Raw genomic sequence first — 131,852 nt, forward strand, 5'->3', positions numbered from 1 at the left:
CCATATCTCCCACATTGCATGAAGATTCATTACCAGCTGCGCCAAAAGGGAAGCCCAAGAATATTGGAGTGGGTAGCCTCTCTGTTTTCCTGACCCAGGAATCAAACTGGGGTCTCTTGCTTTGCAGGCAGATTCTTTACCAAGTGGTCTATTAGGGAAAAAACAACAATCAAACCTTCTAAACATTTGCTTCATTTGGGAAGCATTGTCTTTCCTCTCAATTGGTCAATAGTGTGTATGCTTAGTTGTGTTTGACTCCTTGCGACCCCAGGGACTGTAGCTCACCAGACTCCTCTGTCCATGGGATTTTCCAGGCAAGAATACTGGAGTGGGTTGCCATTTCCTACTCCAGGAGATCTTCCCAACCCAGGGACTGAACCCAGTTCTCCTGCTTCTCCTGCACTGGCAGGCAGATTCTTCACCCCTGGGCCACCTGGGAGGCCTGTCTTCTCTCAAGTTGGAGACAACAAATATGAAACATGGTTTCTCAACCTCTGCACCGTAGACATTTGGGGTGGATAATGCTTTGTTAGGAGGGACAGTTGCGTGCAGGGTAGGACACTTAGACGCAATCCAGGTGTCTACCCACTAGATGCTGGCAGCATCCCCTTCAGTTGTGACAACGAAAAACATTTCCTGATACTACCAGGTGTTCCTGGAGGCAAAATTGCCCCAGATTGAGAATCACTGGTGCAGAGGTGAAAGGGTGAGTATTGTAGCCTGGCCAACCTGGCTTCAAATCCTGGCATTGACCCTCACTTAACTAGATGCTATGCTATGCTATGCTACGTCACTTCAGTCATGTCCGACTCTGTGTGACCCCATAGACGGCAGCCCACCAGGCTCCCCCGTCCCTGGGATTCTCCAGGCAAGAACACTGGAGTGGGTTGCCATTTCCTTCTCCAATGCATGAAAATGAAAAGTCAAAGTGAAGTTGCTCAGTCGTGTCCGACTCTTCACGACCCCATGGACTGCAGCCTACCAGGCTCCTCCATCCATGGGATTTTCCAGGCACGAGTACTGGAGTGGGGTGCCATTGCCTTCTCCACACTTAACTAGATAACCTCATGAAAATCACTTTTAGCATATTTGGTGCTTGGTCTTATCCTTAGGGTGTGAAAAACAACAGTACCTCCACTAGGAGTTAGTGAGATGGTCACATAATATGAAGGAAATACACTGGTTAATGAAGGGCTCAGTGAATTGTTTTTTCACAGTTATTCTTTAAGGTAGTTAATAGCAACAAACCCATTCTTCAGAAAAAAATTGAGACTAAGAGACATTGGGAAACTTCCTTGATTAATAAGTGACCTAGGCTGTTAATTCCTAGAGCAAAAGGACATCTCAGGCATGCCTGGAATAGGCTACTAATAAGCTGAGATTCCAGTTCCCTTAAACCAGCGGCAGCAAACAGTCTGGGCAGCCCAAACTCATGAACTAGTTGACTTTGTTTACCCCGATGTGCTTCATAGATGCCATCATTTTCTCTGTGTGCCAAGCTTTACATGAAAGCACTTTTGTAATTTCAAGCCGTTATACAAATGAAAGCTGTTATTATACAGAATGTATCCCTGTGAGGATATAAAGGCCTAAGGGAGAAGGTTATTTACTCTGTAGGAGCTGGACATTATTGACCTTTAAAATGTCTTTCACCTCTAAGATTTTATGGAGCACATACCTTATGAATGAAGATGCTGAGAACCAGTGTTAATGGTGAGAAGAATAGGAAAGAATGTCTGAGCTAGTGCTGAGGAGCTAGGGAGGGGATAAGACCCTAGGGGGAAAAAAAAATGAAAGTGTTAGTCACTCAGTCATGTCCAACTCTTTGGGACCCCATGGACTATAGCCAGCCAGGCTCCACTGTCCATGGAATTCTCCACGCAAGAATACTGGAGTGAGTAGCCATTCCTTTCTCCAGGGAATCTTCCTGACCCCTGGGATTGAACCTGGGTCTTCTGCATTGCAGGCGGATTCTTTACCGTCTGGGCCACCAGGGAAGACCCTAGACATACAAGTAATCCAGGCAGGTTGCATTGCATGGTTGAACTAGAAATTGCTTCCTCTCTGAGGGTAGCCTTCTCCTCTGCTCCATCCTGAACTTTCAGAATCAAGACTTAATGATGAGTGAATAGAAGGGTGAATAGATAACTGATAAGCAAGTAGAGGGCTTCCCAGGTGGCACGAGTGATAAAGAATCTGCCTGCCAATGCAGGAGACACAAGAGATGTGGGTTTGATCCTGGGTTGGGAAGATACCCTGGAGAAGGGCATGGCAACCCATTCCAGTATTCTTTCCTGGAGAATTCCATGGACAGAGGAGCCTGGCAGGCTAGCATCCATAGGGTCATAAAGAGTCAGACACAGCTGAAACAACTTATTACAGCACAGCACAAACAAGTAGAGCAAAATGTTAATGGTAGAATCTAGCTGGTGGGTGTTTGGGTGTTCACTGTAAAATTACTTCACTTTGCAGCATGTTTCAAATTTTTCATGCACTTGCTGTGCATGTGTGTATTCAGTCAGTTTGGTTGTGTCTGACTCTTTGTGACTCTATGGACTGTAGCCCACCAGGCCCCTCTGTCCAAGGATTTTCCAGGCAAGAATACTGGAGTAGGTTGCCATACCCTCACCCAAGGGATATTCCTGACTCGGGGATCAAATCTCCGTCTCCTGAGCTGCAGGTGGGTTCTTTACCACTGTGCCACCTGGGAAGTAGTATTTATTCTCTGAAAGAATAAATGGAGTAAACAAGAGACACATCCGAAGGTCAGAGTTGCTGGCTGCAGATACAGCTGGGTTCAAGGCTTCCTCTTCTCATTCTGACCTATTGGAAGTCTCAGTAGAGAAAATGATACTGGTTGTGGCCACCCCCATTTCAGCACAGTGTCTGCGGTCCTGTGGCTTGGGAATGTCTAGGTAGGAATATGGGAAGGTGTAGACAGTGGCAAGACTCTCTGCGTCCACTCCCAAGGCTGCAGTTTGATTTCTGTGTCCTCTCATTTCTTCTTCTCCTGTCTGTCTCATACATGCAGAAGACCCTGGAAGAAGCAGCTGCCCTTGCCATGGTCCCCAGCTCTGGGGATCCTTCTTCACCTTTATCTGGGCTCTTCTTCACCTCTCACTTTATCTGTGGGCTCAAGACCCTCAGAGGCCCCACGCTGGCTTCTGACACTGACAGTGAGAACAGTGAGATCTATTAGTAGTCCCCAGTTCCTGCTGGGGCTACCTATTACTCACTTCCCAAATATATTTACAGTTTACCATGAACCTAGCAGAGCAGGTTTCTTTCCTTTGAACTTTAAACATTAAAATATCTTAAAAAGTTTTTTACTTTTTTAAAAAAATGTTTTTAAAGCAAAACATTTCCCATAACTCCTTCCTCTGTCCCCTTATTTTCCCATCAGACATAGTTATTGATTGGGGTCAGAGCCTTAGAATAGGTACAGGATTAGACTCTAGCTCTGCCAGCTACATGACCATGGCCAATCTCAGAGCCTCCATAAGCCTTATTTACCTCTCCTAACAGGTAACAATTCTGCTTAATGTTGTTGTGAAAATGAGAATATGATATGTGTAAAGGTTTCTTTGTGTGATGCCTGACATAGGGTATGTTCTCAAGTAATGGTAGCTATCAAATCCTGAAAGATGATGCTGTGAAAGTGCTGCACTCAATATGCCAGCTAATTTGGAAAACTCAGCAGTGGCCACAGGACTGGAAATGGTCAGTTTTCACTCCAATTCCAAAGAAAGGCAATGCCAAAGAATGCTCAAACTACCGCACAATTGCACTCATCTCACACGCTAGTAAAGGAATGCTCAAAATTCTCCAAGCTAGGCTTCAGCAATATGTGAACCGTGAACTTCCAGATGTTCAAGCTGGTTTTAGAAAAGGCAGAGGAACCAGAGACCAAATTGCCAACATCGCTGGATCATCGAAAAAGCAAGAGAATTCCAGAAAAACATCTATTTCTGCTTTATTGACTATGCCAGAGCCTTTGACTGTCTGGATCACAATAAACTGTGGACAATTCTGAGAGATGGGAATACCAGACCACCTGATCTGCCTCTTGAGAAACCTGTATGCAGGTCAGGAAGCAACAGTTAGAACTGGACATGGAACAACAGACTGGTTCCAAATAGGAAAAGGAGTATGTCAAGGCTGTATATTGTCACCCTGTTTATTTAACTTCTATGCAGAGTACATCATGAGAAATTCTGGGCTGGAAGAAGTACAACCTGGAATCAAGATTGCCGGGAGAAATATCAATAACCTCAGATATGCAGATGACACCACCCTTATGGCAGAAAATGAAAAGGAACTAAAAAGCCTCTTGATGAAAGTGAAAGTGGAGAGTGAAAAAGTTGGCTTAAAGCTCAACATTTAGAAACCTAAGATCATGGTATCAGGTCCCATCACTTCATGGGAAATAGATGGGGAAACAGTGGAAACTGTCAGATTTTATTTTTGGGGGGCTCTAAAATCACTGCAGATAGTGATTGCCACCATGAAATTAAAAGATGCTTACTCCTTGGAAGGAAAGTTATGACCAATCTAGATGGCATATTAAAAGCAGAGACATTACTTTGCTAACAAAGGTCCATCTAGTCAAGGCTATGGTTTTTCCAGTGGTCCTGTATGGATGTGAGAGTTGGAGTATAAAGAAAGCTGAGCACAGAAGAATTGATGCTTTTGAACTGTGGTGTTGGAGAAGACTCTTGAGAGTCCCTTGGACTGCAAGGAGATCCAACCAGTCCATCCTGAAGGAGATCAGTCCTGGGTGTTCATTGGAAGGACTGATGCTGAAACTGAAACTCCAATACTTTGGTCACCTCATGCGAAGAGTTGACTCATAGGAAAAGACCCTGATGCTGGGAGGGATTGGGGGCAGGAGGAGAAGGGGACGACAGAGGATGAGATGGCTGGATGGCATCACTGACTCAATGGACATGAGTTTGAGTGAACTCTGGGAGTTGGTGATAGACAGGGAGGCCTGGCGTGCTGCGATTCATGGGGTTGCAAAAAGTCAGACATGACTGTGCGACTGAACTGAACTGATGAATACTCTTGTCATTATTATATTTCCCTGTTACCTTTTAGCTCTTGTTTGTGTGCCAAGTCACTTCAGTTGTGTTTGACTCTTTGAGAATCTATGGATTGTAGCCTGCCATGCTCCTCTGTCCATGGGATTCTCCAGGCAAGAATACTGGAGTGGGTTGCCATGCCCTCCTCTGGGGAATCTTCCTGACCCAGAAATCAAAACGGTGTCTCCTATGTCTTCTTTATTAGCAGGCAGATTCTTTACCACTAGTGCTCCCTGGGAAATGCTAGCTCTTATTTAAATAAGTAAGTAAGTGTTAGTTGCTCAGTCATGCTTGACTCTCTGCAACCTCATGGACTGCAGCCCACCAGGAGCCTGGTCCATGAGATTTTCCAGGGAAGGATACTGGAGTGGGTTGCCATTTCCTTCTCCCGGGGATCTTCCAGACCTAGGGATTGAACCTGGGTCTCCTGCACTGCAGGCAGATTCTTTACTGACTGAGCTACAAGGGAAGCCCATATTTACAGACATCCAAATGTTTATATTGTTGAAAGAATAGTTTACTTACATATAGAATTTCTGACCAAATTTTTGACACCAAGAGGCACTGGTTACCTGGCTGCCAAGTACAAGGTTGGCATTATCAATCTCTTAGGAGCTGATTTATATTAATCAAATTTGTAAACAGCTGAAATAATCCAAGTGTCAATGTCTTGATTAATTGAGAGAAATGTTACTGCCTTAATTTTTTTAAAGGAGAAATGAAGGGTTTAAGGTCTTTGCTAATAAATAAATATAAGAGCTTACTTGATTTACATAGTGATGGGTTGGTTTAGGGGCTTCCCAGGTACCGCTAGTGGTAAAGAATCTGCCTGCCAATGCAGCAGGCATAAGAGATGTGCGTTTGATCCCTGGGTCAGGAACATCCCCTGGAGGAGGTCATGGCAACCCACTCCAGTATTCTTGCATGGAGAATCTCATTTTGCCCACCAGGACAGAGGAGCCTGGTAGGCTGCAGTTGATAGCAGAGTTGGACACGACTAAAGCAGCTTAGCACGCATGCATACATAGGCTGGTTTAACACGAAGTTGGATGGTAGATTTGCAGTTTAAGAAAACAAATTCTCTTTTCTACAACAAACATACTGGGGGTTAAATGAACAATAAGATATTTATAAGCTTTTGCGGTCAATCCATGTTTTACTGTTGGAGGTTACATTTCTGTGAGATTAAATAGAAACTCTGAATTGAATAGTCCCAGAAGAATTTCTAAAAATCTTAAATATCACAAGAAGCTTCTTGCTACTTCTCAATAACATCAGATCAGATCAGATCAGATCAGTCGCTCAGTCATGTCCAACTCTTTGCAACCCCATGAATCACAGCACGCCAGGCCTCCCTGTCCAACTCCCAGAGTTCATTGAGACTCAGGTCCATCGAGTCAGTGATGCCATCAAGCCATCTCATCCTCTGTCGTCCCCTTCTCTTCCTGCCCCCAATCCCTCCCAGCATCAGAGTCTTTTCCAATGAGTCAACTCTTCGCATGAGGTGGCCAAAGTACTGGACTTAAAAAAATCTGTATCTAAATGTATTATTTTTATCTATTATTTATTATGTAGGTAGCAGAGGCATATGATTAAAAACTCAAAAAGCGTAACGGTGTAATAGTGAAGAGCTTCCCCACCCACATCCCACAGTCTCCTACTTCCCCTCCATAGGGAAAAGCACTATTGTTAGTTTCTTATCCTGTTCTTTAGAGGTATTTTATGCGTATGTGAGCAAATAGGATATGTTACAGTTAAATTGCCCTTTTCCCCACCTGTCTACACTCTTTGGTCCTTGTGCTTCTGAGGGCACAGAAATGTAAATGTTTTCAGCTTCCTTTCCTTATCTCATGAGGAAGGTAATGACTAGTCCAGTGCTTTGAAATGTCAAAGTCCTTATCAACAAGATTATTTCCTCTCAAAGACTTCTGATTAAATACCATTGTGCTTTATGGTTTACATTTTAATTTAATTCTAATGAAGGCTGAAACAAAGATTTTTAAGTTTATAATTTCTGTTTCCATACACTGAACAGTAACAACGAAAGCATAACAGTATTGTGCTAACCATCAGAAATAAAACACCAGAGAGTATGGATCAGAATGCTTCCAATGGGCATGATGAGGCAATTTTTCTCTGTAGATAGACCACTTAGGAACACAGACATATTCTAAAGTTTCGCAGTAAGAAAGCACAAGGAAATAATAAATAACTATGACTAGAGAAAAAGAAAAATTTCCCTGTAAAAAACAAAAACACAAAACAAAAAATGAGTAAGATCGATAGGGAAAAGACAAACATAGGAAGGAACTCCTTGGTGGTCCAGTGGCTAAGACTATGCACTCCCAATGCAGGGTCTCCAGTTCAATCACTGGCCAGGGAATTAGGTCCCATATGCCACCACTAAAGAAAGCCCACGTGCCACAGCTGAAAGATTCTGTGTGCCGCAATGAAGACTGAAGGTCCCACAAGCCACAGATAAGACCCAGCACAGCCAAATAAACAAACAAACAAATACATATGTATATATAATTTTAAAGGAAAACACAGGAAAAGTTTTTGAAAAATAAATGGTAGAAAAATGATTAAGATTCTAACACTACACAATGAACATTTGCATTCACACTCATGATTGCCCAACATATTATTGTGAATAACTTTTTTACAGTTGGGAAATTCCTAAGTTATGAGTCTAGCCTCCACAGTGTTAAAGTCAAAGCTCAAATTCCCAGGTTTCCTTGTAGCTAGATGTCAGATAGAGCAACATGACACTCTGATCTTGAAGAGAGCAAAGAAAAAAATCTTTCACAGAGCTTCCATTTTACTGATGCTAGGTCAAATTCCTAATAGAGAAGGAACAGTGATTGAGGATGTGCTGTCCTTAGAGTCTAATTATTAGAGGGTATAATTCTTTTTTAAAAAACAGTATGGCTTAGTTAATTCCAAATACTTCCTATATTATTTTTTTTTATTATTAACACACACTATAAATATTTTACTTAAATACAGTTTTAATGATGGAATGTCATAAACTCTGGTGGATTGTTGGGGAAACCACATCTTGAGACAAGATGGAAGTAGCAGATTTCTGAAGATGGCCACAATATCTCCCATCCTTCATGCTATTGTACAAAGTGACCTTGCCATTGAGAGATTTCTCACTTTGAATCAGAGCTGGCCTTATGAGGCACTGACAGCCCATAGAATGCAGCAGACATAATTCTATATAATTTCTGAGGCTAAGTCAGAAAATGTTCCACACCTTCTACATGATTTTCTTAGATCTCTCCTTCAAAGGGAAGCCAGCCACCTTGAAAAGAGCCAGACTACTGTATGATTTCTGTGCTGGAGAGATAACATGTAAACACTCAATTAATAGACTCAGACAAGCCTACTCCTCCAGCTCTCCCAACTAAGACCCAGACATGTTAATGAAACAGTCTCAGACTCTCCAGTCTAGCCCATGTTCCAGCTGAGTACCACAGTCAAAGAGCAGAAGAGTCATTTGACCAAGTTCAACTGAAATTCTTTGCCCACAGAATCCATATATACATATATAAAATGGTTAGTGTTTTAATCCTCTGAGTTTTGAAATAACTTATTCCACAGCAATAGTAACTTGGACAAAGAGTTTTGGGGAACATTACAATTTAACAAAATAGTTAACTTGTGTCTTCCATGAGGAGGCACTGTATAAAGTTCTGGGGATTATAGCAAACAAGATTCCTATTTCAGGAAGCCTATAAATCACTTAATGGAAGTCAACTTGCAAATAAATATAAACACAATCAAGTGCTTTAGGTGCTATGATAGCACTAGGTGTGGAATAATATTGGGGCCATAACATAGGAATGGAAAATGGTTATGTCACTCATGATTCTAGAGGTGTTGCTATCTGCTCTCTCTTCTGAGCCTTTGCTTTTGACCTGATATTGTTGACTAGAAATAGGAATAGCAGACATCCACGATTCATTCTTAATCTCAGAGTAAAAACCTTAAATATTATAGAGGGTAGTTTTTGCTGTATTTTGCAAATACTATATCAGATTAGGCCGAGACATCACTCTGCTGACAGAAGGCCATATAGTCAAGGCTATGGTCTTCCCAGTGGTCATGCATGGTTGCGAGAGTTGGACTGTAAAGTAGGCGGAGTGCCAAAGAATTGACGCCTTCAAACTGTGGAGCTAGAGAAGACTTGTGAGACTCCCTTTGTCAGCAAGGAGATCAAACCAGTTAATCTTAAAGAAAATCAACCCTGAATACTCATTGGAAGGACTGATACTGAAGCTGAAGCTCCAGTATTTTGGTCACCTGATGCAAACAGTCAATTTATTGAAAAAGTCCCTGATGCTGGGAAAGATTGAGGGCAGAAGGATAAGAGGGAGTTAGAGGATGAGATGGCTAGATGGCATCACTGATGTAATGGACATGAATTTGGGCAAACTCTGGCAGATAGTGAGGGGCAGGGAAGCCTGGTGTGCTGCAATCCATGGGGTCACAAAAAGTTGGACACCACTGGGCAGGTGAACAACAACAACATATCAGATTAAGGCAATTCCCTTCTATTCTCCTATATATATACATACTTAATCTTTAATGGATATGAAATTTTATCACGTGCTTTTTAAAATTTATGGATACAATAGATTTCTTTCTTTACTCTGTTAATATAGTGAATTACATTGAATGATTCTCCATATTAAACTACCTTTGCAATCCTGGAATAAATAAAATTTGGTAATGATATATAAATTTTTAAATACATTGCTAGATTTGATTTGTTAATACTTAATATTTTTTTTTTTTTGTATTTATGTTCATGGAAGAGATTAGCCTGAATTTTCATCTTATAGTGTAATATTCTTGTCAGTCTGTCTCAAGGCTATGCTAGCATTAAAGATATCTATCTGTCTATGAGGGCTTGTGCAAGATTGATCTATTTCTTCTGAAATGATGAGAGAATTTACCAATGAAATCATGTAAGCCTGGAGATTTCCTTGTGGGAAAGTTCCTAATTACAAAATTAATTTCATTTTAAGGAAAAAGACTGTTTGGGTTTTTTATTTGCTCTTCCATCAGTGTGCTAAGTTGTGTGTTCAAACTTTTGTTCACTTTATTTATTTAAAAAAATTATTTGAAATCTATAGATGGCTTATTTTATTTTGCTTTTTGGCCACACTATGCAGCATGTGGGATCTTAGTTCCCTAGCCAGGGATCAGACCCATGCCACCTGCATTGTGAGTGCAGAGTCCCAACCCTTGGTTCACCAGGGAAGTCTCAGGTCACTTTATTTAAAATTTCAAATTTATTGGCCTCACATTACTTATAAAATTCTATTAGCTTTTTAAAGTCTGTTCCTCAAGTCCTTGTGTCTGAGTAGGGCCTGTCTTTCTTTTTGGTAAAGCTTTTACCATGTGCCATATGTCTTCTAAGATCTTTTCTACATTTCCCACATCTTTGCTATCTATGCTTCAGTCTGAATATTTTCTGTCGACCTATATATTCCAAGTCACTTGACTTTCTTTAACTCTGTCTCATCTGCTCTTAAACCCATCCATTCCCAACCCAGGGCTTGAACCCAGGTCTCCTGAATTGTAGGCAGGATTCTGTACATCTGAGCCACCGGGGAAGTCCCATTGAGTTTTTAAATTTCACTTAATATATTTATCTGGAGTAGAAAAGCCCTTTTATTTTTAAGATGGAACATATTTTGAAAATGAAAATTTATATCTTGTCATCAATTTCTCAGATCAAAATAATTAGCAATTTAAAAGTTTGTGCCTGTGAAGAAATTATGGCTGAAAACTTCCCAAATGTAAATAAGGAAACAGATATCCAGGGACAGGAAGCATAGAGGGTTCCGAACAAGATGAACTCAAACAGACCTACACCATGATATATTTTAATTAAAATGGCAAATTTAAAGATAAAGAGAGGATTCTAATGCAGCAAGAGAAAAGCAAAGAGTTAATTGCAAGGGAATCCTCATAAGGCTAACAGCTGATTTCTCTAGAAATATCGCAGGCCAGAAGTGAAGACAAGATATATTCGAAGTCCTGAAAGGGAAAAGCCTGCAATCTAGGATACTCTACCCAGCAAGATCATTATTTAGAATAGAAGACAAGAAAAAGAATTTCCCAGACAAGGAAAAACTAAAAGAATACAGAAATACTAAGCATATTCTAAAGGAAATATATGAAAGGTCTTCTCTAAAAGGAGCAAGAATCTATAGGAAAGAGAAAATCACAGTTGGAAAGTAAATCACTTAAATAAGTCTCTGCAGGTTAAAAAAAATAAAAAAAAAATTTTTGTGATAGTGATAACTACAATGAATAGCAAAAGGATAAGCATGAAGCTATAAAAGAAGACATGAAAATCATAAATGTTGGGGAGGAGAGTAAGAAAATATAAGAGTTTTTCACAATGTGTTTAAGCCTGTATGACTACCAGGCTAAAGTAAATAGATATATTAATGGGTTAACATACTTGAAAAACAGTTAAGTTGTTCAGTCATGTCCCACTCTTTGTGACCTCATGAATCGCAGCACGCCAGGCCTCCCTGTCCATCACCAACTCACGGAGTTCACTCAGACTCACGTCCATCGAGTCAGTGATGCCATCCAGCCATCTCATCCTCTGTCATCCCCTTCTCCTCCTGCCCCCAATCCCTCCCAGCATCAGGGTCTTTTTCAATGAGTCAACTCTTTGCATTAGGTGGCCAAAGTACTGGAGTTTCAGCTTTAGCATCATTCCCTCCAAAGAAATCCCAGGGCTGATCTCCTTCAGAATGGACTGGTTGGATCTCCTTGCAGTCCAAGGGACTCTCAAGAGTCTTCTCCAACACCACAGTTCAAAAGCATCAGTTCTTCGGTGCTCAGCCTCTTCACAGTCCAACTCTCACATCCATACATGACCACAGGAAAAACCATAGCCTTGACTAGACAAACCTTTGTTGGCAAAGTAATGTCTCTGCTTTTGAATATGCTATCTAGGTTGGTCATAACTTTCCTTCCAAGGAGTAAGCGTCTTTTAATTTCAGTGGTGCAGTCACCATCTGCACTGATTCTGGAGCCCAAAAAAATAAAGTCTGACACTGTTTCCACTGTTTCCCCATCTATTTCCCATGAAGTGATGGGACCTGATACCATGATCTTAGGTTTCTGAATGTTGAGCTTTAAGCCAACTTTTTCAGTCTCCACTTTCACTTTCATCAGGAGGCTTTTGTGTTCCTCTTCACTTTCTGTCGTAAGGGTGGTGTCATCTGCATATCTGAGGTTATTGATATTTCTCCCGGCAATCTTGATTCCAGCTTGTGCTTCTTCCAGCCCAGCGTTTCTCATGAAGTACTCTGCATAGAAGTTAAATAAGCAAGGTGACACTATACAGCCTTGACATACTCCTTTTCCTATTTGGAACCAGTCTGTTGTTCCATGTCCAGTTCTAACTGTTCCTTCCTGACCTGCATGTAAGTTTCTCAAGAGGCAGGTCAGGTGGTCTGGTATTCCCATCTCTTTCAGAATTTTCAGTTTCTTGTGATCCACATGGTCAAAGGCTTTGGCATAGTCAATAAAGCAGAAATAGATGTTTTTCTGGAACTCTCTTGCTTTTTCCATGATCCAGATGTTGGCAATTTGATCTCTGGTTCCTCTGCCTTTTCTAAAACCAGCTTGAACATCAGGAAGTTCATGTTTCACATATTGCTGAAGCCTGGCTTGGAGAATTTTGAGCATTACTTTACTAGCGTGTGAGATGAGTGCAATTGTGCGGTAGTTTGAGCCTTCTTTGGCATTGCCTTTCTTTGGGATTGGAATGAAAACTGACCTTTTCCAGTCCTGTGGCCACTGCTGAGTTTTTCAAATTAGCGGGCATATCGAGTGCAGCACTTTCACAGCATCATTTTTCAGGATTTGAAATAGCTCAACTGGAATTCCATCACCTCCACTAGCTTTGTTCATAGTGATGATTTCTAAGGCCCACTTGACTTCACATTCCAGGATGTCTGGCTCTAGGTGAGTGATCACACCACCGTGATTATCTGGGTCATGAAGATCTTTTTTGTACAGTTCTTCTGTGTATTCTTGCCACCTCTTCTTAATATCTTCTGCTTCTGTTAGGTCCATACCATTTCTGTCCTTTACCGAGCTCATCTTTGCATGAAATGTTCCCTTAGTATCTCTAATTTTCTTGAAAAGATCTCTAGTCTTTCCCATTCTATTGTTTTCCTCTATTTCTTTGCATTGATCACCGAGGAAGGCTTTCTTATCTCTTCTTGCTATTCTTTGGAACACTGCATTCAGATGCTTATATCTTTCCTTTTCTCCTTTGCTTTTCGCTTCTCTGCTTTTCACAGCTATTTGTAAGGCCTCCCCAGACAGCCATTTTGCTTTTTTGCATTTCTTTTCCATGGGGATGATCTTGATCCCTGTCTCCTGTACAATGTCATGAACCTCATTCCATAGTTCATCAGGTACTCTATCTATCAGATCTAGGCCCTTAAATCTGTTTCTCACTTCCACTGTCTAATCATAAGGGATTTGATTTAGGTCATACCTGAATGGTCTAGTGGTTTTCCCTACTTTCTTCAATTTAAGTCTGAATTTGGCAATAAGGAGTTCATGATCTGAGCCACAGTCAGCTCCTGGTCTTGTTTTGGTTGACTGTATAGAGCTTCTCTATCTTTGGCTGCAAAGAATATAATCAATCTGATTTTGGTGTTGACCATCTGGTGATGTCCATGTATAGAGTCTTGTGTTGTTGGAAGAAGGTGTTTGTTATGACCAGTGCATTTTCTTGGCAAAACTCTATTAGTCTTTGCCCTGCTTCATTCCGTATAAATTTGCCTGTTACTCCAGGTGTTTCTTGACTTCCTACTTTTGCATTCCAGTCACCTATAATAAAAAGGACATCTTTTTTGGGTGTTAGTTCTAAAAGGTCTTGTAGGTCTTCATAGAACTGTTTAACTTCAGCTTCTTCAGTGTTACTGATTGGGGCATAGACTTGGATTACTGTGATATTGAATGGTTTGCCTTGGAAATGAATAGAGATCATTCTGTCATTTTTGAGATTGCATCCAAGTACTGCATTTCAGACTCTTTTGTTGACCATGATGGCTACTCCATTTATTCTGAGGGATTCCTGCCCGCAGTAGTAGATATAATGGTCATCTGAGTTAAATTCACCCATTCCAGTCCATTTTTGTTTGCTGATTCCTAGAAAGTCGACATTCACTCTTGCCATCTCTTGTTTGACCACTTCCAATTTGCCTTGATTCATGGACCTGACATTTCAGGTTCCTATGCAATATTGCTCTTTACAGCATCGGACCTTGCTTCTATCACCAGTCACATCCACAGCTGGGTATTATTTTTGCTTTGGCTCCATCCCTTCATTCTTTCTGGAGTTATTTCTCCACTGATCTCCAGTAGCATATTGGGCACCTACTGATCTGGGGAGTTCCTCTTTCAGTATCCTATCATTTTGCCTTTTCATACTGTTCATGGGTTTCTCAAGGCAAAAATACTGAAGTGGTTTGCCATTCCCTTCTCCAGTGGACCACATCATACAATAGATTCACAAAAACCAAAAAGTATGCATAAAGCATAATATGAAAGAAAATCATCAAACCACAAAAGGAAAAACAGAAAGAAATAAAAAAAGAAGAAATACAAAATCAGTTGGGAAACAGGTTTAAAATGGCAATAAAAACACATGTCAATAATTTTGTTAAATGTCAATGGGATAAAAGCCCCAATAAAAAGACATAGAGTGGCAGATTGAACAACAACAAAAAAAGCCTACTGTATGCTGTCTAAAAGAGACTCATTTTAGGGTGAAGGACACTCACAGATTGGAAGTAGGGGATGAAAAGGGGTATTTCATGTAAAAGGAAATGACAAGAAAGTGGGGATTACAATACTCATATCAGACAAAATAGACTTTAAAACAAAGGCCACAAAAAAAGATAAAAAGGGAAAATGAATACTGATAAAAATAAGCAATGCAAGAAGATATTATACTCTTTAACATGTATGTACCCAATATAGGAGCACCTAAATATATAAAACAGATACTAAGAGACATAAAGGAAGAAACTCATGAGAATAAAACAACAGTAGAAGAATTTAACACCTCACTCACATCAATGAACAGATCTTCCAGATGGAAAATCAATAAAGCAACAGAGATCTTAAATGATACAAGAGAACAATTAGAACCAATAGATTTTTTTTCAGGGCACTACATCCAAAAAGCCCAGAATACACTTTCTTTTCAAGCACACAGAACATTTTCTAGGATTGACCACATACCAGAACACAAAATAAGCCTCAACAAATTCAAGAGGATAGATAGAAATCATTTTAAGCATCTTTTCTGATCACAATGGCTTGAAATTATAAGTCAACCAAAGGAAGAGAAATGAGAAAAGATAATTACGTAGAGGTTAAGCAACAGGCTATTAAAAAAAAAAAAAAAAAACAATGGGCCAACAGTGAAATCAAAGAGGAAATTTAAAAATTACTTGAGAAAAATGACAATGAAAATACAACGACACAAAATCTATGAAATATAGCAAAAGCAGTTCTTAGAGGGAAGTTCTTAGTGATATAAGCCTTCCTTAAAAACTAAGAAATGTCTCAAATAAACAACCTAACCCACCACCTAAAAGAATTAGAGAAAGAAGAATGAACAAAGCCTAAAGTGAGAAGGAGGAAGAAAATAATAAAGTTCAGAGAGGAAATAAATAAAATTGACATTAATAAGCAATAGGGGAGAGAAATCAATAAAACAAGAGCTGGCTCTTTGAAAGGATAAACAAAATCAACAAATCTTTAGCCAGGTTCATCAAGAAGAAAAGAGAGAGGACCCAAATACAATAAAAATGAAAGAGGAGAAATCATAGCCAATAGAGTAGAAATACAAAAAGCCATTAGAGAACATTATGAACAATTACGTGCCCCAAAATTGGACAATGGCCATCCAAAAGGAATGGCCAAGTGTCTACAAAAATTGGTTGCTTTTCTTTACACTAACAATAAAATGGGGCTTCCCTGGTGACTCAGAGGGTAAAGAATATGCCTGCAATGCAGGAGACCTGGGTTTGACCCCTGGGTTGGGAAGATCCCCCGGAGGAGGGAATGGCTATGCACTCCAGTATTATTAAGTAAAAAAAAAAAAAAAAAAAAAAAAATCCCTTTTGAAATCACATACAAAAAATACTTAGGAATAAACTTGAGCAAGGTGAAAGACCTATATGTTGAGAACTATAAAACATTGATAAAGGAAACTGAAGATGATTCAAAGAAATGGAAAGACCCACATGCTCTTAAATTAGAAGAGTTAATATTATTAAATGGCCATACTAGCCAAAGCAATCTATAGATTTAATATGACCACTATCAAATTACCCATGACATTTTTTCACAGAACTGGAACAAGTAACTCCAAGATTTATATGGAACCATTAAAGACCCAGAATTTCCAAAGCAATCTTGAACAAGAACAAAGTTGGACGCATAAGCTTCTCAGACATCAGGCAATACTACAAAGCTACAGTAATCAAAACAGTGAGGTACTGGCAAATAAATAGACATCTGGATCAACAGAATTGAACAGAGAGCCCCAAAATAAATCTATACACCTAGTCAATTATTCTTTAACAATGGAGGCAAGAATATAAAGTGGAGAAAAGACAATCTCTTCAGCAAGTGGTGGTGGGAAAGCTTATAACTGCATGTAAATCAATGAGGTTATAATACACTCTCATGCCATACACAAAATTAAACTCAAAATGGCTTAGAACTTATAAATAAGATGTGACACCATAAAACTCCTACAAGAGCATAGTCAAAATATTCTCTGACATAAATCATACCAATGTTTTCTAGGGTCAGTCTCCTAAGGCAATAGATACAAAAGCAAAAAATTAAAAATGGGACCTAATTAAGCATAAACTTTTACACAGCAAAGGGAATCATAAACAAAAATGAAAAGACAAATTCCAGACTGGGAGAAAATATTTGCAAAGCAATATGATTGACAAGTGATTAATTTCCAAAACATACAAACAGCTCATACAACTCAATAATAAAAAGCCAAACAACCCAACCAAAAAATGGGCAGAAGACCTAAATAGGCATTTCTCCAAAGAAGACATACAGATGGTCAATAGGACATGAGAAGATGCTCAACATCACTAATTACTAGATAAATCAAATCAAAATTACAAGATACCACTTCATACTTGTCAGAATGGTCATCATTAAAAAGTCTGTAACAAATACTAGAGAAGGTGTGGAAAGAAGGGAATCCTCCTACATTGCTGGTGGTTATATACATTGCTATAGCCATTACAGAAAATAATAAGGAGGTTCCTTAAAAAACTTAAAATAGAGTTGCCATATGATCCAGTTATCCCATTCCTGGGCAAATATTCAGAGAAATCTCTCATTTGAAAAGAGTTCAATGTTCATACATGTGTGCTTAGTCACTCAGTTGTGTCCAGACTCTTTGTGACTCCATTAACTGTAGCCGGTCAGGCTCCTCTGTCCATGGGATTATCAGGCAAGAATACTGGAGTGGGCTGCCATTTCCTTCTTGATCAATGCTCATAGAAGCTCTATTTATAACAACAAAGACATGGAAGCAACCTAAATGTCCATTGACAGATGAATGGATAAAGATATATGTGATATATATATATATACACACACATATATATTTCTCAAAGTCAAATACATATATCAGTTCAGTTCAGTCAATCAGTTGTGTCCGACTCTGTGACACCATGAACTGCAGCACACCAGGCCTCCCTGTCCATCACCAACTCCCAGAGTTCACTAACCCATGTCCATTGAGTCAGTGATGCCATCCAACCATCTCATCCTCTGTTGTCCCCTTCTCCTCCTGCCCTCAATCTTTCCCAGCATCAGAGTCTTTTCAAATGAGTAAGCTCTTCTCATCAGGTGGCCAAAGTATTGGCGTTTCAGCTTCAAAATCACTCCTTCCAATGAACACCCAGGACTGATATCCCTTAGGATGGACTGGTTGGATCTCCTTGCAGTCCAGAGGGCTCTCAAGAGTCTTCTCCAACACCACAGTTCAAAAGCATCAATTCTTCAGTGTGCAGCTTTCTTTATAGTCCAACTCTCACATCCATACATGACCACTGGAAAAACCATAGCCTTGACTAGACAGACCTTTGTTGGCAAAGTAATGTCTCTGCTTTTTAATATGCTGTCTAGGTTGATCAAAACTTTCCTTCCAAGGAGCAAGCATCTTTTAATTTCATTGCTGCAATCACCATTTGTAATGATTTTGGAGCCCCCAAAAATAAAGTCAGCTACTGTTTCCCCATCTATTTGCCATGAAGTGATGGCGGTGGATGCCATGTTCTTAGTTTTCTGAATGTTGAGCTTTAAGCCAACTTTTTCACTCTGCTCTTTCACTTTCATCAAGAGGCTCTTTAGTTCTTCTTCACTTTCTGCCATAAGGGTGGTGTCATCTGCATATCTGAGGTTATTGATATTCTCCCTGGCAATCTTGATTCCAGCTTGTGCTTCTTCCAGCCCAGTGTTTCTCATGATGTACTCTGCATAGAAGTTAAATAAGCAGAGTGACAATATACAGCCTTGACATACTCCTTTTCCTATTTGGAACCAGTCTGTTGTTCCATGTCCAGTTCTAACTGTTGCTTCCTAACCTGCATGTAAGTTTCTCAATAGGCAGGTCAGGTGGTCTGGTATTCCCATCTCTTTCAGAATTTTCCACAGTTTATTGGGATCCACACAGTCAAAGGCTTTGGCATAGTCAATAAAGCAGAAATAGATGTTTTTCTGGAACTCTCTTGCTTTTTCAATGATCCAGATGTTAGCAATTTGATCTCTGGTTCCTCTGCCTTTTCTAAAACCAGCTTGAACATCTGGAAGTTCACGGTTCATATATTGCTGAAGCCTGGCTTGGAGAATTTTGAGCATTACTTTACTAGCATGTGAGATGAGTGCAATTGTGCGGTAGTTTGAGCCTTCTTTGGCATTGCCTTTCTTTGGGATTGGAATGAAAACTGACCTTTTCCAGTCCTGTGGCCACTGCTGAGTTTTCCAAATTAGCTGGCATATTGAGTGCAGCACTTTCACAGCATCATTTTTCAGGATTTGAAATAGCTCAACTGGAATTCCATCACCTCCACTAGCTTTGTTCATAGTGATGATTTCTAAGGCCCACTTGACTTCACATTCCAGGATGTCTGGCTCTAGGTGAGTGATCACACCACCGTGATTATCTGGGTCATGAAGATCTTTTTTGTACAGTTCTTCTGTGTATTCTTGCCACCTCTTCTTAATATCTTCTGCTTCTGTTAGGTCCATACCATTTCTGTCCTTTATCGAGCTCATCTTTGCATGAAATGCTCCCTTGGTATCTCTCATTTTCTTGAAGAGATCTCTAGTCTTTCCCATTCTATTGTTTTCCTCTATTTCTTTGCACTGATCGCCGAGGAAGGCTTTCTTATCTCTCCTTGCCATTCTTTGGAACTCTGCATTCAGATGTTTATATCTTTCCTTTTCTCCTTTGCTTTTCACTTCTCTTTTCACAGCTATTTGTAAGGCCTCCTCAGACAGCCATTTTGCCTTTTTGCTTTACTTTTTCTTGGGGATGGTTTTGATCACTGCCTCCTGTACAATGTCATGAACCACCATCCATAGTTCATCAGGCACTCTGTCTATCAGATTTAGTTCCTTAAATCTATTTCTCACTTTCACTGTATAGGGGATTTGATTTAGGTCATACCTGAATGGTCTAGTGGTTTTCCCTACTTTCTTCAATTTAAATCTGAATTTGGCAATAAGGAGTTCATGATCTGAGCCACAGTCAGCTCCCAGTCTTGTCTTTGCTGACTGTATAGAGCTTCTACATCTTTGGCTGCAAAGAGTATAACCTGATTTCTCCGTCTTTGGCTGCAAGGAATATAATCTGATTTTGGTGTTGACCATCTGGTGATGTCCATGTGTAGAGTCTTCTCCTGTGTTGTTGGAAGAGGGTGTTTGCTATGACCAGTGCATTCTCTTGGCAAAACTCTATTAGCCTTTGCCCTGCTTCATTTTGTACTCCAAGGCCAAATTTGCCTGTTACTCCCAGTCTTTCTTCCTACTTTTACATTTCAGTCCCCTATAATGAAAAGGAGATCTTTTTGGGGTGTTAATTCTAGAAGGTCTTGTAGGTCTTCATAGAACCATTCAATTTCATATATATACATATATGTACATATATATATATATAATGGAATATTACTCTGACATAAGAAATGATGAATTAATGTCATTTGCACAACTTGGATGGACATAGAGATTATCATACTAAATGAAGTCAGAAAGAGAAAGACAAATGATATATGATATCACGTATTTGGAATCTAAAGTATGACACAAATGAACTCATTTAGAAATAGTAACATTTCCTTCTCTCTAGTATCTTGATCCCTCACATTCTAGCTGTCTCTCAATGGCTTCCTGCAGATATATATATATATTTTTTTTTCCTTATTTTTGTTTTTTTTTAATCTAGATTTGTTACTTATCTGGTTGCTCTTCTGCTTTTTAATCTAAATTTTCTGCTTATTTGTTTGTTCTGATATTACTTTCTCCATCACAGCCACAGGTAAGTTAATTTTAAATGTAGAAAGACCCCAAATATAGGTATCATACATTTTCTCATGAAGTCATGTATTAGTTGTTTTATAATAAACCCTCAGTTATACACGTAAAAACTGTACATTCTCAGGTTACTATAATAAACTTGGACATAACTACAGAGGCTCAGGAAACTAAGCCCCATAAATGGAAACTAAGATGGGAAGTCTATTGATGCTATAGCTTCAGAAATGACTGTTTTAATATGTGTCTTTTAAAAATTCACAAGGAAGAAATTTTTGAAAGAAAGAAAGTGTTAGTCACCCAGTCATGTCTGATTCTTTGTGACCCCATGGAACCTGCCAGGCTCCTCTGTCCATGGAATTCGCCAGGCAAAAATACTGGAGTGGGTTGCCATTTCTTTCTAGGGGATCTTCTTGACCCAGGGATTGAACTTGCGTCTCCTGCATTGCAGGCAGATTCTTTACCATCTGAGCCACCAGGGAAGCCCACCTAAATTAAATTTCTCACTTTGCAGAGCAATAAGTGATAGAAAGAAAATTAACTCACTGCCTGACATGTGTGACTGATAATGTTTATAAAATAAAGGAAATATGGAATTTAGAGAGATGGTAACAATAACCCAGTGTACGAGACAGCAAAAGAGACACTGATGTATAGAACAGTCTTATGGACTCTGTGGGACAGGGAGAGGGTGGGAAGATTTGGGAGAATGACATTGAAACACATAAAAGATCATGTAAGAAACGAGATGCCAGTCCAGGTTCGATGCACGATACTGGATGCTTGGGGCTAGTACACTGGGACGACCCAGAGGGATGGTATGGGGAGGGAGGAGGGTCCAGGATGGGGAACACATGTATACCTGTGGCGGATTCATTTTGATATTTGGCAAAACTAATACAATTATATAAAGTTTAAAAATAAAATTAAATTTAAAAAAATAAAATAAAGGAAAATGGGTTGAAACTGACAAGGTTGTAATGGGGATTCTGATACTAAAAAGTATCATGCTTGAGTTCTGCCAAAATACAAAATAATAAATTGATGAAAACTATGAAGATGTGGATTCTTTTGACTGAAGGGAGAAGGTACTTTGATCTTTCATGCAATGAAAAATTGTATAGAAAGATGATCATATTACTTTATGTAGGAGGTCATGCAACTGAAACTATCTCTCCACATCCATGAGGAAAAAGAAAAATGTCTAGATAGCAACCAGATGGTAAGGAAAATAGATTTAACAAGTTTCAGGTTTGCACTTAACTTAGAATATAGGTTCATTTGTTCTGACAGACCTAAAAGAGTATGCTTTAAATTATATAAATCAAGAGTCAGAAAACCACGGCCTTGGGGCCAAATCTGGCCCATTACCTGTCTTTATAAATAAAGTTTTATTAGAACATACCCACACTCATTTACTTATGAATCATCTAGGGCTGCTTTTGTGCTATGACAGCAGCATTTGTAGTCATGACACCAATCATGTGGCTTGCAAAGCCAAAATATTTACTGCATGATCCTTTACCAAAAAAAAAACTTTACCAACACTGGGTATAGTCTTTTTTTTTTTTTTTTTTGGTATGTAAGCATATAAACAGTTTGTTGGCTCTTCTCTGTGAAGTTTTCTGGGCCTCGGAATCTTTCTACCTTGTCACTTGAGCTTCACTAAGTTGTTGATCCTGCCCAGAACAGTACAAAATGACCGACCGTAGGGTCTATCTCACAGCCATGGGGAGGCAGTCATGTGAGTTCTCGTCAACCTATATCTACGCATAAGTGAACTAGTCCTTCATTTATACAATAATCTTTTATTTTTTTTAAAAGTTAATCTCCCTTCAGCATGTCCTGATTTTTAAAGTAGAAAAGCAATGTATTCTAGAATTATTTCCATTTAAGATTTTCTGTGCCTAAAGGGAAAACTTCAGTTATCTTGATACCTCTTTTCCCAAGCATGAGGGATAAATGAGCTATTTCAGTGTAGAAGCTGTATGGTGAAGTGGATGTTCTTTGAAGTCAGATAGATCAGACAGACTCTGTCCCTAACTAACTTGGGTAAGTTCTCTATCCCTCAGAGTCTCAGTTTCTTCACTGCAAAAATAGTTTGCTGAGCAAGTAGTTGTGAAGAGTAAATAGATACATATATATACTATGCTGACAACTAGTAGGTGCTCTATAGCTGTTGGCTTGTTCTTCTTTCTGTGGATTTTCCAGCTGTGTCAATAAAAGCTTGATTTTTAGAAGTGTTAAGGAGACTAAAATCTCATCAGTTCCCTTCCATAGATATGTACCAGGCCCTACACACATTATTTATCTCTTATAACAACTTTGTGAAGTTAAGTCCCATTTATGTTGAAATAATTTGTGAAGAGCCTAGTAGGAACCACATATTCTTTCTCCAGATACTGATATTCAAGAGTCCTATGACCATTCTTGGGTAGTGGGGCATTTGAAGAACATCCTTTATATATTCTGCTTCTGAAGCCTACAGTTGAAGCCTTAAACTACAGTTCATAATTTAGCGTGACAGAATTCTTTTGTGTTAATAAGTTACTCAATAATTTATTTCCTAGTTTTCTCACTGTAAATCATGATAAACTATTGCAGTTTTAATGAGGTGGTAATATGTTTTCCCAAGAGAATCCTGCAGTGTTTTAACCATGTACCAAGCTTTTAAGGCACCATTGTCTCAAGAGTGAGTGCAGCTCAACAACAAAAAAATGCCACTTTCAAGGTCCAGTGACAGGAAGTTCACCAAAACACTTTCTATACAGTTGCGGTAGAATCTGGAGATTAAATTGATCAAAACTTGGAACAAAACAAATCTGAGGTTCTGGCATGAAATGAAATAATAGACTGTTTCCCTTCCCTGAAAACTACTGTCCACTATGGAAAAATTAAACAAATAAAAAAGAATCACTGATGCTTTCAGCACTAATGGTCTTAAATGCAGAAACTAACCCATTCAAGGTGCTTGATAATATTCATCTACTTTTTGAATTCCTTTGTTCATTTTAATGGGATTGATTTTGTTTTGATGTTCATGGTCCTTTAACATTTTGTTTAATCATGCAAGATGCTTCATACATTTTTAGAAGGAGGGAGAGCATTAATTCTAAACAGAAAGCCAAATAAACAAATGCATAAGACTTGTTTTCTCTAGAAACATCTGAGAACTGTTGTATATACTACTTAGACTTACCTTCCGATGCTCTAGGTGTTACATTATAAAATTTAGCAACAAGGAAAATAAGTGACCACCACACTGATTCAATTAAATAATCATTATTTATGCATCTACATAGTCAATGTAAAACAAGATGCAACACATTATAAGGGCATAAAGATGGATAAATGCTTCTAGGATCTCACAGTAAAGACAAATGTATACACAAATAACATTGATATATAGAATTTCTTGAAAAGTGTTATTAGGACTCCTGGAGTTGGTGATGGACAGGGAGGCCTGGCGTGCTGCAGTTCACAGGGTCGCAAAGAGTCGGACATGACTGAGTGATTGAAATGAACTGATAACAACTTTAATTTGAATTATAATATTACCTCTTATAAAAGGCCTTTATGAATATTTTTGTTCATTTGGATCTCACAAAAATTCCATGAAGTACATGAAGATTACTATCCCAGTTTTACAGATGAGGAAACTGTGTTTCAGAGTTGTTAACTAGCGCAAGTTCATATGGAAAATAGACGAGGAATGAGGCTTCAAGTCCTTCACTTGATTTACAGTATTATTCTACTTTTCTTATATAATATGAAAGGGCAGGACATCTTTAAATAATGTTAAGTCCAATAATATGTCAATTTGTCCTGTAGGTGAAGGCTGACCTGCCCACATCACAGGTAAATCCTTCACTGGAATCCTAAGCCCTGGATGAAGTCCAAGCTCTTGGATCTAGTACAGGAGACCTCCATCACTGGTGGTTCTTGCTGGAGTCCTCAGCCCATGGCTTGCCATTTTTGGCCTCGAACTCCAGGAACATCATTGCATGTATAGTTCTGCATGTACTCTCTGTTGTTTCTTACCTCTACCCAAATTGTCTCCTCTACCAGAAATGGACTTTCTTCCCATTTACTCAGACAATCCCCTCTCATCTTTATGACTTGGCTACTTCACTTCCAATGGAAGCGTTCCAAACTCTATCAGAATTGATTAGGTTTTCATTCTCTATGTTTCTATAATATTTTAAATTACATTTTCCTCCTTTTATTATATTATGTTTATAAGCTTGTCTCCTTTATTGAACTAGGACAGGGAACTAGGTCTTATTTTCCTCTGGTTCCTGACACATAAGAATGTGCTTAATAAAGGAGGGATGTGTGAAGATGGATTCATCTAAAATGTAACTGTCCCTGACATAAGGTTCAGACAATATATGGCATGACTAGAAGCACCTTCTCTTATAGTTTTTACAGGATGAAATTGGTTGATGAGTGGAGAAGCCAGTCCCTGGTCAGCATCAGCCTATCCCCTGTGCTTTCCAGCCTAGATTAGAAGCTGTATCAAAAGCAGAGTATAGTAAATTTTTCCTAGTAAAGAGGAGAAAATAAGTATAGACAATCCCCAAATAGTCACATTATAAAAAGTTTAATTCAAAGATGTCTAATTCTCATATACACAATACTATGTATAAAAGAGATAATTAATGAGAACCTACTGAAGAGCACAGGGACCTATACTCAATTCTCTGCGGTGACCGAAACAGGAAGGAAATCCAAAAATGAGGGGATGCTTGTACATATATAGCTGATTCACTTTGCTGTACAGCAGAAACTAACACAACACTGTAAAGCAACTATACTCCAATAAAAATTAGAAAACAAAAAAGATGTCTTATTCCTAGACGCAGAGGTACATGGAACCCAAGAATATCTAGGCCAGTCCTAATGTGTGATGGACACACACACACACGCAGCTGAACTTGGCTACTAAAGCAAACAATGCATGTGACCAAGAGCATTCTTACTACTACATCTCTCTTCTGTTTCTCTTCCACTCTCCCAGATGGCAGTCGTACTGACAGTACCTGGAGACCTGAGCTTCTTCAAGGGGCACTGGTAACCACCCATCCCAGCTAGCTCATCACTAGGCAACTCAGAGGGAACTTCTGGGGGTCATCTGCCTGGCCGGCTTGTTAGTCTCTTCATAACCAAAACTAAATCTCGATTTCCCACCAACCCCAAACCTGTTCCTCTGGCAATTGCCCCTATCTTAGGAAATGGCAATGATGTTCTGTTGTTCAGCCCCCTAATCCTGGGGGCATTCTTGATATACCTGGTTTTCTCATATCCTATATTCAAAGCATCAGCAAATTCTGTAAGCTCAACATTCGAAATTATCTGATCCTTCTGCTTGCCTCCCCTGTTACCACCCTGGGCTAAACTACCACCTCGCTTCCCTTAGATTTTTGCATTGTCTCCTCACTCATCTCTTAGCTACCACCCACCTTTGCCCCACCTTGCCTGGACCCAGGAGCAAGGGCAGTCCTTTAAAATATGCCTTGCCTTGGCTTGAAACACTCCAAAGATTTTCTTTTCATTTGGAGTTAAAACCAAAGGCTTTTACATGACACCTCTCCACCCGTCCCCCACCTGCTCACTTGAGTCCAGCCATAGCTCCTTTTCCCTGCTCTCAAAGAGACCAGGTGGGCTCCTGTCCTGGGGCTTTTGAGAGCACTTTCTGTGCTCTGAACCAGGAAGATTCTTCCCTTAGCAAAGGCTTGACTCAGTCCCTTATTTCATTCAGATGTCTGCTCAAGTATGAACAGGGCTTCTCTGTGCACGCTGTACTAAATTCTAACCCTCCTTCCCTCACTCCTTATTACCATTATACAGTTATTTTTCTCCACAACACTTATTGCCACCTGACCTATCATATATCCAGTATATATTTGTTATTACATATATTACCCTTTCTATCTCTAAAACAGTTAATCTTTGTATGGACAGAGACTTTGTGTTTTACACTGAAGTATCTCCAGGAGCTAAAGTTGTTTCTGTCACATGGTAGGCATTTGTGTTGATTGAATGAATGAAGAGTCAATGAATGAACACCTCACTTATCACACTAGAAAAATTTAAAAGATTAGTAATACTTAGTGGTGCTGAGATTATGGGATAATCACATTGTATTCTGTTGGTGTAATAATAAATTGAGACAAACACTTTAGAGAGCTATTCAGCACTTGGAAATATCCATAAAAATAAAAGGCAAATCTTCCTTTTGATCCAGCAACTCAATTTCTAGGAATCTCCCCCATAATAGTACTAGTTCAAAAAGATACATGGCCAATAATAGTTAAAGAAATACTTTTTCACAGAATAAAATAAATCACAATGCACAGTACTAACTACAAATCTAAAAAGAAAAGATACAAATGAACTTATTTACAAAACAGAAACAGACTCACAGACATAGCAAACATAGTTATTCAAGGGCTGCTGCTAAGTAATGTCAGTCGTATCCGACTCTGTGCGACCCCATAGACAGCAGCCCACCAGGCTCCCCCGTCCCTGGGATTCTCCAGGCAAGAACACTGGAGTGGGTTGCCATTTCCTTCTCCAATGCATGAAAGTGAAAAGGGAAAGTGAAGTCGCTGAGTCTTGTCCGACTCTTAGCGACCCCATGGACTGTGGCCCACCAGGCTCCTCCGTCCATGGGATTCTCCAGGCAAGAGTGCTGGAGTGGGGTGCCATTGCAAGGGGGGATAAATCAGGAGTTTGGGATTAATATATACACTACTATTTATAAAATATATAATCAACAAGGATCTACTATATGGCTCAGAGGACTAAATATTTTATAATAGCCTATAAGGGAAAAGAATTTTAAAAAAGAATATATATCCATGTATGTTTGCATAACTGAATCACCATGCTACACATGAAACTAATATGATGTTGTAAATCAACTATACTTTAATAAAAAAAGAATAAGATAAATCAAAGCAACTTAAATGCTCATTAATAAGGAATTGGTTGAATACATTTCTGTGCCTTGGAAAATAAATTTGAAGGTCAGCAGGCTGATCTATATGTTAAAACTCCCTGGGATGCATTGTTTAGGGGAAATACAGTAGGTTACAGAATTGTATGACTAGAAGGAGACTTCTTACTTTTTCAAAGAAGACATGATGCAGATTTACATGTGCACATGCTTACCGGCACCAGGCAGTGCCTAACAGGATGTCATCAAACTGGAGCAGTGATTTTCTCTGAGAGGAAGTGGGGAGGTAACTTTGCTCCCTGATTCAAGCACTTCTGTGCTATTTGAGTGTTTCCATCAATACCTACTTTATTTAAAAATTACTTTCAAATGCCATATTTCCCAGAAAGCTTAAAAGGGCAATGAAGATAGATATGAAGACCAGTTTGAATACTGATTCTGCAACTTACTAGCTTTGTGACCTTCAGCCACCAATGTGACCTCTCCAGAAATCAAACCTATTTTTTGACAAGTAAGCAGGGATCATATGACTCCCACCTGGTTGTGGGATGGGGGACCTTCTTGGACACTGAACTACAGTAAGAAGCAGTAGATAATGCAGTAGACGGGATTCGGGGAGAGGGTTAGCATAATGCTGCCGCATGTCATTGAAGGCTCCATAAAGCTCTTCCCCTTTTACCCAGAAGTCTTTAACTTTGCAGCAATTTTATCCATCCGGGCTTCCAATCAATGCTTTTACTTGGAAGATATTTATGTTTAGGATGCTGAAAAGCTTCCCTGACCCTCAAGCAGATCCCCAAGGCATTCTAATACCACTTTCTCGAGTTAAGTGCTGAGACCTTGGACCCTTGATGTGAGAAACAATAAATAATAAGGACTGCAGCACTTGGCAAATATAAAGCTTTGTGCAAAGTTTTAGAAAGAACACTCAAGCACTCAGAATAAACACAAGAAACAGAATGTAATGCCCCTAGCGCTCTGTAAGCAGTAAACATTGTAAAATATAATGACATTTATGGAGTACTTATATGAAATACTAGGTAGCATGCTGCTGCTCCCTATAGTTGCATGCTATATACCTATGCTATAGTTGCTCAGTCATGTCTGGTGTTTTGTGACCCCCATGGACTATAGCCCACCAAGCTCTTCTGTCCTTGAGATTTCCCAGACAAGAATACTGGAGTGGGTTGACATTTCCTCCTCCAGGGGACTTTCCTGACTCAGGGACTGAATCTGCGTATCCTGCATTGGCAGGCAGATTCTTTACCGCTGAGCTGGTAGGTAGCATGCTGCTGCTGCTGCTAAGTTGCTTCAGTCGTGTCCGACTCTGTGCGACCTCACAGACGGCAGCCCACCAGGCTCCCCCATCCCTGGGATTCTCCAGGCAAGAATACTGGAGTGGGTTGCCATTTCCTTCTCCAATGTGTGAAAGTGAAAAGTGAAAGTGAAGTTGCTCAGTTGTGTCCGACTCTTCGCAACCCCATGGACTGCAGCTTACGAGGCTCCTCTGTCCATGGGATTCTCCAGGCAAGAGTACTGGAGTGGGGTGCCTGTGCCTTTGCCTTCTCTGGGTAGGTAGCATACTTGCTCACTAAATGTCACTAATAGGTTGCCTATTGCTATTTCCATTTTACAGTAAGATAACCGGGTACCTGTGGGTTCTAGCATCTTAGGGACACAGCGGACAGTCCAACACAGGCTCTAATCCTCGAGCCCATACTTTGACCATCCTGCGGTTCTCCTATTAAATATGATGACCGCCCGTTCCTCACAAAGAGGCAGCCATGCCAGTGCTCACTTCTCCAAGTTTCAGAACAAGCCACACTCACCTGACCTTTGTCCATCTGACATCTTCCTTCTTTTCTGTAGAACCAAATGCTTCACAGTCCAGTTCAACTCTCATCCTTTTCAACAAATCTCCTTTGACCATAGTCCTTATAAAACCTCTGTTCTCTCCTCACTCAGCCCTTCATTGCACCTCCCTTGTATTTGCCTTCTCTGTGGGCTTCGGCAGGCTGGAAGGATAGAATTCCTCTGTTTTCCTGGCATTCAGCACAATAGAAGGTGCTAAATGAGTAGTTCAAGAAGAAGGAAGTATTAGCTAACTTGGTATTCTTCAAATTTACCTGTTTATATAAATTACTTGGAGTAGTTGTTAGAAACACGTATTTCTGTGCCCTGCGCCAGGGCTTCTGAATTAGCAGCTCCGGAGGTGGGTGGAACCAGGGAATCTAAACTCAAGAAGCAATTCAGGTGATTCTCATGATCAGGTATAGAAAGGGCTGGTCTAATTCAGCGGCTCATAACCAGGGTACACACCTGAACGTCCTTGGGAAGATTTTCACCCCAGGGAAGCCCATTTTCATCTCAGCTCATCTCAGAGATTCTGAGTCATGAGATCTAGAATATGTTTTTTAAAAGTTTCTCACCTGATTCCTATGTTTTCGTTTCCAACTCGTGCCTCAGTTAACAATCCATTTCTCATTGGGTTATGCGCTGGATTGTGCAACCTTCACCCTCCCACCCCAAAAGAGACTAAAATATTGATGGTAAGTTTCAAGACCTATACTTTTGAATCTAATACAATGCCAAGGACATAATGGTGTTCAATAGGAAATTGATTAGTAGAATTAAAATTTCTATTCCATTTCCTTACCCCTACTCCACTTCCCACCTAACTAGCTTTTGACCCTACCATGTATCCAAACCTATTCCTGGCTTAATTTACTTGTGTTTTTTCACTTGCCTGCATAGCTATCTCTCAACACTGGAATCCATAATAAGTAAGTGACTTAAAAATCTACCCTCATTAGGATTCTACATCCTTTCAGTGAGTACATTCTGATTTTTTCAGACCGTTGTCATGAACCCTGCATCACATTCAAAGCATGCCCTGGCTGCCAGTAAGCCTCTGCCTTGCCCTTAGTAATGACACATACACAACAAGATCGATTCTACTGTAAATGAACCCTCGGTCTCCCTGTGATAGGCCTGATTGGACACAGCTGAACTGCTCACAGCTAACTTCTCCCCAGCAGGACTGCCTGGGTGCCTAGAATTCTGATAGAACAACTATACACTTTCTTCGCTTCAGAACAATGCAAACACAACCTGGGGCATATTAACATCTATAAACACTCCCTAGTTTCTCTGATTATTTCGGATGCAGGCTTTGAGCACAGAGCATGGAGCTAGTGAGCGTGAGAAATGGGAGAAGAGGAGGGTTAGTCTGTCTAGCACTTGAGGGCAGGGACTAGAACAGGATGCCCTGAAACGCTTGTCTTTGCGACCACCTGCGACAGGTCTAGAAAAGCGTAGAGATGTTTGATAAAACTGGGAAAGGGAAGCCGAAAACATAGATCACAGGTAGCACTTTTTCTGAGCACATAGGAATGAAGTAGGACACTTTCTAACCATTCAATTCACATCATGTCTAATTTCATGTTCTCCCTCAACCCAATAATTTTAATGTGCTGATACTTGTTACTCATTTGGTTTTTTTCGTCCTCTCCTTGGCCCTCTCAGACCCACTCTCATTTCTCTTCCTTGTCTCTAATATGCTTTAAACATGCTATTTTCCTTCGGGATTTGATTTATGACTCTTTCAGAAGATTCTTAAGAGTTCCTTGGACAACAAGGAGATCAAACCAGTAGGATATCAACCCTGAATATTCATTGGCAGGACTGGTGCTGAAGCTGAAGCTTCAATACTTTGGTCACTTGAGACAAAGGGTCGACTCATTGGAAAAGACCCTGATGCTGGGAAAGATTGAAGTCAAGGGGGAGAGGGGGATGACAAAGGATGAGATGGTTGGATGGCATCACTGACTCAATAGACAAGAGTTTGAACAAACTCCAGGAGATGGTAAAGGACAGGGAAGACTGACTTCCTGCAGACTAAAGTGCTGCAGTCCATGGGGTCACAAAGAGTCGGACATGAGTTAGTGACAGAACAACAAGTCTCCTTGGATATGAAATGTGTTGCAAAGAAGAAGAAGAAAAGGGAAAAGGCATCAACTTAGAATTCATCATTTGTCCCTTTCATAGTTGATATGTGTGTGAGAGACTAATTGATTCTATATTTTCCTTAAAGAGAATTGTGACTTCACTGTATTATGTAATTATATATGAGATTTGGACTTTTTTTTTTTTTTCTTTTACTTTCTTTGCTTTCCTTCCCTCCCTTTGCCTTCAGTTGCTCTGGATCATAATAAATGCTAAACAATCTGCCATTGTATACAATTTGCACACAAGCTGCCAAGCTGACTGCCAGTTTTAAGTCCTGATATGATCAAGAATGGTTGAGTTAAAAAGGCACTGAAAAACCGGTTTGCTACAAGAAACAGGAATTTATTAAAATCAGGCCTCCTCAAATGCTCTGGCTGTTAGGCTGGCGGCCTTCCAGATCAGCCCAGCTGGGAGAGGAGGAAGAGGCTGGCGGATTCGATCCCCCTGCCAGGCTGGGGGCACTGCAGGGGCAAGAGAGACAGCTGTCATTGTACAGATGAGAGAATCTCCCTGCAGCTTCTCCCAGGACAGCAGAACGATGGTTTCCTACTCTCTTTAATTCCCAGGTTTACTAGGGAGTGCTGTTTGTGAATTCTAGCTATCTGTGGGCTCCCAACTGATATTTTAACTTATCTCTGATCTACCAATATTTTTTCCCCAATATACTAAAAATGTTACTAAGAACCTCATGAAGTCTTGGGTTCTAATCCCAACAGGGTTCTTTAACTTCAAATACCCGCCCCATGAATTGTGAGCTGAAATGAAATAACACCCAGAAACTGACAAGTATTGCTGTGTCTATCATCCCAGCAGGGGGCACCCAGGACCACTGTCCTCTCTTATTACCCATTGGTTTGGACACCACTTCTGTTCAGGTGGCTCAGATGGTAAAGCATCTGCCTGCAATGAGGGAGACCCGGATTTGATCCATGAGTCAGGAAGATCCCCTGGAGAAGGAAATGGCAACCCACTCCAGTACTCTTGCCTGGAAAATTCCATGGACAGAGGAGCCTGGTGAGCTACAGTCCATGGGGTCACAAAGAGTTGGACACAACTGAGCAACTTCACTTCACTTTCCGTTCAGGACCTAACGGCTTGAGAAGGCACCATCGTGGCTCACTAGTCTTTCTGCTGATGCTGTAATAGTGGCTAACATTTTCTAAAGGTGTACTTGGCCCAGCAATTGTTCTACCAGTTTTAAAAATATTGACTCGTTGAATTCTCACTGACTCCCTCTGAAATTGAGGTCACAACAGATTAAGTCACTTGACTTAACCAGTGGTCAGATGGGAATCTGGGAGGTTTGGTTTCAGAGCAGGCACCCAAGGGCAGTGCCATAGGACCTGCGCTCTTTCTTGTTGAAGGAAGGAAGTTGTTAATGTATATATTTTCAGAAAGCAGTGCTGGGAGTTTGAGAAACAGATGAAAAGACAAATACTGAGGAACAATTAGGGGCAGAGGGAAGCAGGTCAGAATGTGTTTCTGGGGCAGGGAGCAAATGCATCTCTGGTCAGCCTCTCACTGGGAAGAAGCGTCTCAGGAGAGATGGGACAATGGTCTAGGGGCCCTAGTCTACTACATTTCCTCAGACCCTGTGTCTTCTCTTCCTCCCTAAGCTCCTGTTTAGTTTTAACTCCTGAATTTTCTGAACGGCATCTGGGTCTAATGTTCTTCCTTTCTCTTTCCACCACTTTCAACGCAGTAATTGTAGTTAGCATTTACTGAATGCAGCACTGTGAGAAGCACTTTATATATAGTTTAGTATTTGACTCCAACAGCAACTCTGTGAAATATGATGAGGGAGACGAAGCTCAAAGAGGTTAAGTAATTTTCCCAAGGTCATATCTCATAGCCCGTAGGTGGTGGAGCAGTTTTGAGTCAAGTCTGTCTACCTCCAGAACCCAGATTAATTCATTTGCAATCAGGTTAAAATGGATATGAAGTCTGCCACTAAAAAGTGAGACAAACTGTGGGGATTAGTAGCAACATCCCATCCCAAATTTCTTACCCCTCACCTCAGTAAATGCCCCCATATCCCTCAGGCCATCCAGACCCCTGACCCCTCTCTCCTACAGTGTAATTCATCATCTACTCGCATCAATTCAGCCTCCTATGTAACCCTTGAATCCATCCAGTTTTGTCTTCTCTGCTTTCGTCTGGTCGCTATCACTTCTCACCTAGCCTGCAATTGTGCGCATGGTCCAACCCCTGTCTCTTTCTCTTGCCTCACTTTTGTTGCCTCTTGCCCATCTACTCTAAGAAACAGTTATAATTAAGTACTTTGAGGTCTTCTCAGGTGTTGTGTGCTGTTGCCTGTCTCATGCAGGTTACTAGACAAACTGTTCTGTCTGCCCATGCCATTTCCTACAATTCTCCTCATTGCCTGGCTAACTTCACTAATTTTTCAGGGCTCAGCTTAGATGTTACTGCCTCTGAGAAGTTTAGCTTAGTTCCTCAAGTCTCAGTTTAGGGTCCTTGTAACACCAACCCAGCTTGAACTTCACTCATCAAACCATGTCCATTTATTCATACTCTCAATTATAAGCTCAGTGAGGGCAGGATTCATCACTAGCCCCAGCACTTAACTCAATATATATATGTTGAATGAATGAATATGCACATGAGTTTGAATATTTACATGTATTAGGGTTCTCTAGAGAAATAACCAATAGGATATACATAGGGAGAAATGCATTTATTATTTGAGCAATTGATTCATGTGATTATGGAGGCTGTCATGTCCCAAGATCTACAGGGTGAGTGAGCAAGCAGAAAATCCAAGAGAGCTGATGGTTTTGTTCCAGTTGAAGGCCAACAGGCTCAAGACCCAGGAAGAGCTGATATCTCAATTCAAGTCCATGTGTGTGGGAGAGCTCAGTTGCTTCAGTTGTGTCCACCTCTTTGCAGCCCCATGGACTATAGCCTGCCAGGGTCCTCTGTCCATGGAATTTTCCAGGCAAGAGTACTGGAGTGTGTTGCCATTTCCTTCTCCAGGAGATCTTCCCAACCCAGGGATCAAACCTGAGTCTGTTGCATCTCCTGCATTGGCGAGTGGATTCTTTACCATTAGCAACCCCTGGGAAGTCCATAAGATAGGAATAATTCTCTTACTCATGGAGTGGTCAGCCTTTTTGAGCTATTCAGGTCTTCAACTGATTGGATAAGGCCCACCACACCGGGGCCCAAATGAATAATCAGACAGACCTCAACTAAGCTGGATGCTGTTGCAGGTACACATGACTGAGCCCCAAAGCTACCAGAAGAAATGAAAAGCTAAGTTCAACCCAAACTGCTAAAAACAAAAAATTGTGAAATAAAAAAAATGGCTGCTGGTTTGAACCACAGAGTTTTAAGGTAGTTTCTTATATAGTAAGCTAACTAATACACTATTTGATTCCTTCCTTTTGTAAGCAACAAATCAACAATCACACCCTTGCAGATGTCAGGATAGAAATAACGGGGATACCATCTGTATGCAAAAGTAGATAACTCTGGTCCATAGAAAGATTGTACTGATGACTCGATTTTAGGACAAATGGAATTAATTTTGGCAAAATTATAAGCTGTGAGCTGCTGTTTTAAACTGCAGAAATTCTTATTTTTCTTTAAATTCACTTCTCTCTTTTTAAATTGGAATTGGGAGACAAACTGAATTTGGAAGACTCTATCTATTTTGATCTAAATTTCCTAAGCTTTTGGATGAAATTCAGGCTTTTTTCCCATTCTCAAATCCTTTATTTTAAAAGTTGTTATGTTTATTTACTTATTTATTTTTGCCAGTGATGGGATATCTTTTAGATGCTCTGATCAAAACAAGACAGTACATCCTGAGTTTACTTCTGTGTAAATAAAAGTTCACTTCCATTTAGCTGTCTTGAGAATCTGAACATTCTTTAGATTTTCTATGATAAGATTCTCTTTTAATTTTAGGCCAAATTATATTCAATTCAAATTAAAGATAAAGAAGAATTCCTGAGCTCTTCTGGTTCTCCCTTGTACAAATCAGATTCTTAAAAAATACAGAACAATTTCTCAGGACTTACTTGATCGCTGAAGCAATCAACTGAAGGCCTAAAGGCTGGAGAGCTTGGATACCTAAGTCTCAGAATGCTTTTATTTATAGAATGAAATCAGTTCTGCATGTCAAAGTCTTAAATGCTGAATCCTACCCTCCCCTACACCTCCATCAATTCCCCATCTCCAGGACACTGTAGTTTATACTGTTATTAGACAATTATCTAAGTTTTGCTTGATCGCGAGTACATTGTTCTCCCTGGGGGCATCAGAGTCTCTTCGACTCTAGACTGCAGTTTATACTGGATGCTGACATGAAGCCATCTCTTTCTGGGGCCACCCTGGGTCTGACCATCCCTGACCGCTGCTGTGTGTGTTTCAGTGCACCAAGTTCTAAGCATACCCTAGTTTATGAGACTTTGGTGGACTGTCGACATCACTGAAGCCTACAAATTCTGAAATACAGAATGGGCCTAATCATCCTATGATCCCTTCTTTCCAAGCTATTTTATGACTCAGAAGAAATTACTTCAAGGAAGATCTGATATTAGGACTCTTTATATCCTTGCTTTTATATGAAATGTTAAAAGTCTTTGTCTTAGGCCACCCAGGATATTTGGTTACCTAACCAAGATATAAATGCCTAGAATTTCTGCAGTCTCAATTGCCTGTCTCTTATTTGCTTCAAAGGGAGTCAACGTTTTTGTAAGAACAAAAGTATAAAAATAAAAAATACAATTTGAAATATAGAACCAACCATTTCCTTCCTTATCAATTCAAGCACTTTAAAATGTGGCAAAGGGTATTATAAACCAAGAACTGAATCAACCATAAATGAAAAAGTGAAGGTATGGATAAATTGTATTACTAACAGAACTGATGTTAAATTTGCCAGCAGTTTTATTTTCTAGCATTGAAGACACTAAGTCATCTTGAGGTAGCCCTTTGCTCTGGAACAGAAGTAGCAGCCAGCAACACTCCTCATTCTTTTCCGCCTCCCTTCTTTCTCTGTTAAAGACAGGAGAAGTCTGAGCTGCAGCAGCTATCTTGTAATCATGAAACTGAAAGTATGAAGACAAATGCCAAAACTGTAAAAATAGCACTGTGGAAATGTAGAAAAAGCTGGGTCTTAGATGGTATCATTGCACAACAAGCTGGACCACTGGCTTCAACTTTGAACCTTAGAATTCCTTGTTCTGTGAGAAAAGGGAACTCTATTTCTTTAATCCTCTGTTAGGTTTTCTGTTATTTGCATCTGAACAAAGGGAAACTTACTTCTGGTGGTAAAACAGTGTGAGAAATCAGTTATAATTTGAACATTTTTGGACATTAGAGTGGTACTGTCTTATTAATACCACTCGAGGGGCTTCCCTGGCAACTGAGACAGTAAAGCATCTACCTGTAATGCAGGAGACTTGGTTTCAATCCCTGGGATGGGTAGATCCCCTGGAGAAGGAAATGGCAACCCACTCTAGTATTCTGTCCTGGAGAATTCCAGGGACAGAGGAGCCTGGCAGGCCACAGTCTATGGGGTTGGCAAAAGAGTCGGACATGACTAAGTGACTAACACACACACACACACATCTATTAATAGCTCTCAATGATGACATAGACTAAGGTTTTAGACATTAATTATTATACATACACTTAAGCAGAACAATACCTTAATTATGTAGTTTGACCTCAACATGTATAACAACTTGTGAACACATCTATTATATATGATTTTCTTCGCTACAGGAAACATTTTTCTCTATCAATAATGCATTGTTACTGAAGTGACTTAGCACCGCAGTGCATTGTTAACATGAGCTAGTTGCTGAGACATGCAAAAAAGTCTCAGGAGATCAGATTGGATGTTGTCATTATATTTGCTGAAACAGAATTCAACTCATAAATATAATTATCCTTGGTCATTAGAGCGAACACTTTTCATTTGAATTCTGGTCTGCTCTCTAGAACTTAAGAGGGAAATGAAGGGTCTGAGGCAGGATTTGGACATTCAAGTCATGACAAAAAACAAAAGGGGCTGGAGTTGGTTAGTACAGATAGTAGATGACTATGGAGTATGGAACACTTAAAATTAGCCTTCACATCTATTAAGAGATATTGTTCAGAAAATGAGAGCCAGCTGTTCTCCAATTTTATGATGAAAACCCACTATGGAGTGGGCTTATATTTTTGCATCTGGAATTCAGAGAAGCCAAAAAGAACTCCCTCCTGAAAGGTAAATATTGATTATTCCTCCTGGAACTGAATATTTAGGTAAGATTTAGATCTTATTCTCTGGACATAGTGGGTTAAATTTAATTGAGTCTCAAACAAACAAACAAACAAACTCCTTATCGTTTTTGTTAAGAAACAAAAAACGGATATGCATAAGATAGGGTCTCCCATGACACCTCCACAGGCAAAGCTGCTGAGCATTTATTCTTTGGGGACACCCAGGGTCTACAAGTAAGAAACAAGGAGGCAGAGGCCATCTAGGTGGGAGATAGGCCCTGAAGCCTTGTGGCTCTCTGCCAGCTGTTAGAGAACTCTTCCTTCCCTCAGGTAGGAAGTAAAGCAGCTCTCAGTGAATGCACTGGTGTCTGGAAGTCATTACACAAAACCCTGAGCTTTTCTAGTTCTCTTTGTACTCATTCTCATCTGTGTGGTACTGCCTGGAGGCATTGGTCAGAACTGATGATTTCTCCAGGATGGTTCTATGATTTTATCAGTGTACATGATTTGTAAGCTCTGGATTTCTTTCTTCTTAGTAAACCTTTCCTAGTACTGAGTAAACATCTTTCTAGGGAAGAAAAGCAAAATATTCTCACTCTTAAATTATGTTTGCCTGCTTTGCATACCTTTGAAGTGGAAGAAGATTGTATACCTGGCTTCCGGGAAAAAGGTCAGTGCACCTTGACTCCAGTACATAAACTAGCAGCTAACTGGCGCCATCTGGAGGGCAAGAGGAGTCTGAACACTAAAGTAAATTTCAAAAATTTAATATGACATATAGGCATATTTCAGAGATATGGCAGGTTCCAGATCACCACTATAAAGCAAATAATGCAATGCAGTGAGTCATATGAATTTTTTGGTTTCTCAGTGCATATAAAAGTTATGTTTATACTGTCGTCTCTTAAGTGTGCAATGTTTTAAAACATTATTATGTTTAAAAAATCATTATACATAACTTATTTTGAAATATATTATCATGGTAACTGAACTTATGATAATTACTTTGAAATGTATAGAAATACTGAATCACTATATTGGGTACCAGGAACTAATATAGCGGTATAAATCAGTTATACTAAACAAACACTCGCAGAAGAGACCAGATTTGTGGCCACCAGAGAAAGGGTGTGAGGGGAGGAGGAACTGGATGAAGATAGCCAAAAGGTACAAATTTCCAGTTATAAATAAGTACTGAGGATGAAATGTACAACATGATAAAGATAACACTGTATGATACGTATGAAAGTTGTTAAGAGAGTAAATCCTAAGAGTTCTCATCACAGGGAAAAGTTTTTACCTATTTCTTTAATTTTGTATCTGTATGATATGGTGGATGTTTATTAAACTTATTATGTTAATCATTTCATTACCTATGTAAGTCAAGTCACTATGCTATACACCTTAAACAGTATGACAATTATAATAAAACTAGAAGAAGCAAAATCTTTTTAAAAGAAAAAGCACCCAGAGATTAAAAAAAAAAAAATTGGTTCTAAAATATACTAACCATCATCTGACAAAGCAGGGTTGCCAAAACCCATCAATTTGTTAAAAAAAATTGCAAAGTGTAATACAGCAAAGTACAATAAAATGAAGTATGCTTATGGATCGAAAAATTATAGAATTAATAGAATTTCCTGCTCCTTTTCTCCTCCCTTTCCTGAATGTGCCTGGGCCATTCACAAGGGAGGCTGGGGGAATCCATTCAGTTCAGTTCAGTCACTCAGTCGTGTCCGACTCTGTGACCCCATGGACTGCAGCACACCAGGCCTCCCTGCCCATCACCAACTCCCAGTTTACTCAAAGTCATGTCCTTTGAGTCGGTGATGCCATCCAACCATCTCATCCTCTGTCTTCCCCTTCTCTTCCTGCCTTCAATCTTTCTCAGCATCAGGGTCTTTTCAAATGAGTCAGCTCTTCGCATCAGGTGGCCAAAGTATTGGAGTTTCAGCATCAAAATCAGTCCTTCCAATGAACACCCAGGACTGATCTCCTTTAGGATGGACTGGTTGGATTTCCTTGTAGTCCAAGGGACTCTCAAGAGTCTTCTCCAACACCACAGTTCAAAACCAACAATTCTTCGGCTCTCAGCTTTCTTTATAGTCCAACTCTCACATTCACACATGACTACTGGAAAAACCATAGCCTTGACTAGATGGACCTTTGTTGGAAAAGTAATGTCTCTGCTTTTCAATATGCTATCTAGGTTGGTCATAACTTTCCTTCCGAGGAGTAAGCGTCTTTTAATTTCACGGCTGCAATCACCATCTGCAGTGATTCTGGAGCCCCTAAAATAAAGTCTGACACTGTTTCCACTGTTTCCCCATCTATTTCCCATGAAGTGATGGGACTGGATGCCATGATCTTAGGTTTCTGAATGTTGAGCTTTAAACCAACTTTTTCACTCTCCTCAAGAGGACACCAGATTTCTCTCTCCAAATCAGGTTCTACACTCAGTCGTGGGGCTTTATCACATACTGTGACACTCCCATTACCAGCTGATACCACTTGTCATGCCCTGTACTCATGTTTGAAATGAATCGTGGATTTGAAATGAATCGTGGAATTATATGGTCTCAAAGTGTCATCCTGTGATCACTTCCATCAGAATCACCTGGAGTATTTAATATAACTATAGATTTATGGGCTTCAGTTTAGGCTTTATGGATTTGATTTCTTTCATACCTTATTAGAACAATCAGTGGAAGCAAGTAAAGTTTATGTTTTCTTATTTATATGGTAGTTTAGTCACTAAGTTGTGTTCAACTCTTTGTAACCCCAGCTACAGCCCACCAGGCTCCTCTGTGGGAGGAGATTTCCCAGGCAAGAATACTGCAGTGGTTGCCAGAGCACTTATTATAGGTTGGCACTGTTCTGAGCACTTTAGAAATAATGTATCAATGCATGAGGACTTCTCAATAACCGTAGGAACCTAGATGCCATTATTATCCATCCCTAACTGATGAGAAAACCAAGATACTTGCCCAAGGTCCCATGGCTAGCAAGCACAGGATGATCCACCAAGGCATTCTGGCTCCAGAATCTGAGCTCCTGACTACTATCTCATGCTGCACTGCTTAGGTTAAATAATAGAAAATATTCTCCTTCGGATTTTTTTTTAAGCATTTCTACTTTGGCCTTGATATATTTTTAGTGTATTTTTCTATTTGTATCTAAAAGTAGAAAATATAAATAGAATTGTAGCCAAGTAATGAAAACATTCTGATATGTTAAGGAATGTTCTCACTGCCTTGAATATAGTGATAAGAAAGGCAGGGATCTGGGGGAGGGTGGGGTTGGGATAATCTGGGCAATTGGGATCGACATTTACACTATAGATACTATGTATAAAATAGGTAACTAATGAGAACGTACTGTATAGCACAGGGAACTCTATTCAGTGCTCTGTGGTGACCTAAAGTGAAAGTGAAAGTGAAGTCGCTCAGTCCTGTCCTTGACTCTTTGCAACCCCATGGACTGTAGCCTACCAGGCTTCTCCATCCATTGGATTTTCCAGGCAAGAATGCTGGAGTGGGGTGCCATTTCCTTAAGGGAAGGAAATTCAAAAACGATGGGACAGGTGTAAACATGTAACTGATTCACTCTGCTGAACAGCAGAAACTAACACAACATTGTAGAGAAACTACACTCCAATAAAAATTAATTTTTAAAAAGAATTACCTTATGAGCCAAAAAAAGTTAGAAAATAGTATGTACCATAATACCCTCTTACTAGAACTGCTGTAAAATAAACAGTTATTTATTATTGTGGATTATTATGAGATAATACATATAGCAAACTACTTAGCACAGTTAAAAAAGAGAGAAGATAGATATAAGGCACACAACCACAGAATTTACAGATATTAAAAGGACAATAAGGAAATATTATTAATTACTTCATACTAAAAAATTAGACCCCTTTGATGGAACGGATAAGCTACATGAAAGATGCAAACAAAAGTCACTCAAAAGGAAATGGATAAATAGCCATAAAGCTATTTTTAAAAAATTAATTGTAATTTAATGACATCCCAGAAAGAAAACTCCAAGCCAAAATGGCTACACTGGTGAATTATACGAAACATAAAGAAGAAATAACATGAATTCTGCAAAAACTCTTCCAGAAAATTAAAAAGAAGGGAATTCTTCCCAATTCACTCTATGAGACTAGCACTACTCTGATACCAAACCTAGACAAAGACATTTGAGGAAAACAATCGTTGATTTTCCTCATGAACATAGATATAAAAATTCTAAACAATACAATAGCAAATCAAATTAACAACATATAAAAGGATAACATACCATGATCAAGTGAAGTTCACCCTGGGAATGCAAAGTTGGTTTAATATTTTAAACAATAAATCAATGTAATTTACCATGTTAATAATCTAAAAAAATCATATTTTTATCTCAGTGCTAATGCTAAGTCACTCTTTGCCATGCTACAGACTATACCTGCCACGCTCCTCTGTCCATGGGATTCTCCAGGCTGGAATACTGGAGTGGGTTGCCATGCTCTCCTCCAGGGGATCTTCCCAACCCAGGGATCGAGCCCGCATCTCTTTACATCTCCTACATTGGCAAATGGGTTCTTTACCACTAGTGCCACCTGGGAAGCCCAATAGACATAAGAATATCATCAGACAAAATCTAACTTCCATATTCTACACATGAACAACTGAAAATTAGAAAGAGTTTTAAGAGATATTACAGAAGATCCAAATAAGGGAGAATTCATAAGTGAGATGACTCAGTATAGTTAATATGTCAATTCTTTCCAAATTGACCCATATATTCACTGCAATCCCAATAGAAATCTTCACGACTTTTTTTTTTTTTTTGTAGAAATTGATAGGCTTCTCCTAAGATAATATAGAAATTATTTCTATATTTCTCATAGAGATATAAAGAATCTAGAATAGCCAAAACAATTTTGAAATAAACTAACAAAACTAGAGGGCTAATATTAACTTATTTTAAAACAAGAAATTAAAACAATAGTATAATCAAGGCAATATGGTATTGATGTAAAGATACACAGGTCAGTGGACCACAGAATCTAGAAATAGACCCATACATATATGGATAACTGCTTTCTGACAAAGATCCTACAATAATGCAGCCAAGAAAGGATAGTGTTTTGAACAAATGGAGAAAGAAAGAAAGGGAGGAATGAAGGAAGGAAGGAAAGGAGGTAGGGAGGGAAAAGAAGGAACACACACATAATTTTGATCCATTCCTTGTACCATATACAACTCAAAATGCCTCATAGAACCTAAATGTAAAACCTAAAGCTGTAAAATTTCTACAGAAAATAATAAGAGAAAATCTTGTTACCTTGGTTTAGGCAAGAGTTTTTCAGACACAACACACAATCTATAAAAGAAACAAAACATATGTAGGACTTTATCAGAATTAAAAACTTCTGCTCTTTGAAGATTCTGTTAAGATAATGAAAAATCAAGTGGCAGACTAGTTACTTGTTGTAAATTATAAATCTGTAAGTCATTTATCTGATAAAGGACTTATATCCAGAAAAAATAAAGAACCCTCAAAACTTAATAACAGGGAAAAAACAATGAAAAATGGATAAAAGATTTAAACAGATGCTTCATCAGAGAAGATGAAAGGATGGCAAATAAGCACATGATGCTGATCATCACAGTCTTCAGGGAAACGTAAATATAAACAATGATAAACCAATACACACCTTTTGGAATGGCTGACATTTGAAAGACTGAACATACCAAGTGTTGGACAGGAAGTAGAGGAACTAGAACTCTCATGCACTGCTGGTGGGAAACTGAAATAGCAAAATCCTTTTGAAAAATAGTTGGCCATTTCTTAAAAATGTAAATACCATATGATCTAGGCATTTCAATTCTAGGTATTTACCCAAGAGAAAATAAAGCATGTGTCCATTCAAGAATGTTTACATAAGTGTTTCTATCAGCTGTTTCAATCTTCTATTTCTGCTTGACAAATTTCCCCAAATTTTAGCAGCTGAAAAAACACATACACTCATTATCTCACAGTTTCCATGGGTCAGGAGTTCAGTCATGGCTTAGTAGGATGCTTAGGATCTCTAACCTGCATCCAAGGTATTGGCCACACTACACTCATTTCTGGAATTCAGGTTTTTTCCAGCTCACATGGTGACAGATTCAATTCCTTGTGGTTGTAGGGCCAAGGTCACGATTTTATTGCTGGATGTCACCCAGGGGCTATTCTTAACTCCTAGAAGCCATGAGCAGTTTCTGGCCATGTGAGCTTCTTGTACCATGACAGCTTACTTCCTGAAAGCCAGCAGGACAATCTCTCTCCAATTTCTCTCCAATCTGCTAAGATGGAGTCTTATATAACAAAACATAATTGGCAGAAGTGAGTATCCAATCACCTTTGTCATATTCTATTGGCTAGAAAAAGTCACAGGTTCTGTTTATGCTCAAGGAGAAGGGATTCTACAAGAGCATGACACACTGTGTCATCTTAGGGTGAATCTACCACAGCAACTTTTATATTTGTAACAGTTTCCAGATTAAAACAACTCAAATACCCATCAACAGGTGAATGGATAAACAAGCCACAGTATTTCTATAGAGTGGAATACTACTTAGCACTAAAGATGAATGATAATATACAAAACATGACTCAATCTCAAAACAATTGTGCTGAGTGAAAGAAGCTAGACAAAACAAGTACTTACAGTATGATTCCATTTACATAAAACTCTGGAAAATTCATAATAATCTATAAGGACAGAAAGAAGATCAGGGATGGTCTGGGAATGAGAGTGAAGGGCAGGAAGTGTTGAGGCAGGAGAGAGACATTACAAAGAGGCAGGAGTAAAGTTTTGGGAATGACAGATATGTTTACAATCTTAATGGTAGCGATGATTACATGGCTGTATCATAAACAAAACGTTTCAAGCTGCATACGTTAAATAGTTCAATTAATTGTGTGTCAATCATACCTCACTGAAGCTGTTTTTGTTTTTTTAAACATAACATCTATTTTCAGAATCAACTTTGTTTGTATATTCCTGCTTGTTGAGGTCCTTTAATGGACCGGAACTTGGTGGTCCCAAGTCGACGATAAGAAAATAAAGGAGAGAAAGAGGCTGATATTCCTTGGTTTACACAGAAAGCCAATAAAGCCCCTGCACGGGGCTTGCCCTGTTCACGAAGGCCTCAGGCACCCTCTCAATGGGGTGAAGGCGCAGAGCACCTTCTAGAGAGGGTCTTAGAAGCCTGAGCAGGAAAGTGAACTCAGAGAGCCTCTGCGCTCCAGGGGATCAAGCCTGAAAAAGAGACAGAGAGAGAGAGAGACAGACACGGGGACCAGAGCTCTGATGGAGCAAAGGTGTTTTAATCAACATGGTGTGCGCATATATACTGTCTTACAAAGTAGTTAGTCTCAGCAAAGATAAAGATTAAAATTCCAGACTTACAAAACATAGGCAATCCATATTAAAGACAGAGATTTGTAAACAATCACTTTTACCGTATGCTTCACAAGAAGGAAGAGGGTACTTATCACCATATAGAAACGCTAATGAAGGAAATGCCTGGATTCCTCAGTCCTGGGAGAGGCTTCACTCTCCCCTTAATTCCTGAATATTCAGGAATTAATAAGGAGCAGAGAATTCCTGACAGATCCAAAACAGCACACAGGAAGCCTCCTGTTAAATGCTTCCTGACACTGCTTGTTAACGAAAGCTTCCCTTTTCATCACTTGAGTTTTCCAAATTTACTTTTTAGCAGATTCTAAGACAATGCATTGCAGGTAGATTCTTTACCACCTGAGCTATCAGGGAAGCCCCCAGTGAAATAGTAGTCTTTTTTTTTTTTTTTTAAAGCCCGATTTACATATTTAGCTATTTGTTTTATATCCACTTTTTAGGAGTCTGTTCCAGTATAGGTCATTACAGAGTACTGAGTAGAGTTCTCTGTGCTGAACAGTAGGCCGTATCAGTTATCTTTTTTATGTGTGTATATGTCAGTCCCAATCTCCCAAATTCTCTCCTCGCTTTCCCCCTTTGGTAACCTTGTTTTCTATGCCTGTGACTCTATTTCTGTTTTGTAAATAGGTTAATTTGTACCTTTTTTTTGTTTAAGATTTCACCTATAAGTGCTATCATATGATATTTTTCTTTCTCTGAAACAGCAGCTTTTGTTTGAGGTGGAAAGAATTGTGGCAGCTGTTGGACTGTGGGTCCTACATGATGAGATCTCCTAAAGTGGATTTCTGTCTGGTTAGCTTATACTTTGAAGATTTAGTGGGAGAGTCAGATGGGCAAACATACCACAATAGAACGGCACACACCTACACACACTCTATGGAGAGTCTGGGCTGGGTATGCGGTGTGCAGAGAAGATTTTGTGGAGATGATTCCTGAATGAGTTTCAGGGGATAAAGAGGAGCTGATCAAGTGAGGACGGGAAAAGGCATTATGGGAAGAGAAAATAGCATAAGTAGAGGCAGGGAAACAGGAAAGAGCATGTTACACGTGGGAAAACAGGAGTTCAGGCACAAGGTGGGGAATTGCAGTGGATGAGGATGAAGAGGGTGGGTGAGGGCTGACGTGATGCACATGGTGATATGGACCTTATCTTTCAGGCAGAGATTCTCTGAAGAATTTTAGGTAGGTGAATGATGTTATCAAAAAAAATTATAATCTCATCTATGGATGAAAAGGCATTCAAAATATACAGTGACGGTGAGGACAGGAATGAGTAGATGGATTTAAGACATTGAATGGACAATATGCTAAATATTGGGGATCAACAAGCCATAAATGAAAGAGTGAAGTCCATAGTAATCCCCAAGTTTTTATCTTGTGGTTATTCCTTAACTGAAAAAAGAAACATAAGAGGCAGGAGGTAGTCTGCTGGGGGTGAGATGAAGAGGAGGAAATGAGTTTAAGTTGGGCTTGTTGAGTTGAGTTTCAGGTACACTGGAAAGTTAAAGCAAAGGTCTTTTAAGGCACATATAAAAAAGTCAGAGAATAAGAATATACATGGGTGGTGCAACTCTCATAGTGGCAAGATGTTCAAGAAAAATGTGTAGAGAGCAGCACTGGGCTACAGCCCAAAAGAACCTTCCACCAAGAGCTAGGAGTAGAAGGAAAATGCATATTGAAGACCCAGAATGAATGGTCAGTGAAGGTAACTAAATTAACTATCCTGTTCTACTAACTAAAGTATCTATTACAAAAACTTGTTCTCTCCTCACTTCCCCCCACCACCCATTTTCACCCCCAGGTCTTCTGGTTGCAAGAAAGGAAAGTAACAAATGCAACTACTTTGCCCTAAAGAAAAGATTAGAAATAGACAGGATAAAATACTTATGAGACTGCTGATATCACAGAAACATTTTTGATTGACTGCCTTGTCCAGGACTTCTTGGTGACTGCTGTTTATCTGTTGACAATTCACATGTTTGTCCTCCTAGAGAACTACCAGAGAAGAGTCAGAGGCCCAGCCTCTGTTGTGACCATCAGCAAAATGCACCTTTGAGCTACATTCTGTAGTTTCACTGAGGTATGGGGTAGGCCATGCAATATGGCTCTTTTACTAGATGTAGAAAGAACTGTAATTGCTAGGAGCTGGATGGGGTTGTGAATTTGGCTCTGACTGTACTTTAGCACTGATAAAATGAGGAGAGATCTGAGACAGCTGCTGGAATTGTTTGGTTCTGGTTGGGGAGGATAACAAGATCCAGCACTACAATGTCGAGAACTTATTTTATGAACTACCACAGGTAGACTTGGAAATATCCACTACCCAGGGAAGTGCCCAGACATCAAAGTACGTAGACAGAGCTTTTGTCTGTTTTCATAGCAACTAAAATCAGTTTCTCTAGAAATAAGGGAGAGACCTATTTAATACCTAGACCCAAGGTAGGATAGATGGATGGATAGACAGACAGATAGGTGGGCAGATAGGAAGACACACAATTTGTGGTGTTTGGAGGAGAACTGTGTTGTGTAGGTAGGTAACCTACAAACTAAGTCTCTTTTTAAAGCAAGGCTGAAACAAGGGTTTCACAGCTGGTGCTAGTGGTAAAGAACCTGCTTCCTAATGCAGGAGACATAAGAAACATGGGTTCAATTCCAGGGTCAGGAAGATCCCCTGGAGGAGGAAATGGCAACCTACTCCAGTATTTTTGCCTGGAAAATCCCATGGACAGAGGAGCCTGGTGGGCTACAGTCCACAGGGTTGCAAAGAGTTGGACATGACTAAAGTGACTTAGCACTTAGCACATAAACATTAAAAAACACACAGAGAGAAAAGTGATCAATAATATCCAATATAGCCTAGAGGCCAGGTAAGATAAGGCATCTGTTGAATTTGGGAAATATGGAAGTTTTTGGTGATCATAGTGAATTTTAACCTAGCATAAGACAGATTTTATTGTGCACTGCATGTAAACATGAACTAAAGAAATACAGAGAGTCTGTGACAGATTACTATCAGTAAGTCTGAGAAAATATGAATGACATAGTATTGAGGGAAGTGAAAATGCAGGGTCAGAGGTGGAGATGTAGTTTAGGAGAGATTTCAGTGTATTTTCAGGTTGGGGTAACACAGCAAAAATAAAAAAAAAGAAGGGAAAGAATAAAGATGAGAATATAAGGGGATGGTTAGTTAAGGTCAAAGAGAAAAGACAGCATGTCCTTTAGGAGAAAACAGAACAGGAACACTGGTGAACTGGACATATGACATCCTTTCCCTTGAATATGGAGGAAATAAGATGCTAAACCAGGCAGAAGGAGATAAATGTATAGATCCTGTGTGTGTGTGTTAGTCACTCAGTCATGTCAGGCTCCTTGCAACCCCATGGACTCCTCTGTAGCTCACCAGGCTTCTCTGTCCATGGAATTCCCCAGGCAAGAATACTGAAGTGGGTAGCCATTCCCTTCTCCAGGGGATCTTCCCAACCCAGGGATTGGACCTAGGTCTCCAACACTGCAGGCAAATTCTTTACCATCTGAGCCCATGGATCCTCTACTTGGGTTAATGTCCAGCCTCTGAAGCTCCTGAGTGCTCCTCTCCAATACTAGCCTCTTCCCGATCCAAGTCCTGCCAGCAAAAATGTGTGTCTGGTCGTCTAACAACTCTGGATAAAATACCACTAATTGGAAAACCATAATGAATACTGCTGCTTGGCTAACCTGGGGTCAAACAATGAAAGCTCAAAAAAATCCAAAACAACATATTCACTGATTCACACTTAAATTTCTAATTTGTTCTTGCAGTGAGAGGATGAGACAAATTTGGAAAAAAAAAAAAAAAGGAAGCCAAGCTGTAAGAGTCTTCCAGAGTTGCTCCATGAAGCTGAGCTGTGGTTGAGGCTGTTCATTTTTTAAATCCTGGAGCTTAATCTTCCAAGGCATCTGTATCAAGGGAGTTGGTCCAGGCAACCAGATCATCCACTTCGTTTTCCCATGGCTCATTTATGCTAACTTCAACCGGCTTTCTCTTCCACCACTCCTTTTCTTTGTCCTTCTTTGTGACAGTATCTGTTTTAGTTTGTGAATCAGGAGAAGTTTGAACTAGAATGAGAAACACAAGAAACAGAAATTTAATAGACATGGCAGGAAAAACAGTAAGAGAAAGTGTCCTTGCATTTGTAGCATAATGCCTAAGATCATCTAAGTGAATGCAAGTAACCTTTTTAAAGTTTCTAAATTTTACAATTGCAATGAACTTATTTTTCATAAATCATTCTTTTCATTTTGGTCGATCTTCTTATGCTCATATATTTACTGAGCCCTGCTAAGTGCCAGTAGGTGTAACAAGGGAAAGGTGTCCGTAGATGTGTGCACACGGATGGAATCACAGGCTCTAAGGGAAAACAGATGTGGGCTCTGAAAGACAAGAAGTTTGCTGAAGAGAGGGGGCAAAGGAGGGAGACGGGACTGCTTTAGATGGAGGACATAGCACAGACCACAGCACATAGGTATGAGAGAGAGAACTTGACGGGTTTTGAGGTAATCAGAGTTGATGCTTCGGTATTTACGCTCTGCCAGGTGCTATGCTAAGCATGTGCTACATGCAAAATATAATTTAACTTATACACAATGCTTATGATGGACAGGTATTATTATTTTTTTTTAATTTTATTTTATTTAACTTTAAGATGGACAGGTATTATTATCTTTACTTTAAGGATGAGACAATAGAAACTAAGTACCCTGCAGTAACCTGTCCAAGGACATTCAGCTTATAATAGTTAATCATTGGTCCACTGGATCCCAAATCACGGTGTTACAGTGTGTGGACAATTGAGTGGGGTTGGCTAGTTAGGCTGAGGCCAGGTTAGGAACACCTCATATATCAAGCAAAGAAGTCTCATCTTTCTTGTATCCATCTCATAAACAGGGAAACAAATTGGTTACATTTTAAAAGAATATAGATACAGTATCTTTATTTCTCAATATTTCTACTCAGTGAGGGGAACTTGCTTTCCAGGGATGAACCCAAGTTGGTGCTATTTATGTCCCGCTACCCCTACAATCCCACTGTGTTCTCCTCTCTCTGTGTAACTGTTGCCACCTAATTCATTGCCCAGCACGTGGACCCCGACAAATTCTGTCTCATAATACTTCTGTGTTTATTTCCCCAGTAACAAATCGAATGAACCTTGTCATATTCATTGTCTTCTAGTTGTGCTGTAGGCAAGGATTATGAATGAATTGTTCTCTTGATTTCTTTGGTTATTGCAAAGATTTGCAGAGGATCTGAGTTTAGACAGCTACCATTATTCTATAAGAAGCCTGATGTCACCAATGATTGAGTTTTTATTTTTATATTTTAACATTAATCTCTAGATTTCATTAATTTAGAACTAAATTCTCTTTTCCTTGAGAAAATCTTCTTTAGGAACATATCATTGACGGATTAACTATACTTTCTAGCCATGTTTGAGCTGTTCTGAGTTCATATGCTTTTGGTCACAAGAAATACTGTTCAAACCACTTTAAACAATAGAGAAGTGTCTCATCTCATAGAAGAGGAAGATCAGAGGAAGGGCAGGACTGAATGATACAGTGGCTCAACGATGTCATTTAGGACATTCTTTCCACAGCTTTGCTCTACCATCTCGGGCGTTGTCTTCATCTTCAGAGTCACAGTGAAGAGAGGTGTGGTCACTCTAGTACTCATATCAGACACAGCGATATCCAGAGGAAAAATGGAGGCTTTTCTCCAGGGTCTCGTTTTTAAAAGTAGGAAAACTACCCTTGCAAGCTCCTAGTGTATTTCCTCTCAGGCTGGTTTGTGAACCTTGCTCCTAAGCTAGTCACTGGCAAGGAAAATGAGATTACTATGATTGGCCAACAACAGTTGTTAAAGTGGAATGAATATTGGGAGTCAATGACCTTGATTATTTGCCCTCTTAGTTCCTACTCTGGTTTTTTTTGTTTTTTAAAAAAAAAAAAAAAAAAACCACACTCCCAGGAAGCATAAAAAGAAATTCTGGCTAGATTAGCAGAGCCTAAGGCAAAACAAACATAAAAATGTTTCCTCGTGACACAGAAAAAGTAAATATTATTTTGAACTTTTTTCCTCCAGAAAATCTTAAGCATTATAAACCCCTCTGAGAAACCTTGGATTTACTGGTTGGAATGAACCAATAACTTTTGTTACTACATTAAAATAAGTTACAGAAGCACAAATTCTCATTACCTTATGGTTTGTATGCCTTTCTTGGGATGGATCTTGAAAACTCTGCTTCTTAAAATTTTTTCTAGTCTTAAAATAATTTTGTCCATGAAGAGACTAAATTTTGTTCTGATTGGTGGGCTCTGGTTTATTGCCCGATGGTTCATTTCCATTCACTTCTGTATCAGCCTCAGTTTAATTAGAAAAGCAGAGCACTTATAATACAAGAATGAAAGGTTTAAGACATGAAACAGGGATTACACATGTGTGGAAAGACCTGGAACAGTGAAGTCTGGAAGGCCACAGCTGGAAGAACATCACTGCTTTAGGTCAGTCTGATGCATGGATATGAGTGGAAACACCAGGAGTGCAAGGGGAGCACAAGATGCTGCACACAGCTGACCACTCTACACGGGATAGACATTGTGGGCTCATGGAGGTTTCTATGAAGCCCTCACATCTGTAAAAGTGAGAGTGTGTGAAGAGTTGCATGAAACTGCTGTCTGAGAAAACTGCCATGTATGATACACACAGCTCCTCAAGAATTATGGCCTCCTCTTTACTCCCACCTCCAAAATTTGAGATAAATTTTTTTCACATTAGCAAATCATGATATGCTAACCCTTCTCTGCAAAAGGGAAGCACAGAGTTCATTTCTTTTCTAGCTGAGTCATATTTCCCTTCGGTATCCTGGATAAGCTCACTCTTGCTATATTATAAACAATCACAAGATCCCAGTGGCATATGACAGCAAGCATTTGTTTAGGTTACACATCTACAGGTCAGCTGAGTGTTGGCCTCTCTGAGTTGGGAATGCTTGGGAAGCTTGATTGGGAAGCTTGGTGACCAGAGGGCTAGTCCAGGCATGCTCTTGGGATGATGGAAGAGGTGAAAAAGAGCAAACCAAATTGCACAAATCCTTCCCAAACTCTGAGAACACCAGTTCAGTTGCTCAGTCGTGTCTGACTCTTTGCGACCCCATGAATCGCAGCATGCCAGGCCTCCCTGTCCATCATTAATTCCCGGAGTTTACCCACACTCATGTCCATCAAGTCGGTGATGCCATCTAGCCATCTCATCCTCTGTCGTCCCCTTCTCCTCCTGCCCCCAATCCCTCCCAGCATCAGAGTCTTTTCCAATGAGTCAACTCTTCACATGAGGTGGCCAAAGTACTGGAGTTTCAGCTTCAGCATCAGTCCTTCCAATGAACACCCAGGACTGATCTCCTTTAGGATGGACTGGTTGGATCATCTTGCAGTCCAAGGGACTCTCAAGAGTTTTCTCCAACACCACAGTTCAAAAGCGTCAATTCTTCGGCGCTCAGCTTTCTTCACAGTCAAACTCTCAAATCCATACATGATCACTGGAAAAACCATAGCCCTGACTAGACAGACCTTTGTTGGCAAAGTAACATCTCTGCTTTTGAATATGCTATCTAGGTTGGTCATAACTTTTCTTCCAAGGAGTAAGCGTCTTTTAATTTCATGGCTGCAATCACCATCTGCAGTGATTCTGGAGCCCAGAAAAATAAAGTCTGACACTGTTTCCACTGTTTCCCCATCAATTTCCCATGAAGTGATGGGACCAGATGCCATGATCTTAGTTTTCTGAATGTTGCGCTTTAAGCCAACTTTTTCACTCTCCTCTTTCACTTTCATCAGGAGGCTTTTTAGTTCCTCTTCACTTTCTGCCATAAGGGTGGTGTCATCTGCATATCTGAGGTTGATATTTCTCCCAGCAATCTTGATTCCAGCTTGTGCTTCTTCCAGCCCAGTGTTTTTCTGAGCACATCACACCCCAGTAAAATGCCATTGGTTAAAGCAAGTAGTATGGCAAAGCTCAAAGTCAAGGGTCAAGGGAGTATATTTGGCCCGTGGTGGTAGAACAAGATAGGGAGTGAAAATTTCTGAACAATAATCTAATTGGTCACAACTTCTTAGGTTTAGTATCTTAGCAATAAGATTAGACACAAAAGAGAGTCTACCTCAATGTCAAAGTGGACATGGTTCAGCACTAAATTAAATGCAATTAAGTGAGTTTCTGGACATTCTTTAAAACATTCTCTCTCCCAGCTCACATTTCTTACTTTTTCTCATTCACCATGAGTTTATCCCCCCTTTCTCCAAAATCACAGGGCTGCTGAAACCATGACAACTCTACCCCATTCGATCATTCATTTGCTCATTTGTTTATGAGCTCTGAATGACTACTCATGCCTATCACTGTGCAGAGAGGTCAGCAGCCCCTTCCCTCAAGGAAGTCACCTTCTATTGAATGAGACTGGCCATAAAGAGACCATTATAACATGGCATGTGTGGTGGGCAGACTCTAAAGTGACTTGTTATGATCTCCACATTCAGGTGTTAACACCTTTGTGTAATCCCCTCCCTTTTGAGTGTGGGTAGGATTTGCTACTTGCTTCTAATCAATGAAATATGCCAAAGGTAATGGAATCTCATCTCCATGATCATGTCACATTACATAAGATTCTACCTTGCTATGGGACTTGTTCTAGAGACTCTCCTTGTTGGGTGGATGAAGCAGGAGGCTGTGTTAGGAAAGCCCACATGGCAATGAACTGCAGGCAGCCTTAAAAACATAGGAAAGCCTCCAGCATACAACCAGCAAGAAAATCTTCAGCAGTAAAGACAAAAGGGAGTGAATTCTGTCAACAGTTCTGCGTATTCACCTCAGTGAGCTTACAACAAGCAGATTCCCCACTCGAGCCTCCAGATGAGAATGCAGCCCAGCTGATACCTGGATCACAGTCTAATGAGATCCCAACCAGAGGGTCCTGCTACACTGTGCCTTGTCTTTGAGCACACAGAAATTGAAATAAAAATATGTGTTGTTTTAAGCCAGTAAGTGTGGTAATTTGTTACATAGCAATAGAAAACTAACAGAGCATGATAAGGCATGATAGAAATGCTATGAGAGCCCACAGGGAAAGTTTCTTAGAGAAACCTGAGTTGAATCTCAAAGGATTAGGTACTAGAAAGGAAGGAAAAGGAAGCAATGGTCTTTGGGGGGGTGGGTATAAGAAAACGGTGCACCTCTCAAATTTTTTTGAAATGAAGACAGGAATAAATAACCATGACCTATTAAGTCAGTGTGGTGTTTATGGTATTAGTAAAACATCAATAAATGATATCACTGGAAAGGCAGACAAATATTAGAGTATTAAGGACTTTGCCTTATCAAAGGGTAGACATTTTCTCCTGAAGGAAATGATAAACAAGAGGTTTTAGATATGCTAAAAACATAAGCAGATTTGAGCTGTAGAAAGCAGTTTGACAAAGCATGAACAGAAATTATTGTCATCATCAACTTAACCAGATAGATATGGAGCCTGGGAACAGAAAGTTAGAGACAGGGGAGTAGGACCTTGAAGAATCACTGATTGAAGGTTACTGCCTGTGCCTGGGAATTAGATGTGGTTGTGTTTCAAGGACAGGCAACAGCAAAAGCAGTAACTAATAGTTCATAAGACTTTCCAGTTCACAAAGAATTTTTACCTATGTGGAGTCATTTATTCACAAGAATCCTGTGAGGTACGGAAGGAATCCTGTGAGGTAGGGAAGGATTTTGGAAACAAATACATATTGGACATTTTCCATGTACCCAGCACTAGCTGAGGATGAAGAAGCTCAGAGGTTAAGAGGCTGTCCTAAATTACACAGACCTGCTGGCTCCACCCAAATTCTCTGACCCCAAACATTTTGCTTTTCCTTCTACAGTAGCTGATTTCCATGATAAATTACGAGCTCTCTCTTCTTGCTTAAGACCTGCCCCCAATCTGCTCCAAATGTTTCTTTGAAAAAACTTTAATTCTTAAAAAAAAAAAAAAAATACCCAAAACATTTCAACTAACTTATTCCTTTCTTTTTAGCCATATTGCAGTTATCTCTAAATCTAAAATGAGCTCTAGGAGTCAGTTTAGTGTTTTACTTATTTTTGCTACTTTTATACATTTTGAAATTTAGCCTTGGATTTTCAAATTGTGTATTCACCTATTAAAGGCTACAAAAGCTTGAGAGTAAAACTAATCCATTTTTTTTTTCAAAGTTCCAATTCTTATGTAAGTAGTTTACTGAATTTATTGTGTTAGTCAGAAAGAGTGAATAAAGCAACTTCAAAAGGAGAACAAAAGATTAGACCTCACATATTTCAACTTATTTGAATTAAACAAAAATTTAAATGCATTAATACGACTAGTATCTTAGTCCTAAAAACAAAGCAAAACAAATAGATTGAACTCAGTTTACTTGGAGGTATGCAGACATAACTTCTTCCAGTTTGATAATTGGCTTTCTGAGGCTTTATATTTTCTCTAGCAACCCGAGATATGGCAGCAATATACCTAGAATAACAAAAAGAAGAAGCTGTCACTTATGAATATAAATGGAAAGGCCAAACACAATTTCTAGAAAAATAAAATTTAAAAAATAACTGTTAACTTTTGATGTCAATGTGTTGAATAACTTGGTGAGTTTTTTTCCCCACTCTGTTTTCTGGAAGACTATGTATAAGGTTTGAGTGACCTATTCTTGAAACTTAGGTTAAAAAAGCCTATGAAAAACATCTGTACTTAGTTAAAAGAAGAAGAAAAAAATTGTCTAATTTCTATGAAGTTTGGGAAGTGTACATTACTTTTGAAAAAAATAAGGCCAACAAATCCGATGAACCCAAGGAGCAGAGCAATGAGTTTTGACTATGGTGCCATTCTGAGTATTGACTAATGCAGTGGTAAACTGAAATTACTCTGTATGTGTTATGCCATGCAAAAGTATCTAGAAAAGTAAACAAATATGGTGTTAGAGTAATATTTTAAGAATAATAAAGACATCATTTGGTATAACAAAGGTATGTTAATTTCTTAGAGCAGCCATAATAAACTACTACAAACATGGTGACCTAAAATAACAGACATTTAATTTCTCTTGGTTTTGGAGACTAAAGTCTACAAACAAGGTGTTGGCAGGACCAAGTTCCCCCAAAGGCTTCAGGGAAGAATCCTTCTTTGCCTCTTCCTAGCTTCCGCTGGTTCCCAGCAATCCTTGAAAGAGCTGACTCATTTGAAAAGACCTGATGCTGGGAAAGATTGAAGGCGGGAGGACAAGGGGACGACAGAGGATGAGATAGTGGGATGGCATCACCGACTCAATGGACATGAGTTTGAGTAAACTCTGGGAGCTGGTGATGGACAGGGAGGCCTGGCGTGCTGCAGTCCATGGGGTCGGAAAGAGTCAGACATGGAAACTGAACTGAATTGAGCAACTGAACTGAGCTGATGAAACTCTGGGTTAATGGACAGTGATGGAGCTGGTGATGGACAGGGAGGCCTGGCGTGCTACAGTCCATGGGATCGGAAAGAGTCAGACATGACTTGAGCAACTGAACTGAATTGATGAAACTCTAGGTTAACAATTTCTTTTTAACACTTTAAAACTGGCATTCATTATCTTTTGGCTTGCAAGTTTTCTAAGAAGAAGTTATTGATTGTTCTTATCTTTGTTCCTCTATATGCAGTGTGTATGTGTGTTTAACCTTCATTGCTTTTAAGATTTTCCTCTATCACATATAAAAATCTTATTTTTATATGTCTTGGAATGGTTTCTTTATTCTTCTGCTTCTTGGGATTTGTTGAGCTTCTTCGTCTCTGAGTTTGTATCTTTCATCAAATTTGGAAAATTTTCCGCCATAATTATTTCTTTGCATATTTTTTCTGTCAGTTTTTTTGGGATACACCAATTACATGTATCTTACACCACTTAATAATATCCCACAGAGCATTGGGACTTCAAATCTTTTTTTCTCACTATGCTTACATTCAAGAGTGTTTATTGCTACATTTTCAAGTTCATTAGTCATTTTTTCTTCAGTATCTAATTTGCTTCTTTCCATATAGTTTGTATTTAAAGTATTTTATATTTGTTTTATCTCTGGATGTTCCCTTAGTCTTTTGTATATCTTCCATTACTTTTCCTTATATTCATGATTTTCTTCAGATCCTTGAGTATATTTCATAAGATGTATAAAAGCTGCATTAAGGTTCACACTTACTAATTCTATTATCTCTATCAGTTATGGATCTATTTATACTGATAGATTTCCTTTTGGCTATGAATTATATTTTCCTGCTTTTTTGTACAACTGATCATTTTTGATGGGATGATGGACAATGTAAATTTTATGTTGCCGCATGCTGAATTTTGTTATTTTCCTTTATATATAGTTGTCCATTGCCGTGGCCTGAAGCTCAGTATCCTACAAATCAGTTTAGTACTTCAAGGTTTGTGTTTAGGCGTCCACAGGGGTCCAGAATAGCCTTTACTTAGAGACAAGCTCAGTCGGTAAAGCATCTGCCTGCAATGTGGGAGACCTGGGTTCAATTTCTGGATCAGGAAGTTCCCCTAGAGAAGGAAATGGCAACCCACTCCAGTATTCTTGCCTGGAGAATCCCATGGACAGAGGAGCCTGGCAGGCTACAGTGCATGGGATCGCAAGAGTCGGACATGACTTAGCCCTATCTTTTTTTATCTTCATAGCCCCATTCCTAATGTATGACCTTTCTGAAGCTTCCATCCAATGTCCTTTGAATTTAGAGTTCTAGCCACTCTAACTAGTAGGAATGCACACCATTTCTAGCTCTGTAAGTCTTGTATGAATTCCAAAACAAACAAAATCATTATAATCTTATTTTCCTCAAAGCAAACATGACTTCAGTTAGAGAACAGTATAACTTGATTTATACCTTTTCTCCCCCAGTGGTAAATCTTTGTCCTCAAAAACTATATAATATTAATATTTCCTCTTTCATTTAAACATTTGCCTTTATCTAACTGAAAATATAAATTATAAAAAAAATCTTGTCACAATTTTAAAATTAAAAATGCAATTAAAATGACTATAAGGGAAGGTGCAATAATTTATTAAGTTGAAAATAACAAAACAAAAAAATCTAATGCTTGTTCTTATTAAATTCTTGTATCATTTTGGTGGCTCTGTAAACTGTTACACATTCTTGAGAAGTTGCTCTACATACAAACAAGTGTCATAAAACTTATTACATCCTTCCATCTAGTAACCTGACTTTCAGTAACAAGCTCTAAGAAACTTCTTGGCCTCCTTTTTATCCTTCCCGTCAGGTAAAATATACACTAATAAGCCTTTAGGGAACCACAGCTGTCTTCAGTCTTACCTTGCTCAGACCAAGGCATAAGCAAATTCATGCAACACATTTCTGTGGCCTTGGGGAGTGGGGTAGGTTGTTGTAGGGGTAGGCAATGGCAACAGGGAAAGAGAGAAAAAGAAAAAGAGAGATCACTCTCTCAGAAGTGTTATATGTGGGAGCAGAACCAAAGAAATGATTCCCTTTTTGGCAGGAGGTGGGAGGTAGCCTAGGATGTTTCTGAATTGAAAGCCCTCTTTCTGAAGAAAGATGGAAGAGGAAGCAGCCTTAAGCCCTGACACTGTCTATAATACAGGAAGATCCATCAGATTCTGTGCTGCAGCCAAAGATCCACAGTAAAATCTGGGGGCAACCTTCTGAGAGAAAAACTAATGAATCATATCCATAAGAGAGAAACAATAAAGAGTAAAAAAATTCATTAAAAAAAAAAAACAGCTGAGAGAACTGGGTGTGTTTATTGTGAAAAAGAGAAAACTTAAGAGGAGGAAAGAGAAAGACATTATGACTATTTCTGAGACTTAAAGGGCAAGTCCACAAAACAGAGGAGCCTTACCTGTGTTGCTTCGAAGGACAGTAGCAGTACTTTCTCATCTGCCACAACGTGCGTGCCTGCTAAATCTCTTCAGTCATGTCTGACTCTTTGCGATCCCATGGACTGTAGCCTGCCAGGCTCCTCTGTCCATGGGATTCTCCAGGCAAGAATACTGGAGTGGGTTGCCATGCCCTCCTCCAGGGCATCTTTCTGACCCAGGGATCGAACATCTCTTTGGCACTCAGCCTCCTTTATGGTCCAGCTCTCATATCCATATACAACTATTGGAAAAACCATAGGTTTGACTATATGGACCTATGTTGGCAAAATGATGTCTCTGCTTTTTAATATGCTCTCTAGGTTTGCCATAGCTTTCCTTCCAAGGAGGAAGCATATTTTAAAATGGATTGTCATGTGTTATATCAAAATACCAATATAAAACTTCCTTATATTTGTAAAATATACTCTTAGTTGTACTGTATTTTAAATAAAGGAGTTAATATTCATTGTTTAATGAACAGTAAACATATCAAACATCTCTTACGTTTCCTTACTTGGCAGGCAGGTTCTTTACCACTAGGGCCACCTGGAAGCCCCTTCTGCCACAGCAGTCTCCCCTGAATCACGCTTTCTACCCACATCAAAAGCCAAGGTGCTTAGTGTCTGAGCTGATGCTCAATCTCATCAAGTAAGGCATGCCTTGTAGCATCTGGTAGGTAGGCCTGGATTTGAATTTCGGCTCTGTCGTTCACTGAGTGTGTAACCTTAGCGAATTCGTTTTTTTTCTTTTTTTCTGTTAAAATCCTCTTTATAATATGGAGGCAATTTCTCATTTTCTGTATGGCTTTGCAGACATATGTAAAAGTGCATAATAGGTGTTCAAGAAAAGTCTGTTAAATGAATGAAAGAAATTTGGAATAGCTGAATATCACAAAATGTTAGATTTAAGCTTGAAATAAGGAAGGTTAGAGCTACTTGAATGTTCCTGAAGTACTGAGCTTCCAGTCTCTAAAAATATCTAAGTAGACACTAAGTAAAATTATTTTTTAAAAGAATTTTTCTCCTCTAATTTTTTCCATGTCTTTATTTTAACAAGGACATTTGAAATACTCATTCTAATGCCATTTCTCTCTTAACCACAAGATGGCACTCAAGGTTTAATCTTTGGGGAATAAAAAAGTAATTCCTGCTTAAAAATGCCTTAAATATGTAATTATGTAAACCTACAAAAACAATGTTTAACTTCAATAATCCTGAAAGGATAACACAAGCATACATTAAGTTAACATATCCAGAATAGATACTTTCTATATAACTGGAGAAACTGGAATCAAACAGTTACATTAAAGGATGATCACATATTTTTGTGAGTTAAAACACACAGTCAAAAAACCAGACACTAAAGGAACTTAGAAACAATGAACATTAACCCCTTTATTTAAAATACAGTACAACTAAGAGTATATTTTACAAATATAAGAAAGTTTTATATTGGTATTTTGATATAACACATGACAATCCATTTTAAAATATGCTTCCTCCTTGGAAGGAAAGCTATGGCAAACCTAGAGAGCATATTAAAAAGCAGAGACATTATTTTGCCAACATAGGTCCGTATAGTCAAACCTATGTTTTTTCCAATAGTCGTATATGCACGTGAGAGCTGGACCATAAAGAAGGTTGAGTGTCAAAGAATTGATGTCTGAATTGTGGTGCAGGACAAAACTCTTGAGAGTCTCTTGGACTGCAAGGAGATCAAACTAATCAATTCTAAAGGAAATCAACTCTGAATATTCATTGGAAGGATTGATGCTGAAGCTGAAACTCCAGTACTTTGGCCATGTGATGCAAAGAGCTGACTCATTGGAAAAGACCCTGATGCTGGGAAATACTGAAGCAGGATGAGAAGGAAGTGACAGAGGATGAGATGGCCGGATGGCATCACTGACAATGGACATGAGTTTGAGCAAACTCCAGGGGATGGTGAACAGCCGGGAAGCCTGGTGTGCTGCAGTCCACCAGGTTGCAAGGAGTTGGACATGACTCAGCAACTGAACAACAGAAACAACAATCCATTTTTATTAAAGGGCTCCCCTGGTGGCTCAGAGGTAAGGAATCCTCCTGCAATGCAGGGGATGCAGGTTCGATCCCTAGGTTGGAAAGATCACCTGGAGTAGGAAATGGCAACCCACTCCAGTATTCTTGCTTGTAAAACTTCATGGATAGAGGAGCCTGATGGACTACAGTCCAGGGGGTCACAAAGAGTCGGACATGACTGAGTACGCATGCACAACCCGTTTTATACAGAAGAAAAAAGGAACTAACACTGTTTAATAATAGAATTAAAATCGATCCAAAACCACAAAACTTTTCCACAATAGCAGACTTGACTTATGTTAGTAATTGGGTAGGTAGTATTTTTACATGTACCTGAAAATTTTAAGCTTTTAATAAGCACATCTTTATAGGCAGATGGGAAATAAAGTTTCAGTTTTCAAAAACAGTATGTGTTTATCAATAACTTTGGGCAAGTTGGTTAATCTCTTTGTGCCTCATTTTTTCATTCAGTTCAGTTGAGTTCAGTTCAGTTGCTCAGTCGTGTCCGACTCTTTGCGACCCCATGAATCGCAGCACGCCAGGCCTCCCTGTCCATCACCAACTCCGGGAGTTCACCCAAACTCATGTCCATCAAGTCAGTGATGCCATCCAGCCATCTCATCCTCTGTTGTCCCCTTCTCCTCCTGCCCCCAATCCCTCCCAGCATCAGAGTCTTTTCCTGAGGTGGCCAAAGTATTGGAGTTTCAGCTTTAGCATCAGTCCTTCCAATGAACACCCAGGACTGATCTCCTTCAGGATGGACTGGTTGGATCTCCTTGAAGTCCAAGGGACTCTCAAGAGTCTTCTCAACACCACAGTTTAAAAGCATCAATTCTTCGGCTCTCTGCTTTCTTCACAGTCCAACTCTCACATCCATACATGATCACTGGAAAAACCACAGCCTTGACTGGACGGACCTTTGTTGGCAAAGTAATGTCTCTGCTTTTGAATATGCTATCTAGGTTGGCCATAACTTTCCTTCCAAGGGGTAAGCGTCTTTTAATTTCACAGCTACCTCTACATTTCCTCCACAATCCTGTCTAGAAACCCAGGAGTGACAATCCAGTTGAAGAGGGAAGCTAGGAACCTTGTCATGAGGCTGTGTCTGTATGACAAGGGAAGTGGTCTGACTTGGAGTGTAGGTTGATTTGCTGTGGCTTTGAAGGTGGCTGATGGATATTCTTGTGGGTTACACTTACAGGCGTGTGCTTATGCTTGGAGGTGTAACTGTCCGCCCCACAGTGTGGCCAGTGCTACATCAGGAAATGCAGAGAGAATGCATGGCATACAGTAGGTGTATCATGTTAGTTTCGGTTTCCTTTGTACTTCAGGTATGGACAAGGGCAATATTCTTTCCCGAAGTCACACCGAATGTAAAACTTCTCCAGAATTGCTAACTTTTATTAGATAACTTGCTGGCTGACAAAGCTTAGATGACTGCCATAGTTCCTTCCATGACCAGATAAGCAATCACTAGGTATAGAGTATGATGTAAAAGTCATGTTACATGTGCTTAAGTAAGGATAGTCAAAAGAAAAGCTTGCACTGCTTTCCTAGTTTGTAGCTTTCCTTTTCTCTGGAGAAAATAAATATGAACTACTGATTAGATTCTAGGTTCATATTCTCTCCCATGTCTTGGTAGATATAAAGCCTTTTCATGAATAGCCAAAAGTCCGGCAGGAAAGAAAAAAGACCTTAGAAATGAACACCAAACCAAATGATTGGTTCATGAATATTTATGAGCTGTTTATAATGACAGTGAGTTCCTATTAATACTAACTAAAAACATGTGTAAAACTTAAGAATTTGCATAAAATATTCATGACAGTCATTTATATTTCCAGTTTTCAATCACTGCTCTATGACTATACCCTTAAAATACCCCAAATATAACCATAATCAGTACATTAGAATGGGCCCCAACATTTTACTTGTCCTAAAATTAACTGCCTTCACATTTAATCCTTTTATTAAGTGGGAAAACAGGGTACGTATGTATCATTCAACTTACACGAATCAAGTGCCTACTAGTTGCCAGGTACCAGCCTAAGTGCAGAGAATACAAAGCTACAAAAGCAGTCCTGCCCCTATCATTCTGCATGAACAGATGAATTTCCCTACCACAGGCACCGAAAGAGACAGGGACAGAGCGCTGCAGAAGGACAGGATGGGGGGACATGGGAGCCTGAAGCAGGGACTGTTCCACAAAACACACTTGAGTTGGATCTTCATGCCATCCTTGTGGGGCACTTTGCCAGGCTGAAGAGATAACAGGACAGAGAAGGGAAAAGAACCATGGGTAGAGTGGGATTGAAATACATGTGGCCTTGACAGGTGTTGATTTTTGGTTTCTAGACTAAGAAAATTTCAACAATTTTACATGTTTCTATTTTTATTCTCTAAAAAGTTGGGGAACATGGGCTTTTGTCAGCCCCTCTCCTTGGGAACTAATATTTACTGAAGGTCCATATGCTAACACTATGTGGTTTTTATATATACGATCTCATTCAAGAGATCAAATGCAAAACCACTTTGCAAAGTAGGTAATATCTCATATAACAGATAAGGAGATAAGCTCAGAGAGGGTAAGAATTTGCCCAAGATCTGTCTGACACTATAGCCCACCCCCTTACCCCATGCTGCCCAGAAAGGAAGAGTTTGCATGTGACAGTTGATCTAGGGCCACAGCCAGGAAAAGATGAATAACAGTGAACCGCAAGTGGGGCGTACTTTACATGTACCAGATACTGTCTGAAGCGTTTACATGCACGTATCAGTATATTTAATCCTCACAATCTCCTTGGGAGGTGGGTAGAGTTATTACTGCCATTTAATAGATAAGGAAACTGAGGGACAAAGCAGTCAGATAACATGCCCGAGGTCACAGAATTGGTAACTGGCAGAGCCAGGATTCAGATGCAAAAAGTCTGGCTCCCATGTCCCTGCATTTAAGTGCCTCACGTCCCACCTTTTAACTCAAACCAAATCCTAACTTGAGACCCTGCTGGGAAAGATATCCCAGGCAGAAAGCACAAAGTGGTGAAAAGATCCTATGTTCCCAAACAATAGGGAAGAAAAAAAAAAAATTTAGGGTAGCTTATGAATCAGTCTTGATTGATGGGGGGATGGGAAGACAGTAGGGAGAGGGCCACGAGGCAGAAGGGATAAGTCTTTTTCCTGAACTTTGTAGATGAAAGACTCTCAATTTGCATTTTCTGGGTTTTTTCAAAGGGGAAATTTCCTTGTGAGGAAAGCATTTTCAAATATTAAAACCATAGAGATGCATAAAGTATTATATTCCCTGTACACATAGACCAACTACTCACTTGCATAAATTCCCAAAAATTTTACTTGAATTTCGTGAATTGACTACTTTATTATACCTTATATATTTTGATAAACAAGATTTTTATTAATTATTTTAAAAAACGGATTCTACCATACTTTATATTTTTGCATGCAATAAAATTATGTAGATAAATATATCTTTTAAACACTTTAAATATTGTTTAAATCAATGTTTTGTTATCATCTGATCTAAATATATTCTCATCAACCACCAGATGGCATAAGGTGTGAGAGTTTTATTCTGACAGGGTTACCATGCACATGATAATCTGACCTATAACTTCAAAATAATGTATTTTGGAAAATGTTCTAGCACTCCAACAGCTCACAATTATTTCAGCCATATGGGAGAAGTGGGTGGATAAGGTGAAAATGACATTGTCCTACTCCTTCTACATTTTGAGTTCTCTGGGACTGGCCTTACATAATGAATCAATAATCAAACAAATAAAACAAGGTAATTCTGTCAGAGGAAATTGAGAAGGAAGTCATGTCAAAGCAAAATTAACCTTATATTCTACGTAGGTTTCTTTAAGCGAAACTTGAAACATGCCTTCCAGAAAAAAACACAAAAACCATGCTCATACTTCTTCAACTTCTGCTCTGTAAAAACTTTTCTAATGCTTGCAATTTACTCTGAAAGCGGAAAAGTATCCATCTAATGCAAAAGCTTTTCTCCATTTTGGCTTGAAGGAAGGCTGATGCAGAAATTATCTGAAAAAAAGTCTCCAACTGAAAAACTCGATCTGAACTATGATATTAAAGGACAGGAAAGTCTATTTTAAGAGCCTTGGTTTCTACACAAATTAATAATAAGCACACTATTTTTATTAATCCTGTATTTTCACCTAGTAAAGAGGTCACAGTGCTAACAAGGAGCTAAAAAATGAAATAAATACAAAAAATAGGAACTGTAATTCCCCTAGCTTTGTGGTAGCACATTCACCGCATGCTTTGAAATAAACACATCAGAATAAATGATCACTGCAACACAGCCAGTACCACAGAATGGAGATGGAATCTGTGCTCTAACATGATGAAGCAAAAAACCTGCCTTTGGAAGTCACAAGACCAAAGCTGAGATTAAGGTCCCTTCCTTAATGTGGTCTAAAAGTAATTCCAAAAGATACTGTCACAATTTAACATTGTATTTAATTACATACTTCCTCATTAATTTAATATACTTGGTTCCTGAGTGAATAATCCTTCTGTGAAAGAAGAAAAGGTATTTGAAGCTATGAGAAAGATGAAATGCTAACTGGTGATCTATACAGATGAGAGAGTTGGACCATAAAGAAGGCTGAGCACTAAAGAATTAATGTTTTTGAATTGTGATGTTGGAGAAGTCTTCAGAGTCCCTTGGACTGTAAGGAGACCAAACCAATCAATTCTAAAGGAAATCAACCCTGAATATTCATTGGAAGGACTGATGCTGAAGCTGAAACTTCAATACTTTGGCCGCTTGATGAGAAGAACTGACTCACTGGAAAAGATCCTGATGCTGGGAAAGACTGAAGGCAAAAGGAGAAGTGGGTGGCAGAGGATGAGATGGTTAGATGGCATCACTGATTCAGTGGACATGAATTTGTGTAAACTCTGGGAGACAGTGGCGGACAGAGGAGCATGGTGTGCCGCAGTCCATGGAGTCACAAAGAGCTGGACATGACTTGGTGACTGAACAACAACGAGGATGGAAACAAGAAAATTAACAGGAAAAGTATTGTGAGATCCCTTCACGGTGGCTCAGGTCCTGTCTCTATCTTTGGAAGCCAGTAGATAGCAAAGATATTTCCCATCTGGGTTCATATGAAAGGATAAAATGATACTTAGTTTTGTTCAGGTTTTAAAGAAATTCAATGGGCTTCTTCTAATAGTTTAGTTAGTAGAAAGTGAATAATAGATATTTCAGGTGCACAGTAAAATATTCTAGACACTTAAAATTACTTACCTTAAACTCCATTCTTTAGTATGTCTTAGATCATCTTTCCTCCAATTATAATACTGTTTAATGAAATTCGGATCTTTAAGAACTGAAATTGGAACAATATAAAAAGGAGCTCTGTATACATTCTTTAACAACTGTTCAAAGTTTAAAATAATTCATATCTTAAGTTGGTATATGGCAATAACACATACTATCATAGTGCAAGTCACATTACAATCCTCACTTTCCAAATTCTTTTTACTTAAATTTCATGATATTGGATGTTGTTTGAATAATCAGATTGTAACTTTGTAACTTATACAAGCTCTTATACAAAGACCATGTAGATCACAACAAAATGTGGAAAATTCTTAAAGAGATGGGAATACCAGATCACTTTACCTGCTTCCTGCAAAACCTGTAAGCAGGTCAAGAAGCAACAGTTAGAACTGGACATAGAACAGCAGACTGGTTCCAAATTGGGAAAGGAGTACGTCAAAGCTGTATATTGTCATTCTGCTTATTTAACTTATATGCAGAGTACATCATGCGAACTGCCAGGCTGGATGAAGCACAAGCTGGAGTCAAGATTACCAGAAGAAATATCAATAACCTCAGATATGCAGATGACACCACCCTTATGGCAGAAAGTGAAGAGGAACTAAAGAACCTCTTGATGAAAGTGAAAGAGGAGAGTGAAAACTCCATATTCAAAAACTAAGATCATGGCATCCAGTCCCATCACTTCATGGCAAAAAGATGGGGAAACAATGGAAACAGTGACAGAATTTATTTTCTTGAGCTCCAAAATCACTGGAGATGGTGACTGCAGCCATGAAATTAAAAGACGCTTGCTCCTTGGAAAGAAAGCTATGACCAACCTAGACAGCATATTAAAAAGCAGACATTACTTTGCCAACAAAGGTCCATCTAGTCAAGGCTATGGTTTTCCCAGTAGTCATGTATGGATGTGAGAGCTGGACCATAAAGAAAGCTGAGCACCAAAGAATTGATGCTTTTGAATTGTGGTGTTGGAGAAGAAGTGTTGAGAGTGTTGGTGTTGAGAGTCCTTTGGATTGCAAGGAGATCAAACCAGTCCATCCTAAGGGAAATCAGTCCTGAATATTCATTGGAAGGACTAAAGCTAAAGCTGAAGCTCCAATACTTTGGCTACCTGATGCTAAGAACTGACTTACTGGAAAAGACCCTGATGCTGGGAAAGATTGAAGACAGAAGAAGAGGAGGAAGACAGAGGATGAGATGGTTGGATGGCATCACCCACTCGATGGACATAGTTTGAGCAACCTCTGGGAGCTGGTGATGGACAAGGAAGCCTGGCATGCTGTAGTCCATGGGGTCGCAAAGAACTGGACACGACTGAGCGACTGAACTGAACTGACTGAACTTATCATTATACTGACAATTGTTTATATATCACTTACAGAAATGAAGACAGTGTTAAAATAGCTTATAGAAACTGACATCATTGTTTAATAAAATTCTAATTCAGCACTTCAAGTGAAAAAAATAAAACCTTGGGAGTCTGATGTGACATTACAGATCATGATTTTCGATGAAGCAAAAATCTACAACAAATCATCATCCAGCCTCTAAATCCCTTGCCAATGACAGAAAATTCTCCTCTGTATTTTGAGACTGCCCATTCCACTGACAGTTATTTAGGTCACACGGTCCTTCCTTAATCTGAGGGCTTAATCTGAGTTTCCTCTGTTCATCCTTCTGACCCCCTCAGCAATACTGAGTAAATTTATCCCTCTCCCGTGGGCAGGATCCCTCCAATATTTGAAGATAGCTCTCAGGGCAGTCTTAGTTCCTTCAACTTTTTCTTAAATCATGATTTTCTAGAGACCTAACCATTCTCAGCCCAGCGGTGAACTTTGTTGATATTCCTATTAGAATTTTTATCCAGAACTGGCTCAGAATCTTGACTTCATACCAATAGCAAGATGCAGGTGGGATTGCTGTCTCCCTCAAAACAGACAGATCAATTTAGTTCAGATCTGCCTCGGCATTCTGGAAATCACATTACACCGTTGGCTCATATGTCTGTGGTTAATTATAAGCCTCATGCCTTCAATCAGTTTCACATAAAGTTATTGAAAACCTACTAAGCTTAAGCACTGGTAGTTTTTACATGAAATACTATTAAGCCAGATCATTCACACACACACATATATATCCTTCCTTATCTCCCTTGTCCTCCCCCTGGCTTTCTGCCTCTTCCTCCTCTCCTCCCCTTCCCTTCTCCCGTATCCCCCATCTCTTTTTCTCTCTCTTTCTTCTAATTGTCCTGGGTTTACAGCCCTGAACTATTTAACCAACCTGATGCTCCCTACCAGTCTTCTCCTTATCTGGAGCTTCCTTCTTAACAGTGATTAATTAATGCCTTCCAGTTTGATGAAATTTGTCATTGACACAAAAAACATTTAAACTTAGTCATTCTCCTTTTTTTCTATTAATGTTACATGATTTTCACCAGCAATGTTCCTATCTATACTTTAATGTATTTAATTCAAACACACATACATACATATTCTTATAGACTTTGTTGATATTCTTTTTCTTGTTATTTGGAATATATTCCTTCCTTCCTTCAAGGAAGCAAACCTGCACTCCCCAGAGTCCTTAGCAGGATTCATTATTACTTTTAGATGATTATAATAATTAACATTAATAGAATTCTTACTATGTATGGGGGTACTTGTAGATATGCAGTCTTACCATTATAATACCCACTTCACAGACAGACACGGAAAAGTTGAGAAATGTCTTCTCAAATGTACTGTTCATTACTCATTCATTACTATTTGAATGATGTACTCAGCATATAGGTTAAATAAACAGGGTGACCATATACAGCCTTGACGTACTCCTTTCCCAATTTGGAACCAGTCTATTGTTCCATGTCTGGCTCTAACTGTTGCTTCTTGACCTGCATACAGGTTTCGCAGGAGGCAGGTAAGGTGACCTGGTATTCCCATCTCTTTAAGAAATTTTCACAGTTTGTTGTGATCCACACAGTCAAAGACTTGAAACACACAAAAATTTTTTTTTGCCACACTAGCAGCTTATGGCATCTCAGTTCCCTGACCAGGGATTGAACCTGGACCTTAGCAGTGAAGCAGTAGATATTAAGAGAACAGAAGCAGAAGATATTAAGAAGAGTTAACAAGAATAAAAGAAGAACTACACAAAAAGGATCTTCATGACGTGGATAACCATGATGGTGTGATTACTCACCTAGAGCCAGACATCCTGAATTATGAAGTCAAATGGGCATTAAGAAGCATCACTATGAACAAAGCTAGTAGAGGTGATGGAATTCTAGTTGAGCTAATTCAAATCTTAAAAGATGATGCTATTAAAGTGCTGCATTCATTATCCCAGCATATTTGAAAAACTCAGCAATGGCCACAGGACTGGAAAAGATTAATTTTCATTCCAATCCCAAAGAAAGGCAATGCCAAAAAATGTTCAAATTACTGCACAATTGCACTCATTTCACATGCTAGCAAGATCATGCTCAAAATCCTCCAAGCTAGGCTTCAACGGTACATGAACGGTGAACTTCCAGATGTACAAGCTGGATTTAGAAAAGGCAGAGGGACCAGAGCTCAAATTGCCAACATCCACTAGGTTATAGAAAAAACAAGAGAATTCCAGAAAAAACATCTACTGCTGCTTCATTGACTACTCCAAAGCCTTTGACTGTGTGTATCACAACAAACTGTGGAAAATTGTTAGAGATGGGAATACCAGATCACCTTATCTGTTTCCTGTGAAACTTGTATGCAGGTCAAGAACTGGACATGGAAGATCATGTGAAATGCCAGGCTGGATGAAGCACAAGTTGGAATCAAGATCACTGGGGGAGATATCAATAACCTCAGATATGCAGATGACACCACCCTATGGCAGAAAGCGAAGAGGAACTAAAGAGCCTCTTGATGAAAGTGAAAAAACTGGCTTAAAATTCAACATTCAAAAAAATAAGATCATGGCATCTGGTCCCATCACTTCATAGCAAATAGATGGGGAAACAATGGAAACAGTGACAGACTATTTTCTTGGGCTCCAAAATCACTGGAGATGGTGACTGCAGCCATGAAATTAAAAGACACTTGCTCATTGGAAGGAAAGCTATGACCAACCTAGACAGCATATTAAAAAGTACAGATATTACTTTGCCGACAAGAGTCTGTCTAGTCAAGGCTATGATTTTTCCAGTAGTCATGTGTGGATGTGAGAGTTGGACTATAAAGAAAGCTAAATGCTGGTGCACTGGGACGACCAAGAGGGAGGGTATGGGGAGGGAGGAGGGAGGAGGGTTCAGGATGGGGAACACAGGTATACCTGTGGTGGATTCATTTCGATATTTGGCAAAACTAATACGATATTGTAAAGTTTAAAAAAAAAAGAAATATTGGTAATATAGAAAGAAAAAAAAGCTAAATGCCAAACAATTGATGCTTTTGAACTGTGGTGTTGGAGAAGACGCTTGAGAGTCCCTTGGACTGCAAGGAGATCAAACCAGTCCTGAATATTCTTTGGAAGGACTAAAGCTGAAGCTCCAATATTTTGGCTACCTGATGTGAAGAGCTGACTCACTGGAAAAGACCCTGATGCTGGGAAAGACTGAAGGCAGGAGGAGAAGGGGACAACAGAAGATGAGATGGTTGAATGGCATCTCCCATTTGAAGGAAACGAGTTTGAGCAATCTCAGGGAGTTGGTGATGGACAGGGAATCCTGGTGTGCTGCAGTCCACGGGGTTGCAAAGTGTTGCACACAAATGAGCAACTGAACTGAACTGAGCCACTAGGCAACCAGGGAATTCACAAAATTTGATGTTTCCATTGGAGGATAATTCATGTCTTTCCTTAATTCTTTGGAATTGCCTTTCCTATGTTTTCTACTTGAGTACGTATGGCACTCTCTTCCTTATATATTATGAAATCCCAAATGGCACGGTCACCTTTTCTGAATATTCCCATTATTCTTATATTACAGACTCATTTTCTCCATTGCTTTGTCTACTATCTGAGAGAGGACAGATGCCACCATATTTGTACAAACTTTTAACACAACATTGAAAAAACCAAGACCATGATATCAGTCCCATCAATTCATGGCAATAAATGGGGAAAAAATGGAAACAGTGACAGATTTTATTTTCTTGGGACATGGAATATCAGGTCCATGAATCAAGGCAAAATGGAAGTGGTCAAACAGGAGATGGCAAGAGTGAATGTCAACATTCTAGGAATCAGTGAACTGAAATGGACTGGAATGGGTGAATTTAACTCAGATGACCATTGTATCTACTACTGCGGGCAGGAATCCCTTAGAAGAAATGGAGTAGCCATCATGGTCAACAAAAGAGTCCGAAATGCAGTACTTGGATGCAATCTCAAAAATGACAGAATGATCTCTGTTCGTTTCCAAGGCAAACCATTCAATACCACAGTAATCCAAGTCTATGCCCCAACCAGTAACGCTGAAGAAACCGAAGTTGAATGGTTCTATGAAGACCTACAAGACCTTTTAGAACTAACACCCAAAAAAGATGTCCTTTTCATTATAGTGGACTGGAGTGCAAAAGTAGGAAGTCAAGAAACACCTGGAGTAACAGGCAAATTTGGCTTTGGAATACGGAATGAAGCAGGATAAAGACTAATAGAGTTTTGCCAAGAAAATGCACTGGTCATAGCAAACACCCTCTTCCAACAACACAAGAGAAGACTATACGTGGACAGCACCAGATGGTCAACACCAAAATCAGATTGATTATATTCTTTGCAACCAAAGATGGAGAAGCTCTATACAGTCAGCAAAAACAAGACCAGGAGCTGACTGTGGCTCAGACCATGAACTCCTTATAGCCAAACTCAGACTTAAATTGAAGAAAGTAGGGAAAACCACTAGACCATTCAGGTATGACCTAAATCAAATCCCTTAGGATTAGACAGTGGAAGTGAGAAATAGATTTAAGGGCCTAGATCTGATAGATAGAGTGCCTGATGAACTATGGAATGAGGTTCGTGGCATTGTACAGGAGACAGGGATCAAGACCATCCCCATGGAAAAGAAATGCAAAAAAGCAAAATGGCTGTCTGGGGAGGCCTTACAAATAGCTGTGAAAAGAAGAGAAGCAAAAAGCAGAGAAGAAAAGGAAAGATAGAAGCATCTGAATGCAGAGTACCAAAGAATAGCAAGAAGAGATAAGAAAGCCTTCTTCATCGATCAATGCAAAGAAATAGAGGAAAACAACAGAATGGGAAAGACTAGAGATCTCTTCAAGAAAATCAGAGATACTAAAGAAACATTTCATGCAAAGATGGGCTCGATAAAGGACAGAAATGGTATGGACCTAACAGAAGCAGAAGATATTAAGAAGAGATGGCAAGAATACACAGAAGAACTGTACAAAAAAGATCTTCACGACCCAGATAATCATGATGGTGTGATCACTGACCTAGAGCCAGACATCCTGGAATATGAAGTCAAGTGGGCCTTAGAAAGCATCACTATGAACAAAGCTAGTGGAGGTGATAGAATTCCAGTTGAGCTATTCCAAATCCTGAAAGATGATGCTGTGAAAGTGCTGCACTCAATATGCCAGCAAATTTGGAAAACTCAGCAGTGGCCACAGGACTGGAAAAGGTCAGTTTTCATTCCAATCCCAAAGAAAGGCAATGCCAAAGAATGCTCAAACTACTGCACAATTGCACTCATCTCACACGCTAGTAAAGTAATGCTCAAAATTCTCCAAGCCAGGCTTCAGCAATATGTGAACTGTGACCTTCCTGATGTTCAAGCTGGTTTTAGAAAAGGCAGAGGAACCAGAGATCAAATTGCCAGCATCCACTGGATCATGGAAAAAGCAAGAGAGTTCCAGAAAAAGATTTATTTCTGCTTTATTGACTATGTCAAAGCCTTTGACTGTGTGGATCACAATAAACTGTGGAAAATTCTGAAAGAGATGGGAATACCAGACCACCTGATCTGCCTCTTGAGAAATTTGTATGCAGGTCAGGAAGCAACAGTTAGAACTGGACATGGAACAACAGACTGGTTCCAAATAGGAAAAGGAGTTCATCAAGGCTGTATATTGTCACCCTGCTTATTTAACTTCTATGCAGAGTACATCATGAGAAACGCTGGACTGGAAGAAACACAAGCTGGAATCAAGATTGCCGGGAGAAATATCAATAACCTCAGATATGCAGATGACACCACCCTTATGGCAGAAAGTGAAGAGGAACTAAAAAGCCTCTTGATGAAGGTGAAAGTGGAGAGTGAAAAAGTTGGCTTAAAGCTCAACATTCAGAAAATAAAGATCATGGCATTGGGTCCCATCACTTCATGGGAAATAGATGGGGAAACAGTGGAAACAGTGTCAGACTTTATTTTTCTGGGCTCCAAAATCACTGCAGATGGTGACTGCAGCCATGAAATTAAAAGACACTTACTCCTTGGAAGGAAAGTTATGACCAACCTAGATAGCATATTCAAAAGCAGAGACATTACTTTGCCAACAAAGGCTCGTCTAGTCAAGGCTATGGTTTTTCCTGTAGTCATGTATGGATGTGAAAGTTGGACTGTGAAGAAGGCTGAGCGCCAAAGAATTGATGCTTTTGAACTGTGGTGTTGGAGAAGACTCTTGAAAGTCCCTTGGACTGCTAGGAGATCCAACCAGTCCATTCTGAAAGAGATCAGCCCTGGGATTTCTTTGGAAGGAATGATGCTAAAGCTGAAACTCCAGTTTTGGCCACCTCATGTGAAGAGTTGACTCACTGGAAAAGACTCTGATGCTGGGAGGGATTGGGGGCAAGAGGAGAAGGGGAAAACAGAGGATGAGATAGCTGGATGGCATCACTGACTCAATGGACATGAGTCTCAGTGAACTCTGGGAGTTGGTGATGGAAAGGGAGGCCTGGCGTGCTGCAATTCATGAGGTCGCAAAGAGCTGGACATGCCTGAGCGACTGATCTGATCTGTGGTGCTAAAGAAGACTCTTGAGAGTCTCTTGGACAGCAAGGAGATCAACCCAGTCAATCCTAAAGGAAATCCACCCTGAACATTCATTGGAAGAACTGTTGCTAAAGCTGAAGCTCCAATACTTTGGCTACCTGATATGAAGAGCTGACTCATTGGGAAAGACCCTGATGCTGGGAAAGATTGAAGTTAGGGGGAGAAGGGGGTGACAGAGGATAAGATGGTTGAATGGAATCACCGACTTGATAACATGAGTTTGAGCAAACTCCAGGAGATAGTGAAGGACAGGGAAGCCTGGCATGCTTGCAGTCCATGGGGTTGCAAAGAGTCACACATGACTGAGTGACTTAAAAAATTTTATTCTCATAGTTTTTTCACTCATTTGTCTCCTACCATCTAATGTTGCTGCTGCTGCTGCTAAGTCACTTCAGTCGTGTCTGACTCTGTGCGACCCCATAGACGGCAGCCCACCAGGCTCCCCCGTCCCTGGGACTCTCCAGGCAAGAATACTGGAGTGGGTGGCCATTTCCTTCTCCAATGCATAAAAGTGAAAAGTGAAAGTGAAGTCACTCAGTCGAGTCCGACTCTGTGCGACCCCATGGACTGCAGCCCACCAGGATCCCCCGTCCATGGGATTCTCCAGGCAAGAGTGCTGGAGTGGGGTGCCATTGCCATCTAATGTTAAATGCCTCAAAAAGCTTATCATAATGCTTATCTTTTTGTCTTCAATACAACCTGCCGTCTAGACAGAGAATATGGTCAGTGGATGATGTTCAGAGGGGAATAATGAAGAAATGAGAACTGGTGAGATTTTGTCAGAAATTCTTCATTAAAATCTCCCATTGCTACCGGAACTTGACACTGTGGCAATTTTGTAATCTTTGGTAGAAAGCATCCTCTATTGCCTCCATAGTATAGTTCTTCCTGCCTTTACTTCTGAGGATTACGGGACATCACTTCTACTGTTTTCTTCCATGATATACCTATTGTCCAATATCTGTATAGGCTGATCTGAAAAATTTTTTTGCACTCTGGGACTGTCATGTCCAAAGAAATATATAAGCACTAACTTACCTTAGTAAGTTCTATTTTCACACATACTACCTTATGCTAACCATAGAGGAACAACTTAGGATAGTATATTTTTGTCAATGAATAGAAATGAAAAATGAGATACAAAGAGTTAAATGATTAACCTAAATTCACTTAACTAGGAGTCTCTAATTTCTGACATCAGGCTTTTCCCATAAGGCCTTTCCATTGCTTGAATATTGTAACCACCTGGGGAGCTGTAGAAACTACTCTCCCCGGGTCCTGCTCCCGAGACCCTACTATAATTGGTCTGGGGGTGCACTTTTAACACAGGAATTTTCACAAGCTCCTCTGGGGATTCTAATGAGTGGTCAAGACTGAGACCACTGCACTGGAATTTGATGATACTGCCTCTTGCATCTAAATGTATTTTTGGAGATACCTGCCCTCATCGCTACTTCAAAGGCTCGAGGAATTAAAGTATCCCAAGGTGAAAGCAAGCATTCCCATGATGCTTCAGGCTGTTTGGTCTGTCTTGTTGACAGCAAACAAATGCCAGGAAGCCTCCGCTCACTATCGCAGGGTACACTGGTCTGAAGGAATTCTTTTCCTGTAACATAAACATTTCCTTATGGGGATCGGATTTTGTCATTAAGGTGCTGTTGCCCACAACCAGATGTATTGGTTTGTTCTCTGCCAAACTTTTTATTTGCCATTTTATAGTGATGGACAGAGAACAGTGGATCATCAGTACATTTTCCCATGATTGTCTATGATTATGAATAAATAATTGTAATTATTGAAAATGTACCACACATACTTCAGGGTTTGAATTTAAATCTCAAGTTATAGAGAAAGAACAATTTTATATCATATTATGGAGGCAATGTAATATAAACAAAGAACAATGAATGTGGAATCAGAGGATTCGGTTCAGGTCTTTGGGCCCCAGCCTAACTGTACTATAAACAGTAGCCACACTTACTGAGCACTCACTGCACACTAGGCACTGTTAGGGAGTCTCAGTGTTATGAGGCATGTTCTGTGATTATTCTCATCTTACAGACGAGAGAACAGGGACACAGAGAGGTTAAGAAACTTACCCAAGGTCACACTACTAGTAAATTGCAGGGTCTTGGCAATATACATCCAGAATTTACACTGTTACCAATATCTCACATTCCATGTGTGATTTTAGGTAAATTACTTAGCTTCCCTTGGTCTTGGTTTTCTCATGTGTAAAACAGAGTAATAACAACGCCCAGCTCATTGGGTTCATATACAACTATGGATGACAGAAATTTGGTGTTCAGTAAATATTGGTTGATAAGTGAAAAAAGAACAATAATATTGAAATGATTAAAAAATACAGATTAAGAGATACAAACAACTAGGCACAAAATAAGCAAACTACAGAAATATACAACACAGGGAATTTAGCCAATAATTTATAATAACTATAAATGGAATATAACCTTTAAAAATTGTGACTATCATTGTATGCTTGAAACTTACATAATATTGTACATCAACTATATCTCAATAAAAAATGAACAAAAAAACACCAATAGGGCATATACTTTGTAAACTATATTATACAGTTATTCTGTATCACACAAGAATAAACTTACTATTTGTGGCACAAAGATATGCAATAGAGTTAAAACTTAAAATCATAATATAACCACTCATCACTACTCATAAAATAAAAAGCTCTTTAAAATATGCACAAGAGTTTAATAATCCTCCCAGTGATAAAAATATAACTGTAGAAATGAAGTTAATAGAAGTTTCTCTTTTATTCCTGAGTGGTTGAAGGAGCATTCTATAATCTGAAAGCTTCATCTTTATTATTGCCAGGAAATTAAGCCATTAAAAAGATAGTATTGGATCTTAGCCAGCTGAACTATGCAAAGACAAAATGGCCAGCAGAACATGTAAGGTTTACATTTAATTTTTTTTAATTAAGTGCTGGTTATTATTGAAGGAAAGCTTTTGAAACATTCTTATACAAATCTCTGTAGGAAAAAGAGACAGAGTGATTGTGAAATCTTGCACCAAGGGCTAGAATCAGTCTCAGAAATTCTTCTGGGCTAGAGGTAACCATTACCAGCTATTGCCTTCACAAAAAGGAATGAATTACATACTAGCTTAGTGACAGATGTAGAAACAGAACCAAATTAAATATTTTGGTGTCAAACTCTTTTGAAGAAGAAATTTCAGCCAGTGACACTGCATTATTTCTTCCATTTTAAAATTACTCTTTATTCTAAGAAATCATTTCCAATTTTCTTTAATTGGGCATGTGCTTCCATTATTTCCTTAGCAGCTTGGAGTTTTCTAGAGCCTCTATATATTTACACGTTATTCCATAAAGCACCATCCTATAACAATCTGTTTGTTTTCTGGTTGAAGGAATTGGACACTGAATTGTTCCCTGAAGCATGGCAACTGCCTCTCGACATGTCTGTTAAGGGTTATCACCTCCTGGAACCCATCTGAGCTCCTCAGGGCCTCTTACATAACAAATACTCAAGATGCATTTGCTGAATTAACTAAGAAGCAGTCAATCAAAATTTTAGAAATGAAGTCAATGCTCATGTATTTTGGTACCAAAATCAATAAAACTCTTTTATACTGATAGTGTTGCTAAAGACTATTTCTTAAAGTACCTTAAACAAATTATTTTTCTTAACCACTAATCCACGAATCAGTGAGGAAGATAATGTGTAATTACAAAATAAGCTAATAACCAACATCCTGAAAGAGCAAGTAATTTCTTAGAAATAATTTGATCTCACATTTTTATATTTATTACGTTTAGTACTTCTTTTTGCTCTTGTGTGCTAAGTTGCTTCAGTCATGTCCAATTCTTTGTGACCCCATGGACTGTAGCCTGCCAGGCTCCTCTGTCCATAGGATTCTCCAGGCAAGAATACTGGAGTGGGTTGCCATTTTCTCCTCCAGGGGATTTTCCCAACCCAGGGATCGAACCCACACCTCTTATGTCTCCTGCATTGGCAGGCGGGTTCTTTACCACTAGTGCCACCTGGGAAGTTCTTTTTGCTCTTATTTGTGCCTTGAAACTAGATATGATTTTTTGAGAGGTGATATTTTGTTCTCTTAAAACCAGACTATCACAAGGATGAGATGAAACATGATGAGATCACAAATTAAGGCAGTGGTCATAGAGGTGGAGTAGAGGGAAAACATTTGTAATGCTGCAGGAGATAAAATCACTAAGGCTTAATGAGGGAAATAAAGTGGACTAGGAAATGTACATGATTCTGGCTTGGCAAGTAAATGCAAGAATGGTGATCTACTACTGATCAAGAGAAATAATAAGGGATGGAGAAGTGGTTTGGGGGCAACATAATGAGTTAATTTTGGGACATCTTAGATATGAAGTACCTTAGTGTCAGACTTTATTTTTTGGGGCTCCAAAATCACTGCAGATGGTGACTGCAGCCATGAAATTAAAAGATGCTTACTCCTTGGAAAGAAAGTTATGACCAACCTAGATAGCATATTCAAAAGCAGAGACATTACTTTGCCAACAAAGGTCCGTCTAGTCAAGGCTATGGTTTTTCCAGTGGTCATGTATGGATGTGAGAGTTGGACTAAAGAAAGCTGAGCACTGAAGAATTGACGCTTTTGAACTGCGGTACTGGAGAAGACTCTTGAGAGTCCCTTGGACTGCAAGGAGATCCAACCAGTCCATTCTAAAGGAGATCAGTCCTGGGTGTTCTTTGGAAGGACTGATGCTAAAGCTGAAACTCCAGTACTTTGGCCACCTCATGCAAAGAGTTGACTCATTGGAAAAGACTCTGGTGCTGGGAGGGATTGGGGGCAGGAGGAAAAGGGGACAACAGAGGATGAGATGGCTGGATGGCATCACCGACTCAATGGACATGAGTTTGGGTGAACTCCAGGAGTTGGTGATGGACAGGGAGGCCTGGCATGCTGCGATTCATGGGGTTGCAAAGAGTCGGACACAACTGAGCAACTGAACTGAACTGAACCTTATTACATAGCTGGAAATGTGCATTCGGAATTCAGAAGACAGTCTGGTTAGAGATGAGGCTTTAGAAATTATTGGCATGTGGGCTAATGAAAACCATAGTAATGGATGATGTCTCCCAGAGAGAGCTGGGCAGCAAATACTGAATGAAGAAGTTATTCCTAAGGAAAGAGGCAGAGGAGCACTTGGAAAGGTAAGAGGAAAACCATGGAGTCATAAGGAGAGCATAGCCAATATGAGTTCAAGTAAGATAAGGACTGAACAAAGTAATCACTGAATCTGAGAATTCGGAAGTCATTGATAACTTTAGAATGTACCATTTCAGTTGGATAGCTTGAAAGTCACATGCACAGACTGGATAACCTACTTTGATACAAACCAGAACATAGCACTCTAAAGATTAGGTTAAAAGGGACCAGAAAGTTGTCCAGCTCTCCCATTGAATCTTTTCAGCTCTTACTATATGATGGTAACAGATGATCTTTCACTAGACTGATATAATTGAGCAGCCCCAGGTTTTCTTGCTATTCCTCTACTTAATAATATCTCTGGCTTTGGGGATAATTGTGTTTAGAATTAAAAAGTTTCCTCCTGCTCTGAAGGCTTCCTTCTGGGGTGAGGAAGTAAAGTAAATCTCAAAAAACTGAGAACTTTATCTTTTATTATTCCAACTGTCTATCCTTCCTTCTGGCTTTTGATCAGATTTTAGTCCAGGACTCTATACAAAAGGGGGACTAAATGAACAGTTATTGAATGATTAGTACACAGAACCAACAAAGAAGCTTATCACCCTCAAATTCCAAATATATGTCAATTAGTCTTTGAAGGCAAGATAAGCTAAGAATGTTCAGAGATTAATATACCACCCCACTCCCCACAAAATAAGACAAGGCTAGATCACCTTACATGGAGTTCTGTAATATTCTGTGGCTTTTGATGTGGCTATTCCAGACCATGTCTTGTAGTAATCACTAAATGAGACTGGTTTAATTGATCTGAAAATACAAAATAAAATCGGGCAGTGAGTAGCATGCAAACTTGCTTTTCAAAATTATTTTATCAGATTGGGCTCTTTCAGATATTTTGTTATAAGCCATTAGCGTGTGTGTGTGCGCTAAGTCACTTCAATTGTGTCTGACTCTTCGCAACTCTATGGACTGTAACCTGCCAGGCTTCTCTGTCCGTGGGATTCTCCAGGCAAGAATATTGGAGTGGGCTGTCACACCCTCCTCCGTGGAACCTTCCCTACCCAGGAACTGAACCCACGCCTCTTTATGGGCACCACATGCCTGCACTGGCAGGTGGGCTCTTCACCACTAGTGCCACCTGGGGAGCCCCCACAAACCACTAGGCTGATCTGCAAATTCTAGCATGGTTATTTCTAACAAATTAATCTCACATAATTTTCTGCTAATACATGCAAATCACAAAAAAGATCTGCCCAAACCAGTTTTCAAGAATAAGTATAAACGTGCATCCGTGTGTATATTATAAAAAGAAAAAAATGTAGGTTTAAGATGACTGCCTTTCGTGACTAACAGTAAAAAGAACTTTAAATAAAGCATCACAGCTGTATATTTTATCTTTCTACATTAAACATCTTTCTTACATTTCTATGCTGAATTTTAGTAAAATCACCTTTATTTCTTTTTTCTTATGAGGAGAAAAGAAACACCAGAATTGAGATTAGTTTAATTTTTATACAGAAATCTGATTACTTCCAAAGAGGGAAAATAAACAACTCTTTTCTAATATTACTGCCAGCACATTTCCTTCCTCTGTGCTAATGTTACCAAATCCTAATGGAAGAGCAAAGACTGCTACAAAGTATTAAAAAGGAATTATGAAACAGTCTCTTACTCTTAGACAACTGCATTTCTGATTTTTTTCCTACAAACATTTTGAATGCAGGGATTCTCAATACTCTATAAACAAAACACTACTTTCAGGTAATTTTTAGATGTGTGAAATCATCAATTAACTGGCTTAAATGGATGCTTAAACATCAAATGTAAAAGACCTTATGTCTGTTTTAAATTCCCAGCTCTGGAGGAAGAAGCAAATTTTCAGTTACAATAGGTTATTAACATTAATTTTTATAGGTAAATCATAGGTGCTTAAGTTTTTGACTCAATTTTGAAAGTAATAGGGCAATACCTGAATGTACTAATTCATTCATTTATTTAAATAATAATTATGGACATCTAAAATTTAAGGCTAACATTTTTCAAGTGTGCTATTGCATCTGTAATCACACTTAAGTAGAAACCTGAAACTTGGTGAAGATAAATTAATCACTACTATTATTGCTTCCAGAGCTACACTCAGTGCTTTATACTACTAAATGATATACTAAACTAACATTAATTTGCCAACAAAATGTTTCGGCATTTGGCAACGGAGGTAACAAAATGAAAGACTGCATTATATCTCCTGCATGAGAAAGCTTGTGATCAATCTGCTGTCACAGATCATTTAGCAGACAACAATGACCCAAGAGGAAGGAAACTGTCAACATACTGTCTAGTGAAAAAAAATACACCATCTTCAGGCACAATCGTCTCCATTGTTTTCTGTCTTTTGACGACGACCCATGACCCTCTCCCTTCCCAATGGTGTCCTGTTCAATTTCAAGCTGTTAGCCTTCAGGGGCTTTCTCTTCTTCCCCTAGAATAATTAAAAATATTACCCTAAAAGGTATAACTTTAGTATAGTGTGAATATACAAAACAGAATGCCTTGAACACTTGGGAATATCTGCATCTTCAACTCTATAAAGGAAATAACCCCTTAAAATAAGAGAACAATAATTATTTACTATTATTATTCAGATAAACTACTAATGGATAGATACAGCATAAAAATACCTGTGTTTATAGTTTCAACCAGTAATAGGAATTTATTGAGTATTATTTTTGGCACTAAGAATATGAAAAAGTAGAAGACATTATTTTAAACTGAACACCAGGGTTTATTATCCTGTTGGGAAAATAAGATATATACCTGAACTATTAAGTAGAATAGCTTTATAGATTAACATAATAAATGTCACATCATTTAACAGACATTTGGAGACTATAGTGAAAAATGTGTCTTTGGCAGTGGCAATAAGGAAGAAAGTTGGAGGAGGGAGCTGTGACTATTTTGGAGCCACTTGGGAAAGAGTCACTTGGATATAGACCTAGGACAAAGGAAGGAGGCATTTTGGGCCAGGGAAACAGTATTAACAATAGCTTAGATGGCAAGGAGTGTGGTGTGTTCATGCCTACATAGAGAGGATGCCAGGGGAAGAGGTGATAGTAACAAGATAACTGACCAGAGGGAAAAGTTCCAATTTCAGAAGAATTGGCATTTAATTAAGATAGGTGAAATGAGGCAATGATAGGTCTTCAAATTTAGGCAGAGAATGGATTAGAGTTGATTCAGTGATCTTGATTTATTAGGTGATAGAGAGTAATCAGAAGTTCTCAAATAAGGCAAGTAAACTAAGAAATCAATGTTTGAGCAAGAGTTTTCTCTAGCACTAGCATGCAGAGTAGATTATATGAGAGATTAAATGCAAGGGGACCAGTTAGGAAATGAATTCAGTAACTTAGGCAAGAGATCTTGAGAGCCAATACTAGGGTGGGAGCAAAGATTATGAAGGGGAGGAGATGAATTTATGAGAATGCTAAAGAACTGACTGAATCAGCTGCCTGATAGAGTGTGAAAAGTAAAGGAATTTGAGGGTCACATATTCTCCTAAAACCCAGAAGGCCAGTTATTTTTGCTATTAATAGAAAGTGTCTAGAGAAACTGAAGTAAAATATGAGTTTAATTTTAAACATGGGTTGTAGGTGATGACCTCTAGGAGTGTGATTGAGAAATTGGGACTGGAAATAAGAGATTTAGGTCAAATCAACATAAAAGTTGATAGATGACACCATTAGGGAAAACAAACTCCAAAAGAATAAGTGTTCAGAAAAGAAAGGGCAGAAACCAATTCACAGTTAAGGGCCGGGGGGCGGGGAGTGAAGGAAACCAAAAGGATCATTAAAGGAAGAGAATCATGGTAGCCCTATTTCATGCAAGCAACACCCCAGCCATTGCCAAAGCCTAATGACTAAATCCTTAAATATCTCTGGATAAGGAATGGAAAATAGTACAGCTTCTTTGTAAGATAGCATGGTAGTTTCTTACAAAACTAAACATACTCTTACCACACAATGCAGCAATAACACGCCTTGGTATTTACCCAAAGGAGCTGAAAACTTAGGTGCACACAGAATCTTATACACAGATGTTTAGAGCAGCTTTATTCATAATTGCTAAAATGTAGAAGCAACCAAGATGCCATCAATGGGTGAATGGATAAGTTAAGTGGTGTATATTCAGACAATGGAATATTATTCAGCACTAAAAAGAAATTAGCTAATAAGCCATGAGGACTTCTCTGATGGCTCACTGATAAAGAATCTGCTTGCCAATGTAAAAGATACTGGTTTGATCCCTGGGTCAGAAAGATCTCCTGGAGAAGGAAGTGGCAATCCACTCCAGTATTCCTGTCTGAGAAATCCCATGGACAGAGGAGCCTGGCAGGCTACAGTCCTTGGGGTCGAAAAAGAGTCAGACACAACTAGCAACTACAACAACAACAACAACAAATAAACCATGAAGAGTCACGTAGTATCATGACTAAGAGCACAGGCTCTGGAATTAGCTGGCTTGGGTTAAAACATGGTAGCACCATTATTGATTAGCTGTGTGACTCTGAACAAGTTACCTAACCTCTTCACGTCTTCAGAGACAGAATTTTCTCCAGTGGTGGTTGTGAGCATTCAATGCAAGCACGCACGAAAAGAGTCAAGGAGGGGTTTAGCACCCCTCAGCGCTCAGTGTCAGCTGGGCTCCTCATTGCCTTGGATAAGTGCCTCATCATTTTTCTCCTGCAAACTCCAGATAGCCTCCTAATTGTCGTTCTGCCTTGTGCTCCAGTAATATCTGATTGCTCTACCTTGGTCTCTCCCTATTCCAGGGTATTATGTCTCTGCTTGAAAGCCACAGTAGGTTATCTACTTCCATAGGATGACATCTAAAGACTTTTACATAGAATTCGAGGCGGTTCATCATCTGGCCATTTCCAATCTTTTCTCCCATCATTCATCCTCACATGCAGAGGCTCCATCACATAGAACTGTTTCCTGACAATCCTAAGTGTACCACAATCTTACACATCCATGTCTGTACAAGCAGTTCTATTAGAGACTCTTTTGCCCCCTGTGCAAAGTCATACTCATTAAGATTCAGGTCCAGTTAAAAATAATACATACATGAAGGTTGTCACACTGGATATTGTGGTTGTCTCTTCAATAGCTGTTCCATTCTTCTCCCATTCCATACATGCCATGTGGTCTGCTGTGGGGACTGGATCTTACCCCAGCTCTAAATCAGGACTTCACTGATAACTGGTATAGGGACAGGAATCTGACCTAAATAGCTCCAATAATAGTACAATTTATTCTAGCTTACTAGTACGTCCTCGTCTCTGAGACTGTTGATCCTCTTTGTTTTTCTTCAAGACTGCCTTGTTATTTTAAACCTTTTGCATTTCTAGATCCATTTTAGACTACCTTATCAATTGCCAGAAAAAAAAAATAAGGCTGCTGAGATTTTGACTGAGAATGAACTGAATCTACAATTTGAGAAGATTTGATACTGTAATAATATTGAGTCTTTCCTAAGTGGTAAACATTGTATATCTCCATTTCTTTAGGTCTTGAAAAAAATCCTCCCATATATATTTTGTGATTTTCAGCATAAATGTCTTACTCATCTTTTGTTACATTTTGATGCTGTTGTAATGGTATTTTTAAAGTTTCATTTTTATGTTGATTGCTTATATATAAAAATAGTTAATTTGTGAATATTCATCTTCGAGCTAAGATCCTTGCTAGATTTACTTACTAATTTTCAAACTTTCAAATTTGTATATTCTTTTGGATTTCAGTATATATATAATTGTGTTATCTGTGAATACCAATGGTTTACTGTCTTCTTTCCAAATTTTATAACTTTTTTCTTCCCTCATTGCACTGGCTAGGACTCCAATACAATGTCAGATAGAAACGGTGATAATGTGGATACTTGCCTTGCTCCTAAACTCGGGAGAAAAGGATTAAACATTTCACATTTAAGTGTGAGGTTAGCTGTTAGATTTCTGTTCAATTCAGTTCAGTCACTCAGTCACGTCCAACACTTTGTGACACCAGGCTCCCCTGTCCATCACCAACTCATGGAGCTTACTCAAACTCATGTCCATCGAGTTGGTGATGCCATCCAACCACCTCACCCTCTGTCATCCCCTTCTCCTCCTGCCTTCAACCTTCAAAGTATCAGGGTGTTTTCCAATCAGTCAGTTCTTCGCATCAGGTGGCCAAAGTATTGAAGCTTCAGCTTCGGCATCAGTCCTTCCAATGAATATTCAGGACTGATTTCCTTTAAGATTAGCTGGTTTGATTTCTGTAGATTCCCTTTATTGAAATAAGGAAATTCTCTTCTATTCCTCAGTTTGGTGAAAATTTTTATCATGAACGAGTATTAATGATTTCTTCTAGATTAACAGATATAAGTCTATGTTTTTATTTTTCCTTTATTTGGTTAACTGAGTTACATGCATTGATTTTCAAATTTTAAACCAATGTGGCTTTCCTGAAACAAAACTCACTTAGTCATCATGTACTATCCCTTCTTTATATATCAGTGGGTTTAATTTGCTAATATTTTGGTTAGGACTTATACATTTCAGGTTTATGAGAATACTGACGTATAATTTTCCTTTCTTGTAATGAATTCTGATTTTAGAATCAGAGTTTGGAAGTTTGGTGACATATTCACTGTCTCTATTTACTGGAAGAGTTTGAATGCCTTTTTAAAAAAGATTTTATTTGAAGTAACTTTAGATTTAGAAGAGTTGTAAAGTTAGTTGAATACCTTTAAAATTAGCTTTGTTAAAGTATAATTTACATTCAATAAAATGTACAAGTGTTCAGAGCACAGATTGATAAGTTTTGATAAAAGCATGCCCCTGCAAAACCATAAGCCCAAACAAGTTACAGAATGTTTTCACTAGTCCTGAAAGTTCCCTACAGCTCCTTCCCAGTTAAGCTCCCTTGACACTTTGAGTTATCACTGATCCAGTTCTCTATCACCATAGATGAGTTTTGCCTGTCATAGACTTCATACAAATTGAACTCTACAGCATGTACTCTTTCATTACTGAGTTTTTTTTTCCCCCTCAACATAATGCCTGTATTATTCCATGTCATTGCATGTATCAACAATTTTATTGCTGAGAGTATTCAGCTTATAAATACAACACAATTTATTTATATATTCAACTGCTGAATATATAATATTGACTGTTGATGGAAATTTTAGTTGTTTTCAGTTTGGGATATTACAAATAATCTGCTATCAACATTTGTGTACAAGTCTTTTGTGAATATATACTTTTATTTCTTTTAGGTAAATACTTAGGAGTGGGTTAGAGGGCAGGTGAACCTTTGACATGACAAGAAACTGCCACACTGTGCTCTGAACTGGCTGTGGGCAGTCAACAGGCACAGAGACAGAGGAGCGCTACAGTACAATCACGTCCTCATCAATAACTGGGATTGTTAGTTTAAGCCAGTCGTGTGATCTTCCAATCTCCCCCATCTTAGTATGTCACTGTGGTACCCATCCAGTTCAAACCACAATCTATTACTAATCCTTGATTCCACTTTCTCTCTTGCCCCAATAAGTCAAGCTAAAGCCTTGAATCCAACCATTTCATCCACTTATCTCCCACTCCACATTTATGCCCTTAGCCCTAGCCCAAACCACGCATCTTTCCCCTGGTCTACTAAAATAACCAAATAATTCTTTTTGTTTCCCCCTTAGATCCTTCACAGTTGATCCCCAGAGGGCAGTTAAAGTGGTCCTTTTAAAATGTAAATCTGATTACATCTTTCTCTTCTTAAAAGCTGTCCAGTTGTGTCCCAATTCCCACTGCAAGATTAATAAAATGCCAATTCCTTACCTAGTTTATAAAGCCCTATCTACATCTCTTACTCCACCCCTACCCATCCCTTCTTCCCCCTTGCTGTGTTCCAGCTGCAGTGGCCTTCTTTCTGATCCTCTAACACATTTGTGTGCATGCTCAGTCCCAACCAACTCTTGGCAACCCCATGGACTGTAGCCCACCAGGCTCCTCTGTCCACAGGATTCTTTAGGCAAGAATACTCAAATGGGTTGCCATTTCCTCCTCAGGGTATCTTCCTGACCCAGAGATTGAACTGGTGTCTGCACCTCCTGCATTGTCAGTGGATCCTTTACCACTTGAGACACCTAAGAAGCCCTCCAGCACACCTTGCTCACATCCAATACTCAATTAGTCAATACTCTAGGTATCCCCTCTGCCTAGAATCTCACTGTACTATAAGACATTATTCTCTCCCAACTTTTCACTTCTTTTTTTCCCTTTCAATGTCATAAATCTTGATTTTCCAAGAAAATACCAACTACAAGTTGATCTCACCATGGTTCTTGAGTCATTTCTGAATACAGTTCTAGTGAATTCTTTCTTCCAGGCTCCAGATTTTATAGTCCTGTGATCAGTGCTGGATCCTCATGGTGCTGTCTGGTTACCCTGCTGCCTGTCTGATGAGGGACTCAGCGCCCCAAAGAACCAAAGGGCCAAAGTTTCCTCCCTGTAACAGGGTCTCCCCTTCTTCCTGCTCCTGCCTGAGACAAATGCCACCATTGCTAATGGCTGGGCTTCATCTCAGTGCTGGGGGACAGACAAGGTCAATGCTCTTGCTGTCATGTTCCAATTAACCATTTCATCAGTTGTTCTGGGTCTTCTCGTTCTGATCTTCTAACACTTCCAGGCACAGAGCCCCTTGGTATAACACTGTCTCACATTCTGGGGGAGAAGGCAATAGCAACCACTCCAGTACTCTTGCCTGGAAAATCCCATGGATGGAGGAGCCTGGTAGGCTGCGGTCCATGGGGTCGCTATGAGTCGGGCACGACTGAGCGATTTCATTTTCACTTTTCACTTTCATGCATTGGAGAAGGAAATGGCAACCCACTCCAGTGTTCTTGCCTGGAGAATCCCAGGGACGGGGGAGCCTGGTGGGCTGCCGTCTATGGGGTCGCACAGAGTTGGACATGACTGAAGCGAGTTAGCAGCAGCAGCAGCACATTCTGGGACAAAGTCCGGATCTGAGTGCTCCTTTTGATTTCAGTCTTTTGGGAACATTTTACTATTATTAATCCACTAAGAGGATCCTTGTTTTGGAGCATGTACAGTATAAAACCAAGATAGAATAAGTATTATTTCAGCACTAGTAAGTTGGCTATTTTCTACATCCGATTGACTATTAAAATTAGGCTGGGCAAGGGCCGTCATTCCGTGTCCGGGCCGGCGGCCGAGCCCGAGTGTCCGCGCTCAGGGCTGCTGGCCGCTAGCACCGCGCCCTCGCGGGCTGCGTGTCGCTGCTGCCCAGACGCTTTTTAAAAAAAATAAATAAATAAATAAAATTAGGCTGATGCAAATGTTAGAGAACCTAAAAGCTGCAGAACCTACACCTGTCCAAGTGTTCAAGGTCACACTGTCAGGTGGGCGGTCTCCCAAGTGTACAATGGCTTCAACCCTAACTCTCACCATTTCACTCCAAGACTTATTCTTTTCCTAAACTGCTTGGAGATTTGTGATCTATAATGGTCAGGCTATAATGTAGACAATGGTCTTTTTTTTCCTTTTCAGAAATAAAAAATAAAAGACTAGGCAATTAATATAGTTACATTCAATTTTAATTAAATAGTCTAGAAAGAACTCAAGATTTTCACATTCTTCCTGAAAAAGAATCATTTTTAAAAGGTATTGGAAGGGAAGATATATTTAAATGAAATAATTTTTCTAAGTCAAAAGATGAAAATACAATTATGATAGAAAATACAGTTTAAGCCAATAGTTCTTTTAGTGTATAAATTTGCATAGAACTGTATAAAGGAAAACTTACCTGTTAAGTTTATGTGGCTCTTTTGGTGACTCAGAACCATCATCTTTTGCTATAAAGAAAAATATGAAAAGATTCTGGTTTACTTAAGGGAGACTGAATGTATGTCCCTATGTGCATTCTTTCCAAGGCCCCAATAAGATGGTAAGAAAGGAATAAAAATACGGTGTATGGAGAAGGAAATGGCAACCCACTCCAGTATTCTTGCCTGGAGTATACCCATGGACAGAGGAGCCTGGCAGGCTAAAGTTCATGGGGTCGGGGGAAAAAAAAAAAGGTGTAAAACCTCAAGAGCCAAAGAAAGATGGCAAGAAAAATGTTCAAGATAGAAAGCAGATGTCAAGTGGTAACCATCTTAACAGGTCATAGAAATTTGAAACCTAATGACATGATGAGAGAAGGCCAATAAAAAGCAAGCAGATTTACACTTCAGAACTTGAGAAACAACTTAGGAATTGGAGGTACCAGATACCCCTGAAAGGTGAAATGTATACTGTGGATACCAAAGACATAGCCTTCATCCTGTGCAACCAGATGACCACCGCTGCCTAGGCAGGAGGGAAGATACCTTATTCTGGAGAGGCTGAGCCAGAGAGATTCAGGGGACAGCAGAACAAGAGTATGGTAAGGGACTGATGACAGAGAATAAATCAAATAGATCATATTGAATAAGCAATATTCCTTACTCTCTCTCCTTGTCCAGCTCCTAGAGTGCAAGTATAGTTAACCTTTCTCTCTTCAGGCATATGACTGGAGGATTCATCTCAGAATAAACAGTTAAGCCTAATTAATGGTAAGGTCAGATCCTCAATGACTAATCGATAATGAAACAAAACCATCAGCAAGTCTAGCCTGTATCCAAAATTTCCAGTCTTTTCAATGAATGATTGTCATTCATTATTTTCATTCATCATTCCATGAATGATTTTCACACAGTTAAAGATGCACAGTTAAAGATGGGTAGATAATTGAGTAAAGTCCTTATTATGAATGATAACAATGATAACAAATAAACAGGAAGAAAATAGAAACAAGAAACATACTTTTCTGGACGTTTTCCAGAATATAGAACAAAAAAAACAGAGAGAAGGATAATTGGAGAAAATAGATTTTTTAAAAAGTTTACATAACAGATCAGTAGATCCGACATCCAAATCTTTGGAGATTTAGAAGAGAGAACAGGGAAACTGGAGGGGAAGGGAATTATAAAAGAAATCAAATGAGAAAAATGTCCAAAACTAAAGAATTAGAGTTCGAGATTCAAACAGCCTATGAAATGCTCTACATGATGAATGAGGAGGTTAAAAAATGAAATTATATCAAGAAATATTATCAAGAAATTTCAGACCACTGGGAATAAAGAGAAGATTTTAAAAGCTTCCACTAAAAATAAATCACATGTGGAGAAGCAGACATCTGAATGAAAGCAGACTTCTTGAGGGTAATACTGGAAACTAGTCTTTACAATTCTGAAAGAAAACTATTTTCAAACTAAAGTGTAACCAAATTATGAACATATGAGAGTGGAGTGAATACATTTTTAGGCATGTAAAGTAAGGAAAGGTTTAGCGCCCCTGTCCTAGGAAGCTCCTGGCAGAAGTGTTTCAACAAAATGAAGGAGCAAACCAACCAGGAGGAAAAGGAGAGATCACGCAAGAGCTCCCATTCAGTAGGTGGGCAGAAAGGTCTTCCCAGGATTCCTGTGAGAGAACTGCCAGTTCAGAACTGGAAGAGGAGGATGAATGAGTGTCTAGCAAAGGTGTTTCCCAGGGGAAAAACCAAACTGAATACCAAAACAGTTTTGTCAGAAAGTTTGGGGGAAGAATAAATGGTAGATATTCTTCCAAAACACAAACCAAAATAAATCCAAAAAACAAAACCAAGGGAATAAAAATACAGGCCATTTGCCCAAGAAAAGAAAAGTCAGTCAGAGCTCATTTGTGAAAAATATTCACTAAGTCATATTAATGTAAATGAATGATACTAGGAGAACGGGGGAGAGAAAATGTGAGTGGAGATGGCACCATAAAATTTCAATCTTTATCTTTCAGAAGAAGCCCATGAGTCATATCTAAACTAAAAATCCTAGAATTTTAGTATTGAATACACTTAGAAATACAATGGTAATTCCAAAAGAAACAGCTAAATGTGTTGAAAGAGGTTGGTACCTTGTGGGAGGTGGGAGCACCTTTTAGTTATGGATGGTGGGGCTTATAAATCTGCTGTATTTCCTTAAAAACTGATTTGGATTATTTGTCCTTTAAAGCTATGAATAAATACTTCTTTGATAGAAAATAAATACTTAAGATTTTTAGTAAAACTGCTTTAAGACTTAGCTTAAAAGCTATTAGACTATCTGGTGCAATGAAGTACAAACAGGAAAAACGAGATTTGTAACCCCAGCAAACAGATCCACACACACTAACCCTGTTAAAGTCACAATTTTTACATTGCCTGACACCTGTAGATATCAGATCTATCTGTGATAATACTGTAATCATCAACAACAAAATTATGGTTGAATGATGGTGCTAAAGCTCATGTTCCTTAATTAGTAAGTTATACTACTGGACTAAATTCCTTTCTGCTGATATTCAGAAAGAATATTTTTCCAGAGGAAACGGAATTCTTATAGGAATACTCAACAACCAATACTCCCTTTGAAGAAAAAAAACACCTGAAATTCTGAGACATCATCTGCTTCAGCTATAGAAACAAGTTTCTTTAAAACTTGTTCTATTGTAATGAGGACTTTAAAAAGAACAGTGAACAAATTGAGAACTTAAACTGAAGAATCAAATGCTTATCACATCTTCCTCACTGTAAGCAGAATGGGATGTATTTGCACAATCATTTTTTTTAAAGTACTACATAATGTGAATTAGTAGTATAATCTCCCTAATATTGCTATAATTCTTCTCTATTCTTGTATTTTGACTGTCAGTAATTAAATTATAGTTTATTTAGATAAGAATCTGAAACTTAGTAGAATGACTCTCCTTTAACAAAAGCTAAAGGAATATGCCTAGCTAAGAGAAAAATTATTACCTTAGGTTTGGCTACTATTATTTATTTTTATATTCTTATACATTTTGTTTGAACCAAAGATTTTTTTTAATTATATGAACTCTATGCTTTGAATAGGGCTTCCCAGGTGGCTCAGTGGTAAAGAATCCACCTGCCAATGCAGGAGACACAGGAGATGCCAGTTTGATCCCTGGGTTGGGAAGATCCCCTCCCCTGGAGGAGCAAATAGCTACCCACTTCAGTATTCTTGCCTGGGAATTCCCATGAACAGAGAAGTCTGGTGGGTTGTAGTCCACGGGGTTGTAAAGAATGGTGCACAACTGAGTGACTGAGTATGCACACGTGCATCCTTTAAATGTCAAAATAAACATGATAACAAAAAACAATTTGACCATATTACCACACAGAAGTAAAAATTCACTGGGACAAACTGAAAAAAAAAAGATGTATGAGCTTACAGTAGTTCCTCATTATTGGCAGGAGATACCCTCCAAGCCCCCCAGTGGTGCTTAAAAACATGGACAGTAGAATCCTTGCATCCCTGGGATAAAGCCCACTTGGTCATGGTGTATGATCTTCAATATCTGCAAATCAATCAATGTAATACACCACATTAACAAATTGAAAAATAAAAACCATATGATTATCTCAATAGATGCAGAGAAAGCCTTTGACAAAATTCAACATCCATTTATGATAAAAACTCTCCAGAAAGCAGGAATAGAAGGAACATACCTCAACATAATAAAAGCTATATATGGCAAACCCACAGCAAACATTATCCTCAATGGTGAAAAATTGAAAGCATTTCCTCTAAAGTCAGGAACAAGACAAGGGTGCCCACTTTCACCATTACTATTCAACATAGTTTTGGAAGTTTTGGCCACAGCAATCAGAGCAGAAAAAGAAATAAAAGGAATCCAAATTGGAAAAGAAGAAGTAAAACTCTCACTGTTTGCAGATGACATGATCCTCTACATAGAAAACCCTAAAGACTCCACCAGAAAATTACTAGAACTAATCAATGATTATAGTAAAGTTGCAGGATATAAAATCAACACACAGAAATATTCCTATACACTAATAATGAGAAAACATAAAGAGAAATTAAGGAAACAATTCCATTCACCATTGCAATGAAAAGAATAAAATACTTAGGAATATATCTACCTAAAGAAACTAAAGACCTATATATAGAAAACTATAAAACACTGGTGAAAGAAATCAAAGAGGACACTAATAGATGGAGAAATATACCATGTTCATGGATTGGAAGAATCAATATAGTGAAAATGAGTATACTACTCAAAGCAATTTATAGATTCAATGCAACCCCTATCAAGCTACCAACGGTATTCTTCATAGAGCTAGAACAAATAATTTCACAATTGGTATGGAAATACAAAAAACCTCGAATAGCCAAAGCTATCTTGAGAAAGAAGAATGGAACTGGAGGAATCAACCTGCCTGACTTCAGACTCTACTACAAAGCCACAGTCATCAAGACAGTGATGGTACTGGCACAAAGACAGAAATATAGATCAATGGAACAAAATAGAAAGCCCAGAGATAAATCCACGCACATATGGACACCTTATCTTTCACAAAGGAGGCGAGAATATACAATGGATTAAAGACAATCTCTTTAACAAGTGGTGCTGGGAAAACTGGTCAACCACTTGTAAAAGAATGAAACTAGACCACTTTCTAATACCATACACAAAAATAAACTCAAAATGGATTAAAGATCTAAACCTAAGACCAGAAACTATAAAACTCCTAGAGGAGAACATAGGCAAAACACCCTCTGACATACATCACAGCAGGATCCTCTATGACCCACCTCCCAGAATATTGGAAATAAAAGCAAAAATAAACAAATGAGACCTAATTAAACTTAAAAGCTTCTGCACAACAAAGGAAACTATAAGCAAGGTGAAAAGACAGCCTTCAGAATGGGAGAAAATAATAGCAAATGAAGCAACAAACAACTAATCTCAAAAATAAATAAGCAACTCCTACAGCTCAATTCCAGAAAAATAAATGACCCAATCAAAAAATGGGCCAAAGAACTAAATAGACATTTCTCCAAAGAAGACATACAGATGGCTAACAAACACATGAAAAGATGCTCAACATCACTCATTATCAGAGAAATGCAAATCAAAACCACTATGAGGTACCATTTCATGCCAGTCAGAATGGCTGCAATCCAAAAGTCTACAAGTAATAAATGCTGGAGAGGATGTGGAGAAAAGGGAACCCTCTTACACTGCTGGTGGGAAAGCAAACTAGTATAGCCACTATGGAGAATAGTGTGGAGATTCCTTAAAAAACTGGAAATAGAACTGCCTTATGATCCAGCAATCCCACTGCTGGGCATACACACTGAGAAAACCAGAATTGAAAGAGACACGTGTACCCCAATGTTCATCGCAGCACTGTTTATAATAGCCAGGACATGGAAGCAACCTAGATGTCCATCAGCAGATGAATGGATAAGAAAGCAGTGGTACATATACACAATGGAGTATTACTCAGCCATTAAAAAGAATACATTTGAATCAGTTCTAATGAGGTGGATGAAACTGGAGCCTATTATACAGAGTGAAGTAAGCCAGAAAGAAAAACACCAATACAGTATACTAATGCATATATATGGAATTTAGAAAGATGGTAACAATAACCCTGTATACGAGACAGCAAAAGAGACACTGATGTATAGAACAGCCTTTTGGACTCTATGGGAGAGGGAGAGGGTGAGATGATTTGGGAGAATGGCATTGAAATATGTATAATATCATATATGAAACGAGTCGCCAGTCCAGGTTTGATGCACAATACTGGATGCTTGGGGCTGGTGCACTGGGACGACCTAGAGGGATGGTATGGGGAGGGAGGAGGGAGGAGGGTTCAGGATGGAGAACGCGTGAATGCCTGTGGCGGATTCATTTTGATATATGGCAGAACCAATACAATATTGTAAAGTTTAAAAAAAAAAACATGGACAGTATGAAACCCTATATACATTATGTTTTTTTCCCTATACATACATACATACTTATGATGAAGTTTAATTTGTAACTTAGGCACAGTAAGAGGCTAACAAGAATAGCTAATAATAAGACAGAACAATTGTAACAACATACTGCAAGAAAAGTTATGTGAATGTGGTCTCTTTCTCTCTCAAAATATCTCGGACAAGTTTAATATCGTGTTTCCATCTTAACTAAGCACTTATGCTTTCATATCTTTTGCAGTTTGAGGTATGACAGCAAAATTAGCATGGATTTCTTTCTCCTTCACAATTTCATGGGTAGAAGATTTGTTCTTACTGTAAATCTTAGCAACCTCAGATATGAGATTTTTTCTTACAAGTCAAGAACTTTCACTTAAAGGAACACTTTATGGCTTCTCTTGACATGTGTGAATGGCCAGCAGCACTACTCTTGTCCTTTGGGGTCATGATTAAGTAAGGGTCACTTGATCAGAAGCACTAAGATACCTCAGATATCAGACAGTTCATTTGATAACACAGATGGCTACTAAATGACTAATGGGTGAGAGATGCTGAACAAAGAGATGATTCACATGCTGGGCAGGATGAAGCTGGATGGCAAGAGACTTCATCACGCTACTCAGAATGATGCACAATTGAAAACTCATGAATCATTTATTTCTGGAATTTTCCATTTAATACTTTTAGATTGCAATTGACTACAGATGGCTAAAAATGGAAAGTGAAATGGTAGATAAGGGGGGACCACTATATATGAAATCCCTTTGTAACAGAAAGTCTCTAACTTACTCAGAATCTAGGAGGCAACACAGTTATTTTATACATTGTCTTCTTCCAGACCTCCAAGTTTTCATAAACAAATTGAAATATGACTTGGGAGGCACTTGAAAAATCCCCTTGTCCAACTCCTGACACTGGGCAAAATATTCTTTGACAACATCCCTGAAAATCAAGTCATTAAGCTCTGCCAAATGAATGAAAGCTATGAAAGCATACCTTTGGTGATGGGGAGATTACCACCTGTCAACACTGTCTTGCCCGTTCGTAAGTGACTTGAATGGTTAGAAAATCTTTCCTTGTGTTTGGTCGGCTGGGACCTGCTGGATGGACTTTCCCCTGAGGCATGCCGCAAATGCAACATCTAGGAAGATCAGCTAACCCAACTGACTGTAACTGACTGCCCAAACTGGAATGAAGGGAGTGAAGGGGGAATGAAGGGAGAACGGGACATGATTACCCCAGGACTGCTCCAGGCAGTTTGGTAAGTGTGAGCACACAAACTATAAGTAAGGGGGTCAGAGTCCAGGCCACAAGGAGAAGAGGCTGCCAAGACATGGGAAGGTCATTGGGATCTCCAAAAGTTGGGTTTGAGCTCACAGTTTGTGCATTCTTGTCAATCCACCAAGGCAAAGACCTAGCTCTTCAGGCACACATTAGATGGTAGGCAAACTTGGGGGGATGAGAGGCACTGGCATGTCTACATACCAAATGGGAGTCTTAGGCTTAGGATAACAAAATTAATTCCAGACCACTGATTATGAGGGGAAAAAAAAAAGTCCTTGGTGTATTCAAGGTATGTTCTGACACAAAATAGGGCAAAGCCTGTATATCATGGACATCAGTGGCTACAACCTACCAGTTCTAGGGAAGATATGACTGACTTGTAGCTTCAATGTTAGTCTGATATTAGTATACTGGAATAATGGAGAAGAATTTTCCCTTTTCTATAGGAAATCCCTTCAAATATTTGAAAGCGGATTTTACAACTGCCTTTTAGCTTTCCTTCCATTAGCTAAGTGTACAGTTTCTTCAGCACAGGAAATGTGAGGCTCCAAGTTAAGCATGCTTGGATGAGGGCACAACAAACCAGAGTCAGGAAAGCTATCATCTAACACATGCTTGGTAAATAATTATTATTAATAATTAATTATTATTCACATTAGGCTTCTGTTCAAAGAGTTTTCTGATAGTTTTTCATAGACTAACGTTCTGCCATGAAGTCAGGTCTCTTCTCTTCTGTACTTGGAAATTTAATTCTTTGATTCCAAATGGATGACTTTATGTTCATTGCATTAAATTGGAGGTTTTAATTGCATTACCCCATTGGAGGGGCAATGGGAATATCCAGGTTGGCTCTCTGGCCTTGTACCTTAGCTCTGTGTGGCCTTGGGCTAATCCTTTCATCTTGATCCTCAGCTTCCTCACTGAGGAAGAGGCTGAGGATCAGGCGGATAAATGCATGTGAAAGCACTTTGTAAATTATGAAGTAAAACCAGGATCCAAGTTTATGTGTTTTTTATTCATTCAATCTACAAATGTTTACTCAATACCTATAGCCAGACACTGCTACTGGGCATTGACAACATTGTTGTAGCCTAAAATTAATGCCTACAGAGATGATACAGTTAGCTGCCTCTTGAGTTTCTCATGTATGTAATTAATTATCTACTCCAGTTCTGTGTTATTTGAGAATGGGATGATAATTTCTTATATGTACTTTCTGCTGCTGCTACTGCTACTTCTAACTCGCTTCAGTTGTGTCCAACTCTGTGCGACCCCATAGACGGCAGCCCACCAGGCTCCCCCGTCCCTGGGATTCTCCAGGCAAGAACACTGGAGTGGGTTGCCATTTCCTTCTCCAATGCATGAAAGTGAAAAGTGAAAGTGAAGTCGCTCAGTCCTGTCCAACTCTTAGTGACCCCATGGACTGCAGCCCACCACACTCCTCTGTCCATGGGATTTTCCAGGCAAGAGTACTGGAGTGGGGTGCCATCGCCTTCTCCAATGTACTTTCTAGACCTCTTTATTAGTATATTAAATGAATATGAGATCTGATTCTTGCAGTAAAGTAGTAGAGACCTTTTTTTCAAGTCATTAAAGTGAAAGTGGCTCAGTCGTGTCTGAATCTTTGCGACCCCATGGTCTATACAGTCCATTGAATTCTCCAGGCCAGAACACTGAAGTGAGTAGCTGTTCCCTCCTCCAGGGGATCTTCCCAACTCAGGGATCAAACCCAGGTCTCCTGCACTGCAGGCAGATTCTTTACCAGTTGAGCCATCAGGCAAGTCCAAGAATGCTAGAGTGGGGTAGACTATCCCTTCTCCAGTGGATCTTCCTGACCCAGGAACTGAACCAGGGTCTTCTGCATTGCAGGCAGATTTTTACCAGCTGAGCTACCAGGGAAGCCCAAGTCATTATAGGTAATTAATTCTCACTGGATGTTGTTTTTCTCAGAAATCCACATCGTACTATACAACCATCTAGTTTAGAGTGAACATGGTTTTTTGCACTTTATTTTCCACCATAACAGCTGCTTCTGCTTCATTACAGCAGTCTTTCCCTACGAAGCTGCAGAAAATCATTTTCTTCCTGGCACTAAAGGTACTCCTCCAGTCCTGCCGTGAGGGCAGGCAAGCTGAAAACTGTTCACTGTCTTGGATTTCCACATATTTCACCAACACACATAAAGCGAACAGTGAAAACCTGCCAAAGCACTATTTGCTTTGTCGCTCATTTGTTCAGTGATTTGGCAACCTGGACAGCTTTCCTGTCTGGGCTGATGGCAAAGCTGGAGGACTAAAAGGAATGAAGGGTGACACTGGCCTGAGAGAAAAGAAGAAAAGAAAAGGCCACCTTGTCTTCCAGTTTCTTCTCATCCTTCTCTTTCAGGCTAAAACCAAAATCTAATGCACAGAATCATTTATCATGAAAATTCTTTACAACCGGTTCTTAAATTACCATTCACCAGAATATGGATATAGCTTTGTATAGAATATTCTTGTGCAAGGGTAGTACTATGGGGCTTGATGAAAGATTAAGGGATACGTATCATTCATTTGCTCATTCCACAAACATTTCCTGAGTGGAGAGGATACAGCAAGGGAATGCTACAGATTCTGGTTGGTCAGAAATATGATCATCTTGAAGAAGTACCATTCCTCTGTGGACACACCAGCCTTAAAATTGTCAAGAGAATTCTGAAGAACTCCATGACAATCATGACATATTTGAAGATACTGAAAAAGATGCCTGATCAATACTACATCAGATTCAGATGCTCTGTGGAAAAGCACTTGAACTTCATCACAAATTGTATGCATTTAATGGCAGGTCCCAGAAAGGGAAAGAAGAAGAGACCATAGACATCTAGTGAAGAGAAAAAGCACAAGAGAGATCCTTTTGGAAGAGTGAGCCTGAGCAGCAAGTCCTGCTGATTGGGGAGGTAACAATGCCAGTTACTGTGTGATGCTGTTGGGTACCGCTGAAAGGAAGGGCAGATTGTAAAGGAAAACGCTATGTCACCAGGAAACCCAACCCTTACCTGTGGCTAACCCCTCCGGGCAAGAGGAGCCAATAGCTTTGCTCTTCTCATTGTAGAGAAAGCAAAGGAGCAATGGAGGTGATGGAGTTAAGAGTTACGAAAGGGTTGTGGGTAAGAAGAGAGTGAAATGACCATGGGTATCAGAAAAGCATTGGTCAACAGAACAGAAAGACTGCAAAGCCTCAGTCATTTCCACATAGATTCTTTGAAGGAAAACCTAGAAGGGGACCTCTCTAGAAAAAAAAAATGCTGATGGTTTTCCTAACCAAGGGGAGAGGAGTCTCAGATTAGTAAGCTCTGGTGGTTACTGAGGGTAAAGTCTGAGAAATAGCTACTATAGATCAGAGAGTTAAAAACTGATGTCATATCTTTATGACACGGACACCATTTGTCCACATGACCATGACATTTAAAGATACTAAGCTTACAATTTTTGATAATTAAAAAAAAAAAGGATCACACTAAACCAAATGGAAAAAGACAAATATGATACTGCTTATAATGTGGACTTTAAAAAAATGACAGAAATGAACCTATATACAATATAGCAATAGACCTACAGACATAGAAAACAAACTTGTGGTTACCAAAGGGGAAAGCAGGGGTAAATTAGGAGTTTGGGATTAACATATATACTCTACTATACATAAAATATATAATCAATAAGGACCTACTGTACAGCACAGGGAATTAAACTCAATATTTTATAATAACCTATAAGAGAAAAGAATCTGAAAAAACACATATATAAAATGATAAATATGTATGTATAACTGAATCATTTTGCTGTATACCTGAAACCAACACAACGTTGTAAGTCAATTATACTTCAATTAGAAAAAGAAAGGATTACACAGATGGATTTGACACAGGTACAACAGGAGAGCTCTTAGTATGATTACTGAAAATGGATACAGAAAATATTGTTGTATGCAAGTTACTTGCTAGATTATTTACTTGCTATGAATAATTAATAACTGGCAAATAACAATAAGTAGTCACTTCTTACATGGTAACGGCCGGTGGAAAAGTCGTAGAATTATTAGTCTGTACAGAGTTTCATCTTTCATCAGTATATGGGCTGCTTCCAAATTCACTGGATTTTCTAGCACTGGATTAGAAAGCATAACCTATAGGAAAACATAAAACACAGAATGTTTAAAGTGGCTTTTTCTTAGGGCAAAAAGACAAACCAGGACATACAAAATTCAAGAAGCATTTATAAATGCCTACAATGTGTCCACCTGGAGACAAAGACAAATGAGACATGGTCCTTGTTATCAAGACACTCATGATCTATCTTGGTTTTATACTGTACATTCATGAGCCAAACATTAGGATCAAAGCAAGTTACAAGTTCCTCCCTGTAAATTATTCCTTCCTATCACATAACTTTAAATTGATTTATGTGTAAAGGGAACTAAACATTAGGAAACACTGAAACATTTCATTAAAAAATAATTACATTTTAACATGAGATATTTAGATCATGAATAAACAAACACATGTATTAAAAGCTTGCATGCAATTCAATATCCCCACAGATTACTGAATGCTTAATTTGATATCACTAGTAGTTTTCTCTGCTGGGAAACATTGAAGGGAGAAAGAGAAGAGGGTGACAGAAGATGAGATGTTTGGATGGCATCACCGACTCAATGGACATGAATTTAGGCAAACTCCAGGAGATAGTGAGAGACAGGGAGGCCTGGTGTGCTATAGTCCATTGGGTTGGAAAGTGTCAGACATGACTTAGAGGTTGAACAACAAAATCAAGTAGTTTATTCAACATCCAAAAAATTAAGATCATGGCATGTACAGAGTTTCATCTTTCATCAGTATATGGGCTGCTTTCAAATTCACTGGATTTTCTAGCACTGGATTAGAAAGCATAACTATAGGAAAACATATAGAACATAGAATTTTTAAAGCAGCTTTTTTCTTAGGGCAAAAAGACAAACCAGTACATACAACATTCAAGAAGCATTTATTAAATGCCTACAATGTGTCCACCTGGAGACAAAGACAAATGAGACATTGTCCTTTCTCTCAAGACACTCATGGTCCCATCCTTCATGGTAAATAAAAGGGGAAAAAGTAGAAGCAGTAACGGATTTTATTTTCCTGGACTCCAAAATTACTGCAGTGACTGCAGCCATGGAATTAAAAGATGCTTGCTCCTTGGAAGAAAAGCTGTAACAAACCTAGGGAGCATATTAAAAAGCAAAGACATCACTTTGCCAACTAAGGTCCACATAGTCAAAGCTATGGTTTTTTCAGTAGTCATGTACAGATATGAAAGTTGGACCATAAAAAAGGCTGAGCACTGAAGAATTGATGTTTTTGAATTGTGGTGCTAGAGAAGACTCTTGAGAGTCCTTTGGGCTGCAAGGAGATCAAACCAGTCAATCCTAAAGGAAATCAACCCTAAATATTCATTAGAAGGACTGATGCTGAAACTGAAGCTCTAATACTTTGGCCACCTGATATGAAGAGCCGACCCATTGGAAAAGACCCTGATGCTGAGAAAGACTGAAGGCAAAAGGAGAAGAGGGTGGCAGAGGATGAGATGGTTGGATGACATCACTGACTCAATAGACATGAGTTTGAGCAAACTCTTGGAAGTAGTGAAGGTCATGCAAGTATGAATGCTGCAGTCCATGGGGTCACAAAAGGACATGACTTAGCAACTGAACAACCATAGTTTTCTACCACTGCTATAACAAATTACCACAAAATTAGCATCTAAATCAACACAAATTTATTCTCTCATATTTCTACAGGTAGGAAGCTGGGGTTGGTTGTACTGGCTTCTCTTCTCAAGACTGCACAAGCCTGAAATTAAGGTATCTGCTGGCTGGGCTCTTATTAGAGGTTCTGGGAAGAATGTGTCTCACAGTTCATTCAGGTTTTTGTTCCTGAATGCAAAACTCCTTCTGCAAAATTTAGTTCAGTTACTCGGTTGTATCCAACTCTTTGTGACCCCATGGACTGCAGCACGCCAAGCTTCCCTGTCCATCACCAACTCCCAGAGCTTGCTCAAACTCATATCCATTGAGTCAGTGATGCCATCCAACCATCTCATCCTCTGTCGTCCCTTTCTCCTCCTGCCTTCAATCTTTTCCAGCATCAGGGTCTTTTCAAATAAGTCAGTTCTTCACATCACGTGGCCAAAGTATTGGAGATTCAGCTTCAGCATGTCTTTCCAGTGAATATTCAGGACAGATTTCCTTTAGGATGGACTGGTTGGATCTCTTTGCAGTCCAAGGGACTCTCAAGAGTCTTCTCCAATACCATAGTTTAAAAACATCAATTCTTCAGCACTCAGCTTTCTTTATAGTCCAACTCTCACATACATACATGGCTACTGGAAAAACCATAGATTTGACTACTTTGTTGGCAAAGTAATGTCTCTGCTTTTCAATATGCTATCTAGGTTGGTCATAGCTTTTCTTCCAAGGAGCAAGCATCTTTTAATTGCATGGTTGCAGTCACCATCTTCAGTGATTTTGGAGTCCCCCAAAATAAAGTCTGTCACTGTTTCCATTGTTTCCCCATCTGTTTGCCATGAAATGATGGGACTGGATGCCATAATCTTAGCTTTCTGAATGTTGAGTTTTAAACCAGCTTTTTCATTCTCCCCTTTCACTTTCATCAAGAGGCTCTTTAGTTTCTCTTTGTTTTCTGCCATAAGGGTGGTGTCATCTGTGTGTATGAGCTTATTGATCTTTCTCCCTGCAATCTTGATTACAGCTTGTGCTTCATCCATCCATTCATTCATTCATTTGCTTCATTCATTCAGCATTTCACACGATATACTCTATATATTTAAATAAGCAGGGTGACAATATACAACCTTGTCATACTCCTTTCCCTATTTCCCAGTCTGCTGTTCCATGTCCGGTTCTAACTGTTGCTTCCTGACCTGAATACAGATTTCTCAGGAAGCAAGTAAGGTGGTCTGGTATTCCCATCTCTTTCAGAATTTTCCACAGTTTGTTGTAATCCACACAAAGGCTTTGGCGTAGTCAATAAAGCAAAAGTAAAGGTTTTTCTGGAACTCTCTTGCTTTTTCGATAATCCAATGGATGTTGGCAATTTGATCTTTGGTTCCTCTGCCTTTTCTAATTCCAGCTTGAACATCTGGTAGTTCTCGGTTCATGCACTGCTGAAGCCTGGCTTGGAGAATCTGGAGCATTACTTTGCTAGCATTTGAGATGAGTGCAATTGTGCGATAGTTTGAGCATTCTTTGGCATTGCCTTTCTTTGGGATTGGAATGAAAACTGACCTTTTCCACTCCTATGGTTGTCTGTTAGATAAATTCAGTTCCTGAATTCACTGTTTGTAGAACTGTTTCCTGTTTCTTTGCTGATGGTTAACTGGGGGCTGCCCTCAACCCTGAGACATCTCTTGCTGGTACTTACACTTGGACCTCTATGTCTCAGAGGCAAAAGTGTGAAAAAAAAAAACCTTCTTTTGCTTGGACCTCTCCTACAATTTCCTTTCCTCCGACTTTACTCCATTTCTCTGAGAGACTCTTGTCTTCCTCTTCTATTGGTGAGGGCTCATGTGATTATTTTGGTCATTACCCTGCATAATTCAGGAAATCTTTCTATTTAAGGTGAGCTGATTAGTAATGGTAATTCCTTCTGCAAAATTCCTTCACACCTAGATTAGAGTTTGACTGAGTAACCAGACAGTGGGAGTCTTGGGGACATCTTCAAAATTCTGCCTATGATACTATCTGCTCATCTGGATAACATAGGTGACCAGGAGGAACCAAAACATAGTAGTTCTGTTAGGTTATGATCCTATTTATCTGGAATCTCAAAATTAACACAAATTTGAAATATTTATTCAATAATTCAGTATGCTGAATGTTAGATTACAACAAACAAACTAGGTAATAAAATACAGCCAAAATAATTCCAACCAGAATCTAGATAATAAAACATAGCCAAAATAATTACAACCAGAATGTCTAAGTGTAGATACAGCTCAGAGTAGATTATTGTGGCTTAAGAGTCATGGAAATGATAGCAATCTTTCACTAATAAGACCAATAATCTGACAGCTGATATTTCAAAAGCAACAAGAATTTTCTTTTTTTTCATATTTGGAAAACACACTGGGCTATATTTTCAAGAATATTGCAACTGCTTAAATGAGGATTTGATGTGGATTGCACTAGATCTTTCAAAGTGGGTGGGAAGCAGATGAAACTTTTCTTCAAGAGTAAGCTTTGCTCTTTGGTTGGAGAGAGAGGCTTACTCAGAGAGACACATTTGGTAGAGTTTATTCAATGGTCTTTGCATTCAGCACTATGCTTAAGAACTTGCATATAATATACACACAAGCTACATTAAATGATTTTTTTAAAGAATTGGAATGAAAGTAATAATTAACATATACAAATCAGATACCCTGCAGAAATAGTAAAAGTCCAGCTTCTAAAGTAGCCTTATGAAATAAGATAAAAAGCTATCCAGAGGATAAATAAATTTGAAGCATCAATAAACAACTATACCAGTTCAGTTCAGTCGCTTGGTGGCGTCAAACTCTTTGCAACCCCATGAACTGCAGCACGCCAGGCCTCCCTATCCATCATCAACTCCCAGAGTCCACCTAAACCCATGTCCATTGTGTTGGTTATGCCATCAAACCATCTCATCCTCTGTCATCCCCTTCTCCTCCTGCCCTCAATCTTTCCCAGCATCAGGGTCTTTTCCAATGAGTCAGCTCTCCGCATCAGGTGGCCAAAGTATTGGAGTGTCAGATTCAACATTAGTCCCTCCAGTGAACACCCAGGACCGATCTCCTTTAGGTTGGATCTCCTTGCAGTCCAAGGGATTCTCAAGAGTCTTCTCCAACACCACAGTTCAAAAGCATCAATTCTTCAGCGCTCAGCTTTCTTTATAGTCCAACTCTCACATCCATACATGAACATTGGAAAAACCGTAGCTTTGACTAGACAGACCTTTGTTGGCAAAGTAATATCTCTGCTTTTGAATATGCTGTCTAGGTTGGTCATAACTTTCCTTCCAAGGAGCAAGCGTCTTTTAATTTCATGGCTGCAATCACCATCTGCAGTGATTTTGGAGCCCAGAAAAATAAAGTCAGCCACTGTTTCCCCATCTATTTGCCATGATGGGACCAGATGTCATGATCTTCATTTTCTGAATGTTGAGCTTTAAGCCAACTTTTTCACTCTCCCTCTTTCACTTTCATCAAGAGGCTCTTTAATTCCTCTTCACTTTCTGCCATAAGGGTGGTGTCATCTGCATATCTGAGGTTATTGGTATTTCTCCCAGCAATCTTGATTCCAGCTTGTGCTTCTTCCAGCCCAGCATTTCTCACAATGTACTCTGCATGTAAGTTAAATAAGCAGGGACAAATACATCCTTGACAGACTCCTTTTCCTATTTGGAACCAGTCTGTTGTTCCATGTCCAGTTCTAACTATTGCTTCCTGACCTGCATACAGGTTTCTCAAGAGGCAGGTCAGGTGGTCTGGTATTCCCATCTCTTTCAGAATTTTCCACACTTTATTGTGATCCACACAGTCAAAGGCTTTGACATAGTCAATAAAACAGAAATAGATGTTGTTTTGGAACTCTCTTGCTTTTCTGATGATCCAACAGATGTTGGCAATTTGATCTCTGGTTCCTCTGTCTTTTCTAAAACCAGCTTGAACATCTGGAAGTTCATGGTTCACGTATTGCTGAAGCCTGGCTTGGAGAATTTTGAGCATTACTTTACTAGTGTGTGAGATAAGTGCAATTATGTGGTAGTTTGAGCATTCTTTGGCATTGTCTTTCTTTGGGATTGGAATGAAAACTGACCTTTTCCAGTCCTGTGGCCACTGCTGAGTTTTCCACATTTGCTGGCATATTAAGTGCAACACTTTCAGAGCATTATCTTTTAGGATTTGAAATATCTCAACTGGAATTCCATCACCTCCACTAGCTTTGTTTGTAGTGACACTTCCTAAAGTCCACCTGACTTCACATTCCAGGATGTCCAGCTCTAGGTGAATGATCACACCTTCGTGATTATCTTGGTCATGAAGATCTTTTTTGTACAGTTCTTCTGTGTATTCTTGCTACCTCTTAATATCTTCTGCTTCTGTTAGGTCCATACCATTTCTGTCCTTTATTGAGCCCATCTTTGCATGAAATGTTCCCTTGGTATCTCTCATTTTCTTGAAGAGATCTCTAGTCTTTCCCATTCTATTGTTTTCCTCTATTTCTTTGCGCTGATCGCTGAGGAAGGCTTTCTTATCTCTCCTTGCTATTCTTCAGAACTCTGAATTCAAATGGGTATAGCTTTCCTTTTCTCCTTTGCCTTTCACCTCTTTTCTTTTCACAGCAATTTGTAAGGCCTCCTCAAGGAGGAGGCCTTTTTGCCTTTTTCCTTTTTTGCCATTTTGCCTTTTTCCATTTCTTTTTCTTGGGATGGTCTTGCTCCCTGTCTCCTGTACAATGTCATGAACCTCCGTCCATAATTCTTCAGGCACTGTATCATATCTAGTCCCTTAAATCTAGTTCTCACTTCCACTGCATAAGGGATTTGATTTAGGTCATACCTGAATGGTCTAGTGGTTTTCCCTACTTTCTTCAATTTAAGTCTGAATTTGGCAATAAGGAGTTCACGATCTGAGCCACAATCAGCTCCTAGTATTGTTTTTGCTGACTGTATAGAGCTTCTCCATCTTTGGCTGCAAAGGATATTATCAATCTGATTTCGGTGTTGACCATCTGGTGATATCCAAGTGTAGAGTGTTCTCTTGTGTTGTTGGACGAGGGTGTTTGCTATGACCAGTGCGTTCTCTTGGCTGCTGCTGCTAAGTCGCTTCAGTCGTGTCCAACTCTGCATGACCCCATAGACAGCAGCCCACCAGGCTCCCCCATCCCTGGGATTCTCCAGGCAAGAACACTGGAGTGGGTTGCCATTTCCTTCTCCAATGCAGGAAAGTGAAAAGTGAAAGTGAAGTTCTCTTGGCAGAACTCTGTTAATCTTTGCCCTGTTCCATTCTGTACTCCAAGGTCAAACTTGCCTGTTACTCCAGGTGTCTCTCGACTTCCTACTTTTGCATTCCAGTCCCCTATCATGATACAGACATCTTTTTTGGGTGTTAGTTCTAGAAGATCTTGTAGGTCTTAATAGGACCATTCAACTTCAGCTTCTTCAGCATTACTGGTCGGGGCATAGATTTGGATTACTGTGATACTGAATGGTTTGCCTTGGAAACGAACAGAGATCATTCTGTCATTTTTGAGATTATATCCTAGTACTGCATTTCAGACTCTTTTATTGACTGTGATGGCTACTCCATTTCTTCTAAGGGACTCCTGCCCACAGTAGTAGATATAATTAATGGCCATCTGAGTTAAATTCACCCATTCCAGTCCATTTTAGTTTGCTGGTTCCTAGAACGTCAATGTTCAGTCTTGCATCTCCTGGTGACCACTTCCAATTTGCCTTGATTCATGGACCTAACATTCTAGGTTCCTATGCAATATTACTCTTTACAGCATTGAATCTTGCTTCTATCACCAGTCCCATCCACAACTGGGTACTGTTTTTGCTTTGGCTCCATCCCTTCGTTCTTTCTGGAGTTATTTCTCCACTGATCTCCAGTAGCATATTGGGCACCTACTGACCTGGGGAGTTTATCTTTCAATGTCCTATCTTTTTTGCCTTGTCATACTGTTCACTGTACCAGTAAGTATATTTTATACTATCCAATTAGTTAAAGCCCATGAATTTGGAATTCCTTCTGTGGATGAGTGTTGATATTTACTTTTGCTTATATATGAAAGGACAAATTTTCAAAGAAATCAAGATCATAGAAATTTAGGAGCATATCATTAGCATATTTAGACTTGAAAATATTTTAAAAACCAGTTCAAGTACCAACCCCATGGAAAACAGTGTGATAATTATAATTGTGTATCACCTGTTATTCAAAAGGTTGTAATCAGAAAGTAATCTCAATTTAAATTATTAGTACTTAAATAAAATGAAAAACTCAGTCCCTCAGTTATAGGAGCCATATTCCAAGTGCTCAGTAGAACTAGAGACTAGGGGTTATATATTGAACAGCACAGATATTGAAAATTTCCATAAGTGCTTAAAGTTCTAGTGGGCAGCACTGAACTCCAAAGAGCTATTAAATAAGCCATTAAAATATTAATTGTAGCAACCTGGAAATTACTTGAGTGAAATGTTAAGTGATAAAGTAATAAGCTGTATAATTTGAACACATATACTATCATTGCAACTATGTAAAAACAGATTTGTTGCTTCAGTCATATTACTTAGTATCTACCACAGGAATTAGACTTGTTTCCTGACCTTCAGGGGCTTATAGTCTAATAGGGGAAGGCAGATAAGGAAACAGTATTTGCTTTATAGCATTATAGTTCTCTCACACACATTTACATAGGCAACACTTCACAAAGAAAGCCCCCCTCCGCATACCAAAGCCATTAATTTCACCTAGGAAAGGAAATCAGGAAAGGCATTTCAGAGGAGGCATCTTTTGACCTCTTAAAATGTGAGCAGCTGCTTGCCAAAAGGACGGAGAAAGAGGGAATAAAACGGGATGCTAGTCAGATGCAGAACTGGACTGAGCACTTCTTAAGGTCCAAGATTGATTTGGTTTGTAACTTTAGAGTTTAGAACTCTATAAATGCTTTTTAGCCTGAATTGAACCAAGCACTGTGAGTAAAAAAATAAATAAATAATAAAGATATAAATAAGAGCGGATGCCACGGTGTGTTTCGGAGGGTTAAGGCCAAGGTGTGAGAAGTAGATCATTTGTCAGGCAACAGAATTTGGCCTTGACCTTGTAGGGAATGTGGAACTGAAGATTTAAAACCAAAACACAAGAGAAAAGATCAGAAGAAAATGTTAATAACAACAGGGAAGGAATTTCTTTATGATTACCAGTGATTTTCTTTTCCTTTCTACTATCTTAAAAATGTTTTCTAATGTGGGCATATCTGTTTTATAAAACTATTTGAAAAATAAAAGCAACTGTGTAATCTACTGGCTTTTCACGATATATTAGGGAACACTTTGTTGTCACTTTTTATTACTGGTTAAAATTGAGAACAATAAAATATTAACCAGATTTTATTGAATTCTTTTCTTATACCACTCATGGTTCTAAGTACTTTACATGTATTTAGTCCATACATTTAGTCCTCACAAGCTCTATGAGTTAGCTACTAACAGCCCCACTTTACTGATGAAGAAATGGAGGGAATGATAAGTGGAGAAACCTGTTCCAAAAGTGCAAAGGTATTAAGTGGCAGAACCAAGAAGTGAAGCCAAGCCATCTAAACTCACAGTCCCCAATTTACCTTGATTAAATTATTCTGCAACTCAAGATGTTCACCATTTCATTCTGGTTTGCCCTCATGAGAACATTCATTTTTACTGTTTTTAAGGCTGTTTCTACTTAGGTGGAAGAGATAGGATGACTCAGTTTGAAAGAATCTGAAAGATCAACCACAAATCTCTGCACATCACGCTCACTTACTTCCTCAAAGTTTTTGCTCCAATCTCTCTTCCAGAGCATGGCCTGGCACCAGTACATACGCTCAACACACAGTTGTAGAATGAATGAATGATTAAATTCAACACTGAATTTTTAAAAATATTAAATTTTACTCAGCATACTAAGATGACTAGAAAGCTAATGATAGTTTTATTTTTGAAAACAAGACATAAGAGAGATGGAATTTTTATTATAATTCTATGTTACTGAGAAAATTCAATTAAGCCAGAACACTTTATTCTCCAGGTATTTTAGATAATCAAAATTTAATACTTTATCTCCAAATATTATTAATGATGAGTAGATAGAATTTTACCATGGATAAAATCTGGTGGATAGAATCTCACTGGGCCAGATGTAAGTGGTCAAAGCAAGTGACGCTCAAATCATTCAACATCTCAGGATGAGAAAGGAGGCTCTTTGAGGGTCAGGAATAACATAAAACACACAACAGAGAAGCATGCTTCTAAATACCATAGATTTTGGATGCAAAGGATACATTCTATAAACAGGGTTCTACTGAGCAGAGGAGGAAATTCCTGGTTTAATTGTTCACTGGGTTTGATATGAAAGCTTATCAAAGCAGGTCTCTAGTGCTGTCATAAAGGGTAAAGCTGACTATTTTACACTGTAGTCACTTGTTCACCTCTCTGAGGAAGGCAAGGTTCATGAATGAAGAAAGATCTAAATGGCCTGTTCAACACTACAAAGTGACGTTAGGAGCCAAAAGCAAGCCTAAGAGTATATTTCCAGAATTGAAACCATCCAAACAATTCTTTTCTTCTTTTATAAAATACATATTGTTTGGTTGGAAAGGGCATAAGCTATCAATTTCACTTTAAAAATAATAGTCTTTATAGTTCAAGTTCCATTTTACAATTCTGGTGTAGAAATATTGAGTCATATAAGCTTACTCAAATCCTTTAAATATTTAAATATACATTGTATATTTTATTCCTTATACTTTGAATAATTGGGTAATTAAATGTATTAAAGACATCATTGGGCTTTCCTGGTGGCTCAGCAGTAAAGAATCCACCTGCCAACGCAGGAGACACAGGTTTGATCCCTGGGTTGGGAATATCCCCTGGAGAAGGAAATGGCAACCCACTCCAGTATTCTTGCCTGGGATATCTCATGGACAGAGGAGCCTGGCGGGCAACAGTCCATGGGTCCATGGGGGCTCTTTGGGGGGCGCCAAAAGAGTCTGATACAGCTGGGCAACTAAACAAAAACAACAAAGACAGCATTTTATTATTAATCTGTTCTTACCTGGAGGGTAAGTAAGATGCTGCTCAATGTATAGCTTCTATTCCATTTATGAGGGCTGTCCAAAAAATCTATACAGGGCTTGCCAGAATGTGGGTCTACTGTATTAAAATAACACATTAATATTTATACATAAAATTATCATTTAAAACTTATGAAGATCAACATATCATAGGCTAAGTTAGAAAACAAGTGACAAACTTTGCAATTAATGTGACAGTTGGTATAGACCAGGTGTTAGAGCATGGACTTCGGTGTCAGATACACATACATTTGACGGTTGACTCCTCCACTTATGAGCAATGGACACTGAGCAATGAACTACCTCTCCAGGTCTCATTTGCCTAGTATGTGAAACGGGGAATATGATTGAAGTACCTACTTTCACTGAAAAGAGTCTAAAAAACAAAGTCCTTAATAAAGTACCTGGCATAGAGTAGATCCTCAAAAAATGATAGTCATCATTATTAAAAATACTTTTGTTAATGTACAAACAATTTTTATAAAAAAATAACAAAAATATTTATATCCAATGGAAAGATCTTGCAATCTTTAGGAAAGATCAGGGAAGAAAATGTTGAAAAGGTGAAAAGAGGGGTCTTCGGTTTGGGACATTGTATTTTTTTTTTTTTCCAATGTATCCTTTATTCCATGACCAACCACTGTGTTGCATCCAGGCAACACCACACAAATAGGCAGTCAACCGCAACCCAGCTGTACAACAATCGGAGGCTTACAGTACATTTAAGGCTTTTAAATTTGGAAAAAGAAAAAAAAGGTTTTTAAATAAAACCAAAGAACTCTCAAACCCAAATCCCCAACCAACAGAAGTAGTGTAATAATTTTAAGCATCTTACATTTCTGTTGGTGCAACCCCAGTGTCAAAACCCAAATAACTCCTAAATTAAAAAGATTAGTTTTGTGAAATTTTAATTACATAAATTTTTCAAAGCATAAACTTGTCATTTTTTTGTCTTGTAAATGTTATAAAAAATTTAATAGTGAAACATAGGAATAAAAACATATTAACAAAATGTATTCAATCACTTGCATTACAAACAAGGAACCTGCAGTCATTGCTGTGGCCTGATAGAAGAAAATTACTCAATAGGAATCTACGCACAATGTGATTGCAAATATGTACAGTACTTTAAAAAAGCCTACAAAGAGGAAAGTTGGCTAGGTTCTTTGTTAGACCAACCAGACAATCCAAATATTAAAACTCTGTGGACTAGTGTAATAAATTTACACTTTAAAAAAGTTTCATTTTGTTTAAGAATATTCCAGTTATATTTATATGGTTCCAGTTGATGAAGCCAATCACCATAGTTCCAGTAAATTACCCTTTAATTGATTTGTTTGGGGGAAAAGATTGGCATGTCAATAAAAACGAAGGACTTTTCATCACAATGGTTTCCAGTTAAACTAATCACAGCTTCACAAATAGACTGAACCCATGAATCCAGTGGCTGAAAGAGAGCTGCAGGTCAAATACTGAGAACACGGGAGGAGAGAGGTTGAAAGTGAAAAAGTGAAGTCGCTCAGTCATGTCCGACTCTTCACGACCCTGTGGACTGTAGCCCGCCAGGCTCCTCTGTCCATGGGATTCTCCAGGCAAGAATACTGGAGTGGGTTGCCATTTCCTTCTCCAGGGACATTGTATTTTGAAACGACAATAATAGGTTAACAGTGCAATGGACAAAAGATGTGAGTGAACAACGTGATAAAAGTATTTAGAAAAAAATTCTAGTTGGTATTAAAACTGTGGTAAGTGAAAACTGAAATTATGACTCAATAGTACAAAAGATGATCAAGAAACGATATGAAAAGTTTCAAGATCATTACTCATGGTCCTCCAGGGTTTGTTCTTCCTTTCTTCCATTTCTTCTCTCAAGCCTGATGCCTGCCTCCCCCCCCACCCGTCGTGTGGTTTTAGATGCATACATAGTCGCCCACATTTTCCCAGCCTTTCCTCTAACAAGATGCAGCCATGTGACCAGTGTGACCAAGTCTTAACGGTGGGACATCAGCAGAAGTAAAGTGTGCACCTTTTGGATCCTATTTTCTTAAGGAAGCTGTTCTGCCCTCTTCTCTTCTCTCCCCTTCCCACTGGCTGGAAATAGTGACAGAATAAATGTCTTAGGTCCAGAAATGGCACCCACAAGTTGAGGATGGTAAAACCTTCCTGCCAGCTTTGTTCTGTTATATGTACATTGGAAAGTCATTTGAAAAGGTTAGCCTATGTCCTAATACAGTCAATTAACTAAATTATTAATAGTATTTGGGAAAAAATGCACACACACACTTTTGTGTATGTAGTTATTGTGTTTTTAAAATTAATTACATTTTATTCTTCAAAGTATTTTTCATTTAATAAATTGTCAACACATTTTTGGACAAGTTTTTTCAAAAAATATTTGAACACCAACTCTATGCCAGGGAGTGAAGATTCTAGGGACATAACAATGACCAATGAGTAAAGTCTTCATATATCTTTCTTGTTATGTTTAAAAGCAATGTATATAGCTATAATACATTTTACTTAAAAATTCCTATACTTATGTACATTGTAGCTATTTATGGACATTTCCCTTTTCTGTATATCCAATACTGTTACTGGAAACAAATCTTTATTAATTATATATGAATAAGAATATTAAACATATTCTTTATATAGAACCTTAAAGTTTCCATCCCAAAGCTATTAGAATAAATGAATTCAGCAAAGCTGAAGGAAAAAAAATTAATATACAAAAATCTATTGTATTTCTATACACTAATGATGAAACAGTCCATCCTAAATAGTCAATGGAAGGACTAATGCTGAAGCTGAAGCTCCAACACTTTGGTAACCTGATACAAAGAGCCAACTCACTGAAAAAGATCTTGATGCTGGGAAAGACTGAGGGCAGGAGAAGTGGGTGGCAGAGTTTGAGATGGTTGGATGGCATCATCAACTCAGTGAATATGAGTTTGAGCAAACTCCAGGAGATAGTGAAAAACAGGGAAGCCTGGTGTGCTGAAGTCCAAGGGGTTGCAAAGAGTCAGACACAACTTAGTGATTGAACAACAATGATGAAATATCATAAAAAGAAAGTAAAAAAAAAAAAAATTCCCATTTAAAATAGCATAAAAAACCCTAGAAGTAAATTTAGCCAAGGAGGTGAAAGACCAATGCCCTGAAAACTATAAAACACTGATGAAGGAAACTGAAGATGATTCAAAGAAATGGAACAATATCCCATATTCTTGGATTGGAAGAATTAATATTGTTAAAATGGCCATACTATTCAAAGCAATCAACAGATTTGATGCAACCCCTATCAAAATATCCTGAATATTTTTCACAGAACTAGAACAAATAATCCTTAAATTCATATGGAGCCACAGAGAAATCTTGAGAAAAAAGAATGAAGCTAGAGGTATAACCCTCTGAGAGTTTAGACTATGCTACAAAACTGCAGTTATCAAAACAACATGGTATTGCCATAAAAACAGACACATATATCAATGGAACAGAACAGAGAGCCCAGAAATAAGTCCATGCGCTTGTGGTCCATTCAACTATAACAAAGGTGGCAAGAATATACCATGGAGAAAAGACAGTTTCTTCAACAAGTGGTGATGGGAAAACTGGATAGCTGTATCAATAAGCCAAAACAATGAGATTAGAGCATTCCCTCAACCATATACAAATTAAATTCAAAATGGTTTAGAGACCTAAATGTAAGACCAGAAACCATAAAACTCCTAGAAGAAAACATACATGGAATACTCTTTGACATAAAATATAGCAATATTTTCTTGGCTCAAGTCTCCCAAGGCAAGCAAAAATAAACAAATGGGACCCAATTAAACTTAAAAGCTTTGCATAGCAAAGCAATTTCATTGACAAAATGAAAAGACAACCTATAGAATTGGAGAAAATATTTGCAAATGATGTTACCGACAAGGGGTTAATATCTAAAATATACAGTTTACACAATTAATATTAAACCCCCAAATCAACCAAAAGTGGGCAGAATACCTGAAAAGACATCTTTCCAAAGAAGACAGACAAATATCATTCATGTTCAAAATTATATTTTGAAGAATGTTTAACACTGCAGAAATAAATGTATTATGTCATTTTAAATAAAAATATATGCATCTTTGTGTAATAACTCAACTATGGAGATAAAATACATACATGGAAGAAAGGAAATAAACCTCATTAAATGTTGAGAATAGTATCTGAGTTAGGATTCAGATGATAATTTTTTTCCTGATTTTTAATATTTTTCCCAATAAGTATGCTTACTTTATAATGTTAAAAATAAACATTATTGAACACTAATGAAGAATAACATTAATATGGACAGAATTTATGATAATAATTTTATTTGTTCCTTACCATTTGGATGAAAAGGAATTGTTCTGAATTTCACAACTGGAGGGACAAAATTATACTCTGCTGTAAAATTTATTCTCAGTTGGAAGACTGCTCCTGTAATACAGAAATAAAAACTTTTACTAAAGTGTCACAGATTAACTGTAACCTAATACTGATGTTTATGCCTACAGTTTATCTTCCCCAATGTCCCTAGAGTTTTACTATAATAAGTAAATTGGATTAGAGGATGCCCAGACACCTCTAGATGGTATAATAGACTCCTCACAATCTAACCCAGTGTTTTCAGCCACATTCTCACCAACCCTTGTCATCCACTAACTCTGTCCTTCTAATACCAGCCTATTCACTGGGTTTCTCATATTTACTCTCTGCTCCAGAATCCTCTCTCTTCAGGTCTCGCTAAGCTGTTTAGTCTACCTGCCCTTCCTTCTGATTCTAAACTTGGTGAATCCTCAGACATTCTTCAGGACCCAACTCAAGTGTCACTTCCTTGGGAAGCTGTTCCTGACTCTCCAAGGTAAAATTAACTAATCACTGCCTCTTCAGTATTCCATTCAAAATTCATAACAGGACATGTTTTTATTTTATTGTAATTATCCACTTACATGCTTTTCTCCCCTATCTCACTAAGCAAATGTATCTTGTTAATCTGCAACTCTAAGAGGGCATGGTCATTAAAGTTTATGGTTGCCTAGTCTTCTTGAGAACTTGACTTATGGACATCTGTGGGAAAATCATAGAGGGAAAAAAAAAAAGAGACATAATTGTGGGATTTTTCTGTCAGTAAGCATTTTGTTAGTTATTCTCTGAATTCATGGAAGACTATTAGATGATATTCTCAGTTGATATGTTTTCCTATGTCTGCTTCGTAAAAACATGATAACATTAAGACTGGGCATAAAGAAAAATTCAAACCTGAAATTTCCATCCATGTTGACAAATGGCAAAAAATTAAGCCATACCATGAAAAAATTAACATGTGAAAACTTAAGGGATTCTAGAAAATTTGTACAGTGCAACCTTAAAGAAATTAGGCTAATAATATAAAGGCTTTAAAAAAAAATAAATTGGTTTTCAAAGCACAAACCATGCCAAATTGTATTCTGTAGACCTTCAATGTCAACATCCCATTGCATCATATCTTCACTTATAGGAAAGGCAGTAATACCCTAAACATCAAGAAAAATTAAAGCAGAAAAAAAGATTAAATATTTATTGCAGCTTGGGAAATCAGATATTAGGTTACAATGAATTCCAAAAGCTCTAAATTTTTCTTTTATTGATAAAAATTTTTGATTTGAGAAGGTGTTATATATTGTCTTATTACACAGAAGTTAAGGTAGATTCCAGAAAATACATGCAATAGTAAATTTTAAATAAATCATTAGTATGAAAATCACAAATGGGACAGGAAGGTCAAGAATGGAATATGTGACTTATGTAATTCTATAGGCAATTTAAGATTCAAATTCAAAAAGAAAGGAATAGTTGGAAAGCATGTATTTCTTCATAGCTTTAAAAAAAAACCCCTACAGATGCTATATTAGGCATGAAGTAAGAAATTTTCATTAAGAAAAACCCAACTCTAAAATTATGCTCAAAAAAAATAAAATAAAATAAAATTATGCTCATATATAAAAATAAAATTTTCCTACACTTGAGGCATTATTCCAATGGAGGGACAAGAATGCATTACTGTGCAAAACAATGAAGACCCAGCATAAACCAAAAATAATAAAATTTAAAAAATAAAATTATAAGGGAAAGACATTTAGGTGTTATATGTCACAGCAATTGGCAAAAAGTGCACTAGACAGGAAGAAACAGAACTCAAGACTTAAGAGCAAGAGATTTTGGAGTCAAAAAACCCTGTGATGGAATCTCGAGCTCAAATATTTACTGAAAGCTTTCTGAGGCTTAGGTTTCTGGTAGGTTAAAACAAAACACTACCTACTTATTTTACAATATTGTATTGGTAATTGAGGGGCTTCCCACGTGGTACAGAGGTAAAGAATCCACCTGCCAATGCAAGAGACCTCAGGTTACATCCCTGGGTGGGAAAGACCCCCTGGTGAAGGAAATGGCAACCCACTCCAGTATTCTTGCCTGGAAAAATCTCATGGACAGAGAAGCCCGGTGGGCTGCAGTGCATGGGGTTGCAAAGAGTCCGACACAACTTAGCCACTGAACATGCATGCACAATTGATAATTAGTGAATGCAACCCTGCACCTACTAGTTATTTTCTACCTGATAGACTGTTACATTCAGGGATTAAAGTCCATAAATACTCAGCATAGTGTGCTCAATACTATTAACTATTATTATGAAATACTAATAATTATTATGAAACAGATTATTATACTGAAATAGTTTCATTAAACAAGTCTGTAGTGCAAATTAGATTTAACTAAATTATGCCCTGTGGAATAAACACAGATTAAACTGCTTTTAAAAACTCGTACCCCAAAGAAACACACCCTTCATGTCTCCAATACTCACCTCATAATTGTTGTTCTTCAACTCTTGGAATTCTCTTTTTAGCAAGATGTAAGCTCTGCTGTACATGATAAGGCAAAAAAGCCTCTGATCCTGTCCCCTCACTACTAGGGTTCCCTCTGAGGCAAGTGTCTGAGGTTATGGGTCACTCTCCTATACCTAGTTAACTTGGTATAAATACTTGCTTTCTCGAGCTTCAGAATGCTGTATACTCCCAAGAGATGTGGACCTATGTTGGGCACGTAGCAGCGACTTTCTTTTCTCCTTTGACTCTTCTAAAGGAGGACTTCAGAAGGAAGACTTGAGCGCTTTCTCTACTGCGGTGTGTCCTTGCGGGGCCAGCCCACAGCCCAGCCTGAAGGTAAACGTGGATGAAACCCTGAGACTACTCGTGCTGCTTGTGCATGAAGTGGGCGTAAGAGGCGTTAAGTTTAGGGTGTGCTTAACCAGTCACCGTCTCCGCTTCACAGGTGTAACTGTGTGCGGGTTGGGCAAGAAGATGCAAATCGGTTGCCAAGCAACAAGACTAAACGGAACTGTAGAGGAGGTGGGCACTTGGCCGCTCCTCATCCAATCAGCGATGTGGGGTGGCCTCTGGAAACCTCCACAGCCAATCATCCAAAAGGTTCAGTTTGAAAGGCCAATGAGAAGCGTTGTTAAGGCCTCCTTGCCCACTCTATCTCCGCGCCCGGTGCGACTGCTACGTTCGTCCATTTTGTTGGCGTAGGGGGAAAAGTCAGAGGGTCTAGGGTTTAAGTCTAAGTCAGAGAGGACTTCACTAGAAGTCCTCAGAAATCATCTTTTCTTTTTCTTTGAATATGAGAAACTATCAGGTAATATATGACCGACAGTACTGGTCTGCGGTTGTTTATAATAACTTATATGGCACTTTTCTTGTGGCTCAGCTGGTAAAGAATCCGCCTGCAATTAGGAAGACCTGGGTTAGATCCTTGGGTTGGGAAGATACCCTGGAGAAGGGAGAGAGTACCTACTCCAGTATTGTGGCCTGGAGAATTCAATGGACTGTATAGTCCATGGGGTCACAAAGAGTTGGACAGGACTCTGCGACTTTCACTTTCATATGGCACTTCAGCGGTCATGATATGTTCACGTACATTATTATATCATCGAATCCTTCAGTTACTCTGGAAGAATGCTCTGCAACAGGACATTGCATCTCGTCAAAAATTCTCATGTCTTGCTGACTTTTGCCACTTTCTGTTCGTTCTATCTAGATATTTACCACGTTCATTTCATCCTTCTACCCCTCCATTTTTCCTTCACTCATCATTCAGATTTACCTTTGCCTACGAGTCCTTATGAAATCACCCAAGATTAGGCTCCTTTCTTGTGATCCTAGAGGACCATATATTTACCTCCTTGTTAGCGTTTATTGGGCTTCCTCGGTGGCTCAACGGTTAAAAAAGAAAAATCCATTTGCAATGCAGGGGCCGCAGGAGACATGGGTTTGATCATTGTGTTGGGAAGATCCCCTGGAGGAGGGCACGGAAATCCACTGGAGTATTATTGCCTGGAAAATCCCATGGACAGAGGAGCCTGGCGGGCTACAGTCCATAGGGTCACAGAGTAGGACAAGACTGAAGAGACTTTAGCAGGCAGGCATAGCATTTATCAGGCTGTATCACAATTACCCATTGCTTTCTTCAGCCAACTGTGAGCCTCTTAAAGGTGCTAATTTGCCCATGTCAACTACAGAAGCTGGCATCTTTTCTCAGAGTACTTTTTCTTACTGTTTACTAATTTTGTGGAAAACAGGACATCAGTTTAATTAGTTCATTCATTTCACAGATATTCATTTTGCACTTCTCATGTGCTGTACAATTCAGATGAAGTGACTACCTTTTTGGCTCCAGTATTCAATAAATATACAAAACAAAAACAAGTGTACAGAGCAAAAATCATAATTTCAGATCACACATACTATAGACAATAAAACAGTAATGTAATAAAAAGTAGCTAAGGGTTAGAAATGGTCAGGGAAGTCCTCTGTCAGGAGTGGGCAGTGAGGTGATACATGATAGTTTGGACGAGAAGGAGCCAGTTATTTGAAATGTTGAGGGCAAAGAGTTCCAGGAAGAGGAAAAGACAATAGTTCTCAGTCAGGAAAAAGCTTGGCTTCAAATGGGAACTGGCAGGGCCTGAGAGAATATGATGGAGATGTGATTAGGTTGGAGCTCTACGTGTAGGGAAGTTTGGGTTTTATTTGAATAGAAGTGGGAATCATTGGGAGAAGGAAATGGCAACCCAGTCCAGTGTTCTTGCCTGGAGAATCCCAGGGACGGGGGAGCCTCGTGGGCTGCTGTCTATGGGGTCGCACAGAGTCGGACACGACTGAAGTGGCTTAGCGGTAGCAGCAGCAGGGCATCATTGAATGGCTTTAGGGATGAGAGTGTTATTCTCTACATTTACAAAATTACTCCAACTTCTTTGTGGAGAATGGATTGTAGGGGAGACCACTTAGCAGACTCCCATGATCATTTTCATGTCCAGGTAGGGTAGTTGAGAAATTTCCAACAATATCTTCACTTTACTAACATTTGATACAATAGAATGATTTGATTTTGTTTTATAAAACTGAATATTAAGGAATTTTTCTTATGAAAACATCAACTAGGACCTGAGATTGAATTTTGGTGGGACTCTCCTTCAAAGCCTGACAGATTTTTCCCTTGCATTTATGGAACACTGGCAACATATGGTGGGAGCAAATAAAGAGCTGCTTCCATGAGAAAGGAGTGGGAACCAATTAGGGAATTTTAACCAGGTTTCTTTGATGATACTATGGTCTTTCATTCTGCTTTAACAGGAGAAATCTGTGATAGTAAATGCAGACTCTCTGTATAAAATTTTGTTCTAGGAGAAATTCAGTTCAGTTCAGTGGCTCAGTCCTGTCTGTCTCTTTGCAGCCCCATGTACTACAGCACACCAGGCCTCCCTGTCCATCACCAACTCCTGGAGTTTACTCAGACTCACGTCCATTGAGTAAGTGATGCCGTCCAACCATCTCATCCTCTATCGTCCCCTTCTCCTCTCACCTTCAATCTTTGCAAGCATCAGGGTCTTTTCAAATAAGTCAGTTCTTCGTATCCAGTGGCCAAAATATTGGAGTTTCAGCTTCAGCATCAGTCCTTCCAATGAATATTCAGGACTGATCTCCGTTAGGATGGACTGGTTGGATCTCCTTGCAGTCCAAGGGACTCTCAAGAGTCTTCTTCAACACCACAGTTCAAAAGCATCAATTCTTCAGCTCTCAGCTTTCTTTACAGTCCAACTCTCACATCCATCAGTTCAGTTCAGTTCAGTCGCTCAGTTGTGTCCGACTGTTGCGAGCCCATGAATCGCAGCACGCCAGGCCTCCCTGTCCATCACCAACTCCCAGAGTTCACCCAAACTCATGTGCGTCGAGTTGGATCACATCCATACATGACTACTAAAAAACATAGCTTTGACTAGATGAACCTTTGTTGGCAAAGTAACGTCTCTGCTTTTTAATATGCTGTCTAGGTTGGCCATACTTTTCTTCCAAAGAGCAAACGTCCTTTAATTTCATGGGTGCAGTCACCATCTGCAGTGATTTTGGAGCCCAAAAAAATAAACTCTGTCACTGTTTCCCCATCTATTTGCCATGAAGTGATGGGACCAGATGCCACGATCTTAGTTTTCTGAATGTTGAGTTTTAAGCCAACTTTTTCACTCTTCTCTTTCACTTTCATCAAGAGGCTCTTTAGTTCTTCACTTTCTGCCATAAGGGTGGTGTCATCTGCACATCTGAGGTTATTGATATTTCTCCCTGCAATCTTGATTCCAGCTTGTGTTTCATCCAGTCCAGCATTTCTCATGATGTACTCTGCATATAAGTTAAATAACCATGGTGGCAATACACAACCTTGTGGTACTCCTTTCCGTATTTGGAACCAGACTTTTGTTCTGTGTCTAATTCTAACTGCTGCTTCTTGATCTGCATACAGATTTCTCAGGAGGCAAGTTAGGTAGGTGGTCTGGTATTCTCATCTCTTGAAGAATTTTTCAGTTTGTTGTAATCCACACAGTCAAAGGCTTTGGTGTAGTCAACAAAGCAGAAATAGATGTTTTTCTGGAACTCTCTTGCTTTTTCAATGATCAGTGATTGAACATCTGGATTGAATATCCAGATTCAATATTCAACATCCAGCTTGAACATCTGGAAGTTCATGGTTCATGAACTGTTGAAGCCTGGCTTGGAGAATTTTGAGAATTACTTTGCTAGCGTGTGAGATGGGTGCAATTGTGCAGTAGCTTGAGCATTCTTTGGCATTGCTTTTCTTTGGGATTGGAATGAAAACTGACGTTTTCCAGTCCTGTGGCCGCTAGTGAGTTTTCCAAATTAGCTGGCATACTCAGTGCAGCACTTTCACAGCATCATCTTTCAAGATTTGAAATAGCTCAACTGGAATTCCATCACCTCCACTAGTTTTGTTCAAAGTGATGCTTCATAAGACCCACTTGACTTCTCATTCCAAGATGTCTGGCTCTAGGTGAGTGATCACACCATCATGATTATTTGGTTCATGAAGATACTTTTTGTATAGTTCTTCTGTGTATTCTTGCTACCTCTTCTTAATATCTTCTGCTTCTGTTAGGTCCATACCATTTCTGTCCTTTATTGTGCCCATCTTTGCATGAAATGTTCCCTTGGTATCTCTAATTTTCTTGAAGTGATCTCTAGTCTTTCCCATTCTATTGTTTTCCTCTGTTTCTTTGCACTGATCACTGAGGAAGGCTTTCTTATCTCTCCTTGCTATTTTTTGGAACTCTGCACTCAAATGGGTATATCTTTCCTTTTCTCCTTTGCCTTTCACTTCTCGTCTTTTCATAGCTATTTATAAGGCATCCTCAGACAACCATTTTTCCTTTTTGCATTTCTTTTTCTTGGGGATGGTCTTGATCACTGCCTCCTGTACAATGTCATGAAACTCTGCCCATAGTTCTTCAGGCACTCTGTCTATCAGATCTAATCCCTTGAATCTATTTCTCACTTCCACTGTAGAATCATAAGGGATTTGATTTAGGTCATACATGAATGGTATAATGGTTTTCCCTACTTTATTCGATTTAAGTCTGAATTTGGCAATAAGGAGTTCATGATCTGAACCCTGTCACCTCCTGGTCTTATTTTTGCTGACTGTATAGAGCTTATCCATCTTTGGCTGCAAAGAATGTAGTCAATCTGATTTCAGTATTGACCATCTGGTGATGTCCATGTGTAGAGTCTTCTCTGGTGTTGTTGAAAGAGGGTAATTGCTATGACCAGTGCATTCTCTTAGCAAAACTCTATTAGCTTTTGCCCTGCTTCATTCTGTACCCCAAGGCTAAATTTGCCTGTTACTCCAGGTATTTCTTGACTTTCTACTTTGCATTCCAGTCCCCTGTCGTGAAAAGGACAACTATTTTGGGTGTTATTTCTAGAATGTAGGTCTTCATAGCACTGTTCAATTTAAGCTTCTTCAGGGTTACTGGTCGGGGCATAGACTTGGATTACTGCGATATTGAATGGTTTGCCTTGGAAACCAACAGAGATCATTGTCGTTTTTGAGATTGCATCCAAGTACTGCATTTCAGACTCTTTTGCTGACTATGATGGCTACTCCATTTCTTCTAAGGGATTCTTGCTCACAGTAGTAGATATAATGATCCTCTGAGTTAAATTCACCCATTCCAGTCTATTTTAGTTCGCTGATTCCTAAAATGTTGATGTTCACTCTTACCATCTCCTGTTTGACCACTTCCAATCTGCCTTGATTCATGGACCTAACATTCTAGGTTCCTATGCAATATTGCTCTTTACAACATTGGACTTTACTTCTGTCACCAGTCACATCCACAACTGGGTGTTGTTTTTGCTTTGGCTGTGTCTCTTCATTCTTTCTGGAGTGATTTCTCCACTGATATTCAGTAGCATATTAGGCACCTACTGACCTGGGGAGTTCATCTTTCAGTGTCCTATCTTTTCACCTTTTCATACTGTTCATGAAAGTTCTCAAGGCAAGAATACTGAAGTGGTTTGCCATTCCCTTCCCCAGTGGGATATTTTGCCCACTAGGAGAAATTATGATAAAGTAGAAGATAAAATTAAAGCATTCTCTGTTTTGAATTTTTAGAAATTGAAATTTATATGGTACTTTAGTCTTGTGAGAATCAAATTTAGTGTATTCTCATGTGCTAAGTTGCTTCAGTTGTGTCACTCTTTGAGACCCTATGGACTGAAGCCTTCCAGACTCCTCTGTCCATGGGGATTCTCCAGGCAAGAATACTGGAGTGAGTTGCATGCCTTCCTCCATGGGATCTTACGAACCAGTGATCAAACCCAAATCTCCTGCATTGCAGAATGACTCTTTACCATTGAACCTCCAGGAAGCCCCCATATATTCTCACACCTCAAATCTATTGCTAACCTTACCCTCTCCTTGGGACATGAGACTAGTGCCCCCAGCTGCCTAGTTCTCACCAAGCTGTCCCAAAGACATTTCAAACTCAAAATGTCCAAAAATAAATTTGTTACCTTCCATTCTCTCAACCAGCCTTCTGTTCCATTTGTTTTACCCAGTTTCCCTAGCTGGAAACTTGAAGTTTGCTCTGACCCCACTTCCTCTTCATGACTCTAATTCAATCACATACTAAAACCAGCTGCTTTTCTAGCTTCTCAGACATATCACCAGTTCCTGAGTTCACAGCCTTGCCATCGGTTGCCAAAGCACAGAACGTCTTTATACTGCATTCTTTGTCTCCAGACCTGCCTTTTATAAAACTTAACAGTAATTTAAGCTAACATGTCATTATGTAATTCTTTGCTTAAAATACTTCAAGGACTCCCCTTCATCACTCTAGCTTATTCTGCCTCCATCTACAGAGTTTTTATGTAGATCAACTTCTTGGGGTGTGGGTAGGGTGGCTGAAATTGTGGACAATGTGTCTGTGTATCTATGTGTATAAATCTGTGCATATAGACTTTTGTTAGAACAGGGACAATGAATTCATTAATTTAATAATAGCCTCCTGTGATGTAAAAAGCATAAGAAACCATACACTATAGTACAAAGAATTGAAAAGAGAAATGTTGCACTGCATTTCTTATGGTAGGCAGAATTGTAAGATAACCACCATATCTCCACCCCCTGCATAATCCTCAGGACTGTGAATATGATGCGTTTTTCTTCTGCGATTATGTCGACTTTTGAGGCATAGTTGACTTTAAGAAAGGCAGATTATCCTCGGAGAGCCTGACCTAATTTGGTGAACCTTCAAATGGGACTGGGCTCTTCCCAAAGTCATTGAAAGCCTGAGAGGGACTCCATATGAGAGAGATCCTCAGCTGACTCTTTTGAAAATGGAAGGTGCCATATGGCCAGAAATGTGGGCAGCTTCTAGGACCTGAGAGTGGCTGCTGCCTGACAGCTAGTAAGAGAATCAGGGCCTCAGTCCTACAACCATAAGCAACTCAATTGTGGGAAAAACACACAAGCTTGGAAGAGGACCTGAACTTCAAATCAGAACACAATCAATACTCATTAGACCCTGAGCAGACAATTTAGTCATGCTGTACCCAGATTTGACCAAAAGGGCTATGGGCTAATAAATGAGGATTGTTTTAAGATATTGAGTCTGTGGGCTTCCCAGGAGGCACTAGTGGTAAAGAACTCGCCTGCCAGTGCATGAGATGCATAAGACATGGATTTAATCGCTGGGTCAAGAAGATCCTCTGGAATTGGAAAAGGCAATCCACTCAAGTATTCTTGCCTGGAAAATTCCATGGACAGAAGAGCCTGGCAGGCTACAGTCCATGGGGCTGCAAAGAGTTGGACACGACTGAGCAACTGAACATACATTAAGTCTGTAGTCTTTGTTTTGGAGCAACAGCTAACTTATACAGCTTATTACCCAACATGCATCGCTATTGACCAAAATGAGTTATATGGCAAAAGATCAGTCACTTATTGAACTAAGTTTATCTGATTTAGTGGAAAAAAACCAACTGATAGACATTAACATATGGCTTTAGACAATGTTAGGGGATAACATGGGTATGGCACCCTGAAAAATGAAGTGAACCATGCCTCATGCACAAGTTTTCATAATCCTAGGTGAGCAAGGCAACTGAGAGTCTATTTTATTAAACATTTGCAGAGTTAGAGGCCATCTCCAGCTTTAACAACGAAGAATTCCCTCCCTCCCTTTTAAAAAACAATTCTTTCCCTAAGGAGTGGAACAGATGTTTTCATTTTACTTAAACTAAAAGACTGTTTTCCTCATCCACCAGGAATATGTACCAGTACAAAGTGTTAACCTCATTTGGATTTGAACCCCCATCCTCAAGAGCAAAAGAAGGCTGAGGATCGCCAAATGTCAGCTCAGCTGTGAGAAGTGTTTTAAATCATATTTTGACGTACGTTACGCTGTTAACTAGAAAATGAAGTGCAGCACACATGCTTCTAGTAACTCTGGTTTCAAATCATATGATCCCTTCTTTGTCTTGAAGACCTTTTGATGTGCGTTCCCAATATTGAGTTTCTCTGCTTTTAATAATCTTATATTCCTTCCTCAATATAAATGTCATGAAAAATACTGAATGCTAATCTTCAAAGATCAAACAGGAAGAAAGAGGTAGGCAGCATAGCTCAGTGACTTGAATTCCTGAAATTTCTCATTTAAACATTTTTATTTTAGCTTATAAAAGCCTAGGCTCAAAGAAATGCTTGGTTTTCCTTTGTAAAGTTGAAGTTGCAGGCACTCCCAAATTTCAGAATTCTGTTAACTGTAAAATAATTAGGTCTCTCCTTGTCAAGGACCTGAGATGCAGGGATCTATTGGATCCCCTAACAGAAGGGGACTCAGAATCAATATATGCTGACCCTTATGTCATCTTCTTTGCTTTGGCCTGGGTGACTGAAAGTCCAGCTTTGCCTGGGTCTGGGGGAATTCCTGGGGAAAAGGACTTTCAAAGAGCTAAAACTGTCATAATCACTGGTAAGCTGGCACCATTGGTCATCCTAGCTTGGGCATCAAGAACTTTTGCAGGGTGGGAGTTGTATGGAAAGAAAGTGAAGTCACTGAGTCGTGTCTGACTCTTTGCAACCCCATGGGCTGGGGCCTATCAGGCTCCTCCATCCATGGGATTTTCCAGGCAAGAATACTGGAATGCATTGCCATTTCTTTCTCCAAGGGATCTTCCCGACCCAGGAATTGAACCTGGGTCTCCCGCATTGCAGGCAGACGCTTTACCGTCTGAGCCACCAGGGGAGTTGTATACACTGCTCTTTTTTGGAGGTTGGTGTTTAAAGGTTGGTGTCAGTTTGTTTTTCATGCAGGCTGGTGCCCAAACCTTGTAATCAAAGTTCTGAAACATTGTAACCGACCACGACCTTAAAGAGCCTTTCCTGGACAGGCCTCCCTCCATATCCTCTGTTTTGGTGGTAGTTTAGTCACTAAGTCGTGTCTGACTCTTTGTGAACCCATGGACTGTAGCCTGCCAACCTCCTCTGTCCATGGGCTTCTCCAGGCAAGAATACTGGAGTAGGTTGCCATTTCCTTCTCCAATATCCTCTGTTTTAGCTCCTCTCAGAAGTACCTAGATGATAGTATTTGATGCAAATTTCCTGAGTTGTTTTGCAGATGTGAACACCCCACCCCCACCCCAAAGGAGAAACTACTTGATGCCTATAAGCTCATAGCCCCAGGCCTCCTGGAGCCTAAAGACTGATAAAGTTAACCCCCATGACCCCACCCTGTTGCCTCACCATCAGCCAATCAGAGAACTGTGCACACACTGATCACTATCCTGTGACCCCCCACCCCCAACCTGCCCTTTAAAAATGCTTTGCTGAAACCCTTTGGGGAGCTTGAGGCTTCTCAGGGCATGAGCCGGTTCCTCTCTTTTCATGACCTTACAATAAACCTTTCTCTGCTCCAAACACCGATGTTCCAGTTTGTTTGGTCTCTTTGTGTGTAGTCGGATGCAGGAACTTGCATTAACAGCATAATCCCCAGAATCACATCAGGAGAGGATTTTAGGGTTGCCTATGATGGGGCATCCCTGGTGGTTTACCAGTGAAGAATCTGCCTGCCAGTGCAGGAGACACAGGAGATGCCGGTTTGATCCCTGGGTTTGGAAGATCCTCTGGGGAAGGAAATGGCAACCCATTCCAGTCTTCTTGCCTGGGAAATCCCATGGACAGAGGAGCCTGGTGTGTACAATCCATGGGGTTGCAAAAAGCCAGACACAACTTAGCGACTAAACAACAACGATGATGATGAAGGAATGCAGTGTCTGCCTGGGTTCTTTACTTGTACTGAAGTGTTTTAAGAAAATTATGTCTCCTTTGTTCCCAACATGGGAACACCAGTCACTGAGAGATAATGCAGTTTATAATATCTAAGTATGACTATGACTATTATGTGTGAGTGTGTGTGTGTGTGTGTGTGTGTGTGTGTGTAAGGGGAGGGTACTGGTTAAAGGATATAATTATTCTAGGTTTCTGTCACATATATATCTACAAAGAGGGATGAAGCATTTCATATACCTTCCCATAGTCTCTCAGTTGCCCCCAGGGGAGTTCCAGAATTTCAACATGGAAGGACCTTTGAGGTGGCAGTCGGCTTGGAGGGGGTGAAAGGGGTGACATATGGTTTAGGGATGGCTTAGGGATGTGTCCTGAAGCTGTTTTTACTTAGTGTGTGTTTATTAGGGGTGGTTTGAAGGGAGATGATGAAACTTATTGACAGGTTAAACCTACCCCCACTTCACTGGCACAGAACAGAGTGTTCTACATTATGGCATATGCATGAATAATTAAGTAGGATATTTGTGCTCTAAATATTTTGCCACATTAGAAAATAATGTATTCCTTTATGAAAATTGTTTAACACACATTGAATAGTGACAGCAACGTTGTCACTTTCTGAGCACCTCCTATGTGCCAGATACTTCTCATGTATGTGTATATGTTCTCATTAAATGCTTATATCAACTCAAAGACAGATATTAGAGAAAAAATATAAAATCGTATGCTGTGTGTGCTTAGCCGCTCAGTTGTGTCCGACCCCTTGTGATCCTGTGGACTATAGCCTGCCAGGTTCCTCTGTCCATGGGGATTCTCCAGGCAAAAATACTGGATTGGGTTGCCATGCCCACCTCCAGCGGATTTTTCCAAACCAGGGATCAAACCCAGGTCTCCCACAGCTGATTCTTTACCCTCAGAGCCACCAGGGAAGCCCAAGAATACTGGAGTGCGTAGCCTATCCCTTCTCCAGAGGATCTTCCCGACCCAGGAATCAAACCAGGGTCTGCTGCATTGCAGATAGATTCTTTACCATCTGAGACACCAGGGAAGCCATAGACTATGTTTTTGAGAACTCTTGTGTCAGGCGCTCTTCTCTGCAACTCATGTTCCTCACCTTCAATTCTGTGAAGTGGATACTTTCTCGGGTGAAGAAACAGCAGTTCAGTAACTTGTGTAAAGTCATATGATTACCAAAGAGTGAAGGGGAGGTTTAAGCCCAGGCAGTCTGACATCAGAACCTTTAATCTTAACCTCTATGCTACAGTTACACCATTTTGTGGATAAGGAAGTAGAGAGTGCCTTACTTATTCAAGGTCTTTCGGCTCATACGTGGGAGAAGTTGAGATGTACATGTGCCTGTTCTCTTCTCTTCATCCAGGGTCCATGAAGCGGGGGTGGGTGGACATACAGGGTTGGATTCTATGTCTGAGGAATGAATTTATAGATTGTAAGGTCACTTTTATGGCACATTCAGGGGTGGTCTTGAGAATTTAGGATTTTTAGAATCTCCCCAGACAATTGTCATAATGACAGGGTTTGGCAGCTATTACTCTATTGTGCAGCTGGGTAATGTTTCATTCCTGGTGCTATCTTTGGCTGATGAGTAGGTTATTTAGGGCAGTATGTCAAACCTAAGGCTAACTCTGAGCTCAGCTGGGAAGAGCACCAATTAGTGATTAGCTGCAAACACAGGAGACTAGTGCCCTGGGTTTGCTAAACGGACTGTGTGCCCTCAGGGCTTCCACGGGCTGGGCTGGTACTGGTGTTCCTAACTAGGATTTGCCCCTTTCCCTGGAAGAAGATCCTCCATCCCTGCCGCTGACTGTGATGCTGTGGCTAGTTGCGACTCTCAGTAGGTCAGGATTCATCATCCATGTCCTCTGATCAGGTTTGGGCTCAGAGTTGGTGTTGACCAAGAGGATGTGAGATGGGCACATAATATACAGCATGTCTGAGCACAAGTTTTCTGAATGTGTTTCAGTTCTGCCCCTTGCTCTTTTCCCTGTGCCATGACCACAGCACACAGTACACTGTTCTAATCCTACATCACAGGACACAGCCTAAATCTACATCATACACCACAGGACACAACCTTTACAGTACACTGTTCTAAATCTACATCACAGGACACAGACTCAATCTTAACCATTTGGCTGCCACAGCCAACAACGTGTGCCCTAGGACTGGGAAACTGCTCCGCTTTTCCATAAACAAGGCTGCATTCGACACTGGTGTCAACCAGGGCCATTACTCTGTACATTAGCCAGTGATCAGTGAACTGCTTCCCAGTTCTACATGGGACCTCCAGTCTCTGCTTGGGCTCTTTGGGCAGGCACCTTGGCCTGAGCTCTATTCAAAGCTAGAAAAGGGCATCTGAAGGAACATCTTTGGGTGCCATAAAATCGAACTGAACTGCCTGTATCTCTTGCTGTGGACACTTCTCTCACTTGATTAACCGCTGCTCCGGTCTCAATTGCCTCCATAGCTCTAGGAGCAGAGCATTGGGCTATTTATCAATTTTATTTCTGGCAATTCCTGCTGCCAGAAAATTGGGCCACATTTGCATTCATGCCATCTGGACAGGGTCTTTCCCAGCTTGGCCTCCCTTC

General features: G+C 39.3%; 1 protein-coding gene across 5 annotated transcripts; it reads right to left on the reverse strand.

The window, feature by feature from the left end:
- Positions 1–49,168: 49,168 nt before the first annotated feature.
- UBE2U (ubiquitin conjugating enzyme E2 U) lies at positions 49,169–119,417 on the reverse strand. 5 transcript variants are annotated; one of them, XM_027537022.1, is made up of 10 exons: positions 118,913–119,417; positions 117,500–117,581; positions 116,413–116,505; positions 112,023–112,120; positions 101,193–101,313; positions 89,820–89,868; positions 80,681–80,769; positions 66,729–66,810; positions 55,877–55,971; positions 49,169–49,501 (listed from the first exon to the last, which is right to left on the reverse strand). In XM_027537022.1, exons 1-10 carry the CDS (start codon positions 118,976–118,978, stop codon positions 49,326–49,328), a joined length of 951 nt encoding a protein of 316 aa, XP_027392823.1. In that variant the 5' UTR covers positions 118,979–119,417; the 3' UTR covers positions 49,169–49,325. The 5 variants fall into 5 exon arrangements, with proteins under 5 accessions (XP_027392823.1, XP_027392827.1, XP_027392828.1 ...); XM_027537026.1 differs by lacking the exon at positions 117,500–117,581 and having other exon boundaries at positions 49,173–49,501; positions 118,913–119,395; XM_027537025.1 differs by lacking the exon at positions 49,169–49,501 and having other exon boundaries at positions 55,884–55,971; positions 80,676–80,769.
- Positions 119,418–131,852: the final 12,435 nt, after the last annotated feature.

Source organism: Bos indicus x Bos taurus, chromosome 3 (genome assembly GCF_003369695.1).
Source record: "Bos indicus x Bos taurus breed Angus x Brahman F1 hybrid chromosome 3, Bos_hybrid_MaternalHap_v2.0, whole genome shotgun sequence".
Classification (NCBI taxonomy): domain Eukaryota; kingdom Metazoa; phylum Chordata; class Mammalia; order Artiodactyla; family Bovidae; genus Bos; species Bos indicus x Bos taurus.

Excerpts from the sequence above, each read along its gene's own strand:
- UBE2U (XM_027537022.1), bottom strand. The coding sequence starts at position 118,978 with ATGTACAGCAGAGCTTACATCTTGCTAAAAAGAGAATTCCAAGAGTTG. Across the intron at positions 117,582-118,912 it reads TGAAGAACAACAATTATGAG|GGTATTACTGCCTTTCCTAT; the intron begins GTGAGTATTGGA and ends CTTGATGTTTAG. Across the intron at positions 66,811-80,680 it reads AGAATATTACAGAACTCCAT|TTCTTAAAGATCCGAATTTC; the intron begins GTAAGGTGATCT and ends TTCCAATTTCAG.